This window comes from Hypomesus transpacificus, chromosome 23 (assembly GCF_021917145.1).
Source record: "Hypomesus transpacificus isolate Combined female chromosome 23, fHypTra1, whole genome shotgun sequence".
NCBI lineage: Eukaryota > Metazoa > Chordata > Actinopteri > Osmeriformes > Osmeridae > Hypomesus > Hypomesus transpacificus.
Window position 1 is genome coordinate 10,838,293 of NC_061082.1, and position 144,179 is coordinate 10,982,471.

At 42.4% G+C, this 144,179-nt stretch overlaps 1 protein-coding gene across 1 annotated transcript; it reads right to left on the reverse strand.

Annotated features, from left to right (window-relative positions):
* Nucleotides 1-35,173: 35,173 nt before the first annotated feature.
* LOC124485165 (contactin-associated protein-like 5) lies at nucleotides 35,174-83,762 on the reverse strand. Its single transcript, XM_047046546.1, has 24 exons — nucleotides 83,421-83,762; nucleotides 69,254-69,364; nucleotides 66,896-67,089; nucleotides 60,140-60,287; nucleotides 57,638-57,841; nucleotides 56,617-56,801; nucleotides 56,224-56,367; nucleotides 54,837-55,104; nucleotides 53,547-53,690; nucleotides 52,685-52,856; nucleotides 50,752-50,858; nucleotides 49,922-50,041; nucleotides 49,118-49,318; nucleotides 46,967-47,123; nucleotides 46,412-46,539; nucleotides 46,014-46,184; nucleotides 45,287-45,505; nucleotides 44,188-44,427; nucleotides 42,720-42,944; nucleotides 41,325-41,458; nucleotides 39,284-39,371; nucleotides 38,172-38,375; nucleotides 37,674-37,748; nucleotides 35,174-37,264 (listed from the first exon to the last, which is right to left on the reverse strand). The coding sequence occupies exons 1-24, from the start codon at nucleotides 83,491-83,493 to the stop codon at nucleotides 37,062-37,064; spliced, it is 3,915 nt and encodes a 1,304-aa protein (XP_046902502.1). The 5' UTR covers nucleotides 83,494-83,762; the 3' UTR covers nucleotides 35,174-37,061.
* Nucleotides 83,763-144,179: the final 60,417 nt, after the last annotated feature.

A 144,179-nucleotide genomic window follows, 5' to 3' on the forward strand; every position in this document is an offset into this window, starting at 1 on the left:
CTAATATTTATGACATCAAAAACCACAGTTCATAACCGAACAAACACAAGTGACTATGAAAAACGGGAGCCTATTGTAAGATGCGAAAAAGAAGCTTCTTGCCAAAACAAAATTCAGTGCGTCTTTTTCTGATTGTATTTCTGCTTCGAAGAGCACTAATGGAAAGTGAGCAGATAGAATAAAAGTTCCTTGTCCCCTCATCAGTTGAACACGCAAACACCTCATGAGATGGAGGTTTTACAAATAGGTTTTCTAGATCTGCAATACGAGTAGAACACAGGAAGCAGACAGTGTGAAATCTGATTACCCCCTACCGCCAACATGCATGAAATTGGTTGATTTTTGTTTCCATTTTAAGGGTCTTTCAAGTCTGCTCTTTTTTTTTCTCTGGCCAGGTTTCACTTAGCAAAAATATTAAGTAGGTGAAAATGATTGGCTCTTGACATAATAAACAAAAATCGATGTTGTTACCTCTATTTTTTTGGCATGGTCTGTGTGTGTGCAAACCATCTAAGAAAGTTTGCTGTGAGGGGCCGATTAAATTGAACTATACCCCAATTACCTTAAACCAACATCAAATTGATTTATTGAGTGTAACTGTTGACAACATTTGACAGCCTTTTGATAGTTATTGCATAATTAATTTGCTTAAACAGCACATCCGGAAGTAGCAATTTAGATTTTATTTTACCCCAAATTGATTTACAATTGATTTGTGCAGGATTGTACCTGTGAAAAGTGTATTGTTTGACAGAATATGCTTTTTCAGGGCCTCTTTTCTTCTTTCCTAGGATTCAACCTTAAGTTGACCTAAGTCACTTTGAATAAAAGCGTCTGCCAAATGAATACATGTAATGTATATGTAAGTGTGAATGAATAGATTTGTTGTATAGACAATTTAATATTTAATACTGTCCAATTCGGGTAGAATGTACAACAGAAAAACAACTGTGCATTTTCTGTTTGTTTTTATTTATTGTACCAGGTAATGCACATGGATTCCAATATGGTTCCCTGTGAGAAAATTACATTTCAACAAGGTCTAAGGCAAAACTAGTCATATTTGGCAGTTACAGTGTGCCATAGTCTCAAATGATAATATTGTCTTCCCGACAGAGACAAATGAGGCAGCTGTGTCATAAAATCCAATTCTGCTTGGTAAGCATGTATGAGATTGGGTCCAAACCGTTACCTTGGTAGGTCTTCCATTTACTTTCTCTGTGGTTGACAATGACCCAATGACCCCACATCACAATCAAAGCATAAATTGAACACTGAGTAACCCCGTCATCATTGGACATCCTGTGCGCTTTTTATGTGCTTATTACACTGTCCCTGGGGGTGAGGCTACCCACCTAGTAATGACTGGTAATCTACAATAGCACTGCTGTTAGAAAAGTCTTAGTACTCACGTTGATGGAGTACGGGAGCAGAGCATTTCCACAAAACATCATGACATCAGCCAGGCGTATTTTATTTTAATTTTTTTGACATTTACAAACCTTTTCCTTCCTAACAATCTATTTTTTCCAGTGCCGAACTAAAACATTGTATATTAAAGTCATACACTGAGAAAAAGGACCAATGCTATGAATATATTATTTCTGAACAACATACCAATGCTGAGTGTGAGAGATGACTATTGCCTCCAGTACATTAAATGTCAGACTTCCACAGGAAACACTGCACAAATTCTGTGTAGTGCTTCCTAAAGGGTCTGCTACTAGCCGTTTTCCCACGGTGATATACTCTCTCTAAAATAAGAGTGGTTTGAGGGTGTCACCCCCCACCCCCACATACATGTTGGAGATGTTGTAGTAGTGGAACTTAGATGACCCTCAAGGTTATTTACGGCCTATAGTTCAAGGTGGCCCATGAAAGACACAGACCTCCCTATAGAGTGCGTGACAGATGCAGATACAATATATGAGGTCCTTGTGTCAAAACCCAGTCAATTTCACCGGACCCGCCCCACTGAAATCTAATTTCATGGTGGTTTCACCATACTGCGTCCTCCAGACATGGTCCTAAACTGATATCTCAGCCTCCAAGTTGTTTCATGTAGGTTCTATATGTATTGGCCTTACAGTGTATTGGCATAATAACGCTCTTTCTATTACAGAATGAAGACAGCCTTTATGTTTCTGTATTGTGTCATTTGAGACAAGGTGCATGTTTCTTTGTTCTTCGATGCCCAAAAAAACTTCTGCTCATCAAAAACTTTGAAGCTACTCTTCTGAGATTAAAATAAATTTCAAATAACAACATACAGGTAAAGTGGAGTGACATTGAACTGGTGCCCTCAAGCACAGGTCTAACTGTAACTGTTAGCTCATGTCGTTTATTTCTCAATAGTGCCAAGGGGACAGGGTGTTAGAAAAGTTAAAGATGTAACTGTTATCCTGTAATAAGAATGATTCTGTGTTCAGCATTCCTTGTCAGTAGAGAGCCCTCTCCCAACATGAACTAGGCTTACGTAAACAAACTGACCTAGGCTGACCATTCTTACTCGAGGTACAATAAATGTGTTAACTTTATCTGTGCTGAGTGAATCATGTGGTCAAGCCTAGGGTCAGAGAACTCTGTAAGTTTCCACGCAAACACGCGTGCCAGGTCTATGCAAGGGAGCCAATGAAGAAGAGCCATGGGACCTTTACATGCCTTTGTCTTAACCAATGACTGTATAGAGTAGGGCTGCTTAAATAGCTAGCTAGCACAACATGCTAACAGACAAACTTTGTAGCACTATGGCGTTTGATGTTTTTGTCTCCTTGTGGGCCGGACGCAAGCAATGAAGCTTTCTTAAATTTGTTCACCGACTTACTGTGCAATGCTTGATAGATTAATATTTCTGACACAGGGGTGAGATAATACTGGATACAGTGAAGTCTCATTTTTGGCCACATCTAAACTAGATCTAAACGTACTGTATGTGCAGAGGTCATTCAAAGACAGATCAGAATACAAAATCCAGACTTCGATAATAATACATAATATCCATTATTTTCTTCCTCAGTTGCACTTGAAAACCAACCACTCTTCAAGTGCATTCATGGTAGGAGGGAAGTGAAAGCATTGCAGGGGGTGGATCAATACCCATTGATTGCTACAAGATATTTAGTTCACCCATCCAATTAAGTTGAGGTAAAAAAAAAAGGTCTGGACTTACTGTTTTTTCTTTTTGTGCTCCAGTGTGGAACAAGCTACATAAATAGACCCTAAAGAATATCCCAGAGCTTTGGTGAGAAAACCGTCCAGCATGGCAGTTCAGCTAAATCGATTCGGCTTGGGATTCTCTGCAAACCTCTCCCTGCAGAACACATTTAAAGGACTTAGATTTTAAAATGAGATAATTTTACTTCGTATTTTTGTTTTCTCCATTCATGGTATTCAGCAGTCTGTATTTGTATTTTCAACCAGCTTGCACTTTTTAACTATTCTGTATTTATTATAATAATAATGTAATACATGCTGTCAAGCCTTCAGCTCCTCCAGTAGGTGGCCAGGCAGCAGCTGCTTCTGATAGACAATCAATGCCAATTAATGTAGGACAAATACCCTTAAAAGGGGCATGTTGGCACAGCAAGAGAGAGGACATTGGTGGGCATTTGTAGGGGGACATTGGTGGGCATTTGTAAGCGGACATTGGTGGGCATTTGTACGGTGACATAGTGGAGCGAACAGCGGAGCGATTAATATGGACTGGTGAAGTTGCGACCCTTGTTTTATTGGTACCTTTTAAACTTTTGTATGACTTTTTGTTTTAATCGTAGATGTATGGTCAGTGTCTTTATCAGTGTTGTATCTGTAGTTATCCACACTTACACCATGGCTTGCCGTGTAACCTCACTGCCGTTTGGAGTGCGTGTGCCTGTGTTGTGTGTGTGTGTTAACCTAGTGTGTCGTGTTTTGCAGTGCTTATTTTACCCTGTGTGTGGGAATTGGCTAATGGAGCATATGCTGTATTAGGACACTAAAACCTACGATCTGCTGTTTCTTTAGATGTATGTAATCAATTTGTGAAACTGTGTATAAACTGTATATAAACTGTGTATAAACTGTATAAACTGTGTATATATATAAAGTTTGTGGAGTTTACCGGTGGTCACTGAAGTCCCATTCCAGATCCATAAGTTAGAGCAAGCAATCGAACCATTACAATAACTCCCAATAGAAAGATGAACTCCAGACAAGCTGTATTGATACTCAATGCATACCTGTAGACAAGCTTTCAACCACAAAAAGGTCATGTGTTATGTATGGATTGCCATTCTTTAAGGTAGCAGTTTCACACAATATAAAAAGTACTCCTTTCATTTTAATAAGGACCTAATGTAGGTCTTTATGATTCCTTTTCCCCATTTTTAAAGAGATGTTTTAGGAAAAACCTAAAATACAAAACTTGGTATTGACTGTTTCTAAGATCCACAACATACTTTGTGAACAACATACCAATAAGTAAAACCCATGATACTGAGGAACAGAAAGGGTTTCTCAACTGGTGTCTAGGCCCAAGAACCATTCAGCATCCTAGAAACTAAATCAATATGAATAAAAAACTCAAACAGAGAAACTAAGACAAGAGGGAATGAGAACAAATAGAACCGGGGACTCAATCGTTCGTCTACACTCGGCCCCTTAGCGTCCTCCACTGATCTCATCTCATTCGGATTTCTACAAAGTAAGATGAGAAACTAACAGTCGTTCAGTTGGCCTCTACGCATCTGTCTGAGGGTATGCTACAATAACATATCTATTTTCGGAGCCGTCAAAAGCATGTTGTCTGCCCTGGCCTCCACAGGTTTTGGTTCTGAAAGTGTTTTGGACTGAAGCTCTAGGTTAATGTTTCATGGGAGGATACAACTGTAGGACTGTGATGGAAGAGAAAATATAAAAGTTATTATATACAAATTATGACAGTACTGACAAAACTAGTGTGACGCAAATGAAGGTCACTTTCAATCTCTATATTGTTTGCATTTATCCTGGAGGACGGAGCAAAGCAGTTACTTAAGTATTGTTATTAACCCCTCTTTTAACACCGTGAAATAGTCTTGAAATCACATCATGGCTTTAATGCAAAACATTACACTGCTTCATTAACACCTTTACAGTGGTATTATATTTGAAATGAAACTTTAGCTACAAAATGGTTTGTGTCAACCCATGTAATGAGGACTGGTTTGTGTGTCGTTTATCTTAAGGGTCACCGTGAACAGAAACCATTAGCTTTTCTGCTTGGTTTTACCTTTAGAGCAAATATTACCTGCAAACCAATACCTTTACTGTGAAATTTTTCTCTTTGAATCCCATTAGATATGTTTTTGTTTTGTCTTTCCAAGCCTTGTAGGGAGGAAAAGGAAACAGGAATTAAAACCTCATACAAGGAGATCTTACTGATGCGATTCATCTTTCATTGGAAAAGGGCTGTATTTTAAAGATGAAACTCTCCTTAGTACATCTATTAAATACAACTTTCATCAAATTGACAACAGGTTAACATTTCTGTCTGCTTATACATGTGTATTTTTCCAATCATGTCCTTTAGTATAATAAGAAAGGCTTCAGCAAGCATGAATGACTCATTATCCTCTCAGTTAAGCACCAATTCATCATGTGTATTCTACTTCTGAGGTTGGTGTGGGATTAGAGTGATATATTTCACATCAAGGCAATGGTAAGGGTCAGAATTAGGGTCACGATTTGGTCAGAGTTAGAATCAGGATCAATGTATAGTTACGTTTGTTTTAAGGCCAGGGTTCGGCAAGGGCCAGAGTTGGGGTAGGAACAGGGGATTAGGCCAGGGTTACGATTAAGGTTGGGGTTAGGTCAGGGTTAAGGTTATTGTAGGATCAGGGTTAGGTCTACAACCAAAAGCAGAAGCACTAGTTCAATAAAAAGCGTTGCACTTCATTGGTATCAAACTGGATGATTTGGAATTGTAAAGCACACTTATACCACATTATACCCTCTAGACACATTTGTCAATCACTGTCGGTCCGCTTCTGTGCCTGTGTCCTGGGTTGTTTTAGACGCATTTCTTCAATGATCTTGTAATATATTTATTTTTGTCTCTCATGGTTCATGCTGCCAGCTAAAGGGTTACCCTTCTGATTAAGCCGCAGGCTTTCATTCTGTCTCTGGTTTGTTAATCAACCACATAATTGTTTTTAATTGTATGATTCATTCAGTCTAATTTGACTGGTAATTACAGCTGTGTTTCACATCCTCTGACTAGCCAGTGGGAAATGCCATTTATTTATCTTCTGTTTATAGAGTGGGGATGGTTCTGATATTATCTAGAAATGTATAGAATGCATGCACCCTATCTATGTTCTACGTAAGTTTTTTCTTAACGCAAACAGCACACAAAATATTGTTTGCAATGTTAACTGGAAAGGTGTTTGCATGTATACTGTATATAACAATAATACTCAAGCTAAAAATAATATGGATAATAACAATTTAAATTGTATTCATCCTCATGACAAACTGACATTAACTGATTGATTCAAAGTTGTTCTGTCTAAAATTCGATTTACTCTAAAACAAACCCTTCACCATAGGCGCCGATACTGTGGGTGCTCCGGAGCTCGAGCACCCACGGAAAATACTGAGCACCCACGTGTGCCAGACTGCCGGTAGGCTACATTCATTTAAATAAATGGGCGTGCGCCCGTGAGCAACATCATCCAGGCAGCCCAGGCTAAATGAGAAAAGAGTTGAGAGCTGCTTGCGTGCTGTTGGAGTCATGAGCATGAGCTAAAACAGGTCATACTGGTTGCGAGGTCAGTCCACCTATGGACTGCATACTGGTCCAACAGGTCTACAGACAATGCCATCGCCCTGACAATGCACACCGCTCTTTCCCACCTGGACAAAGGGAATACGTATGTGAGGATGCTGTTCATTGACTCCAGCTCAGCATTCAACACCATCATCCCCTCCAGACTGGTCTCCAAGCTTGTGGACCTGGGACTAAGCACCTCCCTCTGCAAGTGGATATTCAACTTCGCACCTCATCTACACTGATCACCAACACAGGCACCCCCCAGGGCTGTGTGCTCAGCCCTCTCCCGTTCTCCTTGTTCACTGAACGACTGTGACGACACAACTATTGTGGGCCACATCTATGACAGTGATGAGTCAGCCTTTAGAGAGGAGGTTGATACCCTGGCATCATGGTGTCTGGACAATAACCTCTCTCTCAACGTCAGTAAGACTAAGGAGATGATTGTGGACTATAGGAGGCGGCAGGAAGAGGAGCATGCACCCCTACACATCAACGGATCCGAAGTGGAAAAAGTCAGCTGCTTCAGGTTCATCGAGGTGAACATCAGCAATGATCTCACCTGATCTGCTCACACGGACAAGGTAGTCAAAGCGGCCCGGGAAAACACCTCTTCTTGAGGAGACTGAAGAAGTTTAGCATGGACTCAGTCATCCTCAATCATTTCTACAGATGCACTATAGAGAGCATACTGGCTGGTTGCATCACAGTGTGGGTACAGACAGGGGCCGCATGACCCTAAGTAGAGTGGTCCTGTCTTCTGAGTTCATCATCGGCAGGAAACTCCCTGCCTTACAGGACACCTACCACACGATGCTGGCAGAATTCTAAGAGACTGTTACCACCCATCCTTCAGTCGTTTTACCCTGTTGCCTTCCGGCAGGCGATACCGAAGCATTCGGTCCCGCATACGCACACTGGACTACAGTTTCTTTCCAAGGGCCATCAGGTTTCTGAATGAACATTGATATGGTTATTGATACTGTGACGATTCGTCCCTCCCCCGGGTGCAGGACAGCAAATGAGACGCTGAGACGGACAGTTTGCAGCAACACTTAAGTTAAATATTTTTTTATTTTATTTTCAGCGGAGCCAGAACGCTAGCAGGCACACTGCCGTACTAGGTAGTCAACAAAAATACTAAGGCATGTAAATGTTTGGACACCTCTCAGGCGGTCCCTCAACCGCCGTTGCGCCAGTCATTCTCCGGCTCCACTCTCCTTCCTTCATCTAATCGGGACCTTTTAAAGCAAGCACAATCATGCATATGAGTTACACCTGTTTAGTTGCATACCTTAATCAAGCATCCTTAGGCCTACCTCACAGGAGAGGATGCCCCCGGACCCTGTATTCCACCTGACCCCTCACAATACACTGTCAACACACAACACACTAGTCACTTTACACACTGTCACTAGCTACTGGTTGCACAGTAGCACATCAGCCATATTGCACTAATTGTACCCTACTTGTGTCCAGGTTAGTATAGGTTATAAGGTTAGTATAGGATATTATGTGTTTTATAGGTTTAGTATACTCTATTGTTTATTATTTTGTATATTTTGGAGGTTTGTTATATTATATGTTAACTTGTCATAGGTGTAAACTTGTTCGAGTACTTATATGTCATGTTATGCCAAGTTTCTTTGCGTTGTCTTGTCCTAGGAATTTCAGTGCTTATTCCGACCCTGTGTTGGTCTGTGTATCTGACAATAAAAGACTTGAACTTGAACTTGAACACATGTACCAGGGGAAACATAGCTGCTGAACTATAGATCAGTGATGGAAGTTTGAAACACATGAAGCATGTTTTCTTGTTGAGAATTGTTACTATTTGGTGTCCATCCAGCAATTTAAGGTAAACAAAACAAGGGCTGAAATAGTGTGACTGAAGGAGACTTGAACTCACACAGTGTCGACCATCTGTGTTCTATGACAGACGCATGGTGAAGGTGTCATGCTTGATAAAGGTGGAAACGGCGACACCCATTTCCCAAATCCTGCTTCGCTCTGGGTTGGGGGAGATTAAAAGAGTGATGGCCTGTCACTCAGGCTCTACGTATATGCTCTCACCAGGGGCCATACTGCGAGGAAGCTAACTGCGGTCTGGGTTTGATGTATGATAGAGCTGAAATTGGCTCTTGTTATTTCAGGGTAAGGTTGCAGAGCATCATATTTGTTCCAGAAAAGCAGCAAACAGCCAATCTAGGTGAGGATATAGACTGCAAACCTGGGTTTTAGTTTGACAATTCTTAAGTGACATTGTAAAGGTCACTCAAGTCACAAGGTCACATAAGTAATTGACGCAGAAAATTAAAAACTGGACTGTGAAAGCACTTAAATATAATTTTGTTACAAAGCGATCTTACAAACACTTTTTGATGTGTATTTTCTTTGCTTATGCTTAAGCTATTGGCCCCTTATTCGATTCCTCAATCGAATAATGAACTTTAAATACAAGTTTTTCATTCCATGGTTATCTGTATATCTCTCAGTTCATAATATATTTCTTGCATCTTGCTATGACTCAAGTTGAACACTTTTGAATGTTTCAAAGCTAGTGCATTAAAAAGCTATGCTCAGGAAGGAGTAATATCTTGGTATCAGAAAAGAAATAAGAGACTGCTTTCATCTCTCGACCTTGATAGATTTTTCTTGTGTGTTATATTTATGTAAAGTAAAAGCCCTTTTTGTACAATAGAATAACCATACTTTATGCAATATCAAATGTCAGCCAGTAATTCATGTTCAGGTTTTGTGTCATTAGTCATTCCTTCACAAAAATAGGCTACCCTTTGAGCTGCCCACCTTAGATGAACTGCAAGCTGACATAGTGCAAGTTTATGATTTAGATTAAAGTTAATTAAGGTAATCTTGTTAGCAAAACTTTACACATGAAATATGCTGGACAAGAATGCACAGAGTCCACATATAAACCCCCAAAATGATGGATTACGTTTTGGAAGGTAATCCAGGAATTGTATTAGCGCTACTTTAATAGCAATATTCAATTTTGGTTTGAAATCCGCTCTGTCTGAGTTTAAGCCCACAGTAATTACATTGGCTCCAAACAATTCTGGAGAAAATAATTGGGTTTCACGCAACATATTGAACAGTCTTTTTGCTTGTGGTAATGGGTGACAAATGCTTGTCACTATTCCCATTGAGTATCCCATATCCTCACAATAACAATTGTCTAATTCTGAGAAAATCAATTCTGGAGAAAACAGAGCATACAAGACCTGCATGCATCATATCATTGATCTGTTCTCCAACCCATCCCTCAAAATCATTCTTTTTTTTAAGCCCAGAGGAAGGTTTGATTGATGTACGCCCAAATTACTAGGATGGTTTCATTTGTATACATTTTCGATTCGCCGTCTTTTGTCTGACATGCTATTTATGTCATTCTTTGTTGAATAGGTGTGCGGATAAAGGTCAAGGTTGTATTATGTGGCTCATTGCAATGAGACTTCTGACAATCCTGAGGCTGAAGAAGTTCATTCTGTTTCTGGTGGTTTATTCTGGCCTTTTTTGCTTCCATTACCTAAATGGACCATTTCAGAGGACCTCTCATGAGAGTTAGGTGTTTTAACTGTATCTGTTACCTCGGACTGTACCTGTATGTTCTAATGTAAATAAATAAATGTACAAAGGTTATATTGCCTATTAAAGGAAAGCGAAGCCAAAGGCTAATTAATGATTAAACAACCAGATCACAGGTGAGTGAACTGCAACCCTCTCTTGTGACTTAACTGTTAATTACCTCTTGTGCTTTTCTCCACTCCATTAAAAGGTGACTTTAATTATATTACATCATTCTTCAGGAGGGACTAATCATCTCGATCAGCTACAGTGACATTTTGCAACAAGCAGATCAACACTTTAAAACCTGAGCAGTTGTTTTTTCACTTGTTCTTTTTGGCAATAAAAAGTTATTGGGTTGTATTTTAGATAATCTCATCCTCAAAAACAGGTGTTAGAAAACCAGTTCAGTTATATTACAGGGCCGTCAACTAATAAAAAATAACAACATGCTCATAAGCAGGGCAGAACATGGAGAGTCATGTATCTTTTCAGATACCACCTCCTTGTGAGATCTTAACTGACTTATAAAATCTAAGTTATTTGTCATGGATATTGCAGTCAGATATAACAGACCCTGGTGTTGACCATCAGCCGGCAACCCTTTCAGCTTTGCTGCTTTGAAATTTTCTTTGAAATTGTCAATGGATCCGATCAATAGGATAAATGAAGGTGATCATTTGATGTAGAGAGATGAATTCAGTAGAGACACAGTAATGTTTTCAGATTCACAGTCTTTTGACTGCCATTAAGACAAAAAGCCCCCTTCAAAATTCATACTCTGATGTCCTGGTTTTGTGTGCCCTGATACATTTGTGCATCCTTGTTTACTTACAATACTGCTAGCATATGATGCATGGCCCTATTACGCCCTAGGTATTCCAGTTAAACCTAAAGCCTGTATTCGGTTTGGAAAAAACGTCTGAGGTTCTGAGTTTTTAGAAAACAGAACACAGTAGCAAACAAACACTTTCTTTAGTAATACTGTGATGAGATATCTCACACATCTCAGTCCCCATATGTTTTTACATCCCAACAGGCCCAGGTAGTCCTTTGAAATCTATTGCATGGTAAAGGTGCACAATATGCTGACGAGGTGTTACTGCGAGCAATATATGAATCCCCTTATATTAGGTTTGGACTTTAGAAAAAAAAAAAAAGTAATTCAGAAGGAAGCAGGACCCCACAGAGAGAGTGGATTGTTTGCCAACATGACCACTCTGCCAGGGCTTGCTGCCCACATTTCTGCTTGTCCCCTGAAGAGCTCCTCTTGCCATTCTAATTGTGTGGAAATAAGCTCTTTACAGGTAATTACAACAACAATTATCCTGTTCAATGGTTCACCAATGCTCCTACTAGCGGTCTATTAAGGGCAGATCACAGGGAGGAGAAAACACATGCATGCCAATTAGTTTTGGCCCAGTATAGAGAATATGGGCAGAACACAGAATAACAAACAGTGGGCATTAATATGCAGAGGTGGAATGAGGCCAGGTCAAAACACCCTCCAGTTTAGGGTCACAGGGGTGGTTTGGCTAAAGAGTGACTTCTGTTGGGTTCTGGGTGTTTACTTTGCATTAATACTAGTGTGCTAGTCGTTACTGTGGTAAAATTAATCAAAATACTATTAAAGGATTCAAGTTTTAAAGCACATTTTTATAGTGCATTTTATGTACTCAGTTTAGGTGTGCATAGAAAAGCAAATAGATCAATCAAACGTTTAAATACAGCAGTTGCACTCCATAGTACTAGACTCATGACCAAAAGTAAGGCGGTGACAAATCTTGCATTTTGCTAAGTGTGTTGCTTCAGTATTTGCTGATTATTTGTTCACATTTCTATGGTATACTCAAAACAATGATAAGCATTAAAGTTTCATTTTCAGTTTAAAAAAAGGCTTTTTTGTCATAAACATTCAATGTACAGTATGCAAAGAGTCCCTCTTTTTATAGCAATCAGTCTGCCTGCACAATCCGATCAGAATGATATAGTGATCTGTACTCCCTGTTCACGCAGGACTGTGTGACCACACACAGCTCCAATGTCATCCTTAAGTTTGCGGACGACACCACCATCCTGGGTCTAATCTCGGACAACAATGTGATCACCTATAGAGATGAGGTAAGGGGCTTGGTAACAATGTGCCAAGACAACTACCTCTCTCTCAACGTCGGCAAGACTAAGGACATGATCATGGACTATAGGAAATGGTAGAGGAGGATCATGCCCCCATACACATTGAGTGTAGTGTACAAGCTGTAGTGGAGAGAGTCTCTGATTTCTAATTTCTCGGTGCGTTCATCAAAAATGACATTACCTGGTCCAGGCAAGTGGACTCGACGGTTAATACTGCCCAAAAGCTCCTATACTATGAGGAGACTCAAGAAGTTTGGCATGTCTGCAAAAACTCTCACCAACTTCTACAGGTGCACTATTGAGAGTGTGCTTTCAGGCTGCATTACTGCCTGGCATGGCAGCTGCTCTGCTGCTGACTGTAATGCACTCCAAAGGGTGGTGAAGACAGCAGAGCGTATCACACGCGATGCCTTAGGAAACCACAAAACATCATTGCCACCCAGGCTATGGACTGTTCAGACTGCTGCCGTCTGGCAGACGTTACTGACGCATCAGCTCACGGTCTATCAGACTCACAGTTTCTTCCCCCAGGCCGTAAAGCTTTTGAACCAGCAACATTGACAAACTATGGACATTCTATGGTCACCCTCTGGACATCCCCTGAACACTCTCTGGTAATTTCCGGGCATTCTCTGGTCATCTGTACCCCATTCATAGGCACTACCACAATATGCATTTATATCATTAATATTTCTTTACTTTCCTATTCATATAGCCAATGTTCCCTATTCCTACACTTCAAACTGCTGCTAGTTTTTCACTTATAATTGTTATTACTTCTGTTAATCTGCATCCATGTTTGTATAGTCATTTGATCTTTGCATATTTTGTGTTGCTGTACAGTATACATATATATGACTAAGTAAGTGACTTCAACTTGTAGTATTGTGTGGTGTTTTTGCTAAATCTTGTGACTGGGCAGGGCTGATAGACAGCAGTTATCCAGGCCGTTAAATAAAGTAGCTAGCTAGATATCGAGTTCAGGGTACTTGCCGCTGCGTGAGACCCTGGCCTTTGTTTACATAATTAGGGTCATTGTCAGCTGCGCCTTGCATATTTAAGGCGTCTGGCAATCTAGAGGTTTTTTTTCTCTCCTGACTTCCTTTGACCTGACGCTGCTGAGCACACCGGCGACCCACAAGGCAGGCAAACAGCTAGACCTCGTCCTGACATGTAACTGTATCACTGACTTAACCTCTGTAACCCCACTGCACACTTCTGATCACTACTTTATCCAATTCTCTGTCTCTCTCCCTCCAACCCCTCCTACGTCCCCTCCCCTTGTAACTTTCCGCCGCAACCTCCGCTCCCTATCCCCCTCCCATTTCTCCTCTATTGTAACATCCTCTCTCCCTCCCATTGACGAGTTCTCGTCCCACCCCACTAACACTGCCACCGACTCCTTGTTAACCACTCTAACTGCATCACTCGACTCTCTCTGTCCCCTGTCAACCAGGCCTGCGCGATCTTCTCCCTCCTGCCCGTGGCTTACGGATGTTATTCGTGAGCAGTCCACCCTTAGGGCAGCTGAGAGGAGATGGCGCAAGTCCAAATACGGTCTGGACCTTGATAAGTATCACTCCCTCCTTAAATCTTTCTCTTCTCACATAACTGGTGCTAAAACCATCTACTTTCTGAATAAAATTAACTCTGCTTCAAACCCCCACAAGCTTTTTTCTACCTTCTCCACCCTTCTTAACCCACCTCCCCCACCCCCTCCCTCCACCCTGACAGCAGACGACTTCTCCTCCTTCTTTGAGAAAAAAGTCGCAGACATTAGCAGTCGGTTCCCTAAACCCACCTTTCCTACCCTCTCACCCTCCACGACTGACCCAACTAAATGTCTAAACTCTTTCTCTCCTCTGTCCGAGGCAGAGATCTCTGACCTCATTCTCTCTCATCGCCCCACCTCCTGTCCCCTTGATCCTATCCCCTCCCCTTTTTTTCAAACCATCTCCTACTCCATCATAACTTTTCTTCTTCATTTCCTCAACTCCTCTTATTTCCGGCACCTTTCCCTCTGCCTTCAAACAGGCCAGAGTTACCCCTCTACTCAAAAAACCCTCCCTTAACCCTGCCGTCCTCCAGAACTACAGACCGGTATCACTGCTACCCTTCTTCTCAAAAACAATTGAACGTGCTGTATCTAACCAACTGTCTTACTTTCTCTCTCAGAACAACCTGCTTGACCCCAACCAATCGGGCTTCAAGACTGGCCATTCCACAGAGACTGGCCTTCTTTCAGTCACCACTGCCCTCCAGTCTGCCAGAGCGGCTTCGAGGTCATCCGTCATCATTCTGCTGGTCTTTCTGCAGCGTTTGACATGGTTAACCACCAGATCCTGCTCTCCAGACTTTCTGAGATGGGCATCACTGGCACTACACTCCAGTGGATCTCATCCTACCTGTCGGGAAGATCCTACCAGGTCTCCTGGGGAGGCAAACTGTCAGGCCCTCGCCAGTTTTCCACTGGTGTCCCACAGGGCTCCGTCCTTGGCCCCCTCCTCTTCCCTCTGTACACCACCTCACTTGGACCAATCATCACCTCCCATGGCTTCTCCTACCACTGCTACGCTGACAACACGCAGCTGTACCTGTCGTTCCCCCCGACTGATCCGGGGATCTCAGCTAGGATTGAGGCCTGCCTCACAGACATCTCCGCCTGGATGACCGAGCACCACCTCCTGCTGAACCTCGCCAAAACAGAACTTCTCATCATCCCGGCTAAACCCTCCATCTCCCATGATCTGTCCATCACCCTGAGATCTGCGACGGTGACCCCTTCATCCTCTGCCAGGAACCTTGGGGTTACCATGGATGACAAACTCTCCCTCACAACCCACATTGCTGCGGTCTCCCCGTCGTGTAGATTCACCCTCTACAACATCCGGAAAATCAGGAGATACCTGTCTGAGCACTCCACCCAGCTGCTAGTCCAAGCACTGGTCCTCTCCAAGTTGGACTACTGCAACTCGCTGCTCGCTGGTCTCCCAGCATGTGCAACCCGCCCTCTTCAGAGGATTCAGAACACAGCGGCCCGCCTGGTCTACAATCTACCCAGACGCTCCCATGTTACCCCGCCCCTCATCACTCTCCACTGGCTACCCATCAACGCCCGTATCAGAGTCAAGACCCTGGTACTGACCTTCCGAGCAGTGAACGGGACTGCACCCGACTACATCAAGTCTCTCCTGCAACCTTACACCCCCACCCGTCACCTACCGCTCAAGACTGCCCGGTCCCAACACAAGCTCTTCTCCTGCCTGGCCCCCCAATGGTGGAACCAGCTCCCCACCTCCATTAGGGACACTGACTGTCTCCCCACCTTCAAGAAAAGGCTCAAGACGCACTTGTTCCGGGAGTACAACGGCACTTAGGAATGCTTGGCTGGACCTGTTGTCAGTTTCCTCCAGGATTACAATGACTCTTATTTAGTAACTTGTTGCTCTTGTAGGTTAGTTATAACAAAGTTAAGTCTTGTACTCGCTGTGAAATATTTTACTGTTGATTGTTCTTCTACAGGTACAGTCCCGCACTTTTTTGTGGTTTGTGTTGTTTTAATTTGTAACTTGTATAACTGCATGCTCTTATGGGTCTTCCCTTTTGGCACTTGTTTAGTTTTTTCACAATGTATGCTTTATGTTTTGGCTGCTTGCAATGTTTGGGACTACCTCATTGTTATGATTAGTGACCTATGCTCTTTTGTAAAGCTCTCTCTTGGAAGTCGCTTTGGATAAAAGCGTCTGCTAAATGCATAAATGTAAATATATTAGAGCTGTCAAACGATTAAAATATTTAATCGCGATTAATCGCATTAATGTCATAGTTAACTCGCGATTAATCTCAATTAATCGCACATTTGTATCTATTTGTATAGATACAAACATAGATACAGATTTGTATATGTCCCTTTATTTCTTTTTCATCCATTCTTTTTTCAAATTGTAATGCTCTTATCGACATGGAAAAGTGGTTTGGATTGCTTCGTGCAAATGTTTTTTTTAAAATTGAAAACAACATTGCAATCGCCTGGCTTTGACGAGCAGGCGGAGAATTCGCATCAGCTGTGTGCTTGGCTGTGTGCCATCAAAATTATATTTTCGACTCCACGACGTGCTGCGATGATAGCTCATTCCCTCCGGCACAGTTCACAACGACAGAACACACTGATCACTTTCGTCTTGTCAATGGAACCATTTGGCAACCTTTTAAAAGTAAACTTTCCATTCAGAATCTTATTGGCATCCATTTCGGCGTCTGGCGCTGGCAATCAACTCAAAACATAACGCTAGCCTACTACCAGAGAATGTCTAATATCCGTAAACGGGCTCTGCTACGACTGTTTAGCCGGCTCGCAAGCCCAAACAAGTGGGTGTGGCGTGCCTGTTGTTTTGTTTCCGGTCTAGCTAGATCCGGTGTGGTATTGTAGTTTTTCTAACGTCAGTGGTTGTTGCAACAGAATGTGAAAAAAAACTACAAAGTTTGCTAGGTCAAAAAGAGCGTTAATCACGCGATTAAAAAAATTGACGCCGTTAATTTGGGTTTGCGTTAACGCCGTTAATAACGCGTTAAACTGACAGCACTAAAATATATATATATATATATATAAGTGTATTGTTTTGCTAATTGTTTTCATTTTTTATGATACTACTGCGTAGTTGCTTGCCAGGTCATAAGATGTCTTTGTCTTAAGGACTAGTGGGTGTTAATGTGACAAATAAACCACTTTGACTTTGGACTTCACCTGACAAGTACTCATTTGCACTTTCCCATGTGCTGATGATATGATCAGTGAAATGATGTCAGTTGGTAATTTTGTGCCAGGGCCCCAAAATGTTGAAATGTGGGTTTTTGCAATAAATATAGAGAAACACAAAATGCATGTCACTGCCAATACTTTTGGCCATAACTGTATGTGTACAAGATGTGATCAAAATTAAAATGAGAACAAATGAAGGGTAGTTTGAAACCAAATCTGAAGGTAAATTAGACAAATGTGAACCATCAAGGATATTGCTGTCTTTTAAAGTTCCTGGGTAGAGACACATTTCAAGTGAGCACTGGACACGAAAGCCATACATGCACAAAAATCTTCAAAAGTGGTAATCTGGAGAGTAATTTAATGGATACAATTTAAATACTCCCTCTCTGGCAGTTGCTCACCCTGTTCTGCCTTTCACTCGCATCCTACTAGAGCTGCGTAGCACATGATTATCTTGACTGTTGGAACTGGAAGGTGTTCACCATCTGCGTATGTGAAGGAAATTTTGGTCATATGCATAGATATGTGTATGAAATCTATAATCTTCTATGTTCATTGGTAAGAGACAGGAAGGGAAGATAATTAAGTTGAGTTTAAAGGAGTGTGAGGTGCTGATAGCTCTGTGGGCAGCTTGCCCTGGGGGATGGGTGAAGCATTTTATATGGCCTTCTGTCCTCTGGTTACTATAAGGGGTCAATGAGACAGTTGCTCTGAACTTTGGCTAGTAGGACTGTGTCCTGTTTCATTGTTTGTGTTAATTAAAAGTATTGTTTGAAGATGGTCACACAAAGGACAGTTGACCATTTGACTGGTCAACCCCTGTGGCTTTATTATCTACTGCTCTGGAGAGAGCTGTGACATCAAAGAACTTTGGGACACACTGGACACTTGGTATTGTTTCAAGCTGTCACTAAGTTGAGTTAGCCAATCAGTTTGCTTCATTGATTGATTGACCTTATGGAATGCCATTTGATCTTAAGTTTATATAAGGCAGTGCATGTGTGATGGTTCGCCATCACTCCTGCGAACGATCTGTGTGGATGGCACCTCCTTCGTTGAGACTGATCAGCAAAGCTTTGTTTAAACACATATGTAATTGTATAGTCTAAATCAATTAAATATTATTAAATTAAATTATTATTAAAACCATATCCCTTGACTATTCAGATCTACACAGTGCCACTCGAATACTTCCATAACAGCGTACTAGCAGCTTCAGCTGTTATGGGGTCATGTATTCTTGAAATACGTAGTGTTGCATCTTAACGAAGCCTGAGGACATAATCTTTGTTCAAATGAACCATTCCGCAAACACACTGTATCCGACATATGCACAAGCCAATGATTTATATTGGTTAAAACGTGTCATTGTATCATCAACACTTTTATTCCATAGTACATCAGATACTGCATGGCTGAATGGTTGCTTTTTGCAAGATTACTTGTTGGCCAGAAGTCTCAATTAACCAGGAGTCAGAAGGTCAACATAACCACTGTCATGACAAAATACATCTATATTTCCCCAATTGAAGGACATTAGCATATTATTTCCTTCTTGGTATTGTTGTTGACCTAAGCCGATTAGTAGAATATAGTGAATTGCCTTGTTTCACAATCATTCACTTTCAACTGATGTGTGTCCTTACTGAGATGATGAAATGAATGGGAGTTCTTTACTGTAGTCAGCTGGATGAGGGTCACTCTCCCTGCTGGTGTTCTGCTGCTCTCCAAGTGTACACGGATTATGATCTTGATCACATCTATAAAATTGAACAGTAGTTTTCAAAAAAAACTTATTTGGATGTCTTCCTTTATTAAATTAGGGGTTTAGACGCCTTGGAGAAAGGTCCAGGCCTGTGTTTTGCAAATGGAAAAATTGAAACATTTATGCTCAGAGACAAACTGTCCATGCATGTTATAATACGTCACAAGTTTAACATTACATTTTCTGTTTAAAAAATTATTATTTTCTTTAATTATCGTGGCATGCTAGGTTGAGTTCACTTGCCTTCTGCACTTGGAGTTAATGCTGTTCTGACACTTAACAATTCCTTTATCTCCATTGTAGTGGACATTGGTTTTGGGTTCGTAACTTTACAACCATTTTGCCCTTTATTGGGGTAAAGCTGTGTTTTTAGTTGATGGGCAATGTCTTTTACAGCTGTGGCATCATATTTGATGTAGCACTATTCTGCTCTAAAACATTGAGATCTAAAACTGTATCAAGGGTATTTGTGCATTACTAACTTTAACTAGCTGTAATACATTTAATTTAAATGCTTTGTAAAATGTTACATGCTAAACAATTTGTTAACTTTACTTCCCCAAATGCTGCTACAACCTATTTATAATAACATAAATAAAACATTGGTGAAAAAGATAATCACTGCAATCCCTAAACTCAAATCTGAATTACAAAAATAATTTCAGCTCAAAACTACTTCAGGATATAATGAAAGCAAATTAATAAGCAAGACAATCAATACATGATGAAACATCCTTAAAAAAGTTCAAACCAATTCAGTCATTCATATTTACGTCAACTTTGGTATCTTTGTACACAGATCCACAAAAATACTTTTAATTCTCTTAAAAATATTAGCTGTTTTCTGTCTAAAAATAGGTTGGCCAAACCCAAGATTCACGGTGATGCCGAGAGAGTACAGAGAGGCAAACATATGGTACAAGTTACTGAATAATGTTGAATTGTATTTGTCAAGTTTGTCGAGAACAAGGCTGCACCCAGTCACCCAGAGAGCATAGAGGAAGTAGAGAAGGGTGTGGATGAGGCTCATGATGGTGACCCTCATCTGGCTCTTGTGCAGGGGACTGGAGAACGAGCTGGTTCCCTCCATGCTCTTCATGTGCCCACGAAGGTAAACAAGGGTAGCTCCTGAAGATGCCGCCATCATCACAATGAAGAGGAACATGTGCAAAGGATGGATGTGCCTGAACACACTTAGGTAGACCTCCATTGTACCATCGTAAGTACTGGTGTTGGAAAACAGGGACAAGCCAAGCCTGGCTTGAGTTATTTCATATGTCGCGGCACATGCATCCAACAAAAGGAACAGTCTATCAACGAGGAGGCAGGAGTACAAGACCAGTTTGATGTTCCTCCTCATCCAGATGAAGAAGGGTCGTTGGTTGAGCACAATCTTGGTGTAGTAGAAGATGCTTAGCCACACACAAGAAGACATGCTATAATATGAACTAAATATCAAAACAGCGTAATAAGCTGTCTCGAGTGTTTTGTTTGATATCAAACATGTAAAAAGCATGGGAAGAAGAACCATTGCCTGAAACAGGCCGTTCACAGCCAAAGTGGAGCAGATAAAAAACATTAGAGGCTGTTTAAATCTTCTTTCTTTATCACGTAGCACGCACAGAGCAAAAAACATATTTTTAACAACACCTAAAAATGATATTAAGCCCAGCAGCAAATAATAAACTACTGACATGGTGAACCAGTCCTGTCTACAGTGAAGGACTTCTGTTTGTCATGTTTGTTGGAGCTCCTTGTAGGTTAGTTATAACAAAGTTAAGTCTTGTACTCGCTGTGAAATATTTTACTATTGATTGTTCTTCCACAGGTACAGTCCTGCACTTTTTGTGGTTCATGTTGTTTTAATTTGCACTTTTTGTGGTTCATGTTGTTTTAATTTGCACTTTTTGTGGTTCATGTTGTTTTAATTTGTAAACTTGTATAACTGCATGCTCTTCTTGGTCTTCCCTTTTGGCACTTGTTTTCCACAATGTATGCTTCATGTTTTGGCTGCTTGCAATGTTTGGGACTACCTCGTTGTTATGTTCAGTGACCTATGCTCTTTTGTAAAGCTCTCTCTTGGAAGTCGCTTTGGATAAAAGCGTCTGCTAAATGCATAAATGTAAATGTCAAATGTAAAATGTAAAGCTCCTCTCCTTAGACACAATTTTAATATCAATGGTCTGTAGCCCTTGATCTTCCGGCGCGCCTACGCGATGGCTGCGTCGACAAGAGCTCCGCAAAAACCCAGCTTTTTGTTAGTCTTTTTAGTGTTCGTTACTTGTTTTGTCAATGTTATATTGTCGTTTATTCAGTACGACCGGCAGACACTTCTGGACATTAAGTTGTCACTTGGCAAGGATCATTTTACGAACTTTAATTCCACTTCTCGGAGTGCGAGCTCGGACTGCAGCTGGCCCTTTGCTGTTTCGCCGTTCTGTTTACCCGCTAGACGGAGAAAGAAGAAACGTGGCCGGCGTGCTGGAGTCCTTGTTCGAACTCGGAAACGATGCTTCAAACCTGCTCTTCCAACCATCTTACTAGCTAACGTTCAGTCCATCGACAACAAAATGGATGAACTTAACGCTCGTGTCAAATTCCAACGGGACATCAGGAACTGCTGTGTACTGGCGTTCGTTGAGACCTGGCTGTCTCCGGAGATCTCCGACGCAGCGGTTACCCCGTCGGGATTCACCATATACCGCCAGGACAGAACAGCTGACTCAGGGAAGTGCAGGGGCGGAGGGGTCTGTGTTATGGTTAACTCTCTCTGGGCTACGGATGTAGCGGTATTAGCATCTCACTGCTCTCCGGTCCTTGAGCTGCTAACTGTAAAAATCAGACCCTTCTATCTACCTCGGGAATTCACTGCGGTCGTCATGAGTGCAGTCTACATCCCCCCCCAGGTAGACAAGGCCGCTGCTTTGGATGAACTGTATGGGATTATCAATGGTCTGGAAAATGTGCACCCAGAGGCAGCCTTCATTGTTGTTGGTGATTTCAACAGAGCTAACATGAAGAAAGTCCTGCCCAAATACTATCAGCACATTGACTTCTTCACACGTGGAGACCAGATCCTTGACCATTGTTATACAACATTCAAGGGCAGTTACAAACCCCTCCCCCGCCCTGCCTTTGGGAAGGCTGATCACACCTCCATTCTTCTTCTCCCCGCATATGAACAAAAGCTCAAACAGGTCAGACCGGTTGAGAGGTCAGTTCACCTATGGAGTGACGAGTGTGTGGCGACCCTCCAGGACTGCTTTGACACCACTGACTGGCTGATGTTCAGGGACGCAGCAGATGGGGACATTAACGAATACTCAGACACTGTCTCCAGCTACATCCAGCACTGCATTGATGACGTTGTCCCCAAGAAGGTTGTCCGGTCTTTCCCAAATCAGAAGCCCTGGGTTGATGCCGCGGTCCGGGCCAAGCTGAGAGCCCGTACTGTCGCCTTTAATTCTGGGGACCCTGATGAGTACAGGAAGGCCAGATACGACCTTCTGAAGGCCATCAAAGCAGCGAAAAGGGCCTACAGGACCAAGGTGGAGTCCAGCTACCATGGCTCTGACCCCAGGCGCATGTGGAGTGGACTTAAAGCCATTACAGACTACAAAGGGAGAGGCTACAATGAGACCCAGTCTTCTGTCCTACTGCCAGACGAGCTGAACTCCTTCTACGCTCGCTTTGAGAGGGACAGTGAACCCCCTGCAGTGGAGCTACCTGAAGGCCAAGCCAGTGGTGTGCCTACACTAACTGTAGCTGAGGTGAGGTTATGCTTTAAGAAGATCAACCCTCGCAAGGCACCTGGCCCAGACGGCATATCAGGTAGGGCCCTTAGGGGCTGCGCTGACCAGCTGGCAGGGGTCTTCAGTGACATCTTCAACCTCTCCCTTAACCTGTCTGTACTCCCCACCTGCTTCAAGAGGACCACCATCATCCCTGTGCCCAAGAACACCAAGGTCACATGTCTGAATGACTATCGCCCAATAGCACTGACCTCTATCATCATGAAGTGCTTCGAGCGGCTAGTCAAATCATTCATCTGCTCCTCGCTGCCCCCCACACTGGACCCTATGCAGTTTGCATACCGGTCCAATAGGTCTACAGACGATGCCATCGCTCTGACCATGCACACCGCTCTCTCCCACCTGGACAAGGGGAATACATATGTGAGGATGCTGTTCATTGACTACAGCTCTGCATTCAACACCATCATCCCCTCCAGACTGGTCTCCAAGCTTGTGGACCTGGGACTAAGCACCTCCCTCTGCAAGTGGATCTTCCACTTCCTGACGGGGAGGCCACAGGTGGTGAGAATCGGTGACCGCACTTCATCTGTACTGATCACCAACACAGGCACCCCCCAGGGCTGTGTGCTCAGCCCTCTCCTGTTCTCCTTGTTCACCCACGACTGTGCGGCTACGCACAGCTCCAACCTCCTCGTTAAGTTTGCTGACGACACAACCATCGTGGGCCTCATCTCTGACAGTGACGAGTCAGCCTACAGAGAGGAGGTTGACACCCTGACATCATGGTGTCAGGACAACAACCTCTCTCTTAACATCAGCAAGACCAAGGAGATGATTGTGGACTTTAGGAGGCGGCAGGAGGAGGAGCATGCACCCCTATTCATCAATGGATCGGAAGTGGAGAAGGTCAGCTGCTTCAAGTTCCTCGGGGTGAACATCAGCAATGACCTCACCTGGTCTGTTCACACGGACAAGGTGGTCAAAACGGCCCGTAAGCGCCTCTTCTTCCTGAGGAGACTGAAGAAGTTTGGTATGGACTCAGTCATCCTTACTAACTTTTACAGATGCACTATAGAAAGCATTCTGACTGGTTGTATCACAGTGTGGTATGGGAGCTGCACAGACCGGGACCGCAAGGCCCTACGAAGTGTGGTCCGTTCTGCTGAGTTCATCATCGGCAGGAAGCTCCCAGCCCTACAGGACACCTACCACACACGTTGCCTTAGGAAAGCCAGCAGGATTCTAAGAGACTGTTCCCACCCATCCTTCAGTCTCTTTACCCCGTTGCCTTCTGGCAGGCGTTACCGCAGCATCCGGTCGCGCACACGCAGACTGGACAACAGTTTCTACCCAAGGGTCATCAGGCTTCTCAATGGACACTGATATGGACATTTTTACTGCACACTAGTCACTTATACACTGTCACTTTCAGCTACTGGTTGCTCTTTCAGTAACATTGCACTACTGTACCTCGCCACCAGGCTCCTGTTTGGTCATTGACAAAGTCACTGATCTGTAAATTTGCACTACTGCACTGTACTCCATTTAGGTTAGATTAGTTTATAGGGTTGTAACAGGTTTTTTTTTTTTTTTTTTTTTTTTTTTTGTGTATTAGGGTTAGTATAGCGTACTATTTATTGTTATCTGTAATTTAGGAAGTTTTAGTGTTAGGGTTAGTATAGTCGTTTATTTATTGCTATCTGTATATTTAGGAAGTTCACTTATCTAAGCTCAGCATAGATGTAAATTTGTTCTGTGTACTTATATGTTATGTTATGCCAAGTGCTTGCGTTGTCTTGTCTTAAGAATTTCAGTGCCCAGTCTAACCTTGTGTTGCTCTGTGCACCTGACAAATAAAAGACTTGAACTTGAACTTGAACTAGCATATGCTAATGTTAGTGCCACAGATTAGGCAAAAATGGACTATCAACAATGTGGATGTCAACACACTCTCATATTGAAAATGGAAAAGTGCTGCGTACCATCAAATCATGGTTGGAAATGTTCAGTCCCATAAGGATCTGTGCAACATTTCATATCAAATGATTATCCAAAATTATCCAATGCCGTTCTATGGTTGAATGTCTTCTAATGTTCTTTGGTTAATCTGATTATGCTTTGTAGTATTGTAGGATTGTCTTTTGCACTTGTTTGACTATTTTCTTTTTCAGGTCATATCAATCCTTCATGGAATAGGCAAATTAGACACAGTGAGTCCCATTTTAAATTAGTAAAGGTAGTCCCATTTTTTATGGTCAAGTCCACCGAATATGTAAATATTGTAAAGGAAAGCTCTGCAATTAGTTAAAAAAGTTAAAAGCTAAATCGGAATTATGTTGTACGGTTGTCATACAATAGTTTTTATTCTCATAATGTCTAGATTATTGTACAGACATCCTGTTTCACAGTCACTGTAGTACAATGCAGGACAACCACATATATGTCCAAAACCACAACCGTTTTGGTTTGTCTAATGGAAAACAATATAATGAATAGATGAGGAAGTGCTTCAGACGTTTTATTTTTTTCTCATTTGGTAAGATATCCCACCATGTCTGTATTTAAAGAGATCTAAGGCAACTAATTTGTTTAATTCAATTATTATTTGAATACACAATCCAATTTCAAGCTAATTGATCAATACCCGTCCTAACAGATTCTCAATCAGTATGCCATTCACCTAGCACATACCACAGTGTGCTTACAACCTCAGTAGATAAAACAGAACACATATTTTCTTGGAATTTCTAAGTATCTTTCTATGAAAACTATTAACACATTTTAATGCACCCTACATAGTTCTGAAAGATGTATGCACAAACCATAAACATGCTCATCATTTAATGTGAATCCATTTAACAACTTTCTTAAAGAGGGCAATCACCCTGTGTCTGAAAACAGACTGTGAGAAGCCCAAACACAAAGAATTTGAAAAAATAATGAACATAGCTATACCACTGTGGCTATACCCTTCTGGATCATGCTTCAGGTATTCAGGGTTGTCATAAATGGAGATCACTACAATGCTTAACACACTCCCTAGTAAAAAGATTACCGACTGGACCATGCATATGACAGCAACCCTCATCTGAGCCTCCAGCTGCGGCTGGGAGAAGAAGCTGCTGTTGTCCATAATGCTCTTCATGTGCTTGTGCAAGTAGATGTAGGTGCGGCTGGAGCACCACACCATACAACTCAGAGGACGGACAAAATATGTCAATAATAAAATACGAGACAGGAAAAACAGATAACTCTTGGCTGTGTGTCTTGCCTGGGGAAGTGTTGAGTTATGGTGGACCATGCTGACGTCAGGGTAAACCAGGCCCAGAGTACTCAGCTTGTCAAATATGGCAGAGATCCAGCCTGAGAGGAGAAAAGTGCAGTCTATGACGAGACCGCAATATGTGACTTTATCAATGTTGGTTTTCACCCAGGTGAACATGGCCGTGTTCCGTTGTACAATCTTGAAGTAGTAAAACACACTGATCCAAGAAGAGCAGGAATAGTTGGCAATGAAAAGCAAGTAAGCAAAGTAATTTATGGCTAGAGAGCGGATGAAGGATTTTTCAAATGCCTGTAAAACCACCATTAGAAATCGACACATTTGGTAAAAAAAGCTGATAAAAATAACCAAACTTATAAGGAACCTGAGAAGATGTTGTTGGTTGACACCTGGTTCCCTTCTTGAGAGCACCAGGCAAAGTATGAAAAACAAATTTAAAAAAATTTCTGCAAAAGTAATAGATCCACACACAATGGCAAATATGTTTCCATTCATGTTTGCCATTTTTAAACAGTTTGAAGTATTGCTGATAATAAAAACCCTGCTCTCCACTCAGAGTTTGATCAAGACTATACCCGACTGCATAGATGTAAACCAGCTAATGGTAAATGGACTGCATTGCTTTACTACCTTATCAGCACTCAAAGTGCTTTGAGCTAGGGGCAGTTTACATGAGCATGACCATTATGTCATGCATGCAAATCAAATACTTGATTTACATCACTCCTTATGGGACAGTTCTTCATGGTGATAAAACAATATTAGTCATCAGAAAATATGGAAAATAAGGACTTGTCTGCACATGTCATGTCTGCACACAGGTGTATGGTTTCACATTCAGCCATGCATACTGCACAATTGCATTGTTTGCATAGCTCTTACACAGCAACCAAACACTGGCACAGGACAGAGAGGACGGGGAAAACTGAGGGCTTAGCATGCCCAAAGATCCATGGTAGCTCTCTTTTCATAGACAAAGATAAGCGGGGGGTTACACTAATAGGACAGGACCCCCCCTCAGGTCAAATTGTTCCCTCTCGTTCGGATTCAGGACTTTGGGGACAATTATTTTCCCGTTCTTTGGTCATGCAGCCATCTCATGGCTGATGCTCCAGGCTCCATTTGATATTTTTAATGCTACCTCCGGTGCAGTTTGCAGAGTCTATGTGCAAAGTTGAACACAGAGTAGGTGGCACAGATTATGGGTGTCAGGAAGAGCTGCAATGCATGAGAGCAGTGCTGCTCACCCTCCCAAATTGCATCTTCATCAGGGATTTCTTTCACAACGTGAAATTTATTTCCAAAATCACAATTCAAATAAAGACAATCAGTCAATTGAGAACATTTATTTACGAAGCACTATATCACGTGTCAAACTCAAGGCCCGCGGGCCAAATGTGGCTCGCCACGTCATTTTATGTGGCCCGCGGAAGCTAAATGGTGTTGAAATAGTACGCTGCTTTACAGCGTGCATTGACCATAAACTACATCTCTCACAATGCATTTCGATTATGTTACGGCAAAGTGATGACATCCCGCCTCTAATAAGCAGTGTATGCACATCAGTGTTAAACGCAAAGTTTAACTAGGTGAAGGCGAGCATGGGTTGAATGACAGCACTCCAATAGAGCCGGTTCTGCAAAACGTACCCCATGCGCATTTTCAGCCAAGGTCCTCGGGCATTCAACCCAAGTTGGTATCGCTCTCGAACTTGGTTAGAGTACTCAGCCAAGGTAGCATGTTTCTGCTTCCCCTGTCGACAATTTGGAGCCAGAAATGATGAAGACTTCACCTTCACTAGACAAGGTTTTACCAATTGGAAAATGGCAATGTTTATTTTACATAAAGCTCAAAAAGCTATTCTGCGTTCAAATGAAGGGCAAAAAATGTTGCTTGCGCGCTTGCATTAAGTGTGAAAGTCCTTATCTAGCATCACAACAAACCCAGAATACCTCTTAGGTTTGGGCTAATCCCCGAATGTTTACAATGCCTAGCTCCGCGCCTTTAACACTCGGATCAATAAGCAGTCTCAAAAATTGTAGGCCTATCAATATAACAAATAATAAGATCCCCTTCCATAATCATTATACCCCCCCAAATGTTAACTGCACCCCCAGTCAAAGCAGGCTGCATCCATCCCTGGATGGAAGGCAGTTTCAATAAAGATGGGAAAGCGAATGTTTGTGCTTCAACGAAAAATTGTATGTATTTGGTGTTATAAGGCGATGTTGGTCGTTGGAGTAGCTACAATCTCTGTCGGCATTTTGACACCAAACACAGAGATAAATATAGCTGCAAGCAGCAATTAAGGGGCCAAGCAGCATTTGATATGGAAATTCAGTAGCTAAAGCAGCAAAGCAAAACTTTTTATAAAGTCGCCATAGGGTTCCGTCGAATCGTCTGCATCTACGGAATCTAATGAAACCTCACTTAAGAAAACGGTCTCATGGTTCAAAAGTTATGGGCGTAAACGCACCTCCAACTTTGATGCCTTGGTGGCACTATAGAGCTTCAGGGATCGACATGAAACTTTGCTGACGATAATCAGGAGACCGTTCCAAATCAGTGTGCCAAATTTCAAAACTTTGCACCAATTGCTATACATAATAATAATAATAATCAAACTAACAAAAACAATAGCTGCCACAGCAGCTTTGCTGCTACTTGGCCCCTAAATATGCCAAATTTATCCTCCAAGAAAAATAGCAGATTGTCCAAGAATTAAAACGCGGAATGCAATTCCAGCAGAATAGGCCCTATGTTCACAAAAGCTACAACTAAAACACAGTTTTTTACGTTGTGACTGACGTTACATCGTAGTTCCAACTGGCCATTTGAGGGCAACCATAATGCTGATGTGGCCCTCGGTGAAAATGAGTTTGACACCCCTGACTATATCATATACCATCTGCGTAAATTGCATGGGTGCACATTGCGTATATGTTGAATTTGTGTTCAATGAGAGGTTATGTCATGTCATGTCTGTAACTACCCTGAATCAGGATATAATTCTTTAATATGACAGAATTCTTAACTTCCTGTCTTCCAGAACAAAGCTCTGGATGAGTGGCTAGGTATCCATTATAGACCTGACTCATCACGCTATACACAAATTATTTGAACAAACCTGGTTTGTACCGTTGGTGGCGCTACAGTGGTTTAGTGGGAGACATGAAACTTGGTGTGAGTAAAGAAGGCACTGTCCAAAATTAGGCAGTGTGCCAAATTTCACAAAAAATTACCGTATGGTTCTAGGGGCTGCCATAGACTCCAATGGTACAATCATTATTTTATTTTTATAAAACTAACAATAACAATAGTTCAGTCAAGACACTCACGTGATTAATTTCACCATTTATTCATACACATGATAAATGGTTTCACATTGGCGGAATGGATGTACATGGGGAAGCGCTCCCTGCCCTCACTGCAGCATGCATGACATGAGGCAGGGAGCAACGAGTGAAATCCCCAAAACACCGACACTCCGCCAGTCTATACTACGTGTAGAGCGGAGCGTCGCTCCTCCCTTTGCGGGAGGACCACATGACATCCCGCTCATACAGTCAACAACAGAGCGTACCTGGATGCCCAGGCCATGCTAACTTGCGGTGTTTAGCTATGTGTGCCTGTCTGTTATCAGTGGGAAGGAACAAGGTGTGTGTCGGCGCATGCTGATCCCTGCCGATATCTGCGAGTTCCCCTTTTCTGCCTCTGACCGATTGACCTACTGCATGCAGCATGCATGCGTATGCAACGGAGACCCTGCAGATATCTAGCATGGGTAACGATCCGGTGGCATCTTACCCATACATGGCTGATTGCTACCTCTGGGGCCCGACCTCTAGCGCCAGTAGCAATCTTGAGGATGTGCGCGAAGGTGCCTGCGTGCACCGACAGGGAATGTTAAGTTGCATGAGGAACGAGTCGATGGCCAGCGGAGCATGCCATCCCTAGGTGTCCGGGGTATCGCAAAGGATGCTGCTCAGTGCGTCTGAGCCCGTCTGCGGATCAACATGTTTACATGGAGATCCAAAACATGCTAACATTAGCAGTATGTGAAGCCACCCCGCCACCAGAAGCCTGCGGACCGAATGGTGGCTAGCTTGAGCGCTTGCCCAGCTTGAGCGCTTGCCCAGCTTGAGCGCTTGCCCAGCTTGAGCGCTTGCTTGCCGCCCGACCACAGAAGACATGAGGACCTTGACGATTGACAAGCCTAGGACCTGTTCGGGTCAACCCTATGCCTAGGGTAGGGATGTAGCTGAGCATTGTCTAGTGTAAGCCTTTATTGGGTACCAGCTGCGCAACATTACTCAACATGGTCATACGCAGGTGTCGGTCTCAAGCGCTCATCTGCTTCTGCGCCTCCACGATGTCCAACGCATTTGGGCGCACATAGCGCTCGTAGGCTGATGACGACCAACGGCCCATCATTGTCAGCGTTGTTGCGGACACCTTCGTGGAAGCAGAAGTGGCTGCCCCGATCCGGAATAAATGCGCTGTATGCCGCTCCGGGGACAGGCCACAGCGCTTGCACAGCAGCCGGAGATGCTGCGTGAGTCATGATCTGGTCATGGCCTTGCCGACTGCGTCACTGGCAAACAGGGGCTCATCAGGTGACGCCCGGGGGCGGTCTCGAGTAGAGCGTCGACATAAAGCCCAAAGCATCCCTGTCTCAGAGCAGACACCAGCATGTGCAGTACAGGGAGTGTGATTGGGAGACGTTTGTCTTTCCTTCCGGGCCGCTGCTTCTGTAGACCTTTCATGAGGAGAGGGATAGACAGGTTTCCCAGAAGGCTGCATGCCGAAGGATCTGCGCACCGGACGTGGAACTGAATACCTGCCACCAATGCCTTGACGGATGATGGTTGCAGCTTGCGGGATTCGAAACAATGCACCATGAAAGCGCACAGCACGGACATGTTCAAGGGAAGAGGGCTCACAGAGAACGCACCGCAGTAGGTGGAATATTGAAACCATGCTGAGTCATAGGATTTTAATGTGGTGGAGCATACACCCAACCTCATGTAACGACAAGCAGACAGGACATGCTGCCACAGCACCTCAGCGGAAGCAACTGACCCTAATCTAGTACGGCTTGCTGGAACGTTGGACATGACAGGCCATATGGCGATGCGTGAGGGCGCAGCGTGCGGAATTCCTGCAATTTGAAACGAGACAGGGAATCAGCGGATTGGTTGGCCAGCCCCGGAACGTATGCTGCGCGCAAAATGAAATTGCCCAGGACGCACGTCCAGGTGAGGCGTCTGACCAGGCGGTTGATTACGGGCACCGAAGACCTTCCTTTATTGATTATGCGGACCGCGGCTTCGTTGTCGCAGAACACTGTGATTTTCTTTCTGCACCATAAGTGCCCCCACAACAGACACGAGATAACGATTGGGTACAACTTATGGAGTGCGCTAGAATAGTGCTCCGGAGGCAGGGACAGTATCTCAGCGGGCCACACGGCACAGAACCATTCGTCGCCGTGGTAACCCCCAAACCCGATCGAGAGGGCCGCATCCGTGTAGAACTCCAGGACGGCGGACGCTTTCTATCTCGTCGTTGTAAAAGAAAGATATTCCGTTCTACTGGGCGCACAAGAGAGCCCAGAAGGACAGATCCGACCTACACCCAGCGTCGAGCACCAGGGTGTCCTGTAAGTTAGCCACGGTTTTGCACAGGTCTAGGAGACGCGACATGAAGGAACGCCCTTGCGGGATGATGCGCATTGCGAAAGTTAAATGCCCTAACAGAGACAGCATTTCGCGTTTGCTCATGGACACTGCGCTGCTAGCGGCCCCCATGACGGAGCGAATGCGCTCGAGCTTCTCCGCGGGTAGTGAGGCCTGCATCAGTACGCTATCCAGCTGGATGCCGAGGAACTCGAGCGATGTCAGCGGGCCTACGGTCTTCTCATCGGATAACGGAACGCCTAGCTCGTCGAAGGTGTCCCGCAACACAGTGATATAACGGGCTGGAGGTGAACACGGAAAGTCCACCACCAAAAAGTCGTCCAGTAGGTGCAGGACGAACGGTAATTTACGCACGTTCAGCAGAATCCAGCACAGCGCCTCCGACAGCGTGTCGAAGATGCGTGGGCTTCTGCGGCAGCCGAAAGTTAACCAGACAGTGAAATAGTGTTTGGGTGTTTGGGGGGTGGAGCGGCATGACTTTGAATGCGTCGATCACGTCCGCTTTGCCCAGCCACGCGCCCGCGCCTGCGATTTTAATCATGTGAATGGCATTGTCCACGCTTGCATAGCACAAGGAAAAAGGCTCATGCGGTATTAGGCTGTTTATGCTAGGCACCACACAGCCGTGCGGAGCCGACAAATCGATTATTAGGCGCTTCTTGCCCGAGTACTTTCGCGTGGCTACGCCTATTGGGCTAACCCTGTACGGGGAAAAGGGGGGTTCCTCATAGGGTCCAATCATGAACCCTTTGGCTACCTCTTTTTGGATGAGCGTATCCACCACGTCTGGCTCGCGAAGTGCACTCTGGAGGTTACTGCACGCATGGCTAACAGGCGGCAGCACAGACAGACCCGCATTGAACCCGTTAGTTAGACCAGTCAACAAGTACATCACAAAACAGCAGTCGGGATGACCCTCTAAGGCAATGCTGAGTCTCTCAACGTTCACTGGGGTTGACGCTCGTTTATTCACTTGGCCTTCTGGGCCGGCCGGGCCCGACGAGGGCACGCAGCTCGGGGATGAGCGTCCCCACAGTAACTGCAAGCATGCAGATATTTGCAGTTAGCATACCGGCACACATTTTCGTTAAAATGAATACAGAGCGTTGGGCTGACTGCAGGTGCTTGTTTGGTCCCTACCTTCTTCCGACCACCCTTAGATAGGCCTATTGCCTCCTGGGTCGTCTCGGTTTTGGCCGCCACATAAGCAGTTCTAGGACAGAGATTGACCGAGTGACCCAGGGATCCGCACACCGAGCAGGAGATCGGCATGTGCCCGGTGAACACTCGGCTCACCAGGTTGAGATCCTTCACCGACCAGTCCAGCCTCAGATTCCACTTCTGGAGGTGCAGGGCAGCCTTGGCGGACATGCACTTATGGTACTCGTAAAAGAGACTGCCGCCGTAGCACAGGGCCAGATCCGCAATCAAAGCTAGGTAGTCGTCTAGCTCCACGCGACGCTCGGGGTACACCTCGCACAAGGTGTCACGGTATACACCGAACGCCACGCAGAATTCGGCCAAAGTCAAGTTCTTTGACATCCTGGGGTCGCTGCCTTTCAGGAATACCGACACATCCCCGCAATCTATCAGACGCTTATCCAACAGGTCGGTAGCACCCAGCAGTATCTGAACAACGTTAATGTCCATACCTGCGAGGATTTGGTTCCTGAGATGTGCCGACAGGCCAGCCGCGGGGGACAGGAACGGTGCACCGGAGGCAGCGGCCGGTACTGCCGAGGCCAGGCTACTCCGCGGAACCATGGCTCGGTCGGAGGCCATTGGAACACCAAAGACCTCGGAAACAGCTGGAACGGGAGCCGGTGCCGTCCCGGCCTCCAGGACGGCGATGCGGTGGGCCATGTCGCCGAGCGACATCTTGATGTCCGAGAGGGCTTCCTGAACGGGATCACCGGTTGGAGTCGGCCCCTGTAGGCAAACCTTCTTCGCGGGAAACGCAGCAGTAGGACGGGAATCGGAGCCACGCTTTCCTTTCGCCGTCGCCTTACCCTTTCTGTGGGAGTCAGGTGGCTGAGCGGGTAGAGCATCGGGCTAGTAATCTGAAGGTTGCCAGTTCTATTCCCGGTCGGTGCACATGATGTTGTGTCCTTGGGCAAGGCACTTCACCCTACGTGCCTCGGGGAGAATGTCCCTGCACCTACTGTATCGCTCTGGAAGAGCGTTTGCTAAATGTAAATGACTAAATGTTACCCGGGGAAACACGCAGGGGTACGGATGGAATGGCCTCGCTGCTGTTCAGGAAGAACAGGAACAATTCCTCGTGGTTGCACCCCATCGGCGGCGTTATGCCCCTGTCGTAAAGCGCGTCCAAGATCTTATATACCGGCCAGCTCTTGATGTTGGCCGACTTCCCGGCCAAGCGAGAACTGCGCCTGACCAGGCTCCCAGAGCCCTCGCTGAATCCATCGGCGCAGAGATCCACGGACGGAGATTCATCGTCACGGGGTTGATTGAGACCTTCCAACAGATCCCCAACACCGCCAGCATCGCTTAGATCCGAAGAGGACATGACACGCGAAGAACAACACGACGGAAACTCAGACCGAAACCGAAATGGCAGCAGTGCAGAACCGGCAGCAGTGCAGAACTAAGGTCAGCGAGGATGCGAGTGCGTGTATGTGGCCGTCTTATAGCGCCGCCTAACGGGCTGAGCCTATGGCTGTTGTCTACGGCGATGGGTGATTTGTGGCGCTGCCCGAGTGCCATGCCTGAACTAGCTCCGCTTATGTTTCCTCCTTACGGGGAATCCTAATAAATGTAGCTCCAAGCAGCAATTGAGGGGCCAAGCAGTCAAATGACATGATGGGACAAATGAGTGAAAATAATTATTTTCATTTTGCACGGTGCCTGCAACTTAAAATGCGACTCAATAGCGTTAGACGATACCTCTGTCTGATGTCATATGTCCATCCTTAAAGTTGAGGCCCTACAAGGAATACATTTATCCTTATATACCAGCATGTGCAGGGCGATTCAATTTAAATAATCTAAATTTAAATAATCCCAGAACACACACAAATCCTTTCGAGTACATTGTTTGATCCATCCAGATGTTTAATTTTTGCATAAGCATCAAGTTGTTGTCTTTGGTCAGATTTCATTCTATTCAGTGTTAACCATGAACTCGTGTAGTGTAAGACAGGATACAACTAAATTAGGTATGCATTTCTCCATGCATAAGCTGAATTAGTTTGTTCCATTTACAGTTTACTGCGGTTATTTAAGGACTTAAATGAAAACATGCTCCACGTCTTCACGTCTGGTCTCCCCTTTGAGAAGGCATCTGCTTGCTCAGCTCCACAATACAGACGCACCCACCCTTTCACACAGAAAAGAAGGGGAATCTGAATTGCAAATACGCGTTCAAGAAGAGATGGTTGGTTTCAAAAAAGAATGTCAGATTTTATTAAACATATATTGATAATAATATACCTGTACAATTAAAGCCATACAAAACTGGCCCTCAAAATAACCACAATATCAACATGAGTACAAAAAAGGTCTCAGAGGTTAATTACAACTTGCAGTCAAGGACACTTTAATTGTAAATAAAAAGGTTTTCAGGCAAAACTTTCTGGCTTTTGTTAACCTCACTACTTTGTGATTGAGTGTGTTAATGAATAATTACTCATGTAGGACTTCAGCATATTAAATATGCATTGTTTGTTCTTTTGGTTGTTGTTGCCATTGCTGTAGTTAGACTGTCACTGTACCATTTTCTTAGACTCAGAGTATTGTCATTCATGATCACCCCTCTTACTGTGAGACAGAAAACACATCTACACTATGCATCACTTTTTTGTCTCCAACAACAATCGGCAGTGCTAATCCACAACCTAAATCTAAAACAGGAATGCTATGTTACAAAAGGTATACAAGATCACGTGACCCTGATCAGGAAAGCACACACATAAAAAAATTTCGGAAGATGAACAATAGCTTTGAACAAAATACAAAAAGACGAGGAGTTCAAGAGAACATGGAGGAAAAATAGAAATGTTCACACACGGCTCAGCTCCGTTGATGGTCTTTAACCCTTGGCCAGACGCCACTCGAGTGGTATTTGATAGGTTTTCAAGCCAGAGGACAGGCAGCAGTTATTTTTACACACTCTTGCCTTACCACAGTGCAGTCCCCATCCATACAGCTTCTACAGTGAAAACATACTTGCTTTGAAAGAAACAGAAAGCAAACTGGAGGTAAGGTTTTTGGAGGAACGAAGAGAACTGTCTAACATCTTTGCAATTATATCATGTATTAAGGATCTGTTTGAATTAACAAGCAATGATGAATGTTCTATGTTAGGGAAAATGCAGTGTTTCTCAAACTGTTGAAGTCAGGTCCCTGTTTGAAAAAAGAGGCCTCCCCTTGCATTATAATATACTGTATCTCTCTATATATTATACATTCATATGTAAATAGATCCCCCTCCCTTCAGTTTGAGAACCACTGGGATATTCCACATTGAAGTGTGCAGATGTCTGAAACAAAAATATATGATTTAGAATTGTGTAATGGGCCGAGGAGCCCTCCAGTGATCTTCTTAATTCCTAAATTCCCCAAGATCCCCAAGATCTCACCAGAGATTACTTCCTGTTTTTACCTTTTTTAGAGCACCACATTGTCATTAGCTACTGATACGATCACCAAACAGTCTCACTTCCTGGGAAGACCTGTCCTACACGCTTGTTTTCTTTATCTAGGATAACATTTTTCCATTTTGGACCATATTTTAGCCATTTAAGTACATTAACTGCATTAACCACATTGAGGCAGAAAAAAAGCTCAATGATTTGTTGTTGCTTCTGTGCCTCCATCATTCCATTAATAGAGCTGTAGAATCCATCTTCCCTTCCACCTCTACTGGAGGATCCTGAGGGACCTTTTATGCATTTCACCCTTGATATTACCTCCGCCCTCCCACCTCTCCCGACACTGTGTACACAAAATCGCTGGATGAATCCATTGCACCAAACCCATAGTCATATTCTATCAGCGGACTGTCTCCTCCTGTCAACATAGCCAAAATCATTTGTTGGTCCACAGCACAATGTCTTTGTCAGCTACAACTTCTGTTTTACTGAGTATCTAGACAGAAGCAGGGACATCTTCCCTTCTTCCTTCAATTCCCTACGGGAGAAAGGACTTCTCGGTCTCTACTCTGGGAGGAGGAGGATGCCAGGGGGAGCCACATCTTGTGCAGACAGCTGGGCGAAACAGAAGAGAGGGAAGCAATGGTTTGAAGGCTTGGCTGGGCTCTGGGTGTCAGATGTAGTACTCCTTAATGTTGTCTCTGACTGGGTTGTGGAGGTGCAGCTCGGTCCGGTAGGCCGTCTCCAGGCTGTGCCGCTGCTGCTCCTTCTCCTTGATGCTGCTGGTGCTCCTTTGGGCCTGGCGCTGCTGGTACAGGAAACGACTCATCACCACCACCACACACAGAGTGATGAAGACCACTGCAGTCACCACACCTAAGGAGGAAGGAAAGGCCAGGGGCGGCCATCTTAGTTGATCAAGGTGGAGAACTTGTGATTTAAAAGCAAACACGTGATAGGATTATGTACGGTCGATCTCAGTGTCATGTATGGTATAGCAAACTGAATTGTAGTAGCAATATCTTGATAACGGTTTGATAACGGTTTGATAATGGGGAGCATTTTAGAGGTAAGTCAACTGTAAAGTAGGTAACCAAGAAATCTAATGGAAAGAAGGAGAGTGAAGAGAGTGAGTTTAGGTCAAAAGCAGTCTAAAATGAAAAGAATAACAGACCAAGGGGAAAAAAGGTGTGAGAGGGAGAGACAGAGAAGAGAGAGAGCGGATTCAAACATAAGACAGCTGGGGCTTAGACCACATTAATCAACACAACACAGAGAAACTGACCTCCTATTACAGCTGAATTGTTTCGGGTATCATTACCGAGCTGCTCCTTATCTTTGTTTGGCTTGGAAGCTTGATCTGGGGAAGGCAGCCACAGGTTCATTCATTAACTTTCAGTAATGAGTGACTGAGCTGTACGGCACAATGGATGTGCTTTCAACAGGGTGTTTGCAGCTCCTGATAATGCATTTGTGCAAGTGCACAAACAATGATAAACAAAAGTTCCATTAGGTTGGAAGGTATCAGCTCTTTATTGTTGTGACTGCGTCCTGATTTATGCTAGGAATGTAATAAAGGGCTCTGAGCTGGAGTCAAGACTAAGACACAGCCACACCCGACTTAGACTCCTCCAGTCTGCTGCCTAGGAACACAAACTGCTGTGTATCTGGAGAGGATCTTGTTTGTTTGTTATTTCAGTGTTGTTTGTTTGATCTTGTTTGTTTGTTAATTCAGAGTTGGTTCATCCAGGGACAGAGCAGACAGGGTGTGACAGACTTGTACCTGAGAGTGAATGTGATGGGGTGGAGTCAGCCAGTGCTCCACAGTTAGACTCCACCAGCTGACCCCGTACGCTGACCAATGAGCTGCCTCGGTTCAGCAGGGCAGCCTTCAGAGGGGCCACGTGATTGAACTGGACCGACGACAGGCAGCCAATGAAACCTTTTGAACCCGCCTGCATCACTTCCTCGTCAAAGTTCTCCCTTCCTGTGACCCAGAATCACCAGGGAAAGATTAGAGAGCAGATCGATCCGAGAAGACAGAAAGGTTACCCTAAACAAAATCTTCGGACTAAATGAACCACTACACAAATAATGCTACCATGTTTTTTGTTGTTTGTTATGGCTATTGAAAAGACACTATTTTGTCTTTGTCCCAGTTCACTTTTTTATGTAACATCAATGGCTCTCTTCCCTGTGAATTAGACCTCTCGTTGCCAACAGAATTGAAGATGAATGTTTCTATGGCAACAGGAGCAGGGGATATAAAAAGAATCATCCTTCAGCATTGATCATCAACTTTCAATTTTTTTGTATAGGATTAGAAGGTCAAAAATTGTATATGAAAACAGTGGGAACATAAGCAAATTGAAAAAAATGAAAGACTTAAGAGAAAAGATGAAATAAAAAGGAGGACTAATTCAACTGAGTGAATATGAAATAGCCATGAAAAAAGGAGCCAGCTACTTATCTTACCAATCAGAGCGAAAGCTTTGTCTTTTACAACAAAGATTTTAAGCCTCTGCATCTATGCCAGCTATTTCAAACATAAGCTGACAATATGATAGTTTGTGTAAATGTTACCACCTACCGGCTGGTGGATTACATAACATATTCTGTATCTCTAAATGTAAGATTAAATGCCATTAGCGCTCAACAAAAAGGAGGTGCGTGCAGTAAACGCTTTTTTTGTTGTTGTGTGATATTTTGCTATTCTCCTGACATCTGGAAATGGTTCATGATGGTACTGATATTGAACCAAAAGAGTCCTCTAAAGGTTCAGTAAGTGACCCACAATGTTCTTTTTTGATAGATATTTGAACGTGGGTGCTCGTCCTTAAGCAGCATAATATCTGATTAACTATCATTACGGTTTCATTTCATAAAGGGGCTTACCGATGACTTTGCCCAAAGTCAAGGATCTGATTAGGATCAGCTCAGCATCAGATGACAGGGAGTACTTTCGGTGGATGTCCTGGTCGATCTGGTGAGTGGAACATAATCAAATAATAAGCCCGGTTTCAAGCAATCTAAAACCATTGCAGTTTTTCCAATATATTATGGATTGAGTATTAAGTTCTGTCATGATCTTTTCAAACGACGGTGTAAAAGATTCTAGCCAATGCATTTTGAAACCTTCAGCACCCAGCCACCCACACTGATAAACCGGCCAACACAGTAAGTTAAATTATCTCATTTATGTATTTAGCAGACATTTAGATTTATGCATATAGCGGACACTTTTATCTAAAGCGACTTCCAAGAAAGAGCTTTACAAAAGTGCATAGGTCACTGATCATAACGAGATAGTCCCAAACAGTGCGAGCAGCCAAAACATGAAGCATACATTGTGAAAACCAAATAAGTGCCAAAGGGAAGAACGATCTCAATGTTCTCAATGTTCTATGTTCAAAGTAGAGCTGTCAAATGATAACAAATATTTAATCGCGATTAATAGCATTCATGTCATAGTTAACTCGCGATTAATCGCAAATAATCGCACATTTTAATCTATTCTAAATGGTATGGAGCTAAATCAGGGCAAAATGTTTTGTTAATTCAAAGAAAAAAAATCTTTAGTCGAAAAACTAAAGCTTGACATTGAAAATGTACGTTTTGGTCGAAAAATTGAAAAATAAAACAATGTATTCGAAGACAAAATAAGTCTACCAATTTTTTTGTCAGGTTGAATAAAATAATAATATAAGTTATACATTTGCATTTTTCACTTATATATTTTCACAGTTTCACATTTCATGTTTTCAGATTCCAAAGTTTTTTTACGGCTTCAATTTCTTTATTTCAGTTTCTTTTTTTTGGTCTTTTTTCAGTTTCTTTTTTTTCAGTTTCATTGTTTTTTTGTTTTGTTTTTTTATTTTATTTTGCGTGCCATATATATGCCAAATCGGAGATCACTAATTAGATGTGTGTGGTAAATATTGAGATGATAGTTGTCTCGAGTTATAAGAGTTCAATCAGAAATCATCTTTTTTTTTTTCTCCACAGCCCAGCCTTCAATAGCTGGCAAGAACCTGGTCTGTATAGACTACATCTTATATTTCCTGTGTGTGTGTGCCTATCTTTTTTTCTTATTTATATTTACAAAAATGCTGCTTGGTGTTGGTGGCAAATAATAATTATTGGTTGTTATTTAAAGGTGGTTGAGGTGAAAATTACCCCACAAAAACATCTAAAAAATACATTTGGAAGCTTCGATAGCGTGAATCTCCGTAAACTCAGAGTCTGAAGTATGACGTATAATGGATAAAGAGTTAATAAAGTTCTGCGTGTGATAGAGACGCATTTTTTTTGTTGATAGAAATTATGGGAGGAATTTGAGTATAAACTGCAGAAGCCACGCCCCCTACACAAAATCGGGCCCAAAAGTAAAACATAAATAATAATGAAAAAAATAAAAAAAATATGAACCCGTATAAAAGTTTTGAATCTGAAAACATGACATGTTAAACTATGTGAAAATATGAAAGTGAAAAATGAAAATTAATAACTTAAAAAAAAATCGCAAAATGTAATCGACATTTTATTCAACCTGAAGAAAAAATGAGTACACTTATTTTTCTTTGAATACATTGTTTTATTTTTCAAGTTTTCGACCAAAACTTACATTTTCAATGTCAAGCTTTAGTTTTTCAACTAAAGAACGTTTTTTCGAATTAACAAAACATTTGGCCCTGATTTAGCCTCATAAAATGTCCCTTCATTTCTTTTTGTCCCATTATTTTTTCTTATTTTAAAGATAAAACATTTATGCTGTAAAATGGGTTGCGTTAATGCCGTTAATAATGCGTTTAACTGATAGCAGTAATTCAAAGCGCAACTTCTGAAGCAACACATTTGTGTTCTGTGGCCTGTGTGTGCCTGTGAAGATGATTCTACAATGAGTGATGAGGTGATGGTCCAGTGTGTCCTGACCCACCTGTACGTAGACATCCCTGCCCTCGCGGTGGATCCTGATGCGGTGAAGCAGTCCGTCTGCCAGGCTGGAGGCTCTGGGGCTGAACACATCTGGCTTCCTGTCGGCATGGAGGTGGTACCAGATCTGGAGGCTCCCTGGACGACACAGATTCAAAATAACACAGACATTACTGTGCTGCATTTCAAAATCTATTTCAGATGCTTTTATAGAGAGGGTGGGGGGGCGGGGGACACAGGCTACTTTGAAGATTTCAATTGTCCTCAAGTCGTGCCTGAGTGAAATTCACAGAGTTGTTTATTGATTGGAAAGCTGGGGGCTTGAGAGTACCCTTTGAAAAGCCTGCATTCTACCTCAATATCCTGTGAGCTTCATATTCAGCACGCCCATGCATATCAATCAATAATAACAAGCATTGCGACCACTGAGGGAGGTAGGGATGTATTGTACTTAATACTCAACAAAAATGCATTGTAAGAGCAATGAAATCGAGATTTTATATAAATAGAAGGTTCTCTATTGAGGCCCCTAGAGTTGGCTCTTTAGATATATAAATAATTATTCTGGGAGCAGCCTAAAGCTCTTTGCTCTTGTATTGAATATGTCAATATGCACTCAGTGTTCCTCCCCCACACACACGACACCAGATCAGAGAGGTAGAGAGCTTTGCATTATCAAGTGAAGTTGGGTCAATATTACAATTCAGGCGGTGAAAGCGATGTGTTTTTTTCATGTTGTGTTTGAGAGAGTCCTGACAGAACCCTGGTGGATGGAGATTACCTTGAATAAAGTGTTCCCCTCTCCCTCATTCTCTCAATATTTACCCAACCTGTACACATCCTTGGGCTCTCAACTGACGAGCTTGAAAAAGCAGTGACTTGGAGAGACACAGGGGTGTCACTCAACATAATGCTGTGAGCCTTTTGTATTTGACCCAGAGGCTGTCAGCTTAGAGGTCTAAGGTGAGGGGTCCCCTGCACTCATAGCTTCATTATACTCTGAGCTGAATAGTTGTTGACGCATCGGTGAACTTGGCACTGTTTGCCAGCAGGCAAATCAATTTCCCATGTCCCTTTTTGTGATGGACCAAATATTTTTAATATGACAAATAAGCTGTGAAGGGATTACAACGGAATCCTTTCATAGGATAGGAATTGCACATCCTTTCAATTGAAAATTTGTTCCAGGCAATTGTCTGCCTCTAAACTTGGCAAAGTGAGTAACAATTGAGACGTCACCTTTTTACTGCTTTTAACACCTCTGCGATTTAAATTAATTATAGCCTTTCTCAACAGAGGGTTTGGTCCCAGTGATTTTTCAAGAAGTCCCAGTGCTGTAACTAGTCAGTGGATTGAATTGGCTATACATCCTAATCATATGGTAATGAGCAGAGGGTACCGTTGCGTGCCAGGATGACAGCAATGTATTGCTGGCTGAAGGTGCTGACAGCGAGCAGCATGGCGGGGCTCTGGGAGGTCAGGAAGCTGAAACCCATGTTCTCTCTGGCCCTGCTCATCTCTCTGTACACACTGGAGGCCTGGGAGCTCCTGTTCTGCATCACCCAGAAAGGCTCCTGAAAGGTGTAGGTCACCGAGGACTCCTGGTCGAAGGACACAGACACCTCTGGAGGGAGAGAGAGAGGGGGAAGGGGCGAGAGAGGAAAGATAGACGGAGGAGAGAGGGACAGTGATAGAGTGAGAGTGGTCAGAGAGAGGTATAAAGAAAGAGAGAGAGAGTGAAACCAAGAGGAGGAAAATGGAGGGAGAGAATGGGAAGAGAGAGGGGGAAGGGATAGAAGAGGAAGTGAAAGTGAGGAAGAAGTGAATGACAGAAAGGGAAAGAGCGAGAGAAAAGGTGTTAAAGGTTATCCTAGGATTCAGAGGTTGTGCGTCTCTTGGACATGGGGATTTTTAATGGGAAGCTTTTTTATAACCTTAACCCTTGAAAGTTGAACTCCCAAAACAACGCTGTCGTGTTCAGAAAATAAAGAGGTTCATAGGGGTCAATACACAACTTTTTTCACATTCTAGTTATTGCAGAGGACGCATCTACTCCTGCATGAGCCATCCATGAGGAGTCAAAGGAGGACCCTCCCAAACAGACTGGAGACAGCAGAGCAGCCAGGATCTGTCATTTTCTTCTCCTCTCCTGCTTTGATCATTTCCTCACTTGCTGTTTGCCCAATCTTCTCTTTGAACACCACTGATCTTAACACCTTCCCTTCAACAGACGGAGGACTGCTGAAAAAAACTCAAAAATAGTTTCCTCTTCCACCGCAATCCTGAACTTGGATGACTACAATTCCAGTAAGTTGCATAAGAAAAGCACAATTGAGTATGCAATCAGGGATTTTTGTTGTTTGCATAACTTTTCTGAACAAGCCATGACTTTCTGTAGAGGGAAAGTCCCACACCCACACAGAAACATGAGAGAATCTACAAAGACAAACGAGGGTTCAGACAAGTCAATAATGGATGTTTACTTCAGTGTAAATGAAGGGTGATGGTTTCTTTACAGTAGCAGGGAATTTTTCAGTTCACAGAAAAAATTATAAAATATGCAAGAATCCCACTCAAACCGCTGCAAACAGACACATCAAAGAGTTTTAAATGAGTATAGCTGATAATCTGGCTCATATGAAGGCTTAAAACATTACTGCTTCATGGTTCAGAGACATAAACAACAATACATACATGTTGAAGTTGATAAAAGTGCAAAAGGCAGAAGGTTGGTTGAGTTACCAGTACATTATTTATTAATTATAAATTGATTATTCCAAGAAACAATTCAAATGTCAATGTATATTATATATTAATAACGGCTAACATTGTGTATGCTGTTTTCACCGTCCTCCATCTTTACCCACCTTCCTTGCAGGATGGTCCACCGTAGGCGGACTGGGAGCAGTCACAGACGTGGCCGCTGTTCTTCTCCAGACACCTCCCTCTGTTGTAGCACAGGCTGCTGGAACCGCTGCAGTAGCCAGGGCAACCGGAGCTCACCCCTGGGGTCATCTTAGCCCGCTCCTCCAGGTTAAAGGTCACGCCGTTGATGGTCAGGGTTCTGATGCAGCCCAGGAAGCCTCTCTGTCTGGATGCCGTTCCTCCTGAAGGACAAAGAGTGTGTTCATTTATTAACGGTCCAGGGAGTCTATATACCAGTTAATACCTGATGGGGAGGTTCTAGTGATTCTATAGGCCAGTTAATACCTGATTGGGAGGGTGTAGTGTTTCTATAGGCCAGTTAATACCTGGGGAGCGTCTAGTGATTCAATAGGTCCGTTGCTTCCTTCTGAATGACAGACAGCATCTAAGGGATCTTTTATTCATAAGTCTGATAGACTTAGTTGGTCTGATAGACTTGGTTGTCCCAAACATTTATAATGTTTACTCATAGGAATCCATATCTACTGTATACGATACTCATTATAGTCCATTCTGATGTTGATGAGGATTTACAACACCCTCTGGTTTAATTCCAGAGAGCCAAGTGAACTCTGGAAAGCACTCAAGTGTGAGGGGTCTCATTAAGACTAAATATATGCAAATATGGAAGAATATCTATTAGGATAAAGTGTTAGGCTGACCTTTCCAGCCTTTATAACTAGAGGCAACAGAATGAGCCTGGGAATGACTAAGCAGGATTTATGGCCCACAAAGATTACATCTCTCGGAAGCTTATATGGAATTTCCAAAGCTATTCATCTGTGTAATGCTTTGGCACCGCCAGAAAGTTACTGTGAAGTAATGATAATGAATCTGAAAAAAAAAATCTAATAGCCTTATAATTCATTCCATGACCTGGTATATGTTTGGGAACATCGTATTTCTTAAGCTGGCCTATGGATGTCAATTGAGGAAATCAATCTCCTAATTCAAATTAAATAACTGTCTGTAGGGTCTAGTGATTCTATAGGCCAGTTACTTCCTGAGGGGCGGGGTCTAGTGAGTCGTGACCACACCCACCTACAAAGAGCTGGCTGTTGAGTCGCAGGCGGAGGTTTCCGTCAGGTGGGGCCTCCAGGAAGCGCAAGGGAAGCTGGTCCACCTGCAGAGACGCCTCCTTCACGCTGCGCTCCGCCCTCACGTGGTGCCACTGACGGTCGTTCAGGGGCACGTGGGACTTGACCGCCAGGAACACCGGGCCGTTGCCCACGTCGAAGGAGAACGTCACCATGGACGGAGCTGAGGGCACACAGGCACCACAGATGGGGTCAGAAGAAATACAGTACATTTCTTATTACACATAGCTGATACACTTTGGCATCTCCTGCGAGAACTCCCTCAAAACACACACAAGCTCACACACGCATTCCTGTACCTCCTTTCCCATTCTCACACGATAAACACTGATGTATATTTTAAATCATTCTCCATTTGATTACATCGTTGTTGCTTGAATTATGCTGTGAATCTTTATTCCTTACTAAATTGTCACTTTCCTGATCACGTAGTATCTATGTAATTGGGCTGATATGGTCATACATTAGTGAACATTATATGAAATCATGCATATTTTATACACTGCTCTCATATTGCCCATCGAAAAAGAAGCTTTGGAGAGCTGTTATCATGATGCCCTTTGTGAATGTGTGTGTGTGCACTTTTCTGAGTAGCTGTGTGTGTGTGCTTTTGTGTGTGTGTGTATAAGAATGTGTGTGTGCATGTGTGTGTGTGTGTCGGTCAGACTCACAGCTGAGCTCCACTCTGATAAAGTCCTTGAGGCCCAGGTTCTCCAAGAAGACCCCTGAGGGGGAGCTGGTCTTAAAGTAGAAGGAGATATCAGAGCTGAGCTCTGCCTGCAGGGTGGGGAAGTGCAGGTAGGACGACTCCTGGTAGAAGGACGCTGCGTTCGAGACAGACTCTGCAGCACAATAGACAAGAGGGTCAGCTGGTAAACACACATTATTGACCAGAGCATACAGGAACATCTCAACATGCTCTGTATGGGCAACAATACCCATTTCCATGCAGTCTGTCAAAACACAGCTTAGGAGAAATTGTATTTCTACCCCCAAAAAAATCTGTGTTACAATCTTATTCCATTTCTTTGTCCAAATTTAAGATGACAAGATAGAAGCGGTCACCTACTGTCTCCATAACAACGGAGTGGGCCGATGCTGTACACGGCCTCCGAGCCTGTCCTGTTGGTGTCTCCAATAATAACCTCCCTCACGGGTAAGTGGTCTTTGTAGGAGAGGACTCCCGTGTCATTAGACCTGTAATTAAGGAAAAGGAGCTCAGTGCTGAGGGCAGATTGAAGCAATCAGGAGCCCTCTCTGTCCTTCAGTCTGAGCCCACTACCTCAGAGCTCTACTGGAATAGACCTTGTTCCTTACCATTCTAAAATGGAGAAGCTATACAGTACCATTACAGTATTTCCATTTACAGCAGTTAAGTGTGTTAACATTGCTGTGGCTTCACTGAGGGTAGCCAATAATCAACATGCACTCACAAAACAGTATATACCAATAGAACAAACAGTTTGCCCACACTACATGACAGTGGTACAGTAGCCTACAGCTCAAATTAAATTGTGAGGGAGCTACAGAGTGATGATCATGAACACAGGTAGATCCAGCTCATGGTGGTGATGAGCTTGAACACCAGGAGATATAGCATGTAGGGGTGATGGTCGTATGTTACCATGAGTCTATGTCTGCATCACAGTTGCAGAAGTAGTTCATGTCTCTGCAGTTCTCTTCCAGGCTGCAGGAGCACTGCTGGACCCCAGGCAGGAAGCCTCCCCAGTAGGTCCTCCTCTCTCCACCTTGGTCCACCCACCAGGACAACGGGGTACCGTCTACAAACACAGATCAAATGCACATTCATGTTCCCCAAATGGATACTCTAAGGATTACTACATAAGAACCAACGACAAGAATCGTAAGACAACAACCCTGATAGCAGAACTGTATATTTTTTGGTAGGGGAAAAACACTTTTTTTACACACAAAAAAACAAACAAAAAGACTTTTCTGACATGTCTTCAGAAAACAATCTCACGCTTGGCATCCCAAAGAGAATTGGGCATGGACCCATCAGAAACCCGGTGAAAGTCTGGGGCTCACCATTGCAGAGTGGCCTAGTGAGGGTAGTCAGAGCTGCTGGAACCTGCTGGTATCTGCTGGCACCATCCCTATGAATGCTGAGTGATGCCTGCCAACTGGCCTCATGTATTGCAGTCTGTCAGACTGGCCTCAGGTACTGCAGTCTGTCAGACTGGCTTCATGTACTAAAGTCTGTCAGACTGATCACATGTACTGTAGTCTGTCAGACTGGCCTCATCTGCAGTCTGTCAGACTAGCCTCATGTACAGCTCTCTGTCAGACTGGCCTCATGTACTGTAGCCTGTCTAAATGGCATTGCCTCTCTCCTTTGCCTTTCCACAGGACCCTGCATTGGACTGCTGACCTGCAGTAGATGAGAGCATATCTAGGACCATACAGACACATTTAATATCATTATCAACCTAAAATAAAAGTAAAATAATTGAATGGCTCCCACAACCCATGAAGCAATATACAAACCACAAAACACAAGCTGGTTGGGTTAAACCTGAAGTGAACTGTTTTACACTAACAGTAGAGGCTTGGCCGGAACTCAGGTGACCTTGGTAAAAGCCAAGACATTTCATCAAGTTCCAAGCTTTCATCATAATGCAAAACCATAAATCACCTGTTTACGTTTCATTAGCGCTTGTAAGAATGTGATATGGGATATAATTATGGATTTGGGTGACTGGGAAAGAAGCCAAGATAATAATTCAACAACACAGAGGCTGTTATCTTCCATAGATCTGCATCCAGATGACAGGTAAGTAGTGTTAGAGGACCTTGTTTCCCAGTTAAATCTAAATAGTCATGAGGCGATTTGGAAGGTACTTGAACACGGAGGTGAAATTTAATTAAATACACCGTATATTTTTCCCTGAAGGGAGAAGAGTTACTTAGTCTCGGAGTATGTGACAGAAAGTACTTAGTCATGAAGGTTTTTTATTTTACTGAAGGACACATTTTGACGTCAGCTATAAAACCTTGAAGTAAGAAAGAGTGACAAAGTTGGGAAGTTGACTTTCAACTCAAATCGTTGCATTTAAGAGTGCTGTAGGTTTTTCCATGTAGTGATTAAGACATCCACGTTCAGTTGTGAAGAATATGAGAACTGTCTTCACAGGGACATTTGGGGGTAGAACAGCCATGACGTTGACTACGGTTAAAAGCATCTGTTTTTGAGGCGAGTCCAATTATAGCGACCAGTTAAATAAAGAAATAAATAATAGTAAATAACTTTTTTAGACAGCGTCAATTTCTAAAGCGATGAAGTAAACAATGGATGCAATTATATTTTGTTTCAGATCTGCTGGGCTGAAGAAAAAAATCCTTTAATGATCTTCTTTCTTGGGCATAACAAACTTGTTTATTGTCTGCTGTGACATGATATTCACCTCATAGAGATCTGCCTACATACATTTTTTATAAATGATGAGCCTATTGTCGATTCTCCCCAAGCTATGCAGGAACCGAGTGACTAACTGAGTTCACATTCAGCGATGTATTATTCAACTCCCCAAGCGACCGCTCACAAACATTGTTTAATAGAACAAAATCATCAGGGAACACACAGAGAGGATGTGACTAAACATTCGGTCATGCAGTACTGTCACTGCTTTTGATGTCTGTTTAGTGAAGTGTGAAAGATATGCACAGCAGAACTCTTGTGTTATCTTATGTTGGAGAACTACAACAACAAAAAACTTAATAGTGCCCCAAGTGTTGAAAGACTCACAAGACTCACCCCAAGTGTTGAAGAGGCGTGACTTCCTGCAGACATATGTCACTTCTTGTTGACACTGCTCGGACCCGGCTACGAGGGTGCGTAGTTGGTCAGACGAGGCGCTGTAGTTGAAGCTCATAATGTAGGGCTTCTGGATGGAGGAACCCTGGACTCTCACTGGACCTGAGCTGTTGTGGGTCACCACTGTCCACACCTTCTCATCTGCACACACACACACATTCACACATAGACACACTTTATTAAAACAGTGGCTAAAGTTCAGTGTATTGCTCAGTATATAGCTCAGAAGACAGTTTTATGTCTGTATTTTACTGCATCAGATATACATTAGTATAATGTGTTGTTAGTTGTTACCTCACATGAACGGATAAACTGAAATCGGGGAATGCATTTAAGCCTCTACATCAAGACCTTAGATAATATATATAGACATAGTCATATAGAACACAACATATTCTGAATGATCATATTTGTAGGATTAAAAGATATGTAATCCAATCTGAAACCATATTCTGTTCATAAAGCCAGATTACTGTGGAATTGAGAAATTGGCTTAGCCATTTAAGTAGGGATGGATATGAACACAGCCCCAAAAAGCTTCTGTCCCAAAACTGTAACGCGTATACTCCAGTCAGGACCCTTTTCAGGTCGGATACAAATATTTTGTAACTTTTGTACATGTCTGCTGCCACTTGCCACTTGATCTCACAAATGTGTTCAACCAGGAACCTGTTCTGTTTGGAAAGCTTTTAACATACACAGAGGTTACCGTGTGCTGGGTGGAATGTAGGGACAGTGGCTCACCTGTCATATTGCAGTAGACCTGTGTGGGCCCCAGAGGTCCACTTCCATCGGGATCAATTGAGAAGTAGCCCGAGGAGCTGCCCACCTGTCTGTAGGCCTCGCAGGACGCCTCATAAATAGCTGGAGGGAAAACAAAGTGAAAAGGAGATTACTGTACAGTTTCTGAATGAGCTAGATATAGCATGACATTTACAGAGCAGATGTCATCAGGCATAGAAAATTGTTTGGTGATGGCAGATGTGTATTGTGTGCTAAATTGTTTACAGCTGCTGAATGATTAGAAGCTGTAAACACACACCAGCAGGGAAGAGACAGTGGTAACAAACACAGGCAGCAAGAAGTTCTAAAGTTTGTTGTATTTATGACTTATTTTATCATACTGTCTTTAATGCACATGGTGACATGGCAACATGTTAAGCATAATGGTTTACCCTCCCATGAAAGCATATGCATGACATGGAAAAGCGCAATTTGCCATTTTCAGTTCCCACGACAGGCAGTCTGCGCTTTTACCTCAGTGCGGCCTGTTTGTACATACTTCGCCATGCTTTTACGCAGACGTTGCGAAACAAATACGCCTGAAGTGGTCGCAAAAGCGTTAGCACATGAGGCCCACTGTGTCTAAAGCACAGGGCAAAGCAAACATTATTTAGTATCTTGCTCACGCAATGTAGCCAGAAGTCGGTGAGACCAAAAATCTAACTAAAACTGCATTTGGGAGGACGAACAGCAATGCTCTCATGTGTCTCATGTCTCTCTTCCTCCCTGGCTCTCAGCACACACATAACCTGGGACACCTCCAGATGCCTCCACCAAGCACATCCACTCACAGTTGTGGCAGGTAGCTCCAGAGTATCCTGTTCCTGAGCAGTCACAGTTGAAGGTGGTCCAGGACTGGGAACACTGACCACCGTGCTCACACAGGTTTGGAAGACATCTGGAGAAAGAGAGCGAGACAGAGAGAGAGACAGAGAGAGAGACAGAGAGAGAGACAGAGAGAGAGAATAGAAAAAGAAGAAAGACAATATTACCCAAAGTTATGTTCAAATATATTTACAAAAAAGACTATATTGCATCATGCCTCAGACTCTAGACAATTTGATTTGTAAAAGGGCTTCCAAAGATTGATTCAGGACCAGCATCTTGTATGTTGTTAAATTCTTGAATGTCATCTAATCCCGGGAGACAGCTGTTGTTAGTGTGGAGTGTGTGAGCTGTAAAGCCAATTTAGTTACCATTTAGTTTCTTTATAGCTACATGTGAACTTTGTTGGTCATGGGTAGTGATGCTTTTAGTGATGGCCTAATGGTTGCTCCAATCTTCATTGGACAATGCAATTATTCTGTCCTCTTATGTCCTAAATTTTTTGGGGAAATGATTTGGACAATGTAGTTCTAGTAGTTAGACTGTTGTTTTCTAAGGGCTTTGGCATCACATACTATAATTGGTGCCCACAGGAACAAAGACATTGATTTCCCCCCTCCCTGTAATGGAAGTGACAAGCTGAAAAGCCAACTTGTGTTTCACTATCAATTATGTGTTTCTTTTATTTGTTTCTTCAGAACCAAGGAGCTTCAAGTCATGGAGGGGTCACAGAGGTGGGTGCCAGGGGGGGGGGGGAGCCTGCTGTGAAGACAAATGTGAGTAACACAGCAGGGCCACATAGAGTATGGCCAATTGAATAAGCACACAAAACGCTGTAATGACAAACAGCAACATTGTTAAGCTACCAAAAGGATCAATCACAGAATGATCAATCAACAATCATCTTCCACGCTAAGGTACAGGAAGTTCTGGTAAATGATGGTAATTTTGCTTGATTACAGTGATTTTGTTCACTTTCACACAATTATGTTAAAAAACTGTAAAGGTCAGAGCAAAGAGCTGCAACATGTGTTGCTGTGGAACCCCACAGACTTAAACTGATTTCTTAATCCTGTTTCTCCACAGGGGCTGACGGGAAGGGTTATCACAGTATCAACGTTCTTCCAACTTCCTCTTCTGAAATCCTGCTTAGAAGGCCAACCGGAATGTATTTCCAATACTATACAATATTTGACGGGAATTATGTACATCATTCTGAACAGTGACCAATGGAGACTTACCGGTTGAGAATTACAGTGTATCATTCATCAAACATTGCCAGTGCTGCTCCCTGTAACCTTACTAATCCTTAGTTTTCTTTATGTTACATCTCACATGCCCTATATACTCATTCTTTGTGCGTTGCTTCACAGTGGTTTTTTTCCGAAGAGTTCCCCCGAGCTGAAAGGCGAACACCACCACAGCACAGTGCATCTTCATTCAGGCTGCCTTCCACCAGGTGTCATGGCAACAAGGACAACTGACAACAATAATTATGGCTAATCAGTCACACCACTAGAGAGACAGTTCAAAGAAAGCCTCTATGGCGACCTTAACCATTGTGAACCCTTTTCCTATCATTTTCCATACTGTGTCCCCTCCTCTGTGCTTCAGCTACTGACACACTCTCAGGCAAGAAATCTGCAAATATGAGTTCCAAGGTAACTTTGCATAACTTTCGAACTGTCTGACAATTAGATCGATCCATACATAATGGTGGTAGAGACAGTACTGGCGTAGGGTTGATGTTGGAGTTTAGGCCCTAGCTAACATGGTTACTGGGTATACTCCAATGCAGTAGCATTAAAGGAACCGTCTTATACACTTGCAGGAAACAAACCTTAGCTCCATTGAAGAGAGCACATCTCATCAAACTTTGACATCTGTTAATTGTCATACCTGTCATGTATGCCACATGTGTCAAACTGAAGCTCGTTGTGGCTTCCCAGAAGTCCTTGCTGGACGTGGTTGAGGTTGATAGGCTGGCTGTTGATGACAATGAGACGCATGCATCCCTGGAATGCCAGTGTGGGGTTCCTGCAGCCCGAGACACTCTGGGAAGAGGGACAACCTAAAATGACACAGTGGGGAGGGTTTATATAACCTGACATCTGTCAAAGCAGCCATCACCAAACTAATGCAACAAAAGAGGCTTAGAGAAATATGTTGAGATGCTAAGAGGCTGGTGTGCTGACTGGCTGCTGATGCACTGCCAAATACTCAGAAAACTATGATTTGATGAAAATGATCTAAACAGAATATTCAGGGTTTTATTCCTTTTCAATTTTGTTCATGTATTTATAAAACATTTTAAACATGCTCTGTGATAAACCCTTCTGATGGGTGGGTGTCTGTCACCATGGAGACGGAAAGAGAACAGAATTAAACCTGCTGAGAATCTCCATTTTTGCTAGTTAAGGACCTTTAAAGCAGCTTAGTAAAATGCCAGCTATCAGAAGATTTGTGATTTACATGGCAAGTTCTGGGAACTCCAAAGTTTGGTCTGATGAAGTAAATCTCTGCTTATACATCCCTTTCAATGAGGAGAACAGAGACTCTTAGTATCAGGAATGGGTTACCCAGGGCACTATGCTTGGAACATTTACAATGAAGCCAGAACACACTGTACATCAGAACCACCCTACATTGAACAGTCACATTGATATAATCTCATTGGATTTGTTAGAGAGGAAAAGTAGGAGTTATGAGGCATGGACAGGAATGTTCTGAGGTTGAAGCTTGTCGTTGTGTGTGATCTGACCTCCAAAGTAAAAGCTGTGTCCTGCTTCCAGGTGCTCCCCCAGCTCGATGGTGGAGGCCGGCTCATTGTCCAGACTCATGGTCACCTGCAGACCCTGCGTGCTGAGACTCACTGAGTGCCACAGTCCATCGTTCACTTTGTGACCTGAGGAAGCACATTGGACAGGTCTGAATGAGAGTGTCTTAACAGGACATTATCAGTCCCTCTGGAAAGGGTTCTACATGTCACTGATGTTTTCAAGGGTGTTTGAAATCTCTCCAATCCTTTTTCTAATATTGCCATCCTGAAATTGTTTTTTCTTTTGATAAAAAGTAGATTAACATTCTGTATAACAAACACATGCCATCAAGCAAAGCTAATACATGTCTGTGCTCCATCTACAGTACACAGCCTAATCTGTTTGTAAGAGCTATGCGCATCCTGTTATGTCAGAAGCTGTTAAAATATGTTGACTTTATAGATTTCCTTCTCCCTCATTTAATTAACACTGTATATAACCTTCCATTATCAAATAAACCAAGCTGATTCACAGCCTGTTTCCTGCTGTTTGTTTGGAAGTGAAACAACATGAAGCCTCCCAGGTGCAGCCCTTTATTCTTTTTTATTTTTTATTTAATTAAACGTGGGTCTTTACAATGAAGGGCATTTGAGCAGCGCCTGTCTGCAGTGTGTCTACAATCCCCTCTGTGCTAGCCATCTGGTGTCGGACTGAGAGGTAGGTTGTATGCTAAAAGAATTACCATTCAGTTCCCTTAAATGAGCTGGATTTTCAGACAGTTATTGTTTGAAACAAACAATGGAGGGAAAAAAGCAAAGGAAAGCACCCCGGTGGTGACAGTGACTCTGCAGATCCTCCAATGAGCAACAGATGGAGACTGACCTACGTTTGTTAACATTCAAATCTGGACCCCAACAATCAGCCCCTAAGGAGCATGTGGATTTTGGCTCTCACCGAGATAACCGTCTCACTAAGCTGGTATGAATGACAAAATCCACTGATATGCACGATTCATCTTCCCTTTGTTGTTAAAACACATACGAAAAAACCTGATTCTTATCGTGTTTGCAGACTCGGAAATAAGCTGAGGGCCAACTGAGCAGATATGTCCTCCTCCTAACGTTTACAGACCATCAGTGTGAGAAATGACAATCATCTAAGGCACAACTGATCGCGCCTCTCTGTCTGTGGAATAATAATAGACCCTTTTATATTCTGAGCCCTCTCAATCCCAGGGTTGTCTGTGTGTGTGTGTGGGGGTTGGCTTCTGCAGGCCAGCAGCAGGGCCTCACCAGTGGACACCTCGGATTTCTGCTGGGCTGACGTGTGGTGGGTGAGACGGAGCCGGCTGTTGCTGATCTGCAGCTCCAGTCTCCGGGGCTCCTGGGCCAGCAGGGTGGAGAGCAGCAGGCCGTCTGCGTTCCAGGTGCGGAACTGGAATCGCACCGCCAGACCCCCCATAGCGGACGGCGTTGCCGGGAGCGACAGGAAGCTGCTGCTGGAGCTCAGGAAGGTGGTGGCCACCTGCTGGGACTCTGAGCAGGTGAAGGTCACGTTGCCCTGGAGACGAAGGAACCACAGTCACCTTGCCGCGATCAAGATCAACTTTCAACATATCAGGGTTAATTAAAAATATGATGCAAGCTTTGCTGTTATTAATGACTACAAACACACTCACTGGCCTCCTTTCCAGAGGGAGAGAGAGAGGTGGGTGGGGGCAGAGAGAATTTATGTGCATGTTCATGCTCGTTTGTGTGTGAGGAAGAGAGAGAAATAGAGGAAGGCAGGGTGGAGAGAAACAGGGAGGAACTAGAGAGTGGTGGTGGGGGAAGGGGGGGCAGGAAGCTGGGTTAAATGTCACTGCCAACCCCACTGTGACTCTCAGAGCAGGACGACTGAGAGCAGAGGATGTAAGATCCTGGACACCACAAAAGGTCACTGCAGTGCAGGATTGAACACGTCATCGATCCTAGTGACTCAAAGTGGCAAACAGTAAGTAACGTTGATTAAGCCCTCCATGGGGAATCCAACATTTTGGCTGAAGGGAAGTGTCCTATGTAGTTCGGAACCATCGATAACTTATTCATGCTAATGCTAGTTTTGTGTTAGCGTCTTTGTTGCCAGCGTCCATGTGACACTTGCAGTTTGTCAAGCTACTGTGTTTGCGGCTGTAAACCCAGTGAGTCAGAAGACTCCTCCAAGGCTAGTGCTGTATCCACCAGGACGCGTCATCTAAGGTGGCACAATATCTCAACACATCCACTGTAGACGTGGGCCACCTTGAATAATGCAATCTACCCCCAGGAGGGGAGCGAGAGGTAATAATAACCTGACTGTAGAGATCCCAGGATACATTCATCTTTGCATCATCAAGAGCTCATCTCTCTCCAGAGCTAGACCTAAAGTGGACAATACAACTCTGGCCTCTTGGAAGCAGTCACTAAGCGCCACTCCTGTGTCAAGACTAGTTTGTTAAAGAACTACTGCTGTGATTCATTTTGTTTTAGAACGATTATGTGTTGTTAACCTGCCCAACTCTGTTACACATCCATGCCAACACACACACAAACACACATGCATCCTGTCCCCTGGCATACATTACTGTGTTAGTGTGCTGCAGCAGAAGCAACACTTAAACTATACAATGCCTCTATAAAAGAAACACATTCAAGCCCCTACCACACTGTAGATCTGGGGCTTGCGTCGCTTTGCTAGGTCAATGATGTTGATGCCGTTGTAGTAGAGGTTCTCAATGCATCCGTGAAAGTTCTTCCTGAGGAAGGTTCCGGGCTTGCCAGGCAGTGGGATGCCCCCAAAGCTCAGCTAGAGGAGATGGTTGGGGAAAGGAGCTGTCAGACATGAAGATAATTCAATCTTCTAATATGGTTTTAGAACAGAAGGTTACACCTAAGGGACTATGATTTCCTGCTAATGATGTTAACATGTCATATTCCACAGTTCCTCAGCAAGTCAGAGGAGGACATCTGGGCAGCTACAGCTTGAGAAGCTAGAAGAGAACCACCTTGTGGTCCACCTTTAGTTCAGTCAGTCTGAGGAGAAAGGAGGACTAACCTCATAGTCCACCTCTAGTGAGTCTCCTTCCCCCTTGGTTCTGAAGTGCTGTGTGTGGGTGTCCACTGTTAGGTTGACCTGCTTGTTGAAGCGCTCGATGAGGACAGAGTGCCAGTGCTGGTCATCCAGAAGACTGCCCAGAGTGACCGCAACACGACCACTGCTGAACCGTAGCCTGGTGTCGTCTGGAAACAAGCACACAAATCTCGTTGAGAACACTGGATCCCAGCTGAGCTGCTGACTGAACCCTTAACCATCTTAGACCAGCTAGTCAATAGAGCTCAGGTGGAGTGGTCATTGAGAGGGCAAGGACAAACACACACACGCCCGTATCCATGCACAGGCACACACATACACTGACAAACACCCACCTAAGCATACACACACAGGCGCTGACATTATCTGACACTGGTTTATTTGCTATCACTCTCAGGGCCTCATGTACGTACATTTGCAAACATAGCGTTATTAGAGCCATGTCCAACCCGCAGATTGCGCACGCTCTGATACTTCAGTTTAAGTCATACTTTACGAAACCTGCAGTTCATTGGGTAATCAGCGCCTTTTTTCGCCCACTATACCGTAAATTGTGAGCATTTAAATGTGCAATTGAATTGGCCTCCTTTTGATCTCTTTATGGGAAACTCCCACTTTCCCCTTGGCCCTCCCGTGAATGCATATGCATGATACGGAAAAGCGCAATTTACAATTTTTTGATCCTGTGACAGGCAGGCTGCGCTTTTTCTTCAGTGAGGTATGTTTGTACATACCTCGCCATGGTTTTACGCGCAAATTGCTAAACAAATACGCCTGAAGTGGGCGCAAAAGTGTAAGTACATGAGGCCCTCAGTCTTTCCATCTTTCTCTTTCTGTCTCTGTCTCCTCTGTCACACAGGCACACACTACCCACCAGTCACAGTCCATTAACCAAACTGCTCCCTCAACTCCATGTTAACTGGTCCTCCAGAAGCACCTTCCTTCAACAGCTCCTAAAGGCCGGCCCCCCTGGTGAGAGTCTCACCCAGGTTGAGGTAGAGTGCCAGTCGGCCCCGGTGCAGCTCCAGAGTGATGTAGTCTCCTCTCTGGCCCTCCCCATGGACCAGCACCCCCTCAGCCTGACCACTCTTGAAGCGCAGGGAGATCACATCCTTCACCGTCGACATGGACTTCTGGTTAAACCGGTACAACAGAGAGCTTCTGCCATCAAAGTCCGCCACGTACGATTCTAAGTAGGATTGCGAAAGATCAAAGAAATCAATGCATTTCAGAAAATAGCCCAAACACAGCTAGCTGCATTGCCACTGAGCTTTAGGTGTATGCTTGCCTCTACGCTTGGAGTGTAGTTGAAGTAGAGTCCCCTGTTTCTTTGAACTGAATTGGCTGCCACTCACACTTCTGATTGGAACAATGTTCAACTTTTTAAATATCTTTTCTCACACTTTTCCTCCCTGCCTGACAAATGCTGTGTGAAAACCATTTGTATGGCTTTAGATTTGCCAGTCTACGGTTCAAACTGCACACAGTGCTACAGAACGAAGGGACAATGTTGAATTGCTGTTTTTAAAAGCCAGAATACATTATATTTCCCCAATGTGATTCAGCTGGTGTAGGTAAAACTATCTGAATAAATAATGCAATCTCTAACATGCACCTGTTCTTCTTCCTCAGAGCTCAGGGAGCATGATACAACGAGAGAAACAAGAGAGTCTGCACGAAGCCTGGGGATAACTGACATGTTTGGCTAAATCGTTCAAATAGCGTTTACATCACATTGTATCAAAGGCATTTCTATGCAAAATGCTTTCAGAAGTTTTACACATTCCCCAGAATGTTGAATACACTCACACTCGTAGAAACAATGACAACCAAACACACCCTTAGGTATCTGTAAGGTTTAACTTAATTTAAAAAAGAATCTTAACACAAACTATGCACTGTATGTCACAAATGAAAAGACAATGTCACATGTGCTTTTTGGGGGTCTTTTAACTGTCTCTGAAGTTCAAGGAGAATTTTACAGACCAAACTAACTTCAAACTAAAAATATTATGAGTCAGAATCATAGCCTGTAAAAATGAATAATCTTTATATACAGTCTATGGTCAGAACAGGGAAGACAAGCCTTATCTATCTCTGAAATTACCCCTGGTGCCATTTCTTAACTTGAAAATAGGACACGTACATGACTTACACACTTAGCAAAAATTGAAGTGAAGGTAGATGCTCTCTCGTTCTAATAATGACCCACTTTTATGTCTTTAGTGTAATAAAACCTGACATGCTCTGTTTGAAATGTGCTAATTTAGGCCATAAAGGCAACAGTTATGCTAATTATATCGAACTTCTCAATTTTTTATTGATCGTGCCAGAACCATGTCTGGGCCCTCTAAATCATTTACAAGATGTATAAAACCTACCGTTACTAAGAGACACATCTTAGTAATGATGATGATTGCTCCATTAGCAAAATCCATGGGCTTTTCCATAAGTGCATGTCTGTCTTCTTTGACAGACCATGTGATGGTGTTTGGCTCTGGGGTTCTGTTCTTCTGCCTTTCTGTTTGCACTGTAACTGCACTCTGGAGTTTCATTCCATTGGTAAGTTAAAAGCCTTGTCATTCTGCATTTATTAGCACAGTGAACCACCATCCAGCACTGACACAGAGATCATGCTGTGCAGCGTCTGGGCACTATGAAAGCCCTCACTCAGGGATAATTATAACTGTCTTTCACAGGGCAGTAATTCACTGCTGATCCAGTAAGAGCAGAGTGGCAGGCAGAGGCGTCCCATAGACGGCCCTCTTTATTTATTCAGCATTGGCTTCCCAAGCTGGGCAAGGCTGCTCAGGAACAGGCAGGCCTGATGTTGTCTGTCTCTGTTAGCTGCTGGCATTGGGCTTTGTCAGCACACTGGCACCATAGAGCCTCATCAACAGGAACAGGAACACTTGCATTGCTCCTCTGGTTGTCCTCCAGCATACAGGCTCTGGACCAAGATGCTACAGGGGAACCAGGACATGCTTCACATGGACAGGCTTGGAGGCTTGGCGTTGATGATGATGGATGTCAGAACACTCCTGCCTGTCTATAGCTCATGTAATCACAAGGCATCTATGCACAGCGTCAGCACAAGAGCCCCACCCTGTTCAGATAATGTTCCAACAGTGATATGTGCTGACCTACACTGAGACAACCGTTACATGACACGTCCCATTTTTATGAAAACAAATGACTGTCATGCTGATGTGGTTATGTTATGTGTTTTACATGGTAAGTTAGGACTCATCAAATGTTTCAAAAGTCTGGAAATTCCTTAACTACTGAGTTGAGGCTAGGTGCTGTGTAAGAATCTACATTTGCTGGTATAGGGCTAGGTGCTGGGTGGGTATCCTACAGGGAGGCTAGATGCTGTCTGCTGACTAAGGGGCCTACAGTTACTGGTGTTAGGTAAGGTGATAGGTGCGGGGTAGGGGTCCTACTCGGGGGCTATGGCCTGGGTGGGGGTCCTACAGGGGGGACTCACTGTAAGCACAGCCGTACAGCTCCACCCTAAGCCCCAGCCAACCGAGGGGGTTCCAGTCCAGGGGGACAAAGCGCAGGAAGCGGGTTCTGAGGGAGTGGGGGAGCTTGTGGAGGACGACACCGTCAGCATTCATGTTCCCCACAAACCTCTGCAGATACAGGAGAGAGCAGGATGAAGAGAGATTAGTGTTGGTTAAGTGTGAATAGTTGGGACTACAGTATGGTCTCTAATGTATGGTCTCTGCATTTTTCTTAAGAGGACCTTGAGAGGCAAAGAAAAGTGCAATGCAGCTTTATTGCCTAAAGTGTGTGCATCAAGAAGATGTATATGAATGCTTTATGTTTACGGATATGTTCTATGTTTATATCTGAGGTTTGCGGTTGGTGAAATATCGAAGTACAGTACATCAAATGAGAAATTGCATCTGTGCATACTGTAAATGCTGTACACACACACACACACACACACAAACACCCACATATCCATAACATATTTGTCATGTTGTCCCACTACAGTCTCAGTTCATCAGTGTACAATGAAGTCCTCATTGAATTCCTGTGTTATTACAGTATGAATAGCATGGCCCTGGTCAAAGTATTGTGTTATTACAGTATAAATAGCATGGCTGAATCCATTAATTTTTTTTCCTTCGCATGAGCTATTTAGTATGCGGTTTGAATTAGAATGCCCTGGAACCATTTTTATGATGCAATTTCTCTAATGTTTCTCTGTTTATTTCCTTCCCTTCTTGTGTCAGAATCACCTCACTGGCCCTCATGGTTTTTCTTATTTCTTTGTTTCGATTATATACCTGGTACAATTGTTCTATCAGAAACATCCTCTGGTTTTCTTGCTTAGCTGGCCGCATCGGACATGTCTTGTCTTCATCGAATTAAGCTTTGTAGCCAAAATTAGCTCTCCAACACAATCAAGCCAACTTACCTTGAAAAACACAAGTGAAATAAATGGGCTTATTATGGATTGTTTACAAACAGAAAGTCATTATGGGGTGGCCATTTAGCACATCGTCTGGCAAGGATGTAACTCCCTCCGCAGCCATGCTGTTGATGTTGTATTTGGACAATGCTGATGCATCCTCATTAAGATGATGTCTTCTGTGTTGGCAGTGTATTGATCTGAACATTTGGATCAATATGATAAAGTCTGTGAGTGTCGCAGTGTCACTGGGACCAGATATTTTCTCCTTACGCTCCTTGAGAACAAGTGAAAGGAACCAGGGGACTTCAGATTGACATCTATCGACTTGAGATTCAGTCTACATGTTTGTGCTTAACTGAACCGTCCTAAGTGGTGCGATGTATTCCAGGGGACAGCATTCACTTCAGATGTAACTCAACTGTACTGTGACAGGTAATAATGCCAGCTGTTTATTATTGAGCTTTTCCATATATTACGCAACATCATAAATATGTCTGATAAATAAAAACACCTTGGATTCAAACATGGTCGAAAACATCCTACGTGTGTTCATTGTAATTGCATCACTGGAAACACAACTTTCACATGCGTCACTTAACATATGAACTTGAGGGACCAAGATCCGTGACCCTGACAACTTGATGTACGACAACCTCACCCAGGTGGGAGGAAACCTGCGAGCGAGAAGCTTAACACACTAACCCCCCTTCCCAGTTGTCTTGCATCACGCCGCCTCACTCCCTCCAGAGACATGGAGTCTATCGCGTAAAGAGGACAAACCATGTCCCAGAATGCTCCTTGTTATTCCATATCGGAAAAAAAAAGTTGTGACAATACATCCTGGTAATTAGAGTGCGGATGTGATGCCTGAGTCAGAGGACTCAGGCCCGAGGGGGCTCCCAGTTCCCAGATGAACCCAGGGCTCAGGTTAGTCACTGTCCACATGAACTGCTCCCAACCTCACCCTGACTTCATTATTTCTATTCCTGTATCAACTCCTGAATCCTCCCTCCTCTGTCATTAGAGGTCTTTACTGCCCCTCTCCCGTGTGGTCCTCTCTCGAGTCACTGACATCAGCTGAATGACTGCCTGTCCCTGGGTGAAGCTGAGCGCTCTGCTGCTACTGTAGCTGCATGCATGTGCTACATTGCTACTGCTGGAGACATAATCAAGCCAAACACACGAGAGGAAACTCATCATGTTGTTGCAGAGCTACCTTCCAGTAGGTTATTGATCCAAACCTAGTTTTAACGACACTAGATTCAACACAACAACCAATTATTGTTAAAATCAGGATGCTAGATTAGTGTTGAAAACCTACAGGAAAGTATCTACAGATACAGATACAGAGTTGGAGAGAGAGAGGAAGAGAGCTTCATAAGAACAAAGAGTAACAGAGAAGAGTAGAGCAGGGTAGAGCAGAGCAGAGTAGAGTATAAAAGAGCAGGGAAAAGTAAAGTACAGCAGGGTAGAGCAGTGTAGAATAGAAAAGTACTTTAATAAAGAAATGACAGAGGGTTAAATATGAAGGGCATTCGGGAGGAAATGATCGGATGTTTGTTATTTTCAAATCCCCCCCTAACCCCAACCCTTGACACCTGTTTACGTGTCAAATACAGAGAAAACCTGAGTGCCATGGTTACCAGGCTTATTAGGGAGGCTAAGACAGCAAAGATCTCCCATGGGGGAGGGGGAGGGAAGAGAGGATAGGGCAAGAGTGGAAGGGGCAGCGGTGGGAGAAGGGAGGAGCAGGAGAGGGAGGCAGGGGTAAGGACTATGGAGGAGGCAAGGGAGTGCTACTTTCTTCCACTGCATCAGATTTTCCGGTACAGTTGCACATAGGCAAACATCTGAGGCAAATCTATTATTTACTCTGTTCAATGAGAGGGAAAACACAGAATAGCACCTGGGATGAGACTCTAGATGGGGGATGATGTCATCACATCTGGTGATCTGCTGCTGCTCTGGTGATGTGTGGTAAAGGAAATTGAAATACGATCATGATTTTAAATTCAATACAAGTATGGGTAACAATTCATAATAAGTCAATGCTTTTTTGCATTTACGAAGTGTTGGCTAATAGTTAGTTCATCCTTTATAAAACATGAACAATACATTTTTAAATAGTTAGCTAAGCTATTACGTCAGGGAGTCAGGTGGTTCGGGCATCGGGCCGGTGATCTGAAGGTTACCAGTTCAATTCCTGGCTGGGGAACATTACGTTGTGTCCTTGGGCAAGGCACTTCACCCTTCTTGCCTCGGGGAAAATGTCCCTGTACTTACTGTAAGTTGCTCTGGATAAGAGCGTCTGCTAAATGACTAAATGTATTATTATACACTATGAATAAATAAACACTCTTAAAAAGTATTATTATTCATAATACAATTTATAAGGTATTTGACATGGGAAAATGTGTCAAAACTTTTTACTGGTACTGTATAAAGAATGTACTAACTGTTAATGAAGGCTATTTGCATGATCTAATCTAGTGAGAACTATCTATGCCTTATTAAACATAATGAGTTATCTTATTATCTTAAAACTTTGTAAATGTCAAAAAGCATTGGATAAAGTGTTACCCAAGTAGGAATATAAAACATGAAAGATGATTGAGAAAATAATACTAACCTGCACTCACACGTTTTCATTAGGTGTCAATTTTCAATTTAAGTGATTTAAATAATACATGTCTTAATTGTGTACAAATACAATTAAAACCATTAGATTTAAGTTTTATTTTCTTGTCGTTTTTCATTTTAAAGTTAGTGAAAATACACTAAATGACTCATTCATGAGAGCAGAGAGGGAGGTTATATATTGATGCTAGCTCTAACCCCTACATAGAAGTTTATCTAGAAATCTTGTCAAGTTCTGCTGTTTTTCTCTGAATACAATATGAATGATAAAAGAAAAAAACTGTTTTCACATTGCAGACATATTGTTGATTCATAGCTGCAACAGAGACATCCAGTATTTCAGCCAAATACAAACAAACCAATACCCAAATCGCCAATAGATTGTACCTTCCTCATATAATCATACAGTCAAAGCCTTATTCCATGTGGTACTCTGAAGCTAGACTGAAGCTCAATTCTAAAATCCTAATAAAAGTATTTCTCTTGTTGCCCCGGATCTGATTCAAAACATCAGATAAATATTGAAACCACTGAGATCCTTCCGTTAAGGGCCCATATTGATCACTAAAGAAAACAAATGATTGGGTTTGTTCCTCAGAAGATCCATGAACAATTACAAACTCAACCCCCTTTGTCCTTTTCCTGAACAGCTAAATGAGTCACATACTCAATATCAATTAAACCCATGGAAGATCTCCATTGAGCATTGGACCATATGGTCTAAGCCAATCAATCCTCAAATGGGAATAGACTCCATATTGATTACCTACAGGCCGCCCAGGCTACCATGTAATGGAAGATTATGGTGCTTGAATCAAGGGATGAATAGGAGGGAGAGAGTACACATGATCAGACTTCTGGTCATGTGATCCATCGAAATGGAACAGGACCTTGGAGCTGGTCTCCAGGAACTAATGAAAGATGTGTTTGCTTGTGTTTCCCTCCAGCCTAAGGCAGTGTGACATCCACACTGTCACCAGGAAGATGACAGAAGCACACAGGGCTAATGAATCCTGCTGTTTTAGCTTCACCCCAATTTGTATGCAGGGACGTATCTGCTGCAGCTGCACTGGTCTTTCAATGTCTTTGATCCTGGGACTTGGAAAAAATTACCAGCAGCATGTCAATGAATACAATTCTTTTAAAAGGTGCTGTCTGTCTGTCTTTCTATCTTTCTTTTTTTCTGTCTTTCTGTCTTCCTTTCTTTCTTTCTGTTGTTATTCTCACCCTCAGCCTCTGTTTTCAGCTGTCTGTTTCTGTCTCCATCCGTCTCTTTCAGAGCTCTTTCTCTCAACTCCTATCTCTGATTAAAGAAACAACTTTTTTCTTCTTCTAAAAAGTACCTTGTGCGCCTACATCAAAATATGTTTTTTTCTGACACCTTTCATGGGGAATTATGATGAGGTTGAACTTCTGAAACCTCAGCAGCTCAAGAGTTTGAACCACACTGACATTCTTTTCTTATCAAGGACAAAGTCGCTGTATGGAGTAAGACAAAAAGCCCCAGAGACAACTGAGATATTGGTCGATATCCTCACAATGTCTAACGTTAACATTGTTATGATTATGATTTTGACTGGAGATCTTTTTCATGAATCTCTACATTGAATGCTTTCTGTACATAATATGCTATAAGCATTCATTATATTGTGTGCAATACCAAAGCATATGGTTATCTAATTCAAGTAATATAATTTATTAACAGGTCAGTTTTAACTGTTAATCTTTTAGATTTCTACAGGTGAATCAGTATGTTACTCCTTGTCACTTACAAGTTCAAGTCCCGAACATAAGCCGAAAAATAGGTTTTTGATGCATGTTAAAATTTCTCAATTGCTCCATGGTTTCCCTTCTGTTCTTTCAGCACAATAAGTATAACATAAAGTAAACACAGGTCCTACAAAGCCAAGAGCAGCTACAAGCAGACCATGTCCTTGAACATGAACCATCGACATGACATCCTTCAAATCTTCCGAGTGTCCCAAATCCATATATTTGGGGTAAGATAATAACTGGGCTGAAAGCACTCAAAAAGTCTTGTGCACTTTGCAAACCACTCAAAAGAGTATCGAGGTAGGCCTGGCGCTAAGTAACAAGTGAGAGGTGAGGAGTGAAGTCAGCGTCAAGGTTACTGGAGTCTGACAGAACAAAGACCACCACGCTGGATCCAATGGTGGCTCCACCTCCATCAATGCAGTAAGGAATACTGGGATGGCTGTTCACTGCAGCAGGCCCTTTAAGTGGAGTGCACTTAAACCTTCCAGCTATGTCTAGCAATATGCAACTGTTGCCTCTGTGGTCTTCCATTCAGTGGACTGTTTGGCTGAGGAATGATCAGGAGCAAGACCGATATTTGTCCGTGCATAAAATGTGTGTCCATGCACAGATTATATATTGTTACCGAATTACTTTATGTTTGTGTGAGTCAGTCACGGCAAATGTCGACATTCAGAGATGAGCTTTGGCATTGCCCTCAGCACTTCACAACTTGAAATAAATACCATTGTTTCCATAGTCCATCCTATACTCCAAGTTTTTAAAAGAAATACTGTATGAAGATGATTATCGTGATTATCTAACACACTGTGTTAGAGTCATGAATAAAAGGCTCTTAGCTAAAACCCCTCATCTGAAAGAATTTCTAAAAGATAGCAAAGTGCAAGAATTCAACATTCTTGATCATCTCCTATCTCTCCCCAACAGTATCTCTGAAAAGAAGAGAATACTTGAAAGCACTGCTTCAAACTGCCGAGGGGAGATAGAGCTGAGAAGCAAAGAGGTCTTATTTAGCAATGTCATTTTCCAGCTTGATTGAAATCTTTAGTACAGCTAAACATCACATTCAGCATTTAGTAGGTGGGAGCTGACAGGCAGGAAGAGAAGTCTGTCCCTTAAGATGCCCATCTTTATTTTCCTGTCAGCTTCTGAAATAAGTGTTTATGAAGCTTGTTTGAGGTATGTACTTTGGGGGATTAACATAACTGACAGAGCGTTTCTTCTACTAGTTAATAACTTTAAACGCTATTCTGCATTGATGTCAGACGTGTTCAGACTACTGTGTGATATTGTTACAGGTTAAAACCTAAATGAACAAGTCTGGGAAATCTGAGCTTGTATTACGGTCCATGATCATGCAGCACCATACAGTTGACACTGCCCCCCCCCGCCAACAAGACTCACCCCAACTCCGTGGTCCTGCCGGTACTGCTGCCAGGCCCGGCCCGTGTCACTGTAGAGAAGCAGGAAGCTGCTGAGCCAGTCAGAGCTGCCGTAGCGCCCTTGTGTGGCCACGGCCGTCACCTCCATCCTGTCTCTCAGATCCACCTGCAGCCAGGGCTGCCTGTCCAGCACCAGGGGAGACCAGCCTCCTGCTCCTGGGGAGAGCACAGGGGGGAGAGTCATGGGCCAGATAGGTTGAGAAGAGACAGAATAGGTGAGAAAGAGAGAGAGAGAAGAAAGAAGATAGAGGTAGTAAGAGGTAAGAGAGAGACCGAGAGAGTCGGGAGGAGAGAAAGAAAAAGAGTGACCAAGAAAGAGAGAGATAGTAAGCGAGAAAGCCAAACTTGCTGACTGAGCTGTCATAGGTGTCACTCGACATGAAAATACAGAAGGCTACACGCGCACCACAAACAGATGGCGAACAGTACTTTCAGCATGTGCTTTAAGACTAGAGGGTGAGGGGAATACAGAGAGTGAGGACAGCTGTGTTTGATCACAGAGATGGTTATGCTGTACTGTGACTTGGCCACATGGGGATACCATGGATGAACTCTGAGCTTGCATGGGGAATTGAACTGCATTGTTTACATTGAGGTTTATAAATAAATCAGTTCATAAATAAATGAAATGATTTATAAATCAGTTTTCTATATCTGGGCTGGATGGGATTATTTTGGATTTATTGCGATGGTTCCCTAAATTGATCTGACCTTTCTTGCCAATGTCTGCAGATGGGCATCTTTTATGTTCTGTGAACTTTTTATCCATCATAAGTCAACATAATTAGTAAAAAAAGACTTTTCTCCAAACTTGACTTTGAGTCTGAGGACACAATAAGTCGTCAGTGATGGTGTCTGTTCATCTGCTCCCTCAGCCTGGTCTTTCCTGTCTGTACTTTGTATGTATGATCTCTTTATCTGTGATCCACACATGGATTATCTTTCACGTTTTAGATATCTTCTGTTGGTCAAGAGTATTAAAAGCTTCAAGATAACAGAACGAAACAAAAAACTGATTTTATTCTGGTCTGACATTCAAGATGCTATTCAAGCTGTTGTATAGAAATATTTTAGGAGAAAATACAGTTGGGGTGTTGTCCTGATAACCTATAGCCTATTGACTTTGCTTCCAAGATAAACTTCCCGAGGCAGACATGCCGAAAGACAAAGATTAATGGTCGGTAGTGTTGGTGTGTTACATTGCATGCACTTAATCATGTTCCTCAGCACACTGTCATGATCTCATGTTAGATTTCTGCAGATCATGCAAGGCGACATGGAAGAAACAGAGTGTAGATATTGAGACATAATGTATCATGTGCTCCATGAAGATGTGTGTGTAACCCCACAAGCTCCCCAGCTATCAGGCTGGAGAAACAGGTCAGCTCTGGCAGGAAGGTTCATTACTCAGCCACTGTGGGCTGGGACACAACACCATGGGAGCAGATGAGTGCAGAATATCAAACCAGAGTCTCCACCACGGAGGAAGCATCGTTTACGGAGCCCCCCAGGGAGCAGCATCGTGCTGTTGTTACAGGCACCCGTAGCGGAGGTTGGCCACCGCTAGGAATAACCTGAGATACAGTTAGGATATGATAGACGTGCAAAATGTGTTTGTGGCATATAAAATATGTATGAGAATGTCTATATTTGATTGTTGTATATTTATGAAGATGTCACAGGTGGACACACTCATAAATCAACTAGTCTGAAAACATTTTACGTCAGTCCATATTAAAAAAACGCTCGGAAAACCAACACAGCCACCAAAACAGGTGGCAACACCTTTTTACAACCAAGTCAAATCATAAACTTGAATGACACCATTTTTATGTATACCATCTTTTGATCAAACATGTGTGGTTGATTGGTATGGATTACGGAACGAAAATATATTTTCAAATACCTACATCTGAGTATTGAACAGTTCTGAGTGAGATTTGGAAGCTCATTGACAGAGAGCTAAAGTCTTGATGTTTCTTCTGGGAGCGAACACAAAGCTAGGACTGGTGTTTGGCCAGACTTGCAACTGTAGCAAACCCAGCAATACTAGTAGCACATTCCGATTGGTAGCACAATATGATAGGACACTGGTTAATGTCTTCAACATTATCTGAATGTCCCAAGTCACATGACCCAGTTTTGCAAGTAAGTTAAAAAACCTACTAGTTTTCCTATTCGGACATCTCTGGAAACCAAGGTGGAAGCCTCAAGATTTCGCATTACCAAACACAGGTAATCTACAGTCAACTGCACGTGAGGATAATGCAAGAATGTTGATAACAACAACCGAGAGAGTGTTGTGTCTAACTGTACTTACCATCTCGCCTGTTAAGCTTGGCATACTGAGGGCCGGTGCTGAGAGAGGACTGGGTGGAGCTCTGAAAGGACAATGGAGGCAACGTGGACACCAACGGGCTGTCGCAGTTATCTGGAGGGAACAAAACAGCACCAGCATCAGGTTAGCGACCTCCTCCGGGCTCAGTTTACCTTAAGTGTTCATTGAATCTTACAGTTATTGCACTGTCCTAGGAGCAGAGTTATGCATTATTGTAGTTGAGATAATGTTACTGTGTACAAATACGGCTCATTCCTTGGCTCTAACCACTGAGGTATAAGCTACTGTTAGAACTGTGCACTTCGGGTCCTTGATTATCTGCAGCACATAGGGACATACACTTGAATAAAAGTATCTCCTAAATTAATTAAATTTAAATGGCAATTTTCTGTATTTTTGAGATGACTAGTTTTTACAATATATTTAATATGTCATTAAACTCAAAAAAACATCTTCTGACAATGTATGATATACCACATATTCATCATGCAATACTGATCCCAATGTGTTAATCTTATTTTGTGTAATCCCCTTGAGTATCATACTCTGCCTCCCGCGAATGATCGATGACTATCTAGTGAGAGTTTACTGCCTGCAATACCTGACAAATTACATCATACAGTGTGGGGACAAATGTGGAAGCCATCTCATTACACTGCAATGACACCGGAAACAGTGTAGATAAATGGGTGGGAGTCAGGGATGAACCTGGACACAGCCTCTCAAAGTCACGCATGTGCCAATGGAATACTCTGTCTTGTAACCTTTTCTTCAGGTTTTATCAAGCCAGGCTATTCTTTGTGCAATGGGATATGTGGTCTAATTAATTACTTTGTAATCAGTCAAATGTGACTTTTATGATGGAGCACAGCAGTAAAAGTTAGTTTTCTCACTCTCATCATTTCCTTTCATTCCTGTCTATGTGAAAGGAATGAAAGGAAATAAACTAATCTCTTTCCAAGAGATTAGTCATGTGTGTCATACAGCATCGATTTGAACCAGATAATATAGAATTTTGAAGATTCTGAGTCTCCACATCTTATTGTGCTCTGCAGTATATTACAGCATGGTTCATCTCCAGAGTAATGTTCTATTCTAAGGATTGGGATATGCAGAACCAGAGCCCTTGAAATGACCGACAACAAACTGCTCTGCAAGTGTTTGAAGCGATCCGTCTGTGTCCGAAGGGGATACCCGTCTCTTTAATCTGCCATTGTGGGACAGAGTCATTTTCAGTTCTAAACAAAACAACAAGCAATCGTTGTTCAGATAAAAGACCACAAATATTTTTTCTTCTTTTGCTGCTTGCAGTTTGCCCTTACTCGTCACTTGACACATTTATTTATTTACTTGGAGCAGTGTCAAGAAAACCCAAGGGACAATCCATTAGTATGCTGTATTATTCAATTGTGGCTTCAAAGCATCTGTGTTGCATTCACTTGCTTTGCTAAAGGGATTTTCTCAGGCACATATCACACATTCTTGTGCTGTCTGTCAAAGGTTTTCATTATTTTTGTGTCCAGCCCCATGCATTTTCTGTGGTCAGCCCAGGTCTCACTGGGTAAGTATTGGAAATGGACAGTGTAAAAAAAGATTTCCCAATTCTCATTCTCCATAGAAGAAGGTTCCTGTTCCTACATATGCATAATTCCTATTTCATAACCTTAGACTCTCCCTGGCACTCTATTCCTCCCTCCCACTCACGTCTAAGCTTCTTGATATTTTTTCATCTCTCTCTCCCCCTGATGCTGTTTCTCCACACTTGCCCGCCTCCACCTCCCTGTCTCTCTCCCCTCCTCATTATACTTCTTCCTCATCTCCGGCGCTGTGTGATTGCCGGGGACAGGTTTCTCCCTCGTCAGCTGGACAGAGAATGAGCTCCAAACTGCAGACCTGTCACTGACCCCTCCTCCCTCTCTTCCTCTTGACAGTCCTGGACACATCCCACAGGGCATCTGCAGGTGAACAGTGGCGTTCCCAGCGTCCGCTGAGAGGCTAGCCTCACGCCAGCCTCACCCTGGCCTCACCCCTGCATGCATTTTTACTGAATGATTTGACAAGCAAGAGCACATGGGGAACAGTGTTCTGAAATTAAGGCCGACGTGATTCCCCAGAAGTCCGCCCCATGGCTACGCCCGTCGCTGTGACTGGTGTGGTTAAATACATAGCAAAACAGGCTCGGGAAAATGAGCATGCCTACATTCCCAATGGGTGCTAGTTTTAGTTTCCCCGCCTTAAGCTGATTATTCAGCTAATTAACCTTTTAGAAGCTGTTCAGTGAGTCTGACATCAGAAAACGATGGCCAGGGGTTTATGAATCGATCTCTACCGTCACAGAGTGACAGCTGGGAGAAGGGGGGATGGCGATGAAAGAGGTAAGAAAAGGGTAGAAGGTGGAAAGGGCAGGAGGTGGAGAGATGTCTGTAGCCTGTGGAGATCTCTAGTTATTTCTCAGTGTGAGTGTTTCCGAGGCACATCAGAAGGGTTGCCGTTTAGACACCAGTCGAGACAAGTTTTAACCCTGGAAAAAGGCTTTACATTTTCGGTACAAAAAGGATAAGAAAAACTGGTTGAAAGTGAGGTTTGGACTCTAAGCTCTGAGGCGGTGCTGGACAGAGAATTATATGATACCCTGCCTTAATCTTACTATGGGGGCACTAAGTACCTAAAGGAATGGACAGCAGGCTGAAATCCGCTCAGAAACATACAGGATGTTGAATCACTTGGATGTGTCCTTAAGCTCTTAGCGTTTTTTGAGAGAGAAACTTTCAACCTTTCACACAGAGGGAAGAAACACAAAGACGTCTGTAAAGATTGAAGAAGCTGTCTTTCCTCTTTTTTTTGTTTTGTTTACTGCATCATATCCATTGGTTCTTGTCCTTCTGGATTTCAAAAACTGCCCTTGGTGATGGATATGCGTGCATCTAGGTTTGCATCAAGTGTAACTGGACTATTCAGTCCTTGAAAGAAAGTAGAGCTTAAAATGGAGTTCAATGAATCTAAGTAGTAGGTGTTTTTATCTTCATATTGTGCTGAGACTGCTCACATGGAAGCCAGATGCAGTCCATCCTTCAACCAATTTTTACACAAGTATGTGCACAAGCAGACCTTTAATCTAATGTTGTCCCATTTTCTAACCTAATGTTTTTTTCTATGCAAACTGTCGTTAAATCGTTAAACATATAACAGTACAGCAGTTTGTGGCATGATAAGAAAGAAGAAACCTGTTTCGAAATACACAAGTTTAGAGTCAGGACTAAAGCCGGTTAAGGTTGAGGTTAGAGCTAAGACAAGATCTAGGGGTGGAGCTAAGGGAGAGACAACATCCACCTCCTCTCTCATTCTGGTTCATTTGGTCTTATTATAGCTTGTCATCACTACTACTGTCGGATGACTCTGACGGAGGTGTCCTGGACCATAAACCTTTGGCAAAAGCCATCAGCATCAAGCCTACAGTTTTAACAGTAGCCTACACAAAGGGACTTTTTGCATCACACATTTTGTTTTATTCGTTAACTGTTTTTTTTATGTGAGAGGCAAAAACGTAAAACCAAAAGTCAATCATACGGTGACACCCACTGAATGTATAAATCATATTCCCTCTCATCAACACATTCAGTCTCCCTCCTCTTCTTCTGGTCGGCATTCCGACTGTCCTCGCGCGTCCCATCCAGGCAGTCTTTCACTTTCATCACCACAATTAAAATGAGTAATTGTCACCTCTCACAGTAGCATCAGGTACGGTCCTATGGTAATTAAAAAGCACCACCTGCCACATGTGTGGTGCCACAATGCACAGGGATAAAAAAAATCTACAACAATTAAATTGATTGTGTTTCCAAGTCTTTTTTTTTACATGCTCATTTTAAATCCATTGGTTACAATGTAATCTTGTTTGTTATTGGATAGAGGTGTGCCTGTGTATGTGAGGATTCATTTACATTTACAGTAAGTACAGGGACATTCCCCCCAAGGCAAGCAGGGTGAAGTGCCTTGCCCAAGGACACAACGTCATTAGGCACGGCGGGGAATCGATCCGGCAACCTTCTGATTACTATCCCACTCCCTCACCGCTCCGCCATCTGACTCCATGCAAACACCCATTCTACACAAACCAACAACTAGAGCATGGGCCTATAAGAAAATTATCAGTCCTGTTACTAGAAACAAAAATGAAAAAATAAGATGTTCATGAAACACTCACTGTGTACAGTTACTTTTTCCTTTCTTTAAGAATAGACTTCTAACTTTGCTCCCACTACCAGGTAATATGAATCATTAGTCAAAGAAATGTAAAAAGAAAAGAAGAGAAAATCTACTTTGTGATGGTTAAAAAAGGGAGATCACCACGGAGCTCCTCTGAAGAAGGCTGACACTTGGAAGACCATCAGCCTTGTTTGAAATCCTAGACCAACTTTGTAGACCTTTCCTCCTAAGGTCTTGGCTTCTGCTGAACAGTGACTCTTTAGTAGAAAACACACAAGAATTCGCTGACATCGTTTTTGACAGCTTTTGATAGAGCTGAAAATATATATAAACATATTTTAAAGCCAACTCCAGAGTTTCTTTTATCTCCACTACTGTGTGAGTGTGTGTTTGCAATTTTGTTTGGACTACATTAGTTTTCTGATCATATGTTATTCACATACTAGATTAAACGCTTCTGGCTGGGGATTGAAGATGACATTTCCTGGCCTTTCTGACAACACATTCTTATTCAGATATTTTATTCGCTTCTACCACTGCATTTGTACCTCTCACAAGAATCGATGGCCTTGAAAGAGAAAACACAAAAATGATACAGATAATTGAACATAAATATTTACACTGGGGAATTCTCGGTCATGCAGGCCATTGCTGACTCTATGTAATGAAACTGATTTCCATTTTAATATACATGTACCTAAACATTCCCCCCTTTTCCACCATTGTATCATGGGATCTACTCACTCAAAAAAACAACCCATCTCAACATATATTTTGATATGAAGATATAGGCTAGATAAGTAAATAGCTTATTGACAATTGCACACCACACAGCTCATTATGCTCTGTACAAATGTAATTTTATATTCCAAGAACCTAAACACCATCTGCAATGTTATTTACCAACCAGTCACATAGTGTATCTGCTGGGTATCATACCCTGTCCTGAGTCAATGAGAGCTTAAATCCAATCAAACTATATCTACACCACTTAAATCCTGAGATAGATTTTCTTGACTGTTTCATCAAATCGCCCACAGGCTTTCATTAGCCTATTACCTGTTTTCTGAGGCATGAAAAACAGCTAGGGATTAACACCTTAAAAAAGGGTAATGAGTTGTTCATGGTAAAAGAGCTCATTAAAGCTCTACCAACAAGACTCCATTAAGAATGTAGTCTTTATCATGGATAAGGATTATTGTACGATACTAGAAAATAAATACAAGTTATGATGTAGACTATGTATGATAAGGGCATGCCACATAGAAAAATTAGGTCAGATGGCTGAGCGGTTAGGGAATTGTGCTATTGATCAGAAGGTTGCCGGTTCGATTCCTGGCCGTGCAAATGACGTTGTGTCCTTGGGCAATGCACTTCACCCAACTTGCCTCAGGGGAGAATGTCCCTGTGCTTACTGTAAATCGCTCTGAATAAGAGCGTCTGCTAAATGACTAAATGTAAAAACACAAGGCATTTTGTTTGCAGGTCCAAAGTAGCACACCTGTACTCTAACTCATCCCCCCCCCCTCCCCCCCACACACACACACACGCACACACATACATGCATGTACACACACATGTTCTAATCCAGCAGTGTGAGATTAGAGCACTTCCAACAGGCAGGAGGAGATTAAGAGGCCAGTGATCTGAGCGTGTCAGACTCCTCTTCCCCTGATCCAGCCCTACCAGGACAAGAAGAGCAGTGAGGTGGGGTGGAGCTCCCACTTACTGCAGGAGCAGGCTTTGATGATGCCATTGAGCAGAGCTGTGTGTGTGAGTGCGCACGGCAAAGTGTATGTGCATGTACGTGTGAGTTTGTGAAAAGCAACTAAGGACAATGAGGACATAATAGGAACCGCTAGCAGCTTGATTACAATGACTACTGTACTCTCTCCATTAGAGATCCATTCAGTCTTCTTTGTTACAAGAGGCTTCATGTTTTATGGATATGATCTTCTCTCAGTTGGAGGCCCGCTGATAACATTTCCCTTCACAAAAGCTAACTAGCTGTCTGCTAGACATTCTGCCACGGTACGCCATGTTGAAGAATGACGGCTTCTGCCTGTTTTTGGCCTACTGGATCTCCTCTGACCTGATTTGACTGCACTCAGATCGCTCGCCAGCAGATGTCTCTTCTGTCGAGTGGTTCAAGCTGTTATCTAAGACCCAAATAAGGACGGGAAGTGAGATATCTGCCAATGTACATTACGTACATCACAGCTCTAGAGCAAATTTACTCTGAAGGGATTTGATGTGGACTCTCTCTCTTCAGTCTGCGCTGCAGGCTGTTTGCTCTTCCTCCCTTCTTATCTCACCTCTCTCTCTCTCTCTCTCTCCCTCTTTCTTGCAGCCAGAACCTCTCCTTCTCCCTCCCTACTCTTAGAGATAGACAGAGAGAGACCGAGAGATAGCAAATCTTTGACCTCTCCCCTCATAAATACATCAAAATCTAAAAACAGATAAGTAGACTTTCCCTACAATTAGGTTACACATCATATATGACTTGAAGTCAATTATTGAACGTACGCCCAATGGATCCAAACATGCAATCTTTCCACTTTTATTTATCAGTGGGTGATAACATGTTGTGAACACAGCTTGAACATTTTCATATCAGCCAGCTCAACATGTGTGCAGGAACATGTTTAAACACTTCAGTTCCACCCCTGTGGCGCAAATCATCGGGCTGGAATAGAGGAGGCCCCGACTGAAGCCGTGACTCAGCGTAAAACAGTTGGTGGTCGTATAATTACATTTCCCTGTGGTCAGCACGTTAGGACTGATGCTGCTGGCACTAGCAGCACCAAGCCATGAGGGAAGATTTTAGGCACCAGAGCTCTCCCTGTCTTTCTCTCTGTCCTTCTCTCTATATATCTCTCTCTGTCCTTTTCTCTTCTATATCTTTCTTTCTATGTATTTTTCTAAATATTTCTCTCTGTCTCTCTACTGCTTTCTGTTTATCATTTCCTGTGTCTTCTCCAACTGCTGTTAAAGACCAGTAGAAAAAAAGTAAATTAAAAGTTCCTTACCTTCCCTCAGTGGATACAGACTAGTGAGCAAGATTATCAGAGTGGGGGAGTAGAGGGGGGACTGGGGTGACATAATCGCTTACAACACTACAAGACAGGTGGGTGACTGAGGGAGATTTTCTCCCAAAGTGTTAGAGAATTATCCACTGAAATGTGACACACTTTGCATGTAAGCACTTTTCACCCTGACAGGTAGGATGGGTGCATACTCAAATCAAGTGCCGTCTCCTAAGATGCGAGCCCATGGTATTTCTGTCTCCAAGATATGTACTGATAAATCCTGAAGGCTCTCATCCTAACATAAGCTTAGAGAGGACTGTGTCAAGACAAGGGCTCTTCTCAGTTCAGGTGTTGGGTTTGGAACTACCCATGAAAAAGTCGACCCAAAGTGAAGGGCATGAAGGCTGAGGCTTTGGAGGTGTGTGCTGAATATCAAACAGCAACACAGTCAGCAACAACTCCATAAATCATGAAGGTACACTAGCATATTACTGCTGAGGGGGAGTCAAAGGGGGATGCTCTACCTTCCTCTCTTCCTAGGTTTCTGCTGGTAGAGGGAAACAATTATTGTTTCTTATGTTCTAACCTGGCTATTGGATTCATGGGGGATGTATTCTAGAAATGTACATCAATAAAACAAAGCAGGGATAGACATTCTGTGTTCCTGCCCATACAATGGAGTAAATATCTTTCGAACTATATGTATGTGGGATTTATATGTACAGTTTGAAGTCAATATTTCCGTAAAGATCTTAAACCAAATGTATGTATTTTAGAGCCAATGCACACACTATTTACTATTAGAATCTAAAATAAATTAGTCCAATGTGTTTATTTATTTACTTTTATAGAACATTTTAAATATGCTGACTCATTTATGATTTATGTTTGATAATTCTATGGTTCAGAAACCATATTCTGGAATTCTGGAACCCCTAACAAAAAACAAAATGTGCCATATCTTTTGAGAGTGCCTCTCTGCAGATTGGCAGGCCTTACTGCTAATTAGCAAATATCTCAGACACCAAACAAACAAGTGTTGCCCTACAATGACACCAGACTCGTTTATGCTAACAAATCGCCCTATATTCCAATAGATTGCTTATGTTGTCTCCTTGGACTGAGGCACATTCAACTCTTGCTTCAAACACATTGTCTGTCTATGGCACTCATCTTTGAGTTTGAGTCAATCCAAACATACATTTCTTGACTGGGAAGGATATATAGAATTTCTGTTCATATACCTTTTCCTTCTCCATGCCCTGCCAGGCATAACGAGTAAAAATCCAAAGTGATGGTTCCAATCATATTTGACACTGCAGGAACTCCTTTCTCACATGGAGTAAGAAGCTCCTTTAGAGATCGACAATGGATTCCAATTGGTTGTTTTAGCTGCTAGACTGACAGGAAGTGAGTTTGCCATGGTGACTAGCCTTTTAGCCTGTCCTTCAGTACACATTAGACTGGAAAGGGACCCCTACTGGGGAGGCAAACAACAATTTGTTTACATTTATTTAATATAGTAGACTTATTGTCTGATGCATGCCAATGCTATCAAGACTTCTTTACACAATTCCATTGTTAAATAAAGTGCACTTTTGGGCAAATGTGCACAATGTTATCTAAGGTCTACTGTATACACAGCAATCTGAGCATCAATATTAGCTTGCCGTCAGTGTCTGATCTTTTAGAATGTAAATGCCAGTCTCCACTGGTGCCACATAGTCAAATAGATTTTCATTTTTGCACCAGCGACATCATCTCTCTAAATTAATTGCTTCATATCATATTTCCAGAGCTTTGTTTGTGAGTGGGGGTGTGTGTGTGCGGCTGTGTATGTGTGGGTGTTTGTATTTGCGTGTTACAGAGCTTTGTCTGTGTGTATGTTTGTGGCATTTTGACCCTCTTTAATAAAATTGAAATGAGATTTTCTTTAAAAGAAATTAATTTCTCACATCAAAGGAGAGGGATGTGTTTGTGTGTGGTGATTACTGTCAACTGAACGCACAGCTCTGAAGTTGATGAAAGCAAGTTGTTTCCTTCACAGGCCACCATGATTTCCTCATAATAGGTTATCAGATGAGGAAACAGGACTAATGAGAAAACAGAGACCTAGGGTGCCTTGAACTGCACTGGCCTTAGGCCTTGTTTGCGGCAAATAAGATGATGTGGTTTCCTCTCTTTACCATAGACACCAGAAAACCCCACAGAAATTGAGACAGAGGGTTATTGAGGGGAAAAAGAAAAATATTTACCACAGGGATGTTTGGACAACAGTTAATTATTATTTGTGGCTGCCCACAGTTTGGATGCAGAACACCTTCACATCTGTGGCTTCAGTCAAACTCTGTTAACTCAAATTATAGTTTTCAGCTAAAGTGGAGTCCAGTGCTGATTGCAATGGATTCAAAGCATCGAGCCATAAGCTGTCTTAGTAAAGAAACAACAGCAGCATCAACAAAGCTAAATTTGTTCCAGATTTTATCCAAAGGACGCCTTTGAATTAAAATTCCATCTCACTGCTGTTGTAGGGCTTTCTTTCAAGCCAATAGCCGTAATCAACCAGACAAAAGAATAGCCAAACTGCATTTACTTAAGACGTCCTGTCAGAAACAGAGGCACTCAGAAAAGGAGCTGTCTGGGAAGGAAAACATTCCATGAATCCAGCAGGAACGAGACTGTTTAAAGGTGCAGGTTGTATTCACCACATTTGTGTTTGTATAGGATTTAGATCAAACCCTTTGGATAAAGCCAGCTCCTTTTTCATTGCCAGCTGTATCGCTGCCCTGTCCTCAGCTTCTTGCCAATGCAAACATTTTGATACCCCCTGAGCCTGACCGGGGCGTATTATAATCTGTACTATCTCTGATCTTGGCAGAGGGGCGGCAATGCCCATGAAGACTTTCCCGATCCAAGAAGTGATAAGGCTTTATCACAATGTCCTCCTCAAGAGCAGGTCAAATGCTGAAATGCCTCATTGATGGGTTTTGAGCGGGAGGAAGGGGGAATTGGGTGGTGTAGGTGGGGCGGGTGCTCATTTGTAATTACCAAACACCTCTGCGATGTCATTCTAAATAAATTATGGTGACACTCTGTCCTCGTCAACATCCTCCAGCACTTTAATTGATCTCATCAGTCTTAACTTATGGGGAAATAGACCGGGGGCAAAATTGCATTTCTGGAGGGCAGTTAGAGTCTTAGGAAAGTTACTAGATATGTCCAATTGTGAATCGAGCCCACTCCATGGCCTAAATTAGACTGGTGAAAAGTCTTAGAAGACATCAGTGTATGAGGTGAAATAAATTATTGTCATGTCTTTTCCACTTTCCTCCTCACACCTTTCAAGGTCAGTTCTGCTCTAAGTGCCCGCAGTGTGAAATGTTCAATCTACAATGAAGATATTAATTTACATTTAATAGGGCTTCAAAGGTTGACGGGCAATATCAGACTATTCTGGTGTGTGTATGTGTGTGTGTGCATGTGTCCATAAGTGTGAATTGCGTGTCTGTGTATCCTTCTTGTTTTTGAAAATCTCTTTTCGACTTGAGTGTGCGTTGTCAAGACCCTTTTTCCCTGTGGCATTGACAGGATCTGGAACAATATGTTAAAGCCAGGCCCAGGGGAAGTATGTCACCGGTTCTGCTTTCACTGGGAGCTTTTGTAATGGAAACCCCCTACTGTTTCCTGCCCAAGGCAACCTTCAAATTCACACTCTCCCTCCCAGCAGGCACTCACCATTTAAAACGCTTTGCATGCTTGACCTCATAAAAAAGTTGAAGTAAAAGACTTTATCACACTAATGCTCTGGTCAAAAGTCCACAATCCCCCACAGAGTTGGGAATGTATTAGGAATGTGAAATTAGGCAGGTCTGCCGGACCTGAAATAAAATATTCTGTTAAAAAGGGAGGGGAAGATATGAAGATGCAAATGTAGGACTGATTTATGTAGATCCACCTGTCAGCAGCCGTAGTGCTCGGCTCCTGACAGGTGGAACCTCCGATTTTAAAACAGGCTCCTTAAACAATCGTCCTGTTTATCCTGCGTTTTCACATTTAATCCGGTCCAGTTGTACATCCTCACATGTTCAAATCCACTCTTGGCGTTCAAAAGATACAGTATCTACCCAGCTGTCTTACTGCCATTCCTGGCACCTCAGAACTGTTTTGGCACTCCCTTTAAATGTGAAGTTCTCTTTTTTCAGATCTAGCTGTTGAGACTGTAATGTGTGTACCATCATCTTCGTCTACTATGGTTGGATGAAGCAAGCACCAGACTTGCACAAACTGCTGCCTGTTTTTGTGGCTCTGCTAAATAAGATTGGACCAAAGAGTGAAATTGCCCCTACTCAACATTCCCCAGTTTATACCGAGTCTATTATAATCCCATTACCAACAATAACAAAGTTGCCTCCACATACAGTGGGTTATAATCCAGAGCTACGACTCTTAGAGTGGGGAGATAGAGGGTGTTGCAGGGAGAAGGGGTGGAAAGTGAGAAAGAGAGAGACAGAGAGGGAGAGAGAGATAGAGAGAGAGAGAGAGAGAGAGAGAGAGAGAGAGAGAGAGAGAGAGAGAGAGAGAGAAAGAGAGAGAGAGAGAGAAAGAGAGAGAGAGAAAGAGAGAGAGAGAGGGAAGGGGGGCAATAAAATAGAAAATAGAGAGCAGATGAAAGAGGGACAGAAGGAGAACAAAGGAGGACAATTCTCTGCTTCTCTTTATTGAGACATTCAGGGGGTAGACATGCGGCAGCACCACTCAGTCCAGAGCAGACCAGCCTGAAGAACACAGTCATGCTCACACGGTCAACAGCCCCACCCAGCAGAAAGCCCTGCAAGATACTAGCCACTAAGGGATATTGATTCTCACCATCACTGACCCAAGATAGAATATTGCATATTTTACCCTAAAGCATGCCGACTCTCAAAACCACATGCAGTAGCACAGGGTCGCTCAACAAAAAACAGAAGAAGGAGGGGAGACAGGGGGAGAAAAAGAGAGAGGGGATAGGGTGGTGGGGCAATTGAGGACATGTCCTCTGAGAGGATGTGGCTGCCATTATCTCTGTCACCTGACACAGGGGCCACACAAACCAGCCATGATGGATCTCTGGCCTCTCCTTTTGTTTCTCAAAGGTAAATATGAGAACAGCCATTTGCTTGTCCTTAAGGAGAATCTAGACGTTTCATCTCTAGAGCACCATGTCAATCCTGATCATTGGATACATTTGAGAACCCCTGCCATGATTGATCCACCCTTGTGTTTTGATGTTTCTCTCAGAGTAGGCAAAATGAGTGACAACAAGGCCACCCTTTTCAAATCTAAGTAGGCAGGGTTGTGATTGATGCTGAGTGGTGGATGTTGCTGAAGACAATGGGATCCTACTGTAGTTGTACATTCCATCCATCTTGACTCATACACACTCCGAGTGCATATCATCATGTTTAGAATGAGGAGGAGCAGAGGTCAGGTGCTGGCTTTGAACTGCTGGAGCGAAAACACTGTTCAAATTCACAGCGGGGGAAACTACAGTTACACTGGCATTTCTATAATTTAAACAGCTTTAAATATGCAGAATGCTTTGAGAGCGACACTTTGTGTGGAGTATACCATGAGAACATCCATCACAGCCCTTTTGTGGACTAATTTAATTAATGAATTGTCTTCAACGATGTGGTTAAAACATTTGAATAGATGCTCTCATTGGCTGCAAAAGTCCTCTTGTTTAGCTCTTCAACATCTGACATCTTCAACCTTCAAGTCACAAACAAGTTCATGTCACCTCAAACTACTCCAGCTTCAGGTTTGGAAACGTTCCTTGTTGGACACATAAAAACGGGTGGGGGATGATGGTGAATGAACAGAGGTGTGACAGGGCTCATGAAGCAGGAGCTTTACTTGTTGAGACAGTGATCCTGAAAGAGAGCAGTTGGCTCAGACTGGTAGACACAAACAAACTTGTTCTCCTCAATGATTCTTCAGGCTAGTCTACAACGCATATTGCAACAGCAACACAAGGAGAGGCGTTTTATTGTCAAGAAAGGAAAATAAGGACATTCAATGTTACTAAAACCATATCAAGGTATTACAACAACCAATGCTACATACACACACATGCTCACACATGCACACACACGCTCACACATGCACACACACACAATACACATCCAGATTCACGCACACACACACATCTAAACACACACACATCCACATCTCACATGTTGGAGAGCAACTATATGCAGTTCCACATATATTTAAATTTGAATATGTTAATTTGTAATTACTTATTAATCTGCAATTGTGTCCCTACAACAGTTGTACTTAAGGAGGTGTATCTACATGTGTCTCAGCTTGTTTTATAGTTAGGATTAACCTATTCAGATCACAACCCATTAGGATATCTCTCTGCCTCTCTTCCAAGTGTTCAATAATGTTGTCAGCTCCTCTCATTGACCTCCATCTACTCTGTCTGCTTCTGACCTCTAGTGACTGCGTGGACACCGACATTAATTAGAACAAACATTCGACCACACACTAGACAATTTACCCTACCTCTTGCCGGTGAAAGAGGGGTTTCAAATGTGCGCATCTTTTCAACGGATGGGTGGATTTATTGTTTTTTCAACAGCAGTGTTTGAATTATTCTGTTGTGGAGCGCAAGTCCATTATTTATACTGCCTCTGCTACATGTCCGCTGAACACATGCTTAATATTATTAATCATCAGTGAATGTGACGATATTCCTTTGAACCAACTGCTTTAGCCGGTAAGTGAGTCAATCGTTTCTGATGGTGATAGCGTTGAAATACAATTTGGCATTAGCCCGAGTCTGATTTAAGACAAATAACAACTGCTACGAATACCATCACTTAAAAACACTTAACATATGTGGCATATTATTAAGGTGAGTTACTCACAGTGACTACCCGCCAGCCCGGTACCAACGACGCAGAGCACGGTGAGACTGACGGCGATGGCAAAAGATGACATTTCCACCTTGCTCGCAACCGACCAGATATCCAAGAAGCTGGTACAGTATATCCTGTCTAAGAGAGAAAATAGCTCCGGTGCCGAGGTAAAATTCCTGCCGTTGTACTACACTTCACCTTAGAACCATGAAGAAGCAGGACAGTAGGCGCGCGCTCACAACATGATCTGCACACTGTTTACAGTTCTACCTGGCTCCGTCTCACACACTCTCGATTTCTCTGTCTCTCACACTAACTCACTCTCGCTCTCTCTCTCTCTCCTCCACCCCCCCCCCCTGCACACACACACACACACACACACACACATCTCACACACACATCCACTCCACACTCTCTTACATGCTCTCTCGCGCGACAAATACCCACAACCAATACCCTTTTCCTAGTTGTTGCGTGATTTGCCAAACGTACAGTAGAAGTCAGAATTATATTTTAGTGTACACTGACTCGAATGACTGGTAGCCTCGTAAGCCTACTCAGTGTTGAAGGAGGCGTAGGGTAAATTCCCGAAATACCGGTATTCAAATACAATTTCAGCACCATTGCGTCGGATAACCACATGCGTTGCGCAACAAAAGGAACGTTTACAACTGTAACATCGCTTTTGACAACACTAAATATCAGACCGAGAGACAGATAATAGCAGTACCGACTTCTTAAGAAAACGTTGTTTAACTTTCACACCGTATAGGCTGTACTTGCGTGTGATTTTCTCAGAAAGCAGTTGTTCCCTGCGGAAGCTGTGCCCGAGGCTGTATATTCAGTATGTTTGGGACCCAACGATGTGCTATCTCTCCTGTTTGTTTCAGGCCTCAATCATTGCCTTCAGGCGGTCACCAGGCAAACAGCGGAGGAAAATGGCAGCTGCAGGTGTGACTGAAGTCTAAGTTGACTTGATTGCTTTAAATTCTCAAGTTAAAGACGATAATAAAAAAAACAATTAACAGGGGCTAGATCTTGTTGCAGTAGTTTTAGTAAAATCGGAACAAAATGTAGATTTTACTACTCCGAGTACAACAACATATTTAGTCAATAATATCTAATAGGCTACATAGGCTTACACTTAGGGGGATATATATATTTAATAATTTGGCAGACACTCTTATCCAGAGCGACTTACTGTAAGTACAGGGACATTCCCCCGAGGCAAGTAGGGTGAAGTGCCTTGCCCAATGACATGTCATTGGCGTGGCCTGGAATTGAACCGGCAACCTTCTGATTAATAGCCCGATTCCCTAACCGCTCAGCCATCTGACCCAGCAAACATATGGCATGGCTGTTGGCTAATTTTTATAAATATGTCCATGTTTAGCTCTTTACAATACATCTCCATATTTTTGATGTCTCATGGTTTAGCATCAGCAAGATTGTGCCTTTGTCTTCATTTAATGATATCAGTCTGTGTTCAGAGGCCACCAGTGCTAATTTAATCCATTACCTCCTGTGCAAGCCTGCTCACCACTATTTAGATCTGTTCCCTTTCTGACAAAAACAGTCAATTTCTCTCACAACCACTGTTTGTTATGATACATTCATGTCCTTTGTATAATAAAAAAACACCCATTCCTGAGTAATTTGCCGTACATAACCTTCATCACCTGCTTTCATCTGTCTGCATACACCCCAGTGAATGCTCAGGCAGTACATATCCCATTAGCATAAGTGCATGCAACATTCATTTATCTAGCAGCTCTGTGGAGGCATTCCTTCATGCAAAACCCTGGGGTTCCTGTCAAGTGTCAAGATATGAGGCCTACACTAAAGTGCTATTAAATTACAGGGCCATATTTGACACCTATCTCCGGCCTACAAATATGGTGCCTAGTTCAACACCATTTTCTCTTGACAAGTGCCTCATGAAAAATGCATACTTTCTCTTAAGGTCTTAAGGGTTGCGGTAAATTGAATATTTAAAGAGGCAGAATAAAGGATTACTTGTATCCAAAAACCATGAAGCACATGCCTCGGTTTTTGGTTTCACTGAAAAACACACGGCATTGAATTCTGGTGTTCGTGAAATCATAAACTTATGATTTTTCAACAATACCATGCTGATCATTTCCTATGTTTTTGAACAAATTCAGGCATTCTAAAGTATTTCAGACAAGCAATTGCCCCATTAGCATTCTGACACCCATTGACTGACAGAGTGGTTGGTTCATGGTCAATGGTCCTTACAGTTTCCAATGGCCGCTGATGTTACTCTATGTTCAGTCAATGGCTGTCATGTTGTAGAAATAGTGAGAAGAGGTTTATTAATTGAATAATTTCACCCGCCGTCTATGGAAACAGCACTCAGAGTGCTGACCAAGTAATCATATAGATGCAGATGTGATTTAATTAGATCTTCACAATACCAGCACATTAATAAAGCAATTCGTCATTTTTGGCCTTTCGTTTGAAGCAGAGGGTGTTTTTCAAGGTGTCGAGAGGCTCCATCTGGCCCTGGTTGGTGATGTCTTTGTACACACTGGGAACAGCTGCTCCTCCACCTGTGCTCTCACACCCTTCCTACAGCACTTTACCATTCCTCTGTCTACCACCTCACTTCAGAATGGATGCAGTACAACAGACACGTACAACAAGTGTGTTGGCCTGTAAATGAAGGTGTTCGGCTGTTCCCATGGTTGGTAGAATGAGTCCTGATGCCTGTCTGTCAGCTAAGAATGGTTGTTTACTTCATATGGTGATGTTACTGATTAGCTTGTGTGTTGATGATACTTTCTTTGGCTATGGAAGGTGCTGAGGTGCAGTTCAGGAGCATGGTTTCATCCATGGGTTTCCATTTTCAATGTGCTGTTCAGTGTCTTTGACCCTGGCTTGCATTGACATTGTCCAACTTTACATTTAGTATCTAGACTGCCTCTAGCAAGGAAAGACAGCGCTTCCTGTAACTCAAGGTATCTTAGATTCCATTCCATATGTTAGGATGTTGAATTATTGATACTTTCAACATTACATCTCACATAACCAAACTCAGATTCATGGTTTACCGCCCCTGTATAAGCACACAAGGGTTTCCTTTAGCCATCATCATTATTGGTTTTTTGAAAACTTGCTACCCTGTGCAAAATGAGGTTGATCGTCAAGGTTTTGCTCCTTAACCCATACAGGCTACTTCCCAGACCTTGCGCCTGGATTGTTGGAAAGGTGTAACGTTAAACGTCACTAATGCATCCACTTGATGAAATCTGCAGATAATGAAAATGTGGAAGAGTAGATTGGGCTGTTGAATTTTTCATGAGAAGAAAGGATAAAGAAAAAAAAAGCAGATGAAACAAAACTAAACCAATAGGAAATATTACTCTGGATCAATAATTGAGCAGTTATTGTTGTATAAGAATGGCATTTTTCTCTTATTTCTAGGTAGATTGCCTAAAACTAATCTCTCCACGGGATATTATTTTCATAGAGCAGAACCTAAGCAGGAAACGCTAGCCTCAACAATTGAGTAAAAACTGGAGTAAAAAGAATTGATTTTGGATGAAGAATCTCAAATACTCATTGGCTAGGTATACTGATGAGATCATGAATGTGTGAGAGCATCAACAAATTATAGAAGGTGGAAATGTAATGTTCCTACTCATTATTAGACAGATAATTATGAATCCACATTGTGATTTAGTGTTCCTTTTTAGTATACCACCATTGCATTTTCATTCCTGTAAGCAGACCATTCTTACGAAGGATCTAAGTGCAGAGGGTTTTATTACGAAACAGGTTGGTCAAGGAACAGGCAGAGATCGATATTAAGGCAGGGCAATAGAGGCAATCCAAAATGGTAATGGCAGAAGGTTGTGATATAGTAAAACGGGGCAAAGAATCCAACAGGAGTTGTCAAAAGGCAGGCACAATTGTCAGTAACACAGAACAGATAAGACTCAAGGGAAAGTGCTCAGACAAACTTTAATAAAAGAGTAAGACTCCACAACAAAACTAGGGAACACAGGGTTTTAAATAGCAAACAAAAGGGTCAAACAAGCAACAGGTGAAACCAATTAACTCAAAACTCAGGGGTAGCAGAGTGCAGCTTCCTAGCAGGCTGTTCTGAGTGCCTAGGTGTGACAGTGTCTTCAGGACTTCAAGCCTGGAAGACTTGAAAAGACAGTTGCATAAAAAAGACATTCAGTTTTGGCTTGTGTTAAAGAAAAAAAGAGGGGTTTGGTATAATCAGAGAAACACCTTTGCTTCAAAAAGAAATTTCCATCTAGGAGTCACATTTCACCTGAGTGTCAGACACCTCTGTGATTGCCGCCATCTCAGGATCTCCTCTCTGGGACATTACTCTCATAAGAACATCCCGAGATGCAGCCACTGTGGATAATTTAATTTGGGAAACGGAGAAGCTGCTGAGAGTTTCATCATATGGATGATGGATGAGCTGGAGCTTTCAGATGCAAAGAACTCTCCCACCCAGGGCCAAGCAGTCTCTGCTGATGATGCCCTTGAGCGTTCTCCAACCGTAAATCCTCTGTCATTAGAGAAAACTTTAGCAGCAGAAGAAAAGAGCTTTGTATTGTACCTAATGCTTCCAGAAGGCTCTTCCAAGCCTCCGGTCACAGCTCAGCCCTATCTCCGGAAGATAGATCAAGTGTCTATGTTTCATATTGTTGCAGTCTCTGCATGCATCCTTGTTTGATCTTAATTATATTTACCAGTGGTGAAGTGCAGAGTGCCAGACAAAAACTAATATGAAGCAAAACATCTTAGGCGCCGAGTTCTTTGAGTGTTATATTAGCAGTCCGGTTTAAAAGCCAGAGACAGTAACCTTTCATTTTTTTCCTGTTAGATATATTTGCAGTGATAGAAAGGCAATATGAGATATCTGCTTTTGTATTATCCAGAGACAGAGGGCAGATTCCTCATTTAATCACAGCTGTATTAGCCTTTTCATATTAGCTCCTGTGTTTTTTTCCTCCCTCGGCTGAAGTAATATTCTTACAAAAGCAATAAGTGACAGATCTCGTGATGGTTGTAAGTTTCCAATGGCACAGTTTTTTTGTCAAGCCATGCTTCAAAGTAAACACAGCAAACTTGGATCAGATGAGATAACAAGTCAGACAGTATTTTGAAGAGTCTTGCAGTTTATGTATACCTTTCTTATTGTTTTATTGCTTGTTTGTTACAGTCTGCCCCAAACCCAAACCACACAACTTCTCCAGCAGAATGACACGTGTCAAGCTAACAATTTTAATGTAATGCATGTAAACCTGTGACCTCTTGATCAGCAATGTGGTCTACCACTGATCTATACTATATCTACCAATTTTCAACAGTATATAGACAGTATTTTTTGTGTGTGTCCTATCTCTTGTCTGCCATCTTGCTGTTCTGTCTTTTTTTGTGTTACTGTCATCACATCACTTAGTATTACATTTACATTACATTTATGCATTTAGCAGACGCTTTTATCCAAAGCGACTTCCAAGAGAGAGCATTACAAAAGAGCATAGGTCACTGATCATAACAACGAGGGAGTCCCAAACATTGCAAGCAGCCAAAACATGAAGCATACAATGTGAAAAAACTAGTATTGCACGTATGCAACAGTCAATATTACAGAGATGGGATATACCTCTCAGAAAACAAGCATGCATTCTTCCTATGGGCTGTTTATTTGAGTGAACTTGTGAGATATCTACATAGGACTGTTCTCCATCTAAACTCCTACACCACAAGGACTTCTCACCACTCACTGGCAAGATGGATGAGCTGTCCCTGGGGGAGCATCTCCACACCCACGGGTTCTACCTCCTCTTGACTGTTCTCAATTTGTCTTGCATCCACTTAAATCCTGTGACTTCAGAATCCTCATACGTCTGGAAGTCAGAAGGATCCACCTGTAAGGTGGCATGGAAAATGTGTGCTGTTTAAACCGCACACGTTTCATGAGGATCCTTGACTTTATGAGTTGCTGTTTAACTTGACACCTCACTCCGGCACTGTGTGACCGGGCATAGTGTCGCATTTAATTAATCAGACTGAGGTTTTCAACCATCTCTGCAGAAATTGATCAAAAGAAGTCCTTGCCAGATTTCCTCATTGTGAAGCATGCTGATGTGTGTGCTTCGCTGAAGGGCAGGGGGAGAAATGAATGGGTTATCTTATTGAATAAGGAGGGGGACGTTTTATTGCAGGTTTAATGGCACGCCTCATCTCCTCTGATGTATCACCTTGGGCCCACGGGGAAGTGTGGAAGAGTGTGTGTTTTTGTATGTGTGCGTGCAAGTGTGTGTGTTTGTGTGTCTGTTTGTGTGTGTCTGCTAGTGTGTGTGTGTGTGTGTGTGTGTGTCTGTCTTTCTGTCTTTCAGTGTGTGTGTGTATATAAACGTGTGATAGTGTCCTTCACCGGCTGTGCCTGGAGCTTGTGTTGGGACAAGGAGCCCACTCTCTCCTCCCAATCCATCTTCTCACACCTCTATTGGTCTGTCTTCTCTATTGACCATCTTTCAATCAGTCACTGTGGAATACTGTGATCTACAGCGTGAAGCTGCAGTATGTCCGCGCAAAACACCTCTAGGAAAGAAAAAAAACCTTGCAACACTGTAAATTGTGTTCAACACATGACTTACTATACACAGCGGTCCGGGAAACCTTTCAGGCGTGCCAGTGTAGGGTATGTCTCTTTTGTTGCCAGAGGAACCCTGTCTGGCTTCACCTACGGAGGTCTGCAGAAGCCTCAGCCTCTTCTGTATTCCTCTCATCTCCTCTGCGCCCGTCCCTTGGCTCTGATGGGGACAGACAGAGAGTCAGGGAGACACTTGACGGGTATTGAATCGTCTCACAGCGTTGATGCCCAGTCGGTGAGGAGGTGATAACAGGGTCACACAGAGAAAGGATACTGGTTCCCCTTTAAACGACACCGCAGCCACCATATTGGGCGAACACTCAAATGTGGAAGAGCCAAAGCCTGGCGTGTAAATCTTCAGTTTAAAATTAGTCTTGCCACTGTGTGTGCTGTAAATGTTTGTTTTTTTGTAAATGTATCGATCCAGAAATGATCTGTGGCCTCAGTGAAAACACTTTGTCCCTGGAGAGGACACTCAAGGGGTTCTAGTTATATTCACTCTCTCGCCAAAGGAAAGGCTCCCATAAAAACACAGTGATGAAGGAGGCAGCCTCTCCTCTACCTGGACCCACACTGCCTCTCCAGGGAGATGGTGTTTCTCCTTGCAGACAAGCTAACAGCATTTCCAGGCCAATCCTGTAATAGCTGCCATTGGCACCGCTAACCAAGGCTGACTGGGGGAGGGGAAGGAGAAGAAGGGAGGAGGTTGCCCAAAAGTTCACTTTAAAATCTCTTGGGTGGAACAATAGAGGCACGATTGAGGAGGCAATAAACCCTGACACCGCGTCTCTAGGGAGCCAATGAGGATGAAGGAGATATTATGGAGTTTAGACATGAGAGGCACTAACAGTCACCGATGTGGGAACTCCCGATCACCCCGGCAGGCTGCTTGAATACGCTGAGTCATCACACTGAAGGATTAGAGCTGTAATGGCTGATGTAGCCTACACGCTGTCTGCAGTGGTCTGAGGAGGAACTGTGAAAGGGAGGGGTGGTGGTGGGGAGGATTGAGGCAGGGTGAGTGGTGAGCTGTGTGTGTGGGGTGGGGAGGGGGGGTTGAGGAAGGGGGTTGGACAGGAGAGGACAGGCTGGTGGGTGGCTGAAGATCCTTCTCACTAATGGAACATAACAGGTCTCCCACATCGATAGTGCTGGTGCACATTAGCAAGTATAATATGGACGTTCGTATGTGAATCCGAAGGAGCTTGCTAACTGTGTGGTCAGACAGAAGCCTATTTTCACAATGTTTTACTTTCAAATCATTCATCTTTCGTAGCAGTAATACAAAACTGAAGCACCCAACCACCACAGTAAAGGTTAGTATCAGGCTGTCCATCCACCTAGAGCATAGAACATATCCTTAGATTGAGGTATCATTGTACATAATAACACACAAGACACCATCGCATGTGCTGCACTCTGTGAGCAACGTTAGAAAAACAGCCCAGATAATTCTATACTGGAGGCCCCAATCAGTGGGACGTGACTGGCTTCCGGAATTCACCTGTCTCTGATTGGCTGATTCACCCCCGGAGGACCACTCATCTCCTCTATCATTGGAGCTGAAGAGGGTAAATATAGCAGGCAACCAGGTGACACGGTTTGGCAGCAGCCCCGTCTTAATTACCCAGCTGAGGCAATTTAGGTGCTGAATGACGACAGTTGGAAGCAGCACAATGATGCCTGGAAGGCCTGATGTCAGTAGACGTGAACCCTCATTGTTGAACAATGCTTTGATGAGAAGTTTAAAAAAATTACAGCTGTGTAAAAATTCATAGTTCTTGATTTTAAGTGGGGGAAGATGGGGACCTTCTCTCTTGAAGAAGCTGCACCCAGCCACCTACAATGAGCTCTGAGATTCAGCAACAAAGCTTTTCAAGATATATATTTTTTGATCTACCCCTTTTTCCTATTGTGAAGAATCTGCTCTTGAATGCAGCTCGCTCACAGGTGCTCAGGGAGAGGCAATGTGGAGCAGCGTTTTAAGCAAAGACAGATAAATTAAAGCCCACAGTGTGAGCAAAGCTCACATCACCCTCTGGCTCATTTCACAGAGGCGGTGTGGATGCGAGGCCTGAAGGGAGAGGCCAGCGGAGTGCGTTGGACAGCCCTGGGGAGAAGCAGGAGCTGCATTTGATGGATGGGGAGGAATGAAGAGAGCTGAGCTGGGGAGACTAGGGGGATCACATTTCACCACCCGTCTTCCACAGGGTAAATATGATGAATATTCATCCAGTTCACAGCAGGGGCTCCTCACCCCTCTCTAAACCTGAGCCTAGTTGCCAAGCCATGGGTGCCTTGTCCTCCCAACCCTGGGGGACATCCACAGACCCTGGGGAAGACGACCACACTGACGGAATGAGAGATGCAGCAAAGAAATGTCTTAATCTTAAAATTAAATAATTCTGTGTGAATTGTTGGAACTTCTGGGATATGTATCAATCTACAATCTGCCAGCACAGGGTAAACAGGAAAGTAAGAAAATGATTTTTGAACAGTATTTTCCATCCAGTCTACCTGCATTAATCTGTTTAACTGCTGCAACTATATTTATTTTCTGTCCCAGCCAGCAGGGCTACATCAATATTTAACCATTTAACAATCAGTGTTCTGGGTTTTAGAGCTCTAGGTTTGAGCCAAGCTTCCAAGAAAAAAAGTCTGCTTATCTGGAGATACTATCGAGCCACACTGCAAATCCCAAATGTTCAGCATCATCCAGCTACATTGTATTTTGCTCATTGAAATCCCCATGACATGTGTGATGCATTCATGTTTGTGGTGTCTATGTGCTTCTGGGGATGCACAGGTACTGACGACCAAGGCAATGGTCTCCTACACATTATAATACATCTGTCAATCAAATGACATAGAGCATGTGTCATTTTAGGGGAGATTCAGGCAGTTATTTGATAAACAAGTCATGTGACCTGTCAGAGCCTATAAGAAGGGTGACAGGGCAGTTGTATCTTTATGTCAAATGAAGAGAGAGGTTTAGAGATGGATTCACCATAGTAACAAATACATGTAACTGTTTTCCCCTTATATATTCTTTTAAAGTAACCTTTAAAGCTATTAAAGCAACACAAAATTGTAAAACAAATCCTATATTTACACATCAAGGAATTATAAATGCAAAGAACTACAAAAAAGTAATGGCCTCTTTCTTCCTTAAGGCCTCTGCTTGCCTTGGAGATATAACCTCAATGACACTGTCTCATCCAGAAGACGCACGCGGGTGTTTAATGTTCTCTTTGCTACTGTTTGGCATTTCATCTTTTTCCGAAACTTGAGAGAGAAAGAAAATACTCCTTTGTAACTTGAATGAAACTCAGACTTGAAGTGCCCCACTAATCTCCCCCTGTGATGCATTGAGCCGTGAGCTCTCATTCTGAAGGAGATTTGTCATAATACCCGGCTTGGCCAGATCCATTCCCCTGTGTTGTCAGGGGCCTTTGTCTTGATCTGGTCCCACCCTTTGGATCCAGAATCCATTTACATTCTGGTCTGAAAATAGAGGTGCAGACCATAATATCTGATCATACTGTATGATCATAGAATCGGATCCTAATATCTCATCATAATATCTCGTCACAGCCATGCAAACAAAACAAGAAAACAGAGATGTGTTTCAGCGTCATATTCCTGAATGCTGACACCCCGTTGGAAAGCACAAAACAGTAGAGTAAAAAGGCAAAGCCCACAATCAGGGTCTTCTAAAAAGCTCCACAAGGATGTGTGAGCGCCTCCACACAGTATGGAATGTGTGAATGGAGACCAGTCTCATCCCGTCCCCCCATGAATTGCACCGTGGCTGTTTCCACAGGAAGAGCTGGGGGTATGTTGATGTGTAGGGCTGTGGGTGTAGTTACTGCTGACTCCAGCAGGCTGTGAGAGCGGTCAGGTACTGACTGAGCAGCATAAAAATCTTCATATCCTTGGCACACACTTTATCAAAACGTTAACAGAATGCTGGCTTTCTGCTGGTTCATATGACCTGGCTGTGGAGGAACAATTTCTCACACTGGTGCATTGTACCAGGGTCTATTCTGTGGAAATGGGCTGTGTTTTCTGGTTATCTTTCCTGCTTGTTGTTGAAGATATTTGTTGTTCAATGCGTACCGGTGATGTCATAGTAATCCATTAGTTGTTCACTGTTTAAAATGGTACTAATTGTTTTCCATGGGGATTTGTTTCCATTTCATCCAAATGATTTTGTGTTTTATTTATTGCGGAGGCATTGACAGTAATAAAGCAAGCTTATCACAGGCGATGGCATATGCTGTGAGGAAGAAGACTGAAACAAGCCAAGAGCAACAATTTATTTCCACAAACAATCAATTTCACAAATATTGTCATATTGAATGCAAATGAGAACGTGGTGCCTGCGGTGCTAGTGAGGAAAGTACTCTCTAATATCTGGACTACCAGATAACGACTTATCCTACATAGCCAAGATCTTGTACAGTACCAGTGTGTCCAAACTTTTGACCGGTACTGTATATGAACGCAACACCAGTCCTTGCCTTGCAGCTTTCTGAGTCTCAGCTCCAACCAGCTTTAGTTCTTAGTTTGTTTTCCATCTGACCATTTTGTTACATGATTAGCCGATAAGCTATACGGTGTATTTAAGATGTATTGTTCAATTAGAAAGGAACTGCACTGCATGACGAACGCATGCTGCTCAGAGATGGACCTAGATTTCCGGGGTACCAACAAACGTTTTAACCACATCAGAAACTCAATTAACACCATTTTGGAAAATGAAATGGGCAAAATGTTTTCTTGAGTTGTTTTGGTGTGATGAATCAAATGTGGCCAGAATGGATTTACAGATTAGAATGGTCTACATAAAAGAACATAATACAGTTTACTTCAAAATCAACATGAAGAGGCAGATCAGAGACACACAAAGAGAACACCATGGCCAAGAGCATGTCTTCATGGGGCCTCTTTTTTACTTTCAATCTCCTCTCTCTTTTCATTTTCTCTACCTCTCTCTTTCTCGTTTTTTTGCTTCCCCCCCACCCCACCCCTTCCGTCTCTCTTAATCTCCCTCTCTCTGTCTTCACACACCCCTTCTCTCATCCATCCAAAGCCTTTCCTCACTCTTATCCAGACAGGCAGGCTGGCTAATTTCACTCAGGAGATCCAATACTGCCAGCCAATGAGTTAATCTAGTCTTCCTATAGTCCATTAAGGAATTGCCCATCCATGCCTACTGTAGCACATCCTGGGGGATAATAAGAATGATATCCGCTTTATTGAACATTTAAATGTTTCCACTGTTCCACTGTGTCTACCTTGAACTGACCATTGAAGGCATTTTTGGTCCCACAGTACAGCTCACTATAAAGGCAAAATTATTAATTGTGGATTTAATGACATAGGTTTGTTATGTTCAAGTCTCAAAGATGGCTACGTACCCATGTTAAGTGCCTTAACTGTAGGTACATTCAAATCTTGAGAACGATTACGTTGCTATGTTAATTGTATTAAGTATAGGTGTTATAAAGTGCTATCACAGTTCTCAATGTTCTCATGTCACACAACTTTCTTGCACATGAAGGGAGAATAAACAGTTGTGAGGACTGACAAGGGTCAAACAGATTGGACGTAGAGTGCAGGTAAAAAAAATAGAACATTAATAAAAAAAACTAAAAATGTGTTATACTTTATCACTGGCTAACAACCAGACACTAAAAGTAAAGCATTGATTGTCCATGGCAGAAGGGGTGTTATGCGATAATTGGCTCCCTGTGTGTTATTGGGAGGTTGGGAGCTGAACATGTGCTTTGTCTGCTTGCTTCCATTAGCGTAATGTACCATTTGTTCCCGATGAGTGCTAAGGTGAGCGTGACTCTGGAATGATAAAGTCCTGAGCCAGAGGTACAGGTAGAGGGAGTGAGATAGGGAGACAGGGAGAGAGGGGGAGAGAGAGAGGCAGGAGGACATCCAGCCATGCCAATGAGGTTGCATGAAAATAAGAAAACTGGGAGCACCCACGTTGTCATTCACAAGCACGATTGATTTAGTTTGCTTTCAGTTGGATTATCTCGATTCTAGTTGTCAAAGAGATGGCTTGTATACATTTTTATTTCATATCCTCCAGGCAAATTCTTGTTAAATAACAACCCTGGATGACATACCAATTCATTCAGAAACAAGGGGATGGAGAGGGTGGGGTCAGCATCTGGTCGCCCCTGACAACAGCTGGATGGGAGAAAGTTCCAGATGCCATTCTGCCTGAGGAGAAATCTGGCATCTGCATGTAGCTCACCTGAAAACTCAGCCTCTTCTGCAGTAAGAAACATCCAGAAAGTAGCAACAGTGTAGGGTTTTGTTTGGTGTTGTGCACCTGTAAATCTCTTGAAGTCAAACATAATTTGACAGATGATAATGGTCTCCTCATATTTTCATAACCTTTTAGTCAATTAGACAAGTTGCTAACTAAACAAAAGAAAACTAAACTAAACAAAAAACGGTGTTTTCTTGTTATGGCCTGTGAAAATCCTCACTAGAAAGGAAATGTAATATTCTGAAGCATGTCTCTACCAAAGCACAATGTGATGTTTTATGATGTACAGTTGGTGTGAGTACCATAGACCAATGCCTACTGTGCTGTAGCAAAAGTAATAGCTTCGCCCTGGGAAAAACAACAATACACCTAATTACAAGTGTGATTTATCAGATTACAGATATACTTTGCATTACTGTATGGTGTATGATGGTGGTGAGCTATCATTATCTGAAGGGCTGTGAAAAAATAATTACATTACAATAACATATTTCTGATCTTGAGTAATTTTCTTCCACACAAACACTGTGCAGGAAAATATTATTTATGTAAGATGCAGGAGGCACCTGGCTTTTTTGCCACCCAACCAGGTACTCAAGCGTATTTCCCACCTTAGAGAGAATAAGTACCAAACCATGTACAGTCCGTTGGAGAGACAGCTGAAGCTCCATAGTGAACCATCAGGCTACACTTACAACATCCTACAGCGTTCTTCTTCATCGTTCCTCTACATAATTCTGCAGCCATGCACGTAGAGACCCAACACCATATAGAAACACAGGTGGGAGTTCAAATGGGATTCATGAAAGATGGAGAAGCCCAAGGGTAGGTTTGTTGAGGATAATTTTAATCGCAACATGCCATGGTTCAAGACCAACAGTATTGACATTTCAGACAGACATAAAGAAAGCATTGCTCCATTGATAGAATAAAAACACCAACCAGTCCTGACCAGAAATTATATTTTTACATGAAAGAGTCTTTTATGGAGAGTTTCATGCAGGGCATATATTTGACTGTGGGGACTGCTGTAAATATTTCACATTTAGATGAGAGATATGCGACACAATGTAATGTCAGCAAAACCTGCCTTTTAAAAGTTATTTGTTTGGACACTGATGAAATTGTGTTGTGGTTGTGAATATCTTTTAATCATTATAAGTTCTTTGGACCCGAGGGTTTGTGTCATTGAGACAAGACTGGAAGTTTCACTGATTCGTTTATTTTGGATCTCTGTGACTCACTCTGCATAATATCACTCCAGGCAGTGGAAAGACGAAAGCATCTTCTCATGCTGGGCTGGAGGAAGACATGCTTCTTCACTGATCCGGCCTGCCAAGGCTTCTCCAATAGACTGTCAAAAAGGTAAGACGTTAACGGCTTTGCAAGCTGTACTGAAGTCTGATATAAAGTTAATGACGACTTGCACTAATGTACTATTACGACTATCACATCAGTTGTCATAGTTAAGGTGAATAAAACCTGGTCTGAAAAAGGAAGACTTGGACACATCACTGCTTGTATATTTGCTGGAGAGCTCTTTTTGAATTTGAATAATAAAGTGAGAAAGGAAGGCCACAATCCTTCAGCAGTGGTCATGAATGGAAGATTTTGTGCTTTAATGTTGTACAATAAATGAACCAAAGAAAATTGTATGGTATTATATTCGGCACTGGATCAATAGGTACATGAAAGTGCTGAGATGTGCTAGCCCTACCTTTGACAGCCTGTGACAGCTATGTGAGTCAGAAATACAGCAGAGAATAAAAAAGCTTTTCAGGTCCCTGAAGTTGCTGATGTGAGACCAGAGCAGGTTAATTCAGAGAAAATGAAAGGTCTCTTGGAATGGACAGTGGAGTCAGTATCGAGCGTCTAAAGCCAATCTTGGAGCAAAGTTAAATCAGGTCAGACAACATACACCGAACAGTCTTCAGACGGCAGGTAAGGGGAGGGCATAAAGTTTATAATGCTGTATTAAAGGCCAAACTATGTCTACAATGCCAGAACAAGCTTGGTGCCAAACCAAAATAACCCTAAAAGCCAATGCCTCTGAATGTCTCACTCCTGGTTGTAAATGATGTAATTTAGTTGGTATGTCTTCATTTACCCACATAATGCATCGTGTTTTGTTCATTTTAGAATATTCTACATGGGAAAGGGATAAAAGGAGTTTATATAAGGATTAGCTGGGATGTGATAAGGTGACCAGTGTTAGGGTTCTGTCATGTCGTTACTCAATGGCCGCCAAGGGACTTCTAATGAATGCTGTTAGCTAGGACCCAGGATTAAGGGTCCAGCCTGTAGGACAAACCTCTCTCTCCGCCATCAGTCTCCATTACGTCCGCGGTCATGAGGAAAATGGATGCGTTGGGGAGAATCACCGTCACCCTGTGTTGGCTAATGCAGTGCATGTCGTCTCTTTCACTGCCACTCTTTTCCTGGGAGAATAAAACAGGCCTTGATCTGATTGGACCAGGACACTGAATGCCGGCCAGCTAAGAGAGCTAAGAGGAACAGGCTTCAGAGATGGGAAAGTCGCTTGAAAGCTCTTATTGAGTAAAACACAGCAGAGTATTTGCCAGAAAATGCAACCTCAGTTATGAAAGTAGAGTTTGAAACTATTTGAAAACAAGGGTATAATTCTCTGGGATCGGTTCACTGGTTCACTTAATTAAAGACTGTTTAATGTTCCAGGGTGTTTCTATAATTTGAACCGCCACACTTCAATAACCGTATCTGTCGTTAATATAATAAGTCATGTTAACTGCAGACACAGGGTCCTTTACTTTTGTTATGGTGCTTCCCAATAAAGCCACAGTTAATGACTTGGAAAATACAGACTGAAACATACAAAGGAAACTAAAGTACCTTAGCATGAAAAACTAACTGACAGCTAATTAGTGCAATCAGAAAGCACAGCAGGGTTACACTAATTGTCTTTATCCCATGTTTTTAAGTAATTAATGTGTACACATACACAAATAAGTATGACTTGAAAATGTTTACTTTATTTAGTATTTTTAAGGAACTATGATTGGCAAATACATATTTCAGAGGAGGCTTTGATAATGGCAACTACATTATGATAGCAATTGAATGTGATGTCACACATATGCATTTTTCCCATGAGTGTGTTTAGAGTGCACAGTACAGCAAAATGGGACATTCAGAGAAGCAAATGTATTTTCTTGATTTACATGTTTTACAATACATACAAATGTTTCCATCCTCAGGGCCCCCTCCCTCCCTTTCTCTTACTCTCTTCTCTCTCTCTCTCTCTCTCTCTCTCTCTGTCCTGTCTGCAGCCATCTGTTTCCAACCACAGAAGTTCAATTACCAACGTCTGATTCTTTTTCACAATTACTCACTGGCCTCGTCAGACATGGAGAGGAGTGACTTTTAACGACTTTGAAAAGCACAGAGTGTAATCAATAAGTCATTGGACACCTACGAAATCTACCCTGTCAGCCTGCTGTCCACTCCCTTTCCACACAGCCCTACAACAATGCTGGGCAGAGAGCAGGCAAGCCCACATGATTGGCTGAAACCCACAGTCTTGCACTCATTCATCACAGATTCTGGAACTCTGCTGGGTTCCTTACAGAACTGTCTGTTCCCACAGCCGCAATTATCACCCACACTCACCCACAGTCTTCTGCCATTCTCAGTATGTAACAAAGAGAGTGAAACATATGCAGTCATACAACAGTATGTGTAGACCTGTTTCTAGGAGACAGTATGGCAGCATAGTGACCAATTAAATATGCAGAACTGAATTTAACTTGTCTAAAGTTGTATGCCTCATAACCTCTATGAACACAATTTTCTTTTATGAAACAAGTAGCCATAGTGTAAGGAAAACCTTACTTTTCTGTACCACACCCCTCAAAGCTCCAACAGTCCACACATTTTTCCTATCCAGGGTTCAGAAGGTAGAAGCCAGATCAAATCACGTGGTGAATTATAAATGACCTCAAATCAAACTAGGTTGTTTCATTTCATAGTGAAGAAAACATCAGTGAAATAAATACAGTGTTTGTGAGCGGAGGAACTTAGAGGACTGGCGACGCCATTAGAAAAGTAAGGTCGCACAAAGTGATGGAGTAGCAGAAACCTCAGCACTGGGAGGATGGACGCTGCCACCTGGCATATCTGTCATCAGAGGAACTGCTGAGACTGAGAATACTGCCAATAACCAGGGGGACGGAGTGCACCATCCAATAACATTGTGTCAACAAACATGTCCTTTCCTATTATGGGGGGAGTCTGAGGTTGACAACAGACGGAGAGTGTGAGAACGAAAGATAAAGTCTGAATCCTCCACGGAGTGCTGAGGGTTTCTAAATCCAAATGCTGTAGTAGAAAAGAACAAAGCTTGTCTCACACCCCTCTCTCTGGCCATCCTGTCCTGGTTCAATCTGTGTTTCCAACATCAATGAGTGAAAGTACAATATTATCGACCGTTCAATCGTAAGTACGTGAACACAGTCACTTCATGCAAAGTGACAAAAGCTTTCTGTTTTAGAACAAAGAAATACATTACATACCGTATGTCTAGAGTAAAAAGTCCAAGGTCTTCCACCAATTCCCTGAAGCATGTGTGCGGTAGCCGCCCCAGGCAGGGGCAGGTCCTGTTTATACAGGTTGTTGCTGGACCCCTGCCTTCTAAATGATTCCAAGGGTGTCCCCGAGGCTATGGATGCCCCATGGGAATCCATTACATGACACGTCCACACTGTTTACCTCCTGAGTGATAGTACTGCACAATTTCATATCATAAAGGCATTTTTACTTGCTGTATTTAGTACTTACGTTTGCTCCACACACAACCAATGTATTTACTTATGTGACTTTTATATTTATCTATCAGGAGCACTAGATAATTGATGAAGCATGCAGAATTCCATATAACTGTAAACACAATCATTCTGAAAATACATTGTAATTATCAATTATGATTGAGGATTTTTTTTTTATCATCCACCCTACTCAATTTGTAAACATTCTTCATTAGTTTTCTACAACAAACATGGTCAGCTCATTTTGTATTTCTTGTTTCAAACAAACAACTGGACCTATTGTCATGTCTACATGATATGTCTAGACATGTGACAAACACAGGGTCGAATGAAAACTTCTGAGATGGAGAGGTCATGCAGTAACCCAGTCATTTCACATGTAAGGGTCACAAGAGTTTTAAACAATAGTTGTTAGATAAAGCGTGACTCATATGTTGGAGAATAACATGGTTTTCACAAGTGTTTATAAAGTCCTCACCAAATTACCGCCCACATTTCATTGGAAGTCTTCAGAAAAGTTTCACATGCACTGCGGCCAAGAAAGACAGATGGTGCTTCTCAGTATTCCTGACTGGAACCTTTCATTACTAAACAATGTGTGTACTCTCAACAAAATTATAGGGCCATCTCTAACATTGGGTACCAAAATGTTGTGTTTGATAGCTATGGTTGTAAATAGAATCGAACGTTCTTAGATTCACATCTGGTAAGTGCCTAGTCAAGCCATTGCTAATGAAGAACTGTTCGTAACAAGACAGCTGTGTTAACCCATACATGTTCATGTTATGGAAGATATTCAGCAACTGGTAGACTGGTGGAGGTTGTGATGTGAACTGAAGCTGACACACCCCTGGGAGTCCAAACTCAAATATTATCTTGGCATGACGTGAGACTCATTCATGGGCCATTGCACCCTGATCTGAAACACTGCATGTAATGAATATTGCGGATGACTGCTGATGTTGGGAAATTTTCTGATGATTGGAGTCATTTTAGAACTGTTTTGATTGAATCAATTGAGAATATTTTAACTTTCTAAAATTCAACAAAACTCAACGAAAGAAGAGAACACGTTTTTGATTCAGCTGTTTCATTCAACATATATATACTGAAGGCCTCTTTGCCTCGCTGACTGACACATGCTTTGAGGGGTCTAGACCAACCACAGACCTCTCAAAAGCATTCAGCATCGGAATAGAGACTCCATAGTCCATCCTATCCTTGTGATATCAATTCATTAACAGAATATTAAGTCATCCGTGTCATGCTTTTTCTCCCGTACGCTATTCATGCCAATTACCTAACACCTCCTCTCCTCGAGTACCCCTGAAGGCCATTGATTTTCCAGTTAATTGCAAATCTCATGACCAAGAAGAACTGAAAGGACACATCCTTCAATATAAAATATAGCTTGATGTAAAAAAAAAAAGTAAGATCCTGTAAGAGGATCTTTAGATTCCCTTCTACATTGAAAATTAAGCAATGTCCAAATCCCCTTTCCTGATTTACTATTTCATGAAGATATTTAACATTGATGTCAGAGTACAGAATACAAACAACAGTTACGAAACAATCCACCTCGGCATTGATAGGGACTTTGTGGTACAGAGGGATTTGCAGTGTTTTGGTCTTTCCTTGTGGGTTCGCCCTCAGGAAACTATTAGAGCACCATGCTGCCACGCTGCTGTTGTTTATTCTGAGGCTATGTGTCCCTGGCTGAGCCACAGCTGGAGCTATGGATGTCCTGGGGAAACAGTGTGGGAGGGTGTCCCAGTAGGTTCCTCCCCCAGCTGCTGAACACCCCCACGTTGTGCCACATCTGTGAGTGGACTGGGCCCCAGAGATGGATCAGGTCCCCACTCTCCAGTAGAAGATGCAGACGGATCCCAGACATCTGCCACAGGGACAGGATCACAAAACCATACATTAAGATGAAGTGCAGTAGTTCATGACCATAAAAAACAATTATACCAGTAATAAGTTACTTTATTTGTATTCATAGAAAATACATTGTTCATACATACTGTCAAAAGAGTGAAATATTAGGCAATAATTAATTTTGATTGTAAGAGTTTGAAATAGTTTTTTCTTTTATAATAGAGGAGAATAATACTAATGTGTGCTACTCTTTTAGCTCAAATGAAACTAAACCAACAGCCTATACAGAAGCACAGTATAGCTGAGTATTGAACTGATAGTTAAACGATGGTGTATTAGAGAAGAAATGAAACAAGGTTGCTGATGCTAATAGCACAATTCACATCTGAGCCATTGCAATTTCTGAGATAGAAACCTTGATAATGCAGTGCTAGATCTGCAGATGTCATGACACCGCTTAGACCATTAGCATCGTAAATGAAGCATTTCCACTAATGTCACCCTAAGGCGGTAGAACCAGCAACAACTGGAATGTACAAAGTGAGTCACCCCAGGCGACTGAGGTCTCGTTTTACTAACAAGCCTGCTCTGTCTTCACGTGGGTCATTTTACATTCAGTAGCCTTTTAATGGTGACATTAAAGCCTTATGTATCTGAACTCTGACTGAATGGTCCACTAAAGGCTCAAGTCTCTCATTAGCGGGGAGAGCAGCTACTTCTTGTAATGGCGTTTGAAAATGCCTTTACAAAATTCTAATCATTCCTCTTTATTTGTGTACAGTTTTCCAATTAGATATGCCAAAGTTGATGCCAAATATGCAACATGCTAAAAAGCTTAAACACTTCAAACAGTTTTCATTTTTTGGCAATTGTTGATGAAAGAGTCTGTATTTTCCACTGTTGTATTTGCCATTGAGTACCACTACCTTATGTCAGTGCCTTGGGAACCTTTAAAAAAAGTATTTTCAAGGGAGGCTTCCCTTGTCGATGCTCCTACTGTGGAACTTGCTGGAGTGAAGCGATTCAGTAAAATCAGTTTCTTCTTCCCATGATCTACAAGGGGGACAAACGAGACTTTGATGTTTCCAGTGAAAGTAATGTATTTTGGGGAAAACAGAAGGGTTGCTGTGATTTACAGCTGCAGGCGATGTGTTTGAGAAGCGAATCCACGTTTGGCTCTGGAGTCACGGAGAAACTCCAGCTTGTGGCCGCGGTGCTCAGTCTGTGTTTTTCTTGCCACTGAAGAGATTGGGTTTGGTCTCTAATATCTTGCATTCTGCAAGGGCAACAAAACCCCTAAAGGCAACAACGGTATTTTTCTTATCAAATGAAAATAAAATTTTTTCTGTTTTATGCTACCTTTTATGCATAGGGCCAAGTGTATTGTATGTCTTAAGACTGCTGAAAAGTGCACAGACATATCTGTGATATCAATAAATTACATTTCTCAATGGTTTCACACTGGGGAAGATAATGAATAAAAAAAACAAGCTTTAGTCGTAACAACGTTATAACATTTGCTGAAGACATCAAGTGACAACAGGGAAATAAAAACAGAATCAATACAATACAGAAATGCCAAATAATAAACTGCCAATTGTGTATGTGTTAATCAATACTAAAAATCTGTGTTATGTTCTCCATTAATGTTCCTGGGAATGTGCAGCACAACAAAATACAAAATAAAAATACCTTTTCAACCAGATCTGGAATTCTGAGTAATGTTTTGATGAGGTTTCACAGATCAAATACATCTTAATCCACACTCACACACACTTTGATGCTAGCGGGTTCTCAATTAGCAACATATACACAGCATCAGTGTCACTTTTGAAATGCAAATTTGCTGCTAGATGTATTTTTAGAGGTTAGGATGAGGACACTGCATGTCTAAAAAATAAATGACAGTTTGTTTGTGGCTTGTCCATACATTGAATCCAGTCAAATCACAACCTAACACAATTACACTTATAATAATTGTACTTGTCATTTTGATCAGACAAGTTCATATAAAGGACAGGCATTGTTAACATATACAGTCCATGCAATTATAAACACTTTTACGTCCCCGGCCTGATCCGTGCCAGGTTTTCTGTTTGTTCTTGTTATCTCAGGTGTTGGCTTCAGGCTCCGGTTCTCCTGCTAACATACCCTATCCCTCGTGCGAAATTCGAAATTGTCACACTTGCAACTCATTCCCTCATCAGCACCACAGTCAGGGGCGGTTCTACACGGGGGCCTACAGGGGCCAGTGCCCCTATAAAAATGAGCTGACTGAAAATACATGTGTATATTTCTTTTTACTTTTCTTCTTCTAGTAGTCATCATGAAATGAGGAAGGGATTTACTGGGGCCTTTTTTGCCCCAGTAAATAAACAAGTGAGAGAAACATAAAACATATCAAGGTATTGAGAGAGCTGAGGTGCTGAAACAGGAGCCAGAGCCGTTTGTATGATTTTAATGCTTGCAAAATTAAAGTATTTGATGTTTAAATATCATTTGTTTCCTTTTTTTATGTGTCCCTCTGATTAGACACCGATCTCCTTCGTACACTTGTCTTTTTCAATATACCCGTCAATCGTGCCTTGTGTTGTGAGTCGTGCATTTGGGTCCACCAGCCAGTCGCCAGTTGCTCAAACCATAACAAACACGTAGGAACTAATTAAGTAATTCAACAATATTTGGAGATGTGGCTAATAGTTTATTTTCATGACATGCAGCATTGAAAATACATTTAAACTGTCAGTTTTTAAAAGACCACAAGTCTGAGTAAATATGTTGCCAAAAACAAAAGATGTCACATGACTATTTATTCTGGACGACATACGGCTATAAAACAAACAACTTTATAGAGTAGAGTGGCGCAGAACATTACTTTATTGACCCAGGTGGGATTTGCACTGTGAATCACATTCAAAATAAACAAAAATAACAACAAATGAAATATTCATATCACACATTATAGTTGCAGCCTGACAAAAAATACAGTTTGAAGATAAAATGCGTGAAAAAAATATGGAAATTTCCAGTTTTCAGGATTTGCTTTTGGTAATGACCATTTATCTTCAAACAGTATTTTTTGTATGGCATACAAGGTTATATAAGACACAACCTTTTTATGCTTTTATCTACTCCAGTAAATGTGCAAATTATGTCCATAGAACAGTGAACAGAAGCACAATAGTGGGATCTTCTGGCTGAAAAATCTCATGGAACAAAAGCAGCCCAACTCCATTCAGCTGTCAGGAATCTTTTGAAACTATTATTTCTTTATTATGCCGTCTGCAGTGGAGGAGAATTATCATGTAAGTTCATGACAAACTGGACACAGTTGATTCTGATGTGCCAGTGAATACTGCATCAAACTGTAATCCTATTAATATGCTGTATGGGAAAGAGATAATTGAGGTTCTGTAGAGATATGATAGTGTGTCAAACAAGTGACGTATTCTTTTGAAAAAACCTAGTGAGTTTGACTTAAACAGTTAGTTTTGGTTTGGTGCTTCCAAATTTTGGTTTAATCACTTTGTGATGGAATCTTAACTCATTTACTTAAAACAACCTAGCTATCCATCATAAATGAGACCTTTAGCCCTATACAAGCGAAGCCAAGTTCATGCAGGGGACGCGAGACCTAGCGCGACTAGCAAATCGTCATCACGCTCATTCTCATTGTCAGGCACAATGAGAATGCTCAGTGGTACATCAGAAGAAGTCCACGAGTATCCTAGAACACAGGTGGGCTTTCTTGAGGCTCCACAAGATGAAAAGGTGCTGTTGTGCCTTCTTGATCAGGGGGTAGGAGTCTAGGGACCAGGTAAGATCATAAGAGATGCAGATGCCAATGAATTTGAAGCTAGATACACTACCTCTCCATTGATATGGATGAAGATGTGTGTGATGCTCCTAGCTCGTCTGAAGTCCACGATTATTGTCTAGGTCTTGTTGGTGTTGAATGTCAGGTTGTTGTCAGTGCATAACTTAGCCAGCGACTGGACCTCCTCCCTGTAAAGCAGTCACAAAAACAGGAGCGCAGTCGAGGCTGAAAAAGGAGTAAAGGGTTCACTTTGCAGCCTTGTGACACACCAATGTTCAGCGTGATAGTGAACGAGTATACGTGTTCTAACTTAACAGATTTGGGTCTGTTTGTCAAATATCCTTAGTAAACCATAGAAAAATCTATTCAAAATGACACGTTAGATAGTGCCTAGTCTAATGCTTATACACAGTATAATACTCATAATATTTAGAAATGATTTGTGTAATACGTGCACGCCAGAGATCTGCATCCTGCATCCTAAAGCTAGTTAAGAGCAGAAAACGAATTAATGTTACAAATCTAGGTATGCACATTGGAGCTGCTTTTTCTCCTCCAACTTGCAGAGTTAACTGGATAATTACTTCACAAAGACAAGGCCTGTGTGATGGTGTACACTCGTTGCTAATTGCTTTCCAACACCTCTTATTTACAGGATGACACCACCCTTCCTTTTCTGTGATGTTTGGTTTAGCTAAATGATTGTCTGTAATTGCACCACACAATTGCAAGCGTCCAAGTAGAAAACAAGTCAGAACTATGTCTTTCAAAAAAAAGAGAAAGAAAGTGAGACATGTTCTTGGGAGGAGGGAGGAGGCACAGTCCTCCACAGGGATGCGAACGAAGGCACTGCTTGAAGAGAAAATAGACATCAATCTTGCTACTTCCTGTTCCCCTCTGAGGGTTTGCTTCAGGCTTGTATTTGTAGATGTTTCACTAGCCCATCTTCACATTCCACCTTATTTTTGCATGTTTCTCATTTTATTTATGTGTTGAATAAAAGTAAGCAGAGAAGTTGCTTCCAAACCTGCTTGAGAAACTTTTCCATGAGGATGGCCCACTTTTTAAGGAATTCTCAACAAAGAACTTTACAAGGGAGCCAAAATACCTTGCATTTTTCCGTACATTTATAATCAGATTCTCAGTCAAATTAAAGATGATGCCTTATACATTAAGATAAAGATACATTAGTATCTTTGCTTTCATGCTATATATGTTAACATTACAAATGTTTGTAAATCATGTACGTCTTTGTCTAAACTAAGTCTTGTTTGAACCGAGTACTTAAACCTAAACCCAATAGACTAGAACGCTAAAAAAGGCAGGTTATCTTGATGTGACGTTTCATGCCTCCTAGTTATTTTAATTAACTTGCTTTTCAAACTGTAAATAACAACTCTGGTGTAATTAAATGCAACAGAGATCAAGAGAGCTTTTAGTTATTTCTGTCAGTCCCCTGAGGCTTCACATGCTCCAAGGGGAATCAGTCATGAAGCTGACACAGTACAGCCAGATTTATGAAAAATAGGAAGCCGATGCATTTTCTATTTTGGGCTCTGAGCTTAGACAACAGTAAAAGTATTAAATGCTCTGAAGTCTTCCTGAGATTAGATTATGTTCAGTGCATTCAAGTTGTTCCCAAATGAGGATCTCAGTTCACAAGACTGCAGGAAGGTCACGTATAAATGTGTTTGGCAGATGTTTTGACGACGTTATGGATACAAGAAAATAAGGTTTTACAGTTACGTAAGGGGCAGAGTATGGAATATTTCTAGTGTAGAATTTACCAGCAGTAGCTGATAGAACATTCAAAACATCCACAATAATGGTACTATCAACAACAATGATTTATCTTCATTCATATGTGCAAACAAAATACAAAACTTTGCAACCATTTCAGACGGTTGAGAATGAAAACACAAGGATTCTGAAATATCTGCCCTTTCAATTCTAGTGAGACACGTCGGAATACATTACTTTTGAATAAGAGACTCCAACCGTCAGTGTTCATTGCATTCTATTTTTACGGGTCACGCTTTCATAATATTCACAAAGCAGACTAGGCCTCTAATTCTCAGTGTGAAATCCTTCTCAAAGATTGAGACAGAAAAAAAAGAATTGAGCAGGATTTCCCTCTGTTCTTCTCAAAGCAATTCACAGTTCTTCCCTTCGACCACATCCTGGTCTCCCTTTACGACAATAAAACAATTGCTCCGAGCCTCACTTCAGAGGTAAACTAAGATGGCCCATTATCTGGAAAAGAGAGATGAATGATAAGCCACATGGAAGGATGGGCTGACATCTAAAATCGGTTGTACAGGTTAGTTGAAAATTACCTTTAAGAGCTACCTAGGTGCAAAACCATCAGAGAAAGCAACATATGATGTTGTTCAGTGAAGATAAAAGTTAAAAACAAAGTGATAATGGTGTACATTGAATACATTTGGCTTGTGTGAATCCAAAGGTTTTAACGGTGCGTGACTAAAGAGCAGCAATATGTCATAAAGGAGTACATTAGCCAACTGTGAATTGGAGCAGCCGTGTTGTATTAGAAGTTTGATTACAGACCTAGTTGGAGCTCAGTCATAGAAGAGAGTTGCTCGCGGCAAGAGGAGCTGGAACACACTGCTCTCTCTGGCAGAGCACTCTGCCCCGTTCTGGAAATTGAAATTGGAAACAAATTGAAACTAAAGGTTAAGAAGCCTCGCTCCAAAGCGACACATTCCCTCCCTTCTCCCCCACTTCCCTTCCCTCACCTCCAAATGCCTTTAAGTCCACACAGATGAATGTCACGCTCCAGGATCAGAAATGTCAGGGATACTCTGGATAGAATGGTAAAGTCGAGAACGTGAAATTAACTTCAATTTTCTTTTTTTATTGAATGATATCTTCATATCGTTCATAATGTTTTCTATCCCAATACAGAGACCAGGGCAGACTGCAGTGAGAACAACCTCAAGGATGTTGTTCTCCTGTTAGCCCAGTACCATGTGGCTGATGATATGTAATTGCTTTTTAGTGAATCAGCATCTAGTACCCTACAGCATACACACTCAGCATATCAAGTTTCAGTATCAGATCAAGGATCTTCTCAGCATAAGGACCAGCACTGTTACCCAAGGTCTGATTCAGTACCCTGGACAGCTCTGTTTTGACTCCACCTATTCAGGACTGTTGACAGCAACACTACAGACGCTAAGCAAGCAGGATGGATACTTCATGTACAAGCAAGTGGACATAGAACTTTATACAGATGAAGCCAGTTACTCTCCCTAAAACTTCTTCTGCCAAATCTTTGGCATTGGCCACCATTAACTGATCTCTTTTAACAGTTAGAGTTAGGTAACCCTTTCAAAACCACATTCGATACAGATCTCTTCACACAATCCAACACATTTCAATCAACAATTTTTCGATTAGTTTGACAGTTGTTTTTACATACTCTTTAAGTGGGCTTTCAGCAAGGTCAAGGTCTCCATGACTTCCCCGTCTGCCCCAGTGGTCTGGGTGAGGACGACACAATTATTGTTGATGCACACAGAATACTGCTTGACCCCCCAGTTACACAATACAATGAAAACATTGACAGCTGTTCATAAATCATTTATCTCACTCCTACTTTGATGTCCGGGACGGTGTTGCCTGGCCACATGACAAAAATACTTAGGCCCCTCTTGCCAAGGCAGCTGGCCTATCCAGATTGTAAGTAGAGCCATTTTCGTTTTTTAAACCTGAATGTGATTTACGAGTAAGAAATTTTTTTACAGGCTCATTCAATTTATTTTCAGGTTCACATAGCTGTTTTAAGATCAACTCTTTCAAAAGGTGCAACAATAACAGACTAAGTGCTTAATGCTAATTTACTAAGATGTCACTGAATAAAGTTTACATAAAATAGTGTACAGCACAGATGAGAGGATGCTTGCCAAGGCTTAGAATTGCAGCCCAAAAATAGCCTGAACTCCACAAATGAAAGGTTGATGCTGTAAGATTGAGGCTAAGCTTTAAATAATGTTTCCTGGTCTAATGTAATCCATTATACCACTATATTGTCTTTTTCTCTTCAAAGTACTGTAACCTCTTCTTTGACATACTGCTGGATCAAAAGGTGTAAAACGATAGTTCTACCATTTACTCACGTAAGAAAAGGTCTCTAAACATGTGTTTAGAAAACGAGCCTGCCCTTCCATGCTCAGTGGTGGAGCAGTAATGGTTGTGGGTTTAAAATCTTTGGCATTTGATTATGATTACAACTAAAATGCCAATGGCTCGAAGCAAGATGCACAACAAATTGACACTTTGCAGAGCTTGAGAGATAATGAGTTAGAGAGACAAAAAGGGAGAGAGAGAGGAAAACAGGCAAAGATGGAAAGATAGTAGAGACACAGACAGACAGTCACAGACATTGAATAAAACAAAAAGGCTTCTGTCAGTTGAATTAAGAAGATAAAACAACTCCTTTATTTGATTTAGATGAGGACTGAAATATGGTGGCCCTACACAAGAGCATGGCCCTTTGTTTTGCCTTAGGGGTACATCATACAGAGATCCCACAGCATGCGTGCTTTGATTCCCTATTAAAATGCTACCAGAGGGACTAGGACCGTAGAAGTACTAATTTGAAGGCTGTATAGAGACACCACACACCGATATACCAGTGAACCTTGTCTGCTATGGAGAGAGGTTCAAAAACGACCATGTTCAAATGTTTTGTCTGTGGTCATATATTAACGACCAGATATAAGCGATCAGATATCTGTATTTTTAAGGAAGTGCTGACCAAGCCCTATTGCTTCTTTCATTTTGTATTTGTTTAAAATTCCTGTATCTTGCTATGAGTCAAGTGGGACCATTTCAAACATCACACAATATCAACAATAAAGACATACCCAGGGATCTCATAAAATGATACATATTGTTCATGGGATTTCGTAACACAACACAGAGGGTGGGTACTGCCTTCTTTGCCTCCTCTACTTTCTTTGTAAAAAAGAGCAGGAAACAGAGTGAGAGAGAGAGAAACAGAAAGAGAGACAGAGAATAAAGGAAACAATAGAAAGGGATATCTAGAAACTGATGGATAGACAGAGGTAAACAGAAACAAATGAAAAGAAAAGAAAAAAAGAAAGGGAGAGAGAAAAAGAAAGTGAGTATGTGTGAGAGAGAGAGGGAGGGAACAGTCTCATGCTGCAGATCCAACACCAATGGTGTGAATTCGATCGCTGACACTTTCCCAAGCACCCCTGTCACTCTGAGGACTCCTGGGTCGCGAAGGGGACACTGTGAGAAGGCTCCCACTGTTGTCTCTGCTTTGATAACAGTCACTTCATGTCAGACTGTATTACCAAGCTCCAGGAACAGCCACGATTATGGGAGTAACCCTACGAAATAACCTGGATTTAACATGCCATAGCAAATATTCCATAGCCTTTCATCTGCTGTCTGAAAAATGCTACCATCTGTAACAGATTTGAATTCTGAGAGAACATCCTTAAATCGTTTTGCATGTTGCTTTGAAGGTGCTGTGATGATGAGCAAACATCTCAGCTTTCTCCACAGGTAGATTGTGCTCACAGCGGCAGGAGACAACAAACATTATGTAAACTGACATGGCTGCAAGGAGTTTCCTTAATCTGCATCACAACTGAACTGACTAAACAAGCTTTAATTCTTTTTCCAGTCGCAACAACCTCTCGACAACCCCACCAACACTCCCACCAAACTAACTAATTCCAAAACAAACTCGCAAAAAAAGGAAACTGTGTATAGCAACGTGTTCATGTGTGCTGGAACCATTCTTGCTGTTGTTGATTTGTTGTTGTCTGAAGTGCAGAGTGCTGGATTCAGGACACAGCCTTCAGTGGATTACATCCAGTCAGCCTCGGTTTCGATAGCACAACAATGTTCAACCAGCCAGGAGTTTCTGTGCTTCTTCTGAAGATAAGGACTCTCATAACTAAGCTCTTCTCTATAGCTCAGCTGAAATGTTTATGAGATTTCTCAACCATGGCCTCGTCTTCGCTTGCTGGAGAAGACATACTTATGTCATGACTGCATTAGTAAATGTGTGCAAACCATCCAGTAAGCAATGAGTCCTGGAAGACTGCAGTAGCAAACAGATTCCAACAGTGACAGCCATAAATGCAAGAGGTGATGACATGTCACTTCTCATTAAGGCATTATCTTAAAACTGACTGCTCTCCATCTAGACATCTAGAGTAGGAGTGAAGGAAAATATGAACACTGACTCCAGACATATTCATTAGATTAAAGTCTCATTCCAAATTCTTATTACACTCTAATCCATTCATAGAAAACTTGATGAAGTTGCTGAAATAACCGTCTGGTCTTTAACTTAGACAGAAAACTTCCAATTACTGTCAGTTTGGGAATTTTGCACTGAAATAGGTTTTGGATGAACCAGAATTATGCAATGCGATGTAATGGCATAACTTGTTCATCAGAATCCTCCCCATGGCTCTCTCAGGTGAAGGTTAGGAATAATGTAAATCTCTCATCCAAAATCCAGTTTACAAACGGGGAGAAGATGCAACAGGGCTGTTTACTAAAATCTTTGGAACAAGTTACAGATAAAACATTGAAGGCACTCATTCAATACATTTGAAAATACTATATAATTGCGGATATTTTATATAGGGCAAATATTACATAGAATTTGTTATACTTGACATGAACTTTCCATGGCATTTATTATAGTTCCAATTGATTCCAATTGCAACTATAATAAATACTTTTTCAATTTATTGAAATGGAGTGCTTTGTACTTCCGATTGGTGAGAATGTTTTAGGGCAGTGTGTTTCAAGAATGTCCAAAAGGTAAAGTGCCTTTGGAGATTTTATCCTTTTTGGACATAAAAGGGCACTTTCAATACCACGTGTCTTTGTTCTAATGCTAACAGTGGTCATTTTGCACCAATGTTCACATGAAGAGAATGTACCTATCTACCTCACTTAAATATTTAGTTCTACTTAGCCCGTGTTGAAAATTGCTCAGAGGGGTGGAGATGAGAGAAAATAGATTGAATCGCTATAACTACCATATGAATATGGATGAAAATGCCTTCTAGGCATTCATGTGGCCTTGGATCATAAAATATTCCCACAGCAAAATTATTGAGTCATTTAAATGGTGACCTTGCTCTGAAAATTCATATGTACAGCCAGCAAATCTGTGGAGAAATCAAATGACCGGAGCACCATGTCATTTTTATCCCAAGATAAATGGCTGTGCCCACACTGCCCAGGCACTCAAGACTGAAAGGGTTTTGCATTCTTTTTACAAGAATTTGGGCAATACCTAAGATAAATCGAGGACACCAGACGAACATTCTGGATGTGTATAAAACCATTGAAAGAGAGGAGTATTTGCATAACACATTTTTATTGCTTTACTTTGCATATCTAAATCGGAAAGTATACTCAGTAGAAGCTATTTCAAGTACTTTAGTACAATTACAAGATTGTATTGAAATATAACTAAATACTTCTACATCAAACAAATTGTACCCTAAAACGTTTTGGATGTCAGGCTGAAGTTCAGTGGTCTACAAATAGTGTCAACTGACCGCTGAGACTCTCAATCCGAAGAATGGCCCCCAAACTGCCCTTATTCTGACTTCTATTCTGACCAGAGCATCTGGCCAGGGGAGAGATGGGACTGGAAAGTGCTCACTGAGGCCAGTTTTAGCGTGAAGGGAACCTTCACCTCTGCAGTCCATCTGTGGTGTACTCCACCACCAGGACATTGACTTGTGGTCTCAAACTGGGACTTTTAAAACAACAACACACTATCTCACTGTTGGAATAGCACAAGGAAAATCTATTGATTTAATGTAGAATAAACATCCATTTGACAGTTCTGGTGATTTTGTTTGCAAGCAGTGCTCAACAGAGGGGCTGGCCGGCTGTGTGCATCCCAGGAGAAGTTGAGGATCCCTGTGATGACACGGTCCATTCACCCCTCTGCGGCCAACAGCACCGGAGCTCCACAGGCTGCTGTTGAGATGGTTGGTAAAAATACTCTTTCAAATAATGCAGCTATAATGTAATGTGGTGTAACACTATTGCAAACCCTGATTTTTAACATTTGATTTTTCACAAATTGAAATAAATACTCGCTTCCATTGTTAATTATCTGTAAGATCTGACTGGGGTAGTAATACATATATGCTCTAAACAATGTCAGTGTATGATTTCTATGTTTCTATGTTTAAAGTGTAAAACACATAACACAAAAGAGGTAAAAAGGCAAGACATTAAACCGAGAGAGAAAAAGAGAGAGGAAGAAAAGACAGGATATATAGAGAGAAATAATGAGGTGTGTGTGTATGTTTGCACTGAGATGGATGGCACGATCACAATTACAGAAATCTCTTCACAGCCTTTTTGATCTATCAGATGTGTCAAATCACCGTATCGTAATGAGTGATGGCTTTAATTGAATTACAATATATTCACATGGATGTCTTAACCCTTTCATTCCAAAGTAGGCCTTTATCAAGTATAACAAATCAATACTTGATTACTGAGAATTCCATCCCAACAACATCAATACCTGGTTGCTCCATACATCAAACAGCCAGGACAGGTCTGTGCTCTGGGTACATGCAAAGTTAAAGATTCAGGAGATTTTTCCAAGCAGGCACAATGTGGCCATGACCTTTTATATTAGCCGCTAATGCGATTCTCGCTCTTCAGTGTGATTTACCCTGCAGGAACCATCATGAAACACTCACTAATGGCAGGTAATCTCATACAGAAGAACACTGACATTTGTGTTAAGATTGTTTTAACCTTTGATGAGAATTGATTAAGACCTCCATAACTGCCGAATGTTGAACTGTTTCTTTAGAATCAATTGATCGTTTCATTGTTTGGGTACAAATAGTGTTCAATTTATTTAAATTAAGTTCATTTAAATTACATTCTGTTTATTATTCTCAAAGGAAATTAAGGTAACTCGGTGTACAGTTACAGAATGTGTGAAACCAGTGCTAACACATGCAATAAAAAATACACAAAGCAGCAATGGCATTTCAAAATAGATCAAGACAGGGACTCATTGGAAATATATAACATTGAATAAATACAAGTACAATAGATCAATAATTTAGAGGAATGCTTTGAGGACGCCTTAGATAAAATCTACCATGGAAGACAATATTGGCACCTAAACATGTAAGAACTGTGAATCCGTTACCAGTATTATTCAGTAAAAAACTGAATATAATAATAATTGAAAAAAAAAAAAAAAATCCAGGATGGAGCTTGTAAGAGGCTCTCCCTGTGAAGAAGCTACTGTATCTGTGTTCTGCCATTTGGAAGGTCTCACAAGAATGCATCAAAGCAGGAGTCAGTGGTCATCCACTCACAACACAGGGAGGTGGAAAACCCATTAGAACATCAGGTTGGTCGAGAGAGCCTTGATGGGAACACACCATGATCAAAGAAGGAGGCCTCAAATGAGAGGTAAGCTAGACATGGCTGTGGGGGATAGAGGCTAATGGTGGGGGGGTTGTGACGCGTGGACAGGCCATCTTGTCCTGGGGCTGCTTCTAGAGCAGCGTGAGTCTGAATTCTGCGGTCTCTGATGCTGGGAGACTCTCACACTCTGGGCTCTGCGGTCAGTCTCCAGCCTCATCCCTGAAGCTCAAACAGAGAGAAAGGCCCGTTGGATTTAACACAAATCTGGAATATGCATGAGTTTTGCAATTCTTGCCCCTTGGGTTGGTGTTTGTAGGACTGAGCACTGCACAGTTCTCATCAGGCACGCAACAGAAAAAAGGGAGTCTTTCAAAGGTAATCCATTCAACAATCTACAGAGATGTTCTTGTGCACAATCCATAATACTGTTTGACAGTACCAACAAAAGTGGACGAGATTCTTCACCTAAGAGATTTTTCCTCTAAAACGCTGCTTACTTTTAATTTCATTATTCTCTCCAAAGCATTTTCGCTTAATTGCTTCTGTAAGTTAATGGGTGAGTCAGGAGATGTGCTGAGAGAAGCACAAGCCTTGTGTGCAGGCATGTGATCTCCCTGAGGTACGATTAAACGAACAGAACAACAAGATGGCCTGAGATTGAGCTGCACGGATGGAGGACTGCTGGGGATCTAGAATGGAAGCCTTCCATACATCATCATTACCCTACTCAAACTGATCTGAAACTACAGCATGACTGATACTATCAAGTGACAAGATAGCACGGGAAGGAAAAACACCTTAAATGCCACGACAGCTTCGCAGATTTGGTACTATGCAGCTTCTACAAGAAAAGTTTTTGTTCTTAACTATAATATGCTTATCCCCCTCGTCTTGCAAGCCTAGAGAAATTCAATTAAATCGAGGGCATTGGTCACCTGCTCTTGGTGACATTGTTTTATCCCCTAATTGTGAAGTCTTGTTATACCACAGTGTTAAAATATTGCTCAAATCAAAGCTGCCATTGTGTGTCATCTAACAAAATTGCTTTTCGTCTCTCCTGCTCGGGTCATATATCCCATTTATCACACTGTAGCTCTTGGCACTTACCTCCATTAGACAACGAGGCTGAAGGAGGACAAAGGAAACAATGTTGTGCTTCAACCTTGAAACAATCAAACAGTAAAGTGACCAGTACAATCAGTGAGAAGTGATGAGTCCCGTCTCTGCTGAAACACTACTTAGCTGGATATTTTACCTGATGGAGTGAAACTGAGAGTGAGCATCGACAGCCCAGACAAGTCATGTTCCTCCCTGTCTGGCACTGACCTCTCTCCCTCTCCATGTTTATACTCGCGGGAAGAAATTACAACAGACAAAGCCATCTACAGCTGCAAAGCTGACTTTCCTATGCAGCGAGCTGCTGTGAGTAGAAAAGTTGCCATCATTCTGCCGTGCCAGTTTCATGTCAGTGATGCTGCTCCGAGTTTAGCAGAGAGAGAGTGCCAGATCCAGAGTTGTCAGGTGCTTCCACATCCTGTCTGTCTGCGCGGCCAGCTTATTGCTCCCCTTCCTAGTTAGGTGGGATACATTGTGTGGAGCGAGACAGTGCTCAGTGCGTTGATGTGAAAGCTGTGAAGGCTGCAAATTCTCTGGCAGAGAAAAATGTAGTGCGGTTTGGTATAAGCAGCCAGTCTCAACACCTTTTTATAAAACACTTGTCAAACAGCTGTGCTTGAGTTGAGTTTCAGGACACACACGAAATATGAAATATATATTTTAGGTATATAAATAATCCAAAGGGTAAAAGATTGTCTATCTTCCCTTGCCCCCTACATTAATACACACATTAACAACGGAAGCAAGGCACAGGGGTGGGTATAGCTCATTGGTTGAGCCTTTAACAGTTTAAGAGCCTGCAGGTATTAAAATGCAGAGTTCGAAATAGTTTATATCTACTGTATGGTTTAGCAGGCTCTGAAAACAAATGTGGACACAGTCAAAAGAGAACATTGCTTCTACAAAAGGAATAGTTGAACTTGCCAGCTTGCTTGACCTGTACTGACGCATACAAAACGGACAGTCTATGTTGATGAACAATATGGCATGTACCTGACTTATGTTGATGTTAAAATACTGGACTGCCCAAAATACCCATAAACTACCCATGAGACTCACTTCTAAAGAATTGGGTTTTTATTCTATCATACAGATTTTAATGAGAAATTATTTTAGAAATGACACATTCTACATAAATCAACATTTTGATTTAATACTTTCAAATGAGCAACAGTGTCTATACAAGTAACACCCAGTTAGCAACACAGGATATGTACCTGTATGCATATGGCCATGCTCTGTCAGAGGTATTCGGGCCGATGTTCGCCACTCGCTGGGCTCGAACACGCCACCTGACTTGCCAAGCGTGACCACTACCAGCTACGCCAACAAAAAGCTTTTACAATGCTGTTACAATGGTGCCTTGACCCAGATCACTTGGGTTAGCTATAGCTGACCTGCCAGAGTGAGTTTAGAGGGGTGACTGTAACCGGTGTGAATCAGTGAAACTCACTCCTCAAGTATATAACAGGCCACCTGCGTCAACGAAGACCTAGCTTTTCGTTGGCGCTTGGCAGGTCGGAGGTGCCGTGTTCGAGCCTAGCGAGTGGCGGACATCGGCCTGTATACCTCTGACGTAGTGTGGCCACGTCTGTTACAGTCTAAAAGAAAAAAAACAGGGCCTGTGGTTAGCCTGTCCGAGTGGAGTATGGCGTAGTTACCCTTTGTGGTATGATGACAGATGGGCAGATAATGGGATCATCTGTTTCTCCAATCCACATAAGAAATGCTACCATAAATACATATGCCTTTATAATAAACTCCCTCAACAGTCAGGTCACAAATATCACAGACTACGAGAGGCAGTGGGCACAATTAAGGCGGAAAGGACAAGGCTCCCTTGATGTGTGGATCCATTCAGAATCCCTTCCATCCAAACCAAGGACCTTCTGTACTGTGAGTGCTCCACTGCAACCCTTCCAGTCATCACAGGAACATGCCTCCTTCCTCCTCTTCTACTTGACTGGCGCAGAGCCACATCCGGATTAAGAGAAAAAGAGCACTGAAGGCCTCTGAAGGAGCATTCTGATGCCACAACACCTCCCGGTATTCCACTGCACATCCATAACCTTTAACCAGGCTGCTGAGACGCGGAGACAAAATGTATTCAGGCTGGCGTGTGAGTGTGATCCGTCTTCCCTCAGTGGTTTCAGGCCAGCTGTTCCCTCAGAACGGAGGGAGGTGTGATGAAGTGTTGGTTGGGGGGAGTGCTCTGAATAGTGAGGGACAATCATGAGTCATGTATCAACCAAACAAAGTAACAACCATCCTTGGAACACCTTGACGCCGGGTGTGCGTGTGTGACGGTGGTGGAGGGGAATATAGCCAACCAGAGAAAGGAAGAACAGCATATTATGTATGTGTTGTTTTGATTGGCTGAGACGTTCTATTGTATAAAGCAAGAGGGAGGAGGAACGTAAGACAGAGAAACGGATAAGAGATTAACAAAAGGCTGGGGTATGCTGATGAATCTTTGATCCAGACAGGTTCAGATATAAGCAGGAGCACAAAATGGCTTCTCCCGAATGGCTCTGCATGATCTGCAGTAATGGTGGCCTCATGTCATTTGAAGCATAAATTGCATTTTGTCCACACGCCTCTGAGAACTGTTCTGTCCCTGCCTCCACATTCTTCAGATAGAAACAGTTGGATGTGTTAGGGACACCTGCACAACCAATAAGTAAGTTGCGCTGTAGTGTGACAAAGTGTTGCTATTTAGAAAGGTTTGAACTATAGGAATGTTTTTCAAATCAATGTATCTTTAGATCAATTTAAGGTTGAAAACCAGTGTACCCTAATTACCATCATCTATTGCAACATATACAGAACTAATAATCCGTTGTGAAGTGCATATAAGGCATAATGCAACAGTTTATTCCTGATCATGGAAATTCCAAATATTAGCAATGCATTTGTATAGACTACTATAGAAAACACAGATTAATACAGTTAGATATCATTGTGATGGATGATGAAATTCCACTGCAGGTCAAACTGATGGAGAACAACGTTGTTCCCTTCCCAGCCTGGCATCACTAGACCAGTAAACACGAGCACATCCATCTGATTCCCTGGCTATTCCGACCTTGCACCAGTTTTGACAACTGCCTCCCAAAGAGTTCAGTCAGCGGGTGCTTGGATCCCCCCTATTGTCAGGCCTGGAGGATCAGACAGCCTCTGCACTCATGTGCAGGGCAGGATGACTGGGAACAATCACACCTGACGGTTAGTGGAGGTGCTTCCACAGCTGAAGCACAAAGAACGACATTCCCAGGGGTGCCTGGGTGTTTAGATTGTCTATCTTTAATGAAATGCCATTCATTCTGTAGACGCTGTTGTACATGTATAAACAACAGCAGAAAGGCAAGGATCAGAAGTGCATAGTTCTTAAAGGCTAGTGGACCAAACGCAACTCAAATGACTTGAGGCCACCATTACAGTACACCAGCCATGTGGGAGAAACCATTTGTGCTCCTGCTCATGTCTGAACCTGTCTGGATCAAAGATTCATCTGCATAGCCGGGCCCTTAGTGAATCCCTTTGTTCATCTCTCTCTTTATGTTTCTCTCACTTCCCCCTCTCTTGCTCCATACAGCAATGTCTCAGCGGCCTAAAAAAAACATGCACATAATGCTGTTGTTCATGTGTTACAAACCCTGTGGCTTGAGCAGTCTAGGGCGGATGGTACAGCGACCTGTAACATAAAACTCATGCAACTTAGTGTAAAGGCACAGTGAGATCAACACCGACAACCGAAGCTACCGTCAAACATAAAACGGTTATTAAAAACACACGGTAAAGGGGTTAGGAAAAAGGTGCTGAACTGGACCCAAGAAATGAAATGAAATAGTCCAAAACACCCCTAAATGGAACTTGCCTGCCTCAAGAACCACTTGGGTGACTATTAACCTATACAAAAATACAGTAGGCGTTCCACTCAGTTCTAACTATAGTTTTAAGGCAAAGTTTTTCTATGGGTTGTGTATGCCCAAGGGTGACTTGCTAAAAAAAAAAAAATCCCAGGGACACAGGGGTAAACAAAACACACAGGTTGTACAGGGACTGAACAGCTAACAGCAAACAATTGACTAGACAACACCAAACAAAACCTCACAGCAATACATACTCACATGAAACAGGACAAAGTAAGAGGTATGCTAAACTAAGTGAGGTAAGCATGAACAAAGTAGCTGTGTCTACTTCCGCGCACTTGTGCACTTCGAGCACTGACTTTCAGTGCTAAGGGCGCTTCACTCACAAAACCAGCAGAATTCAGTGCACTGAAAGTACCCGGATGGTGCACTGCAAACGGTCCAATTCACAGTGTACAACGATGGACACTACTCGCCCTAAACGTGCGCTACGTAGCGGAAAAGGAGGAGCCCTTTCGGCAGCTTTTTCCACTTGAGTGGAGAAGCGCGTTCATTTAGGCAGATTTTGCGGGTGTCGCGAGCAGATTTGTGTCCGTCACTTCCACCAAGTGTTTACCGTAAGTGTTCCATTTGAGACAGCACTTATAAGCGACGGAGTGCACTGAATATGTAAGTGCACTGTTTTGCAGTGCACTGTATTGCAGTGTACTTTGTAAAGTGCGCGGTAGTAGACACAGCCAAAGTCTGTCCACGTTGGGGGGAAGCAAAAGGGTTCCCCCCGGAGAACCAACTGACAGGGATGTGTGATGCGATTGGGTAATGGAAAACGGAACAGGCGGTGCAACTAGAGTGGGTGTCCACTGATTGGTCCCTCAGCAGTCAGGCAATGCAGTAATGCCGGCCAGGTGGGAAACACCAACGAGCACAATCAGGAACATAAGGGACACCTGGGAAAACTACAAGAGGGAAAACACTAACGCATATAGGGGAAGCCTGCATGCGTAACATCATGTAACTGACAATTAACTATGCAGTTGAGAGAACAAACTTAAATAGCTGTAAACTGCCATGCAGCTGGATCCAGTGCTATGCATTTTTTAAGAACATAACTTTGAATACCGAGACATTTCCTTTATAATCCATTTGAATCTCAGATTACTGTAGCAATGCAATCCTATTGCTTTGTCACATTTTATTAGATTTTTCTTCCAGCTAATTCTCATAATCCAAAATTAAGATCTGATTTCGTACTTGGCCTTTAAGATGTATGAACTCATTAGTAGCTCATTTTGAAAAGATCATCATAGATTATGGAGGTTTTCACAGTTGAAACTTGGAGAATATTGCAGTAATAGAAAATGAATATTCAGATTACTTTGTAGGAACCCTAGCAGTAGCACAATGTATCTGAAATATCTTTTTATACTCAGTAAGATGTATTGCTGTGTCTCTTGTTGTAACTATGATGAAACTGCAGCACCAGATGCAGCTTTAGTTTGATAAACAACCTTGTTGCACATTTATTGTTTAAAAGGTAATGACTGTTTGCAATTATGAAAAGTTAAATAAGTTATGGACAAAAAGGAAAAAGTGCTGATCCATGAATATGGGATGTGAGCACATCAAAGCTGCTCTTCTTGTTTGTTGGAGCTCACATAATCGTTAGGTGTAGAAATCCGGTTTTATCCAATCACGTTTTCTTGACAGTTTCATTTAGCGTGGCTCTCAGCAGGGCATTTGAAAACCAGCTAAAAATCTGATTGCCATGGTGACCACGGTTTATCAATTTGGCACATTACCAGCCCCATTGCTGCGAGAAACATGTAAACATGCCTAGTTGGAAGAAAATCCCCTGATTTGGATCTTGACCTTTATCTGATGAGAATCCCTCTCAGGGAAACATCTCTTATATTGTTCTTCTTTCTGTTAAATGGTGTTAAGGAATGCTCCCCAGACAACGGAACCAACATCATCTAAACCCATCTGCTAAGCTGTCAAACTCATACAAATACAGATGTTCAAAGACAAGCAACCAGACTGTGGTAACTAGACATCATGTAGGAATTTTAGATGAATGTACTATAGTTGTTGTTATTTCTGATAATAAATTACTGAAGGAGTGGGAGAGGCTAGAGAGGAAATAACGTATCGGATAACTCTTTGAATTACATCAGTGTCACCTTTAAACTTAAAAAAAAAAGCATTTAGCTCCTTGGAGATAATTTACTTTTACCAAAGTATTTTTACTTCACATTAAAATACTTGGCATGTATTCTTTGCATTCTGTTATTTCTATTGCTGCAGAGTTTGCCATCACTAGACACATCCAGCCGTGCGAGACAGGCGCTTTCATGATATAGACTACAGTACGTTCAAAGAAAAGCATAGGAACAATGCTTCTGGAATGGACATTTTATCCACGTCACATGACTGCATGTAGATATTAGTAATGAAGTACAGAAGTAAACCATCAGTTTTATTATATAGCAACATCTGTCACCACATATTAAAGATGCTGTAAAGCATAACTGAAAATTTGTTTTAAGTTCATCACACCACAGAAGAATGGGTTGTTAACTACCCATCCAAATTCGAATGAAAAAAATCCACAGACAAGTATGTTAAATTAGGCTTTGAAATTGTGAGAAAATCAGCCGTTTTCTTTGCTTGATACTGGGGGGGCATGTCGCCTGAAGGAACTGAAGCTCAACCCCCTGCTTGGAAGGCGCTGCCCTCTCAAGTACCCGGATAATGGACGCTACGGCAGGTGAGAGGAGTAGCCATGCAGTGATCTGACGTAGTAGATAGGTGGCTGTGACGTAGATAGGTTGGGTTTTGCCCCGCCTATACAAAACCTGAGCTAAAAACAGGTGAGAAAGTGTTCAACGGTCTAACCCCAGATTTCAACGCGACAAAGTTTTCACGCTTTGCACATGCTTTCAGCAACTTATTTCATACGTATATAATGTTCTGAAAAGCAAATAATGGAATTTGCTTTACAGCATCTTTACCTGTGTAGCCATTTGTGACATTGCTTGTACAGTTCTCCATTCAAATAAAGTTTCATTCAAATAAATGTCATTAACATTATACAAAAATAGTTTTTATAATAAAAATGGAGCTCTGGGAACGTAATTTGCTTTCTTTAGAAACTCTTTACGCACCACAGATTCAAAATGACATTCCAAAGAGAGCCTGAACAGGATTAAGATAGAAGATCTCCTGACACTTGTTGAACGACAGCATGATGCTCAGGTTTCCCTTGTATTCATCTGTGCATGCGTCTGACAGGCTGTCCATCACAGCGCTGCATGTGGTACAGTGAGATCAGATAACGCTGTGGGGAAAATCACTGTCAGTCGTAACACCCAAGAGATGGGAGTCTTTGTGGTTGGACACAAACAAGTCAGAATCACCCGGCGGGTTAGCGCAAGCTTGACCACTGAATCACACATGCGTGTTAATCAACTGTGTGTTGTCGCACCCTTGCATAACTAAAACAGGGCTTATGGGGACGGTGTTTCAAAAAGTATAATAATATACCCTCAAAAAGCTTAAACAAGAGCAACTGTATTAAAAAGCCTGATCTTTTCCAATGTGAAATAATCCAAAAGGGGGGAAAAGCAGATTCCATTTTCATATACCACAGTGTATTCAAAGACAAGAATTGGATGATAGAGCACAAGCATGCTCTGCCATGACAAGCATCCAATTCCGTAGTGATTAAGTCGACTATGAAAACCACTAACCCACAACCATGTCTCACTGGACTACTAGCCCACACCCAGGCCAGCAATTATATTGTACCAAAGACTATTATCATTCTGAACAAGAAACATGCTCTTCTCCCTTCTCAAGAGTCTTTCAGAGAATCAGAAGGGACTAATCAGTATTCATGCACATATTGTGAAAGGGATTGTTTCAGAGCAAATTGAGTGAGAGAGTGATTGATGCTTTGAGGTGATTCATGCTGTTTGATAGTGGTTCGACTGGTCAACTCTCAGCGTCCTCCGAGAGTTTGGCCTTGTGTCATTCTCCATCTCCAGCCTTTATTTCTGACTGAAGCTAATTTAAAATGGGCACTCGTTTAGTGACTCACGGAAGAAGTTTTGGTAGTTTTTTGTCAAAGTAAAAAAAACAACTATTGGACAAGCCGTTAACATCTCACCTCCACAGACTAAATCCATTGTTCTGTGTTGAGTAGACAATACTTCTCTTTTAAAATATATAATTTATGTGTGCGCACAACTCAAGTGTGCATCTCTACAGATCCAAGGATTGGAGTGAAAACTTGGTTGAAAGAGGGAGGGTTACCAGGTGTGATGATACCCCACCACTCCCCCCCCCCCCCCCGTTTTAGGTGTTCCAACAGCTGGAGTGTCCCCTGGAAGTTTGTAGCATTCCAGATGTTCTTGTTGCAAATCCAGATGATGGCCCACTGACTGCAGTAACAGTCAAACCTGGTTTAGCAATCTGCCCCCGGAGGCAAGCCCTGTTCCACATACACAAACAATAAACAGGAACAAGCCAGCATCCTGCTCTTCTGTTCATTATACTGTACTGTAACCTACTTCTACAACTGAATAGTAGCAGTCTTTTTTACGGCATTCTACTTGTGTATGTGTGTATGTGCAATAGCCTAATCTAAAGGTGTTTCTGGAAACATCAAAAAGGATCTGCCGAGGAATGTGAAATAAGTTTGCAAAGCGTGCAAAAAAGATTTCTTATGACAAGAGCTAAAAGGCAAAGGTAAATTATGACTCTTTTAAATGTCAGCATTTTGTCAAGAGTAGAGAAAATAAATAAATTAAATGTCCTCAAGACAGGATAAAAGAGCAAATATTTACTTAATTTAAGTTTCATAGCATACAAGATGTAGTTAATGTTTAAAATTGATTTCTTTAAATAAATAATGGTAAACAGTGTGTTGTTTGGAAACCAATCCATAACTGTATAAAACAAACCAAAACATAAAATCCCAGGCACCTTTGTTACGTGCAAATGCCAAACTACTGACCCATCATATTGTATAATGTCAGTCAGTATTGGGAAATGATCAATTATATTGAAAGATAAATACATTTACAAGAACTTACTTGGCTTCAGTGTTGCAGCTATTTTCACCATAATTTTAAGCTTGACAACTTCAGTTCCAGCCCTGAAAATATGCCTGATTAGAATACCGAATGCCCATAGTCTCTTCAGTGAATGCTACATTAAGTGATAAACCTTTACATTAAAAAAGTTGCTTTTAAGCCTTTGAAGGCCACATTTTAACTTCACACAATTAGATGAGAAAGAGGGGAGTGCTTGATGGTGGAGACGAAAGGCAGAGACTGCCCTAAATTGCAGTGGTCACTGGTTCCAAGCCAAACTCAGGTGTGCTCACCTCATCTGGGCTCACCTCAGCACAACACAGGAACAAATAGACCATTAGGCTAATGGAAGCAACGAGACGAAGCTCCTGTGCAGAAACCATGCTCTATAACAACACACAGGAAGCCAATTACTAGAGAACACCTCCACAACAATACTGAGGTGATGCTTCATTGCCAGAGACTAAACATGAGACCTGGTTTCATGTCCACTAGATTTAGTGGAGTTTAGATGCAAATTGGTTGTGTCTTACTTCCACACAGAAAGAGTTGTGTGGACGCATAAAAAATACAGTGTGGTGTGAAGGTATAGATATTAGGTCAGTCATGTCAACACAGACACATAATCACAGCTACCTTTGTGTTGATACAGCAGTAGCCTTTCTAAGAGGAAACATATTCTCCCCTCTGCCTTCATTCCAGAGATCCCTGTCCTCTAGACCTTTAGTCCTATTCATTATCTACCACTGATAATTTCTGCTAGCTTTCTCCTCATTCAATCTGTGACTGATTCCCCAGTGCTACCCAGCTGACCCATGGGGGTGTCCAGGGGTCAAGGGGACACTGGAGTGCCTCCCCTGATCCAGAGACTATTGACCACAGGGAGCTGACTGGGTGACTCTGCTGGCAGATATGATAGATACAGGGGGAAGAGCGTGAACTCGCTGGCTGACACGACACACTCACTGGCCAAGCTCATCATCTCTGGAACCAGGACGAGGCCTGGAAATACAGCTACAATCTAACCATGCATGATCTAATCATCTGACCAGGGTCTAACAATGCATCACACTCTAAACTCCACAACTCTTGAACAACACTCTCCTGTATATATGTTGCTCTCTCTCTCCCTCTCCTTTCTCCTTTCAATTCAATAATACTTCATTGGCATGAATGAGTGAGCATTGTCGCCTAAGCCATATACGATTGAACATATTTACATTCCGAAATAATAGTAATAATAACTGCAATAATATAAATAAATCAATTTCAGTCAAGACAATCACGTATTAGATTTGAGCATTTATTGTTACATGACATGGACATGTAGATTTACTTTGGCGGAGTGGATGATCTAAGGGAAGCACTCCCTGCCTCCTCGATGCAACACATACATACATGACATATGAGGCAGGGAGCAATAGAGATATAATCCCCCTGTTGGATAGATACACAGACAGCATGGGGGAGAAGGGGACGGTGGAGGGTGGCAGCAGCACTGATCATACAACGACCGGGGTGAGTGTGTGCATATCCGCGCGTCTTTTAAAGACGCCTTATCGGACGTGGCCCAATGGATATGCGCTGCTACATGGGTGTGGTAGTGGGAGGAGTAAGGAAGGTGGAGTAAGACACCTTATGTCCCCGATAACTGACTGACGCGCGCTGCCCGATTGCCCTGCCAGAACTAGCTGCGCTTATGAATTACGTTAGGTAAAAACAAACAAATGTGACAATGACATTTAGGGCCCTATCTTGCACCCAGCGCAATTGACTTTGTTAACGACGGAAGTATCATTCCTAGTTTGCACTCGACGCAAAGCGGACTTTTCCCTACACAGACGCACACCAGTAAATAAGGGAATGACTGAGCTCCTGGGGGCGGTTCAGCGAAAAAAGGAGGCGTGTTCCAGCTCAAACGTTCCCTGGTGCCATTTTGCAGTTTCAGAAAAACAATTCCGCCACTGGCCAGGAAAAACATAGTCTAAAGTCAATGGCGCGTTATTCAGATGCTATTTTAATGGCGCAAGCTTGGCCCGTGCGCACTGCTGGCGAGGCCAGGGTCTTCTTTCTGCTAAGCTACGTTACAATGTTTTGATTTATGGCGTGTTACATTTCTTCAATGATTATAAAAAGGTTTTCATGAGAAATCTCCATGTATGTGAACTTGATTTGTAACAATTGTGGCAATTTCCTCCCACGCCTGTTTAACCGAAGCTAATTTGTGTGGGTTTCTTCTCCCATCTCCATCACAATCAGAATCTGAATTCGGTTTATTCACCATGTTACACAAACATGGAATTTTCTGTGGCAGGAAGGTGCAAACAATAAACATATACGGGTCTTAAATAAGTTAAAAAGTACAATAGTTAAACTAATACTAAGAACTAAACAATAAAAAATATAACAATTAAAAAAATAAAATATATATAAAAATACGAATACGAATTTGAATGAGCAGCATGAGCGGGCAATTTAGTGCAATGAGAAAACTGCTCTGCCTTTCCCATACAATGTCACTTCCCTATCTTTTACGGCCCTGACGAGAACGTCGGTCTCCTCGGCTGTGAACCGCTCCTGGCGTGCGCCTGGCTAATCCACAGTTAAAATAGCAATCCGCCATGTAACAACGCTCTGATTTACTGCACGTTACGCCCAAACCACACCCATTAGTAATGTAGCGGCCAGGCGCAAAGTCATTTATCCCGCCGGCAAAATAGCAACCGCAGTAACCACAAAGTTACTTGCGCTTTGCGTTGTGATACTTGCGTTTCAGATCGTTAAAATAGGGCCCTTAAAGTAAAATGTATGTGTATAAAGAAAAATTATAAATTATTAAATACATACAATAATTTAATTTTATATGACATAGACATTACAAATAATATAAAATAGATAAGATAATATTGCTACAAGGGGTTTCACCTGCTTGGTATCTCTCTCTCTCTGTCTCTCTCTCTCTGTCTCTCTAGCCCTCTCTCCTCTTTTCTCTGTCTGTTTCTTTTTCTCTCCTACTTCTCTCTCTTTTTTTTCTCCTCCCTCTCTCTGTCCCCTGCCAACCAACACTGTTTGCTGAGAGGATTTCACACAAGCTGAAAGTGACTGACCCCAAAAGAACTCAGAGGTCTCATTGGCACAAGTGGCTTGCTATATAAAGAACTATTATGTTCTAGCCAACTTTGTGATTCCTCCCAAAGATTGAGCAATACATCTTGTCAAAATCATGTGTTGGTGTTCTATGATTAAATTTTTTATTTATTTTTTTACAATGGATAGCAATAACTTGTCAAACTTTCAATAACATATGTTTGGCTGGGCAGGGGGATCGGGGAATGAAAAGCACTTGCCACTGTTGCTAGTCCACCTAATCTCGTTATTTTCTGGAGGGAATCCAAATAGAGAGCACTGCAGATACACTAGCACAGTAGGAAATAATAGCAGTTCCCAGTAGGCACTTTGGTGAAATTGATTGTAAAACCAACCTGACGTCTTCATAACACTATCAATTAAACTAAATTTACTAGCTGCAATTATAATGTTAGTCCTGTATTATATTAATTATATCAATCAATTTAAAATAAATGCAGTGGATTAACATATTGCTCTGCATGTCAATAGAGCCAGTGCCAATACAATTCCAAGCAGCATAAAAATCTATTTATATTTATCTTGCCGGTAATGTACACTAAATTGAACAAGTTAGCACACCTCTCGGAGCTGACGTTTCTCTTACAAGTCTAGGGGGAGGGCTACCTCGGACATGGATGGGCAATTCCTTAATGGACTGTAGAAAGACTAGATTAGTTCATTGACTTGCTGTATTGGATCTTCAAAATTAAATTATTCTTCGCTTGTCTAGATAGGAGAAATGCTTTGCTGAAGATGGAGATAGTCTTGAATGGGCATGCAAACAGACTTGTATTCCTGCTCACACTGTCTTAAATCCTAATTGAGGACATGTTGTACCCTAATGTATTAATGTACTGTACCTTCATACATGAATTGTGTGAAGTCAGTGTAGCACACATGGACCTTGGAAAGCTCTATGTTGTTTGTTTGTTGATGCTCTGACGTTGCCCTGGAAGCATTGTGCTCTGCAGTTTATGTAAAAGGTTAGAAATACTCTTGGTGAGGGAGACAGTCTATTTGCCCAGCGCACCGTCAGGTTAGGTGCCATGCATAATTAACAGTGTGACAGACTCTTTTCTATGGAGATGACATTTGCATGTACTGCTGTTTCCCTATCATGGAGGGCCATAAAGATTGACATTTCCGCCGTCTCGATGCATAGCACTGATGATGGAGCACTGCTGTTTCCCCCTAGCTGTACTGTAGGAACAGAATACTGCCTCTGTCTACACATTCTCTGTCACATCTCATATATCCAGTCCATAAACATGGCCTTTGCATGTGTACAGTGTCTCAGAACATAGACATCTATTTCTCACCAGACGACTTTATGGCAAACCTGAGATGGATTTTTATAGAACATATTCAATTATATCACCCGTTATGGGATAGAGAAGATCAAAAGTTTGTTTTTATTCACCCAAAGGCTTTTATAATTGCCATCATATTCAGAGCTTAGAAGAAGGTTGTATGTAAGTGGAGTTCCATAACTGGATGCAATTATTTAGATGGCCCCCATTCAAATAAAAACTCTATCTAACACACCAATAAAGGTTATTAAATTGTTCAAACATCTAGATAAGGTCATTCACTTCTTCTCCTTCTCTTTCTCCCTCTCTCCTCTCTCTCTCTCTCTCTCTCTCTCTCTCTCTCTCTCTCTCTCTCTCTCTCTCTCTCTCTCTCTCTCTGTCTCTCTTTCTCTCCGACCTGTCAGTTGAGGTGACTTCCTTCATGCTTAGACTGGCTGCAAAAAAAAGGTGGATTTCAACGAGGCGAGTCAAAAAATCCTTGCTAGGCAGGAAGCTGTGTGCCAAAACTGTCTGACGCGCATCAGTGGCCAGCCTGCCCGGATGTCAGTGAACCAGGGAAACGGATCTTGTTTACCCCAAAGATTCATGACACTGCTGAAAATGCAACAGCTCTGGCTAGCTCCAGCACACTGACATAGACAGAGGCTCCCTGGTCATCCACCAGGCTTTTCTACCCATGGCCAACAGAGGGTTTCATCCACTCTAGACCAAGGTCTTGGACCTGTAACAACAATAAGTACCTTTGGTACAACAGGAGCACCTGTGGGTATAATGATTAGATAAGATCAATAATTATGTTTCAGTGTGGAAAACGAAAATGGGTATATAGATGTGGTGGTCTTTGTGTATATAGACTTAGGGGCCTATTTTAACGATCTGAAACGCAAGTATCAAAACGCGAGACACAAGTAACTTTGTGGGCGCTGTTGCTATTATAACGGCGGATTTGCCAGGCGCACGCCAGGAGCGGTTCACAGCCGAGGAGGCCGACCTTCTCGTCAGGGCCGTAAAAGACAGAGAAGTGACATTGTATGGGAAAGGCAGAGCAGTTTTCTCATTGCAGTAAGTTGCCTACTCATGCTGCTCCTTCATATTCTTATTCTTATTTTTATATATATATAATTTTTTTAATTGTTATATTTTTTTATTGTTTAGTTCTTAGAATTAGTTTAACTGTTGTACTTGTTTACTTGATTTAACCCAGAGCCATAGAAAAAGAGAGTTGCGACACGCTTTGATCTCGCCGACACGTGATCACGTGGTTCAAGTAGCTCGCTGTAGTTCCAAAAAGCCCCACTGCTGTCAACTTTTTTGAATGGTTTTCAATGGAGCTGGCCAACGGAAGTCGCTTTCTCAGGCAAATTACGAATGAAACAGGCTCAGTTGAAGAAATCCGATATTCTGGCTATCTTCAGCTGACTCTTATCTACATTAGGCAGTCCTCGCTGACGTTTTTGGTGAACAATGGAGTGAACTACAACATGTGTGAACACTCACTGCCAGTGAAACGCAGGAAAAAAGCTAGAGCTTGTTTGTCACGTGGTTCCGGTAGCTCGCTGTAGTTAAATGAAAACCCACTGCTGTCAACGTGTTTGAATGGTTTTCGGCGGGACCGACAGCAGCACCATCTCGATTCACGGATATTTTCGGTATATTAACACAATATCAATTGGTTACTGGTGTGTTGTATCATGTATGTATGCTACTTTATTAACATGTATGTATAACATTAACTTATAATGCATAACGCAATATTGTGAAGCAGAGCTGGAAATGGCTATGCTAGCCTACATTGTTCCACTTAACGTTTAACCTTCGACTGTTGAAGTAAATGGGATTTGTTCAACTTTTTTTTTCTTCATCAGCCCACTTACAATTTACCACATTAACAACACGTTTGTACTTGATGCAAGTTGAATCTAACCATGATCACCGGCAAAAGTTCAGTAGAAAAAAATTGAACAGAATATACAAGGCAACCAACTGCAATTCAATAAAACATTTTATTGTGCAATATGTCCAGTGTTCTTCCACTCCTTTTGTTTGTAGTGAGCAGGTGATCTTAATGTCTGCTTTTCACAAAACTTAGACCGCAGTAGTAGATGCATCTAGTTGAGCTAACTAACTAGCTAGCTATTGAGTGGACCTGAAATTCCTGCCGAGCGTTGCTGGACGATAGGGGACCCAAGGCTTTAATCTGCAATTCATTGTTGCTAGCTATAATCAGATGTACTATAGGCTAATAAGAGCAGATTCTGTAAACTGTGTATGCCAAAGAACACCAATAACTTGAACTAATTTGACAGACTATAAACCAACGAACTTCTGGTTGATACACATGCTCTTTAGCTAGCTACAGTAAAAGTGTTGCATAGCTCTACTATAGTCTAGCGCAAACTGCATTTAGAATCTAACAAGCTATAATCTTACGAAAATGTTTATTTTAAATTGGCCATATGAAATACTACTCATAACAATTGATATGTGGTGGTTGAAATATGAAAAAATGCATGATTTTCATCAATTTACCAGCTAACTTACTTCGTAGACACTGAAAATGAATGGGGTTCAACGGTGGAAAATACAATGTTTGGAACTATAGGTTGCATGAGACACGCTTAACTTCCGCATTCCTCGATAACAATGGGAGTCTATGGAAGTGTCGCAACTCTCTTTTTCTATGGCTCTGATTTAACCGTTTAGGGAATCCTGTAAAATCTTCCTGAAAACGCCTAAACAGCATCCCCAGAGTAAATTGAAAGCTGTTATTGAACCATTTGGAGTACATGCATGTAAAGTGTCACTTTTTAAAGCTGACACTGAAGTTATTTCCCCTGTTGTCAGGACCCCTGTCAGCCCCACTGGTGTTGAGAAATAAAAACTTTAACACAAGGAAAGTGAAAGTTTCTGTTTCCGCCTAGATTTTGTTTTGAAAACAGAGGCCTGAAGAGGCCCAAAGGTGGTAGGTATTAGCTGGAGGACAGAATTGTCAAACATAATACCACAATATATTCATATTTGACACATGTTTATATAAGAGTACATCCAGGCGTTTTCTAAAAAGGCCTTTTGGAGACTCCAGAATGACCCTTTGTAGCCTGGCTGCCAGCCCAACTTCTTCCCGTCCACAAAAAAATTGGGTCGGGAAGTTGGGTCTGGAGGGTCTCGTATTGGGGACAACTACAGAAAACCAGAATCGGGACGGACAAATGAAATTGCCAGGGCGGGCTTTATACGATGATGGACAGATGATCAACAGTAATGTAATCAACAACGTCACGAAAGAGCGCTTGGGTTGAATTTGTTTTCAACAAACAACATATTACGTTGCTCTGATTGGTTGTAGGTATATCCAATTGAGCGAAGAGGCATTTGTTTTACGAGTTCGGTTGAAACACGCCCCGTAGTCACAGCCCACGGAGAGTTTTCAGACTCATATTCTGACTAGAATTATGAGTATGAAAATGTCAGGCTAGACCCTTTGTCAAACCAAGGTCAAATTTTTGGGATAAAAAGGTATTCTTTTTCATAATTGTTATCTCTAATGAAAGGTGGAAATATAATATATAATAGCTAATTGCATCATTAGTATTACTGAAACACAAAAACTGAAACATGAACACAATGGAGTGCTTTATCTGATTCCCAGGATTGGCGCACAGAGAACACTGATTCTGTCAAACATATTGCGCAATAGACTTTTGATGGCTCCACAGATACCTAGCATATGGGGTGTCAGCATTTACAGCTAGCGCTAAGCTACAAGGCTAACAAGCTCATTTCAGAGCCAGTCAAAGCCAGTTTGAGAAATGTGTTTAGAATGAGTGTGGGGAGGGGGCGGGGGGGGGCAGGACGCACAGACCTAGTTGGTTTTAGAGGGCTGTCAACGGGGCATGGAAGCTTCTATTGGGTCAAACAAGGTGTCAATCGAAAGGGCAGAGTGTAGCGGCCATTTTAAGACTATCCCCTCGTACGAAATCGAACCACATCTCCTCCTATGAGCGATAGTGCGTGAGAGACTGAGTAGCATGTACCTGCAGAGCCGGAGAGCTGCAGTTTCAGGACCGCAGTTTCAGGACTGGAGGAGTTCGTTTTATCTGACATAACCATGGACCTGAACAAGATAATCAATATTTTTCTGCAGTAGTGAATGTAGGTTACGGCTCAACATTAAATTATAACAAGAAGAGGAAGTGATGTAGGCTAGCTTGTTTCATAACAAGATGGACGAGAATCAGAGTGTAAGTAGCTAATTTGAATCATGTGTGGTTATAAAACAATTCTGGTGTCTTGAATTGGACAATAAAGTTAACGTTAGCTAGCTAACGACACGTGAACCACACGTGATTCACATTATCTACTTTTACCTATGAGCTACGCTGATTGCCAAACATACAACTAACAACCAAGGTCAAGAAAGTAAGTACTCTTCGTGGAGAACACTGCTTTGGTCGCACTCTTTTTACTCTTTTGGTGGTCGCGAAAATCTGGAAATCCTTAAAAAATGTTGCTGTAAAGAGTTGTTGATGATGAAGAGTTGGATGGAGCGATGCAGGTGTATTTGGTGGAGGGGTGGGTGGATGTGATACTGCGATGTTATGGTTTATTATTGTGTAGATATATTAAATATATCCATATCTGAATGATCAAATTCCCCAGTTTTCCTTGTTTCTTGCCTCTCCCAAACCATTCAAATAGCCTGTCTTGTTGCGCTCTAGTGACACATACTCTATTGACACGTCATAACGAGGGTCCTAGAACTGCGGTCCTGAAACTGTGGTCCTGAAACTGCAGCTCTCCGGTCTCCGGCTCTTCCGGTTCATACTATTTGAGACATTTAAATAAAAATAATTGGCGAAGGAAGAATGAAGCAACAACATCGTGGCTATGTGTGGATATAATTCATTGTTTGGACAACTACTCGACATGGTTAGATACTTTGGACCTTTGGGAATGTAAGCAGATGAGGTTTTGATGGGTTATGTGCATACCATTCCAAAGTAATAGTAGGTAAGTACAACTTTCCGGGCGGGCCCAGACAGTCTACAGGTTGATTTAATCCCGTATTTGTTTATTGTTTGCACCTTCCTGCCACAGTACATTCCGTGTTTGTGTAACATACATGGCGAATAAACAGAATTCTTATTTTGATGGGGATTAAAGAAGCATGGTAGGAAATTGCCACAATTGTTACAAATCAAGTTCACATACATAAGAGATTTCTACGGTGGCCCACATACGGTGGCCCTGAAGTGTAAATCACACCCACTAATATGAGTGCATCCCCCAAATGAAAACATTCCCCCCAAATATGAGTCAACTTCCCCCAAATAGGATGACATGCTCACCTCCCCCCAATACAAAAACACACTCCCCCAAATGGGAAACAAGATTACATTAACTCAAAACGGAAAGGGTTGGTACTACACTTCGTCGCTGATTATATGCAGTAGGCTAACTAACAAGAAATAAGAAATTGATCGACAGAAGTACAAAATGCATTAGCTTGACAGAGTTACGTGCACCAGGACATTTGTTTGGCTATCGAAGAATGTAACAAATAGTAGGCTACTCATGCAAAAGTACAAATTGCATGTTAAACGTAAAAATCTATAGCCAAACAACCATTATGGCATTTCGTACTTCTGTTGTGGATTATTAGTTTTTTCTTATGAACAGTCCTGCTTCCTTCAACTGCGTTTTCAGCGTGCGCGTAGGATACTTATTTTAATGTTGTGAAACGTTAACAGCATATCTAAGATTATTTCATAGGAATGTCCCTTATTAAAATAAAGGGTAGTGCAAGTCAAGTCAACGTTTCTTCTTTTCTTCCAACCAAAACGATCAACTTCATGATAAGGACAGAGTTACGTAGACCAGGATGGTTGACAAATCTCCTGGTGCACGTAACTCTGTCAGGCTAATGCATTTTATACTTCTGTCAATCAATTTCTTATTTCTTGTTAGCTACTGCATCCATTCAACGACGAAGTGTAGTACCAACTCTTTCCGTTTTGAGTTAATGTCATGTGTTTTTGAGTTAATATAATGTTGTTTCCCATTTGGGGGAGCGTGTCGTCAAGAATTGACTCGTATTTGGGGGGAGTGTTTTCATTTGGGGGATGTACTCACGTGCCACTCATTAGCAGCAAAATTAGTTGAGGGAAAACGTGGGGGAATGATGAAGTGAAGGCTCTTTGGCAAATATGGGCTGATGATCATATTGCAGAGATACAAGGTATTTAAATGATTTAGTGATATACTCAAATAAAGCGTCATTATTGCACAGTGGACCAATGTTGGTTGAAAGTAAAAAATTTTGACAGCTAAAAGTGCGTGATGTCCATGGAAAAGTGGTAGCTCGTCAGACGAAAACATATACTTCCCATGGTTTGATAACCTGGATATAATCCTGAGCAAAAGACCAACGGGCAACCCAAAAAACGTGTTCGTGCAACACCAAATCATAACAATTAAAGATAGTATTGCAATCGCAATACGCTGCTGTCGCTCCATTGGTGTTCGTGACAAGCAACTGATTTCCCCTCACAAATGTTCTGTCCAATAGATTAACAACCTGTATCGTGTCGTTTTTTTAATTTATTTTACGTCATTGTTTTTTTTTTTACAAAAGTTGGTTCGCTTAAAACAGGACCGTGTGAACACTAACCGGACTTGATAAAAAATGCAACAAAGTAGCATGCAACTCATCCACTGATTCAGACCAAGCAAACGGACAAATTGGTGTGAAAGCACCCTAAGTGACAACACAACAGCATTGGTTCACAACCAACATCAGACAAGAACAGAACAGTATCAGCCGAGAACAGAACAGCATTAGCCAAGAACACAGCAGCATTAGCCGAGAACACCGCTGTTCATCCAGTGCAAAATAGGAATAATACTTGTGTATAAAGTAAATTGCGCTGGGTGCAATATAGGGCCCTTAGAGTTTTTGTGTAGGTATTATGGATTTTGCGTGTATACATTAGTCATGGTGGTCTTTGTGTGTAGTGTACGTCTCTTGCTTAAGTATGCATGATGTGTGTGTAGTGAATATTGCTAAGTAGATCAAGGGAATGCAAGTTCATAATCCTCCCTGTATTTTTCTTTGGATAAAAGCATCTGCTAAATGATTACATTGTTTATAATTGTTATAGTTTAGCATTAGGGACTGTACTGCTAGGCTACTGGAATGGTAAAATATGTGAACAGGAATAAACAGTATTACCCCAGTAAGTGTCTCCATCAAAGATATGATCATTATGGATTTAAAAGTAATGTCTACGTCTGATGACATCAAACCTGTTTATGTTCACAGAATATATTTATTCAGAATAACATAATTTGTCAACTGCAGGAACATGTTTGGCAGGCAGTGCTGTTTAGAAGAATCTTCAAAATAATGGTGTGCCTCGCACAATATTATAGCGAGCTAAGTACAACACTTCAAACCTCAGCACAGCTCAGGAGACATGATTTGTTTCTCCATAAGTGTCTGCAGAGATGATTTGTCAAACCACTGGAAGAGGACTTCATCCTTTCTGCACTGAGAAGCAGAGAAGACAGACAAATTCAGCCATCTTGTTACAGTAAGTCAATTTACTTAATTATTAAACATACTTAAAAGTTACAGGTTCTGGTAAACAAGATTACATAGTTAATGGACTGAGCTGATTAAGTAATTTAACTGGGGTGAATCTTGGATGACTAACATGCCTATAGACAAAGGTCAAAAGTTTTTTCTGAGCTGCTAAAGTTCAACCCGAAGTACATTATGATAATACATGATGCAATAATTTCACTGCATTTCTCACTCTCTGAGTCTATGCCTGCAACACTGCTGTTTTAAACTAGCACAGTTGATTTTAGGAAGGCCAATCGACTCAACATTCTTCCATTTCTTTGTACCACAATCATTAAGATGCTGAAAGTTTAAAGCACTTGTAGAAAGAATGATAAACTGTGGAATATTTTTTATTTTATTTTTTAAATATAGGATACCAATTGTCTTTGTCTTTAACATTACTCAGGAACAATGTCTGTCTTTATCCAAACATATATATAAAAGTAATCATACAGTTGACTTTTTCCTCCTTTGTATGTTAAATGAAATAGACTGCATTAGTAAGCCTTGGTCTAACCCAGTGGATCATGGTATTGTTATGATAAGAAGTCATTTTGAACGGGGTAAATTGCTTTCCTTGCTGCTTAGATTTTTCAATTAGTCACTCTGCTCAGATCGCTGATGCATATTATAAAATAGGCTTTGGCGCATTGTACTGAGCACTCCAATACAATGGGGCTGGTGAAACTGAAAATGCAGCATTCATCTAGAGAGAGGGTTTGTAGCTACATTTGAAAGCCAGATCCTCGGTGTTCAATTAGCTCATCACAGAGAAGTAAGAGTAGCGGGAAGATTCACTGCAGGTGTTCTTGCCTTTGGATGTCCTTCTGCACACAAACAAACCCTGGTTACTTTTGATGACTGGATGGTTTGCATGAGATAAGTTGGAAACATTTAAATCTAGCCAATTGGCAATCCTAGCTTACTTTATACAATATGTTTAGGCCTCCCAAGCTTACTATATACAGTAGGTTATAAAGTATTATATTAAACCACACACACACACATACAAAAAAACACACACACACACAGACAAACACACATAATGTCCTTATAGTCCATGACACACAGCTGACAAATTGTTCACTGAGCTTGCTCACACAGAGAAGGGTAGACTTCCTGAAGCAATTTAGCTGAGAACTACTTGTGTGGCAAAATTAAAAATCTATTTGAGAACCAGATTGATTAGGGCATTACTTTGGAATGGCATATCTCAGAGTACTCAGTACTGCATCCCTCCTTTGATGTGAGATAGTAGAAGTTGATTTATGAATGATAAGTTATTGAATATATTGAATGAACAACAGCTAAATGGCAGTCTAGTGGTGTGCTTCAATGGTGTGAAGTGACTTCCTGTTCCCATCCCTTTCCACCATCAGATGTGAAAATGCTGAAGTGGACAGGTCTAATCTGGCATCAAATGAGTGAGAAGATGAAGGCTGTCGTGGAAGTTTTTGAGAGAATCAATCATTAAGCTGAAGTCCGGTGAAGTACAGAGTTAATGTTTATTTGAAGTATGACGTAAACATAATCGACACACAAACATAAGACAATAACACTAAGACAATTCCATACAGCTCCAACTAACATTCTAGAATGGAACCGAGAGAATCCAGCCCACCAGCACTACCCAGCTGATGGCCCTGAACCCCCCCCCCCCCAGAACATTCTTCAACAGACATTTTATGTGTCAGTGGTCCATCCTATAGACATGCAGCTATACCAAATCTCTTCTGTTCTCTCCTAAGAACAATACAGTTGAAGCCAAACTGTCTTCAGACCAACTGCTTCTTCCCCCCAGGTGACAAGAACTCTTCCAGGTCACCCAGACTTCCCGTCTCTAGACTTCACGCAGAGCTGCCAACTCTCATGGTTTCGCCGTGTGACACGCATTTCACCCATTTCTCACGCTCTCACGCCACACCTTGTATATCTCACACTGAAAAGGCAACGCCAAACAAGTAGCCAAACTAACGTTGTAAACATTAACGGACGACGCGCAGGTTAACCGAGTGAAGCAACATTAACGCGCAAACAGCCGTGCATGGCCGCGGGAACTAAGGGTGCTCGAGGGTGCTGCAGCACCCCCTGACAGCACGAGAATTTAAAATGATATGACTTAAAAATCCACCACCGTGGCACAGCTCCGCAGTAGCGGACTGGCATTCGGGAGCACCGGGAAAAGAATAACTATGGAAAACCAGGGTAAGAAACGTAGGGTGGGGCTGAAAAATTAAGAGACAAAGAAATCACCTTCACTAGACAAGGTTTTACTAATTGAAAAACGGCTGTTTATTTTACATGAAGCTAAACTATTTTGCGCTCAAATAAAGGCCAACAAAATTTCAGCTTGCGCGCTTTACGGATTGAACTCCCTAACTCGCATCCCATTGAACACAGACTATGCTTGCATTAGCAGGGCAGCTGTGGTGGCGTATATGGGGGCCAGTTCTGGTGGGCCGGTTTGGATCAAAGTCCAGGGCCAATTTTTACTCCCAGTTCCTCCCTGCCGCCCCGCAACATTAAGCCCCCGCCAGCACCCCCCTGATAAAATATGTTCCCGCGGCTTTGCAGCCGTGTAAACTCGCCTTTGGGGGGAGTGAAGCTCGCAAAAGCTCGCCCGGGGGGGGCTACCAAATCTCACGCCAAGGTATTTGGAAAAGTTGGCAGCCCTGCTTCACGTCTCCTAGTTAGGTGTCATAAAACTGCAATTCTAAAACTGGTTGTTCCCATCCTTGATTGTGATTGGCTAAATCGCGTTCCATGCCGTTGTAAAATCCATCATAACCTTACAGGTTGTTCTTGTAACATTCTTAAAAATTCCATATTACTGCGCATCGAATATTTCAAATAAAAAAAGACGGCAAAGGTGTCCATCTGGCTGTTCCGTGGCAACGATTTATGTAGGAATTATACTTTTTAGTGGCGGAAGAATGACGGTTTATTATTGAACTATTTAGTTTCTAATTGTTTTTATTTATGAAACCATATCAAATATTGGAAGTAACAGTTTTAGAAAAGCAATAAGTGTGTTTTGCGCTGATTTTAGAACAGGTAAGTTGGTTTTTAACAACTCCCCTTACCTTTTCTAAAATCAGTGCAAAACACGGCCTCTTAGGGCTTATTGCTTAAATGGCATCTCTACCAAATTGAGTTGAATCAACATTCATTGTATCAAGCTTGTTAGCCAACTGTAAACTTCTTTTAAAACACATTCATTGTACATATTACCAACATTTCTTTCACTTCCACACTTCTTTTTGTACAATGAATGTCAACCAACAGCAGTAAACAGTTTTTCAAAAACTAAAAATCTAGCTTCAATACAATTCCTAATCAGAATACAAAATGTCATAGTGTAGTAGTTGTCTCTCGTTGTGTGTGCGCATGTGTCATGCCATTACCAATCTGTAGTATCAGTTTTGAAACTGCAATTCCTTCACTCGCCCATACCCGCCACCGTCGCTGCTGATTCTGTTGTAAACTGTGACAAATGTCATTACCATTGTTCCTGCCTTTCTGGACACTCACAAAACTGCAGCCTTGATCTTTCCGATCCAAGCGCTGTCTTTCTGGCAATTTTTTGCAGACATTGTTACTTGAACTCCTCCGCTTGGGTCAAGATCTCCTCCCCGACCTGGATATTGCACTCCACCCTTTTCCGGTCGATAACCATGGTCTCAGATTTTCTAGATGCTGATTCCCATCCCAGCAACTTCGCATTCGGTGACAAACCGCTCCAGTGAGAGCTGAAGGTCACGGCCATGTGGTCACTGAAGCCATCAGGACCATATCATCCACAAAAGGCAGCGACCCGATCCTGAGGTCACCAAACCGGACCCCCTCAACGCCCTGGCAGGCCTAGAAAATTCTGTCCATATAAGTTATGAACAGAATAGGTGCAAAGGGCAACCCTGGCAAAGTCCAACCCTCACTGGGAACAAGTTCGACTTACTACCGGCGATGCGGACCAAACTCTGGCACCGATGGTACAGGGACCGGACAGCCCCGATCAGGGAATCCGGTACCCCGTACTCCCGGAGCACCCCCCACATGAGCCTCCGAGGGACACGGTTAAATGCCTTTTGCAAATCCAGAAAACATGTGTAGACTGGTTGGGCGAACTCCCATGCACCCTCCAGGACCCTGCCAAGGGTGTAGAGCTGGTCCACAGTTCCACGGCCAGGACGAAAACCAAATTTCTCCTCCTGAATCCGAGGTTCGACAATCCGGCGGACCCTCCTCTCCAGGACTCCTGAATAGACTTTCCCAGGGAGGCTGAGGAGTGTGATCCCCCTAAAGTTGGAGCACACCCTCCGGTCCCCCTTTCTAAAGAGGGGAACCACCACTTCGGTCTGCCAGTCCAGAGGCACTATCCCTGATGTCCACGCGATGTTGCAGAGTCGTGTCAACCAAGACAGCCCTACAACATCCAGAGCCTTAAAGAACTCCGGGCGGTCCTCATCCACCCCAGGGGCCTTGCCACAGTGGAGTTTTTTAACCACTTCTGCGACCTCAGCCCCCCCCCCCCCCCCCCCCCCCGATGTTCCCAGACTCTGCCTCCACGTCAGAAATTGTGTTGGTGGAATTAAGGAGGTCTTCAAAGTATGCATTCCACTGATCCAGGATGTCCCCTGTCGAGGTCAGCAGCGCACCGTCCCCACCATATACAGCGTTGACAGTGCATTTCTTCCCCCTCCTGAGTCGCCGGATGGTGGTCCAGAACCTTTTCGAAGCCGTTCGGAAGTCATTTTCCATGGCCTCGCCGAACTCCTCCCATGCCCGGGTTTTTGCTTCCGCGACCGCCAAAGCCGCGTTCTGCTTGGCCTGCCATTACACATCAGCTGCCTCTGGAGTCCTACCAGCCAATAAAGTCCGATAGGCCTCTTTCTTTAGCTTGACGGCATCCCTCACCTCCGGCGTCCACCACCGAGTTCGAGGGGTTACCGTCGCAACATTCACCGACAGCCTTATGACGGCCGCAGCTCCGGTCAGCCGCCTCAACAATACTGCCGTGCAAAGGCAAAAGACCGTAACTTAAATTATTTCGAAAATTATTATTTTTTCATTTTCGGAACAGTTAAGGTCTGCTTTATCATGTGGCCAAATATCTTAAATTAACTTGTCTGTTTTTCAGAAAAAATAGGTTGTTGTCTTCACCGTAACTTCCAAAAGCCTGCTTTGGCTTTAAAAAAGCCAATGCAGAATGCCGTAACATCAGTTACCGTTCTTTGCCTTTGTTTTGCGGCACTCAAAAACGTTCAAATGGAGTTATGGTTTCACTTGAACTAATACGTAACCTAGCAACAACCAACACATCTAGCATTAGCCTAGCCTGGCGTTCAACACAAAACATCCCAAACATGAGTCGTTTGTAAGTATCCTACCCTGGCAGTTAAATCCAAAACACTTTTGTCTTGTGAGTCTTGTGATAAGTTACCACGTGTTACATTGGCTTATAATATACAGAGTTTATATCGTGATGAGCAACTAAGTGAGCGAAGAAACGGAAGTTACTGTATTTTGCCTTGGCATGACCACTTACTGTAGAGTATAGTATACTACCGTAACTTCAAAACAGGGGTCAAAAGTGCAGTTTAAGATCAACAATTTCGAAATTTTCAAATTGAGATAATGTGTAATCACTAAAACATCAAACTGCTAGATTTCCAGTTTCCTACCTAAAATACATTTGGCAGGACAACTACTTTGAAAGTGCAAAAACGTTTAAGTCGT

Coding starts and splice junctions, on each gene's coding strand:
- LOC124485165 (XM_047046546.1), bottom strand. CDS start 83,493: ATGTCATCTTTTGCCATCGCCGTCAGTCTCACCGTGCTCTGCGTCGTT. Junction 56,368..56,616: donor CACTAGAGGTGGACTATGAG/GTTAGTCCTCCT, acceptor CATCTCCTCTAG/CTGAGCTTTGGGGGCATCCC. Junction 47,124..49,117: donor ACGCCTCTTCAACACTTGGG/GTGAGTCTTGTG, acceptor CTGTGTTTGTAG/ACGGTACCCCGTTGTCCTGG.